The sequence below is a fragment of the Opisthocomus hoazin genome, chromosome 1 (assembly GCF_030867145.1).
Source record: "Opisthocomus hoazin isolate bOpiHoa1 chromosome 1, bOpiHoa1.hap1, whole genome shotgun sequence".
NCBI classification, from domain to species: Eukaryota; Metazoa; Chordata; class Aves; order Opisthocomiformes; family Opisthocomidae; genus Opisthocomus; species Opisthocomus hoazin.
The window spans coordinates 93,680,017-93,802,189 of record NC_134414.1 but is presented as its reverse complement, the minus strand read 5'-3'; the positions used below and the strand labels follow the sequence as shown (position 1 = coordinate 93,802,189).

The window sequence follows — 122,173 nt, the reverse complement described above, 5'->3', positions numbered from 1 at the left end:
TACAGTAGTAAGAACCTATTCAATGACACTTGTGAAATGTGGCATTTTTCTCATCTGTAAAACTGCCAAAGCAAGCTAAAGCACTGTTTTTCACCTGTGCCAGCACCATCTTGTACTAATTTATGAGACTTAAGAGATTGTTTCAAAGGCTGTACTAGAGAGAAACAGTGAAAGGTGAAGACAACATCAGTCTGTGCACCGCTACCCACTGCCCCTTCCGTTCCTGTACCGTAAGCTGCAACTATGCCCGCCATAGCCCTCCTCCATAGGGGGTGGGGGCGGAAACACAAAATGGTTTCACGTTATGAGAAGTAGTAGGCGATAACACATAATAAACATGTAAGGGATCACTGGGGAAAACTAAATGACAGCTTTCATTAGTGATTGCGAAGGACCCCTGAAACATGTCTTAAGAGTTTCCTAAATGCACTCTGGGATTAAATGTATGAAGTCGGGTGTTACTGCTTTGTGGAGAACGCTCCCAGAATGGAAGCAGCAGTTGAAGGTACCAGTCGTGATGTTTTTTGGTGAATGTGAGGCAAAGGAATGGAACGGTGCAAAACCAGCCTGAACAGATGTCGCTTGCCACGCTACTAAAGAGCGAGGAACTGTAGTGGGACTTCCTGGCTAATGAGTGCCCTCCACAAAACCCCTGGACTGCATCCTGAAAAGTGCATCTTGCTTCCCGTTTTGCATCGCATCTCTCATTTTGTCTCAGTCATGCCCTTCTTGGTTTTGCTAGCTTCTCTTCAGCTTGAGAAGAGCGACCTGTTGGCTCCACACACACTGTAGTGGGCCAGTAAGAGTAAAATGAAGAGGTGACTGATGAATTAGGGCTACAAGGATGGTGAGGGGACTGGAACATCTCCCCTGCGAGGAGAGGCTGAGGGAGCTGGGCTTGTTCAGCCTGAAGAAAAGAAGGCTGCCAGGGGACCTAATAAATGCTTATAAATATCTGAAGGGTGGGTGTCAGGAGGATGGGGCCAAGCTCTTTTCAGTGGTGCCCAGTGAGAGGACAAGGGGCAATGGGCACAAACTGAGGCACAGGAAGTTCCGTCTGAACACGAGGAAGAACTTCTTCCCTCTGAGGGTGACGGAGCACTGGAACAGGCTGCCCAGGGAGGTTGTGGAGTCTCCTTCTCTGGAGATATTCAAGACCCGCCTGGACAAGGTCCTGTGCAGCCTACTGTAGGTGACCCTGCTTCGGCAGGGGGGTTGGACTAGATGACCCACAGAGATCCCTTCCAACCCCGAACATTCTGTGATTCTGTGAATTGTATGAAATGAAGATCGGAAAAGAGAAATATTTAAAAGCTAAATACAGGCTTTTGCTTTCAAAAAGGGTGTTACTCTAGACTTAACAAATAAAGCCATGAAACAAAATTCTGCCTTCTAGAAATAGAATAATAAAGGTTTTCCCTCATGCTCTTCTCCTATTACATCAAATGATGGTGGCAGCATCAGCGAAGAAGAAGTCTGGACGATTCTTCACGTGCTGCTCAGCTCTGTCTTCCTGCTTGTTCATGCTGCACAACAAACCCTTGCAGGACGGGCTGCTGCTCTGCTGGTCCCTGGGATGCTGTACGGCTTCAAGCCCAAGCCTACGGGCTTGATGGGGACGCAAGTCAGACCTTAAGCCAAGAGCTAACTAACTACATCAGTATAGGCTTTGCTATTCAAGTACACACTTTGCCTATTTCTCAATAACTTGTATTGTGCAAGATGTCGCACAGCGGGTAGTGGTACATGCTGCCTTCTCCAGCTGGTGCATGTGTCTGTGTGAGTGGTAGGTCCTGTGGATGTCACTGTAACTCCTCTCTCTTACAAGAGTGTGTGGATGCTGTTAGAAACATTAAAATGCAATTTCCAAACAGCAAAAATGAAGGCACTAGAAGACTTTCAGTAACAGAATATAATAATCATGTAATGGTATATGTGTATATAGTAAGCATATAATACATTCTACTTCTTGTTCGTGGGAGTGCTACATCATGTGCTGTGGTAGAAAATGAAATTAAAACCCTTCAGAAATGATCATCCTAAAAGTCATCAGCATGTCACTTAATTATTAAACAGGCAGCACAGTAAAAGAAGGAATACGTTCCTTTAATTAGAAATCATTTGATAGACCTAGAAACTGTCCTTCAGGTAAATAAGGTACTATATTTAATATGTATATTTATGTAGATGCTGATGTCAATACATTTCTAGGTAAATGAGGTAAAGATAGTCACATCGCCTCGCTAAGAAATTAAGGATTATGGTAAAAATATTATTTAAAGTTAAAAAGATTTGATGCCATGTATACCTAAAGAGACTGGCAACAGATGCGAGACCTTTCACATTTACCTTCAATTAATGTCTAGAACTGAAATGTAAGATGCATTTGAACTTTGACAGGAGTTGGACTTTGTCGTGACGGGTGCTTAAGGACATCAGAAAGGTGTTTGTGTTCTCACTGCTCCTAGTAGCATATATCTGTGCTTTAAAAGACGACTGCTACACTACACGTTAGCTGACCTCTCTGTTGGCAGTACCAACAAACTGTTAACAGAAGAATTATTCATCAGTGCTGGAAGGCAGTAATTAAAAACATGGAACTAGAGCTACTGATGGCTGCAGTAAGAAGTCAAGGATTTGAATTAGGCAAGGAACATTTGGGTGTTTAACCATGGCAATATCAGAAGTGAAACTGTATTCAGTTGGATTACACTGTTTTTTTTGCATGATATGTTTCTCTCTTCTACCTGTCCCCTGTCTTAGAATAAAGGATCTTTATTGGGAAAGCACTGAGTATATTTTGGATGCTGCCAGAAAGGGACAAAGCTGATGAGACAGCACGTGCTGAAATTCAAGTACTGGTTTACCCCAGATGTGAATGCAGTAACGCCTTCGCTAAAATTAAAGGTAGGTCAGCGGGAAAGCAGAAAGAGCTCTGCAATGGCACCTGTCCTTAACACTCAATTTACTTTCTGGACGTATGAATTCAGACCTCGTAGCTGCCAAAATAGCACCTCTGACAAACACTGAAAAACAGCCCACCTTGAGTTTGAAAAGCAAAAGCACGAGGTAAGTTTCACTCCAAATAAAACAGTGTTGTTAAAGACAAAAATCTGTTCACCCTCCCCCCCTTTTTCTTTTCCAAATTAGAGATTGAATACTGTAGAAAGAATGAAACAGGATTCTTACAAATACACAAACTACACTCCCTTCATGAGGACAGTGGGAAAGGTCCATCATCACGCACCCCTGTAAAAGACAGTTCAATCGCTGTTTAACAAATATATGCTGAAAGAGACGGGAACATGAGAAATGGATCCTGTGCTTTGGAGGCCGACCTAGAAAAGCTGGACGCCTGAGACGTCACCTCCAGCTGTGCTTTGTGCAGAGTATTTAGAAACTCAGGCTCACGATGTTAGGTGAAGCTGCTTGACAACTGAAAGTTCAGTTTATTGGAGCCCTTGTGGTTGTGTATTTTCTATTACCTACGTATTTTCAGAAGAACTTGGAGACATCTGCCAAACAATTCTTTTCACTTAAAACACAGCACGAAAAAGCTGTAAGAGGCAGAAAAGCGGTTTATTTTGTAAAGACCTTCAAAAACAATTCTAAACAGGCTGGCAAAACTGTAGTGGCAAGTCATGGTATTAAAAAATTCATTCATTTTAGTGAAAAAAGATGCATAGAAATTTTTTTTTTTTGAATATGCAGCAAGATTCATCATGAAAGAGAACATCAAAATAAGAGCCATCCTTTCAGAACTGTGTTTTCCAGTGATCAGCATGAGTAGGTAACTGCACTGATATTTAATGGGCAGATGTTACAAACTCACTTTTTAACAGGAATGTGCAACAAATCAATTTTTTTTCATACTGTATCTATAAATGCGTGGCAATTAACTGTCATTGTATTGCTAGTAAAGGAGCGTGCTCATTTTCCTGACAAAGAATTAAACTGTAAATAAGTAATCTCATGCAACATTATGAAATCTCAGACTGTAATGGCTAAGGCAAAGGATTAGAGATCGAGTTTCTTAAGTTGTATTTCTGCCTGGGCTGACATACTTTATGAACTGTGGCAACATTTTCAAGCTTCTCTGAGCTGCAGCTTTCTAAAGGAAATATTTCTTTCACAAGTATTTAGAAAAGCCAGTTACCAAGGAGAGGGAAAAATACTGGCATGCAAAATAAAACTGAAACTTGGTATAGGTTCTTACATCAGAAACAGCCAGGAGTCCGTCATGCCAAAGCTCTTTATCCTGTGGCCTCAGCAGCAGAAACTTCAGCTCCTTTTTAAGTCTGTCTGACAATGTTTTGGACCGTGCCTAATCTGTTGTGGCATGTCTTATCGTTGCCCCAGGGAAGTCTTGCAGAGACAACCTTCTCTAGCAGTTACTCCTGCCGCCAAAGTACGCAGGGCCTTCGTCCAGAGTGCCAGTAGACTGTAAGAGAACAATACACCTATGTGAAAGCAAATATATCTGTATGGTTGTTCTCCGTAAAGGTTTTCCCATTCTTTTTAATCAGTCTTATTGATCACTTTATAGATGAAGTCCCATTAAAGAAAAAAATGCACTGAATATGCTGGAGCTAATAAAATTGTCTGGTTTAAAAAATTTTGTAAACCAACTATCTGTTCTTCAGTTATTTATGTCTGTGTTACATAATTGTGTCAATAATCGATGCAGAGTCACAGAATATAAACTGATGACAAAAATATTTATAACATAGACACCATTGTATGTCCAGAAACAACAGGAATTTTCTTTACTGTTCACGTAAGCAAACTTTTAAACAGAGAACACACTAGAAATGTTCCTACGTCTGTCCTCTGTAAAACTGCGAAACAGCCGGTCTCACCCACAGCCTGGGACTTGGCTTTGGTGGAGAACTACCCAGAGCAGGCGCCGTTGTTCAGTGCCGTCACTCTTCTTGTGGGCTCTCCTGTCATTTTGAGTTTTGAAAATTTTCTTTAACTCCCTGAGGATTAATAAAATGCATCAAGAAATGTGACAGCTTTGCAAACTACCTGGTCACTCTCCATGCTCTCACAAAACTGCTATAAAATATTGCAAAATGGGTTTTCCACAAACATTTGTTGCACCCTGGCTGCTTATTTTCCACAGCTGTAACTTGACTCTGTGAAGCACAATGCAATGGAGAAAGAGGCCCGTCAGCTTCTTCACCCATGGGTCACATTTCAGATACAACTTTTCCTTGCTCAAGAGGGAATCTTCATAACCAAATCTGTAGTAAAATATCGTTACCATCTGTTATCCTGTGGTTTGGGTACTGAAGCTCATCTTGTACCATTTGTTCACGGTATTTTCTGATATCCCACTAACTTGCAAGCATCAGCTGCTGCCTGTGAAATACAGCAGAAAAACACAATGAAGCTTTAAAAAGAAAGGGCACAAACCTGAAGTCTTTTTATTTCACCTCAGATTGCCCCTGACAACAATCCAGTGCGCCAGCAACCCACAAGGCCTGCCTGCTGATTTTACAAACCGCTGGCTGGGGAGCATCGCCCCGTTCTGCAACGTGACGGTCGAACATCCCCGTTTAGTCTGGAAAATACTTGTTCATCAGGTCTGTAAAGAGACTGCAAGAAAGAAATGTGGGAACTTTCAACGCGGAACAAAAAAAAAATCATAATTGCAAAGAGAATTTGAGATGAGGGTGTGTACCTCTGTCTGTCTGCCCACAGCCCCCCTCCCGATGGACTGCTGGCTGCCATGTTCTTAGGGTGCTTTACCTTTGATGTGAAAATTCTTCCTTACAACATTTTCCAGGACTAGTAGGGTGCTGTTCTTCACATTCTAAAAGCAGTATTGGCTATCTGAAATTGCTGCGGTCTGGGGGCTGACGGCCTGAGAAAGCTTGTAGGGGGTCCGTGTTTTTTTCTCAGCGTTCTTCCCTGTGGAAAGGGGGAGCGTGGGCTTCGGTCCCCGCGCCAGGGGAAGGGAAACAACGGGCACCGAGCTCCTCGTAACTGACCGCAGGACAACGACGCGCGAACACGGCGCCGGTCACCTGGACTTAGTATTTATTTTTCACGGACTTAATATTAATTTTCCGCCCGAAGTGCTTGCTGCCGCGACCTCGAATGCAATGCAAGGCGGAAACTCCTGACCGGGAAACCTGAAGAAGCAACGGTTCTTCGCTCCCTCCATCCCCGGCTGTCGCCGCTATCACCGCCGATGGCGGCGAGCGCAGCGCGATGGGCGGGGCCACACGGAGAGGCCCCGCCCCCTCGGCGTTGCCAGGTTACCGCGCCCAGTCCATGCGGCCCCGCCTCGCCGGTGGGCGGGCCTTCCTGACGTCACAGGGCAGCGACGTCGGCCGGCGCTTCCCGCTCGCTCGGCGCCGCCATGTTGAAGGTGAGGAAGCCGCGTCGCCCCTGCCCGCGGCCCTTGCCGTTCCCCGCCCGTCCCTCCGCGGCCGCGCTCCGTTGACAGGGCGCGGTGTCGCCGGGCTGTCGCTCTGCCGGGGCCCGTGTGCGGCGAGGCCGGCAGGGGGCGGGCCGGGAGCGCGGGCCTGAGGGGCCCGGCGCTGAGGGGCCCGGCGCTGAGGGGCCCGGCGCTGAGGGGCCCGGCGCTGAGGGGCCCGGCGCTGAGGCGGCCTGCAGCCGGGCGCTCTGGGCCGGGAGGGGCCCCGTTCCTCTCGCTGACCGTTTTGAAGCAGGGTTTGGCCTCTCGGTTGAGGAGGCGCGATAGGGAAGGTCTCGGCGAATCATTTTTTCCACGTTCGAGCTCAGACTATTCGAAAATCCGTTTTTATGTGGTGGCAGCTGCACCCAGGGTGTTTCGTCTGTAACTCCCACAGTCTGCGGGCTTTACTCTTGTTGCAGCCGCTTAATATCTCTTTTCAGTACTTCAAAATCGAGTGCCCCGTCCGTGCTGCACAAAGAGACAAGACGTTGAGCACGGCGTTCGTTATGTAGAATTGCTTCTCGGGCACAGCAGCGTGGAGACGTGAGGCGGGGTTCTCACAGGGTTTGGGTTCCTGCTGTCCTCGCCTGGAAGGTCGCCCTTTGTCGCCTGCGGGCTGTCGGTGGAAACCTGTCAGAAGGAGCGAACGTGCGTGGTTGGGCTTGGGTCGGAGAATTGTCTCAAAGGTCTTTTTTGGTAAGAAGAGCCCCGGATCCATTCAGGCTAAATGCAAGTTGCCTGTTTCAGTCAAATTGTTGTCGTGACTACTCGAGAAGCTGGAATTTTTTTTTAGTGACTGATGACACTTGATTCTTTAAATTTGTTCTCTTTTGTATCTTTTTTGTTTGTCAACCATCAATAATATATCAATATCTGTCAGTAAAGCAGCCTGTGCTTGCTTTACTCTTGTTGCAACTTCATTTTTTTTTTTTCTAATTTAATGTTGGGGCAGTTGCTGGAATTCTTATGTGAGGATTTTGTCTCAGAATCATTGAGAATTCCCTAAGCGGTGCTGAGTTGTCATTAAAGGGATTATATATGAACCTGTGGGTTTAGGTACTATGCAAAATAATAACACTTTTATACAGCCATTGAGGGTATGCAAATCCCAGCGTGCCAGGCCAACCTAATTTTTTGCCTCTAAGAGCAAAAAGGGAAGGTGGCTTCTTGTCCTTGATACCTGTGCTTCAGGAAGCAGGAGTCCTCAAGAGTTTAGTTTTCGGGTTTTTGATTTTTTTTAGTTGGGCTTGAGAGATAGAAGGAAGAATGGAAAAAGAAGAGAAAAAATTAAGCAGCTTCATACATTAGGGCAAATATCAGCCTTCACAAAAGTCAGAGTAAGGATTTTTTTTCCTTTTATTGTTCCTTTCCACAGTTTTGACAAGATGACAATAGCACTAACAAGTGAACTGAGAAATCACAGATGAGGAAAACCAGATAGACGTTCTAGTTAATATTTAGCTCTTTTTTCCCCTCAGTTTGTATTGAGAAGTAATACGGGATTTATTCATTGCAGAGGCACTTTTTAGTTAAGAGCTTTGAGAAACAGTAAATCAACACAATGGAAGATGAAATGTGGTAATCTTTTTCCCTCCAACGTTCAGATGGAATTTGCTTATGAGCGATCTGGTGACTACAAATAAAGCTGAGCTCTTCAGCTACAGAAAGGAATAAACTTAGTATCTTTTTTTACTTAAGGTAAATGCAGAGCATTGCCTAGAGAGAAGAATGTCAACTCTACTTTTTTGGTATCAGCTGAATAGCTGTCAGACAACCAGACTGCCTTAAGGCACAGATCAATCAACCAGTTGGTTTAGTGATATGTGATATGTGGTTAATACGGAATTAAGAAATGAAATCCTAAAGTGAATTTTGGAAACAGAAATTAGAGTGGTTAATCTTTCATACTACCAAATAAACCTTTTATTGTCTGTGTGTGTATATGGCGCTTTACTACCGGTTGTATCTGTCCCGTAAACTTAGCTGACGCAGAAGACTGTTGCAGTATAGCTTCAACAGTGCATTTAAGGAGAGATTCTTCTTGTACTTTCAGTGGTTAATTTTGTTTTGTTTAAAATGTAAATATGAAACCTTTGGAAGAGGTCTGTACTTCAATATTTTGACAGTATAGGGTTTTCAGTATGAGTTGTTCTGTCATCACTGATATTTGTTTGTGAAACCAAGGTGGTTCCATTCTTATGCTCTGCTGTTTGGGTAAGACTTTATATACAAATCTCAAGTATTTAAAGCATTTGGACTTACTGTTTCTGCTGGTGACACTGAGTTAGTTTTCAAGCAATATAAATGGTGTTGAATAACAGAAAAAAACACCCTGTTGTTTAACACAGTAGACTGGATTTATTTTTCCTTATAGGTTATCAATAAAGAATTTTACTTTTAATTAAATATTATTTTTTTATGCTGCTGTTGGTTTTTTCTGTTTTTTCCGTTTTTTCTTTTTTACTGCAAGGGACATTTGCAGAAATGTTTAATAGAAGATGTAAAAGCTATGTATGTATATTCATAGAAACAAACTTTTGCTATACTCATGAATTAAGTTTTAAACACTTGTCTCCGAACAGCGGTCTCTGAAGTTGTGTCTTTCAAGGCGTATTTCCAAAGCCTCCCCTGATGCTAACCTTTTCAGTGTAGTATATGCCATTGATATAGTACTTGCTGTACCAAAGCTATTTGTAGTTTCAGACTTGTTTGAAATTTAGGCTTGTATGAAGTATTCGCACTGAATATGGCTGTTTGGGTAACTGGTAGCTGCGGTTTAAATAAATTTTAAACTTCTATGAAGAAAGTGAATGGAGTAGAGAGTGTCTTGATGTCTTTTCTAGCTGTGTGTTCCATTCTTAGGCATTAAAAAGAAATCACAGGAAGTAATATTTTACTGAAAGCATGTTTTTCAGAATGAAAATGCATTTCAGATTTTTGCCTTTTCAGTGACAGAACAGTTTTGCAGTGAAAAAAGGAAAGAATGAGGAAATATATTCTACAGTTGTTAATGGTTAGTGGTGTTTGTGTTTTTATCTTGGCTAATGAAAGTGTGAAAAGTCTTTGTTTATGCAAACGTTGTGAAAGATTATTGATGTCTTTCCTTGCCTGTGAAACAGAGCTTATCCGGTCATTGTGGTGTTTCATTATAGCACTGTAATAATGAGTCCATAAATACAATTAGGGAAAAACTTCCATTTTAAGCAAGTTTTTCCCGTACCTTTTGATCCATCAGATCCCTTACGTATTTCTGAAAAGCAATCTCATGACCTAGTTCTTGTGTGCTGTTTCTCTACGTGTAAATTAACATTTTCAGTAAATTTGTCAACTATGTAGTGTAGTTTTGAGTTTGAGGAGTCTCTTGGTTATGTTTAATAAACATTTCATCTGCAAAGCAGTAGAGGAAATATAAGCTTCGATTGCTGATCTGTATACAATAAGCATGTAGTCTGGATGATTTTAAAGCTGTTTGTAAACAGTTCTGCAATGGGCAGAAACAGTTTCAGAGTAATTGTCCGGTGGCTAGGTCAGTTATCATAACAGCATGAAGGATGTATTGATTAGACCAAAGCTTCAGTTTCACAAGCAGCTAGGTCAATGCAAAGTACCCTTCCTATTGCTGAAAAGGAAGGGGCTTGCTGCCTTCTCCTGTTCCATCTCCTCTTCCCTGGCCACACAGTTCCCCTGGTGCTAGTCAGACTGTTTCGTGGATAGGTTCAACTTGCTAATCCTGCACAAAGCTCTCGGCTTCTTTTTCAGGATTAATCTTTTGCCCCATTGGCGAAGGGAATTGCTTCGTGGTGGAAGCGTCCGGCCACCAAAAGCTAGGGCAAGGTGAGCAGCAGGACTTCTGGGAGTGGATGCCACGAGCAGGGCCAGACCTCTCCAGTTTGGTGGCTGCAGGCTGTTAGATTCGCTCACGCTGTGACCTGATACAACAAAACACAGGCGCTTATAACTCTACACATGTTTATCTGAGCAGTGACGTGCATATGAGACATTGAAAGGTTTCCCTCTGGAACTGCTGTTTCTCGAGTTAAACGTTGCTGTTAGTAAGGATGTGAAGTCATTGGAAAATGCTTTCTGTGAATTCTTGATTCACTACACAGCTAAGATTTTTATTGTCTGTTTTTTTAAGTTAAAGCAGTCTCTTCTGTTAAGAAATACAATTTAGTGTAGGTCCTGAATATAGGAAGAGTTATATTCACCTTACTCGTGGTTGTTGTGTTGTGTGATTGGATTGAATCTGAAGTATTCAAACCAGTCAAGTGTCTGTCATGGTGTGCTGTAATTCTTGTTTCTCACAGAAAAGTAGGAGACATTGCTTAAATTCTTAGAAAGCAGTGATTACGTTCTGATCCTTTTAACTGTAGGTCTCATTTTTTTCCTAAATCTAGATGCAGACGATAACTAGAAATAAAACGCTGAACTTTTTGGTACCAGCTACGGAAAAATGGAGGTGTTGCAGATATTCACAAAGTTGTTTGAAATGTGAACATAGTGTTGTTAATATCTGTACTGAGAAAATTGACAAAAATTGTGTTTCACATGAGAGAAAACAGAAGATCTTTTTGTGAGGTGAAAACTGATGAGATTAGTGTTTTTATCTACTGTCCTCTCTAGCCTTAATCTTTTTAAAATACCATCTGAATAATTTAGGTCTTATCATTTGAGTGCCTGAGAGCATTAGATTGCGTACCACTGACTCCCCTTTCTCCTAACTTCTAATCATCTTAATGTATCAGTTATTAACACGTACGGGGACATAAACATTGTCTACATAGATGTGGTCAAACATGCTGACATTTTGTTTGAACTTAATGATTTATATCTCTTCCTATAATGTTTCTAGGTAATTCGGCTGGGGGCCACCCCTGTTAGCCTGAGCTTGCTCCCTATCCAGGTTTATGCTTCCTCTTCAGAGAAGGAGACTTCCAAAAAGGACTTACTGAAAATTGAGGAGGTAAGTATGGTTAAAGCCCTAATGCTCTTTCATCTATACGGAAATATCTATGGAATTCTGAAAGACATTATATTTTGATGCAAGAAAGCATTTAAGTACGTCTCTTCACCCTTCGTATTCTTGCTTTTTAACTCGCTTCTCAATTTTCAGTAACAGAGGTGTCAATATGGTTTTGCTTCTCTTACCTGAGGGTTGCATTTAATGTTCTCTTACAATAAATAATTTAATGTTCTCTTATAATAAATGCTTATAAATATCTGAAGGGTGGGTGTCAGGAGGATGAGGCCAAGCTCTTTTCAGTGGTGCCCAGTGACAGGACAAGGGGCAATGGGCACAAACTGAGGCACAGGAAGTTCCCTCTGGACATGAGGAAGAACTTCTTCCCTCTGAGGGTGACGGAGCCCTGGAACAGGCTGCCCAGGGAGGTGGTGGAGTCTCCTTCTCTGGAGGTATTCAAGACCCGCCTGGACAAGGTCCTGTGCAGCCTGCTGTAGGTGACCCTGCTTCGGCAGGGGGGTTGGACTAGATGACCCACAGAGGTCCCTTCTAACCCCTACTATTCTGTGATTCTCCTCAGGCTTGCTTGTGTGCGAGATCTTTTTCCTACATTAAAGCCTTCTGTTCTTCATTCAGAAATTGCCTTCTTGTCGATTTACTTGTGGTCGTATTTCATAGCCACGGGAGTATTTTCTTTGCTTTTTATCCAAGTAACACTGTGTATTTTTTATTTTTTATTGCAAGTACTGTTGCCAGATTCTAATAAAATTTCATTTATGTTTTCTAGTAAAACAGCAAATCAAAAGATTTTGTTTCTAAAAATGCAGTAATTTTTTCTTTTTTTACAGGCAAAATTCTTGTCTGGCAATGCTTTGAATCCGATATTGTAGCCTACAGAATTTTATCAGTTTTCCTTTCTTTACAGCATTCAGACCTAAACAACAACCAATATGATAAGTAGCGATAATAAAAAAACTGTTACTTTATTGTTTCTCTAGGATGTTATGAATGGTTATATCACAAGTGGAGCTTCAAAATACCCTGTCAAACCGTAGACTCACCAGCATTGTTGCGTAGGCTTTTTACATGTCTCCCGACATGTAAAAATTTTTATTTGTAGTTCATAACTAAATACAGCTTTAGACCCATGAGAGTTTGTAGTCCTTTAAAAATTTTAGGTACTTGAACCCAAGCTAAAGTGTTGTTACATAAGCAGTGAAACTAAATGGAACTTTTTTTTGTGTATGCTTCGGTCTTTTGGATGTGTCTGCATGGGCAGTTCGCTTGCATAATACGAGAGGATCAATAGTTGAAGCGGTCTCCTGCCTTCACCCCAGTGAAGTGACCTTAGCTTGTGCTGTCGCGTGCCCCGCACCACTGCTGGCATGAGTCAGTGATGAGGCAGCAGTCTGAAGTTACACACGTGCTGGATGATTGGCTTGCCCATCAGCTTCAGCAAAGCAGAACATGCAAGCCGTGGAGTCCTGGCTGCCTTTCTCAGCATTCACGGAGTATGTTAGTTTGGATGTATACTCTGTCAGCTGTCTAGTTTCATAAAATGTACGAGAATATGCTTATCTCTGACACTTCTGTCCTTGTGCCAGACGTGGCCGTTAGGTTGTCTAACAGGGTCAAAGTTAAACTGACTGTGACTGTGACTCCCAGAGATGACCTGACTTCCTAGGGAAGTGAGACTTAAAACGCTTGTATTTTGCAGCTGGATTTCTGCTAACACTTTAAGAGTTATCAAATTATTTGACACATGCTATGTCCTTATATATTTTGTTACGGTTAGCAGCTTTTTTTATTATGTTAGAGGTACAATTGTTTTCCAACTCATCTTGAAAAGAGAGCTAGCTACGCTTTGATGCAACAATATGTGTAGATATCAGTTTATAAGAAACTACTAAATGAAGTACAAATGTGGTATAAAATATAAGCTCTTTATACTGAACGTCAGTGTAGTATATAAACTGCTAGGAATTCTAACAGGTTTTGTCTTGATCTAAACTTTACTGTTCATCTTCAACATATATAGACTTGGGTCTTTTTTTTTTTAATGGAATACAATTTTAAATACGTTTAGGTAATTGCGATAAATACGTTCTTATGCTAAACCCTAAATACAGTGTTTTGGTATGTGTTATGAGAAGATGCCCATTGCTCTTCAGGTGGATGTTACAGTTCTGTTTGCTCAGCCTCACGGTGTTAGTAATGCTGTCAGTTGCTGGTGTGGTTAATGACGGCACTGTTGGGATGTCGTACCATTTTCCTGCTCAGTAACAGACAAATTTGTATTGGATGTTACCTTTGCTAGAAACTGCTTAGACTCTTTAATGATGTCTTGTGCAAATATAGAATATGATCGATTGTGATTTCAGAGTTCTAGTACATTTAGTATGTTAACTGGGAACCTGAAGTGCTGATTAAGACCAGAAACATTTTTCACAATTATGTTCTGTATTCTTATTAAACTAGTTTAATATTAATTTATAACCTGTGACTTGGATCATATAACAGCTATGGATGAATTGCGTAGCAATTAGAAGTCATGTTCATCATAATGTATAATTAAACTTTGCTCATAATGGTTGTCTCACAGCTGTGCCTGAATTTTTATTATGCCTTGTTTATGTAGTAAGCACCGTGCTAGGTGTTCTCTGGTTAGACTGTTCATGCCCTGAAGACCTACTTACACAATTACACCTTTGGTTTTAACCTCTTGTTTGCTAATATTCACAGCTGTCACTCTACTCCTCTCCAGCTCGTGAGACTAAATATGTGGAGAATCCACAAACCCAACTGGAAGAGGGGGTTTCGCGTTTACGGCATGTTATGGAGCCATACACAGCCTGGTGTCAGGTATAATGGTTTTATATCATGTCTGGTAGTGGTTCAGTGGTAAGGGTTGAACTGGGATTTTTTTAGACAGAAAATTAATAGATAGCAACAAAGTGAAAGATAGTAGCTGTACAAGCATTTTTCCAGAACGCTGCATGACTTAAAATTTTCCACAGTTCAAGTCATAATATTTACCCTCTCCTCATACAAAACCAGTTGTTTCTTTCTACTGATTTGCTGAACTAAATACCTCCTTTTCCACCTTTTTTGTCCATCGAAAAGAACTGAAAGAAAACTAAGTAAAGCTTAGAATTGTTATCTGAAATAATCTTTAAGCTTAAAGATACCTGGGGATATCTGGATTTGGTACTGCCCTGTGACTGAGGAAGACAGGAGGGTGATTAAATTTGCATTTTCCATGCTCAAGGATAATGCCATAAATTATCAGGCAGCATGTTTTGGAGTAGCAATACTGATTTATCCTCACTGCAACTGTGACACAATTCAACACTGCAGAAATTAGATCAGTATTTGCTGAACTAGAATGTTGGGGGAAGGAATGTAGCTCTCCAGAAGAGAGAAAATACCAGACCACTTCTCAATGGCAAACCTGGCCCCCAGACGTTACCCAAAAACTTTCTTTTATTAGGTATTATGTATACTAAACAGTCATTAAATACAACAGTAGTCTTTAGAGCATAGAGGAAAAACAAGATCTTTGTAATCAAGGCCTAAATTATTGATATTAGGCTGCAGAGTGATATGATGGCTTTCTTGCTCTTTCCTGACCCAGCAAATGTTGAGGCTTACTTTTGAAGCAAGGGTATCCTTGTCATCTGGTTGGCAGCTTTAGGTGGTTCTCTACTTTGCAGTCTGGCTGTTGTGAATCCTCTTCTTAAGCTGCAAGCTGTGCTTCTAGTTCTCTGTAGAATGCCAAGCTGTTCAGATCAGGGTATCCTTTCTGCCTAGAAGTTCTGCGTTGTGGTACTAACCTTTAACAGTACTGAAACATTTTTCAGAAATACTCAGGGTAACTTAGTCTAGTGATGTGTTTCTAAAGTGCTGCCAGCCAGGAGTATTGACTTCGGGTTTGAAGGAGAAAGGGGGATTTTCCACAGTATACTTAGACCTCTGACCTTGTAAATGCATGGGTTCTGTTTGGTTGCCTGCGGTAAACATAACCAGGAACGAAATTTGAGGTGAGGTTAGTTGTCCGGTTGGACTGACTGCAGGTAAGCCTTGAACAGTGCTTTATGTCTCACTGGCCTGTTATCTTCCTATTTGCTTGACTTTGTCTGCGTGGTGATCATTTACATAAGATGTGCCCTGCTGCTCGCACACAACAAGCCATTTTCTGGCAGTGGTTTGCTGACTCAGTTTATGAAGTGGGCATGTAAACTTTATGGGTTTGGGGTCATCTTGTTTGCTTAACTGTAGTCAGAGACAGTTTTGGTTCCCCCTGCTATCTTAAATAACATTTTAGGTGTCTCTCAGTTGTCTTTAAAAACATAACCCAGGATAATGAGAATGAAATTGGTCATGTTTGTATATCCATTTTACTTTTTCAAAATTGCTTGCTTAACTGTAATGGAAAGTCAGTTCAAAACACAGAAGTAGAAATGAGCTAGCTACGTATGGGCTGTGACAGAAGATCAGACTTATTTAGTCTTTAGAGCATGTTCTTTTTTCATTGGTTTTTAATAAGACCAACATTTATTTAGCATTATGTTGTATGCTAATGCTTTTTTTTCCATGATGTTTTTTTTTTTTAAGTCACTCTTGACAGTGAGGAAATGAAAGCTCCGAAGATATTATCCCCATGCAGTATCCTAAACAAATACTTTCACTTCTGCACAGATACAACTCAAGTGATATTGTGAGACCATTCTCTGCTTTAGCTTTGGGCATACACGTTTATTAATTTATTCCCTAATCAATAGACAGTCTTACGCTGTCTCTCTGAAGGATTATTAGCATAACAACAATTAGCAGGGTTGCTCGTATTGGTATGTCTTTTCTACTTTGGTAAAAGGCAATGTGAATTCTTTCACTTCCTGCATATTTTCAGACTGAAGAAAAAAAATCTAGAACTAGTTTATGGAGTTGATGCAGTGTTCTGATTTACTTTGGACATTGTATGGGCATCTCATTTTCGAAGTCACTTCAAAAATGCAGTTTTGTTAGCCTGAGATAGTCTCTTGGAAAGTGGAATGTATGACCTTGCAGAATGAGTCATGTACCCCTGTGAAGTGCTCCGAAGGAGTTTGTTACAGTGTCGTACTTCCTTCCTTTGCATCAACTCAAGTATTTTTTCAGTACCTATGTACACTGAGAAGGCTGAGGTAATCCTGAGTTTCAGCCAGCTGATCAGGAACTCAGTGAAATATTGAGGTTGACTTCTGTGTTTTGAGGTATTATTTTTCAACAGTGTTCAAAGACTACTTTGAGAAAAAGGTGTTATGCCAAACATAATGTTGAGTGAGCATAGCCCTGTAAGTGAAGGGTGGAAGTGGGAATAAGAAGTTATTATTTTAGGGACCCAGCACTTTTTTCTTCTCTTTTCTTCATCCGGGTCAGTCGCAATCTGTAGTTTAATATTTACTTACTTGGTGTCTATTTACTGTTACGTTGTTTTCTTTTTTTTTTTTTTTTTAGGATCTTTATGCCAAAGCTATGCCCAAGTTAGAAAAAGCTGTTGAGCATGGTAGAGGTAAATCAGTTTAGTTGTCTTAAATAGCAATTTAAAATGCAGGACTGTACTATATCTTCTGTTAAAAGGGAATTCAATTAAGCATAATTTTATATATATATAAAAAACTTGTAATGCATTGAAGACTACTTTATTTGCGCTGTACATATGTTTGAATGTCCTTTGTAGGGAGCTCTGAGCAGCCTGGTCTAGTGGAACATTCCCTGCTCATGACAGGGGGGTTGGAACCAGATGATCTTTAAGGTCCCTTCCAACCCTTACCATTCTATGATTCTATGATTATGACACGACATTTCTAAACATTTAAAATCCAAGACCTGCATTTATATCGACCAATGTCACTAAAAATGACAATTATGCAGGTAAAGAAGGAAAAAAATCCTCACAATTTATTCCCAGCCAGCAGTATTTGCTTGACCCAGCCTAGTAACTGAAACTTCCTGCAGTGTTTGTTACTTGTCACAAGTGTTTTGTTTGCAGTGTTTAACCTTTTCATTTTGGTTTACCTCCTTGGATCTCCTAAGAGTTTTGAATTAACCCGAAATAATTCGTATTATTTTTGTTGTGGGTGCATCCTTTCATATTTAGGCTCATCAGGACTGAGCATTCATGGTATCTGCAGCTCATTTCGGATACTATGTCTCTTTTTCGTTTCCACTTTTTCTCAGTCTTTTTAACTTCTTTGTATGGAAGGTTTTTCGTAGTTTTCCGTTCCACCATCAGACTCCCATCTTGGAGTGAGCTTTGCTTATGCTGTGCCAGTCGTTTGTTCTGTGATATGACTTTTGTACAGTGTTTTACTGAAACTAATTCTTGTTAACATGTGAATCTAAGAATCTATTTTGCAAAATTTTTATCACTAATTTGAAAAAGCTACAATGAAGATGCAAAAGAGCAAAACAAAGCAGATGGCCCAGGAGCAAAGGCAAAAGCTACTATGAAAATTGCTAAATACAATACGATGTTCAGTTTCATTCATGTGTCATTAGAGAAGATCTCAAAGGCTTTGAATATTATGCCAGCAGATCTAAAATGTGCATGATAGTTAAATGTGTTTTGATAACTCTTCATGTTTTGTAACAATTGCCAGCATGTGTTGATGACTCCTTATCACAAAAACACTTTCACATTACATTAAAGCAGTTTGTTCTGACTTCTTTTCAGAGGGCTATGAATTTCTCCAAAACCCCCCTGCTGGATTTTATCCAAGGCTTGGTGTGATAGGTTTTGCTGGGATTGTTGGATTGTTTCTTGCTAGAGGTAAGTTGAACTGCTTATCTTATGATTCAGGATAAATAATTTGTATGTAATTTTTTTGATACTGATTTTTAATTGTGATGCATGAGATCTGACTTAACTGTACAAACATGTTTCTACAATGTTCCTCCAGTTATAAAGAAACTTTTTGTAAAAGATGTGTAATAGCCATCAATTTTTGTTTATGAATACTGTATTTGGAACTGTAATCTAGTCTTTGATCTTTTCCAGTTCTAGCTTATAGCAGAAGTGTGAAAGGATTTTTCTTTTTTGGCCTAAGTACTTGATCACATATGTCACTGTAGAAAACTACAGTAAAACTACATTACAGTAAAATACAGAGGTTCCTGAACTATGATAAATGTACCATTAGTTGCATATTCAAATTTCTTCAAAGTATTCTGTGTCCACGCACAGAGCTGCTGTGGGTGGTGATATTCATATATTCACAAATACTTGTGAACTCTGGGTGTACTGTAAATACATGCACATTTTGTGCTATTATGTGATACAGTTAATTTCATCACACTAGTTGAAGAAACTGGTAAGTTTATGCTTTCACAGAAATAAATGTTATTTTAAGAAATATTAAGTGTGAAAAAGTATTTTATGTTTGTATTGAGATATTCTTAATACAGTGAAACGAAGTAGTGCAAGAAGAAAACTTGTAGGTAAAGGAACCGTGAAGTGCTAGGATTTAAATACTAGTGAGGACTTGCTATGGGTAAAAATATACCTTTGGGGCCTGTATGTGCTGAACAAACTGGAAGTGTGTGCTTGGTTTAAAATGCCGTCGAAGATAATTTGTTCTAACCTTGTTGAATGATACTGGAATGGATATGGGAGTATTCCTAAACTTCCCTCCAATCGGTATCTCCAGCAGGTAGCAGCCTGCTGTAAGGCTTTAGTATCTTCAGCTATTACATTTATTGCTAAAGTGGTATTGTAGGCACACTGATAAGCTATCACTAAGGACCATTTCCCCATTCCCAGAAATTACGACAAAATTGTAATTTTTCTGGTTGTAAAGATGCAATGAAGCTTGCCTTTTCTGTGGTTGCTTTCAGCTAACTGGTACCAAGTTCCCTCTTCACAAGACTAGTAATATCACTTTAATTGTCTCTTGTTTACTGCTAAGTTTCTCATCTCATTGTGATCATATGATAGTGGAAACACTAAGCACTTCTAGTATGCATTTCCTCTTCAAAATTCATTATTCCTTTATTAGAAGCATGTATGGCTTTGAATATAGAACAGCGTGTTCTATGAGAAACAGAACTGCTGCGCCCTGACTCCTGTACGTCTCTTCTGTGACCTTTTTTTCTCCTGTATTGCTTGCTTTGCTCCTTTGCCTGCTCCCTTCTATGTTCCTTTCTGACTGGATAACTGCAGCATGCCCTGTAACTGATTCAGTGGTGCATATTGTCACTGGCCAGCCAAGATACGCAACCTGTGGCCAGCTGTGATAAGAGAGTGAACTTTTCAGGCAGGTAAATTATTTTAGGCTTGTATAATTAAATGGAGAGTTCAAATTGATTAAAACATTCAAAATTAACTCGTGTAGCATAATTGTTAATAATTTTGTTAGAGAGTACTTTCAAATGCTTTGCAAATTGCTGTAGTGAAACAAGAAAAATTGTTCATAAGAGCAGTTGTGGAAGAAGTGGTATTCATGAGTCAAGGTAACTTACAAAGTTTGTATGGTCTCTTGTTCTGCTTGATGTATCAAAACAATGCCATCCCAGCCTTTCGTTGCCTGAGTTTTTCCTTTTAGAAAGAGTATCAGTTGGAACAATTCTCTGTGAAGAGAATGTATATTTTATATATTCTTTTCATATATATATATATATGCGCCCTGTGAATAACTGTGGCTTTTACGTCATTATTCAGTACTGAAATAGAAGATGTAATACTGCAGTAAATATAGTTGCAATTTTCACTATGGACAGATGTTAATAGAAATATTCTCTTAAAAAGACTAAAAGAATAATTATTGACCGGAGTCGTCATGTTTCTTAAGAAACCTGTAGGACTGAACAGAAAGTATGCTAACCTACATTTAATAAAATTGTTTTGATTATAAATAAAATGGTAGGGCTGTTCCGCTATCTTGGTTAATATATGCTCTAACAATGCTTTGGGGTTTTTTGTTATTTTTGTTATGAAATAGGCTCAAAAATAAAGAAGCTAGTGTATCCTGCAAGTCTCATGGGTATTGGTGCCTCCATGTATTACCCTCAGCAGGCGGTTGCTGTTGCAAAGGTAAGTGAATGATACCTTTCTTTGGAGAAGCGTCTTTTACTTTGATTATTGCCTCCTACCTTCAAATTAGCTGGTAATCCATTTTTAAAAGCTGTGTCAGTGTGCTTGGCACTTGAACAAAATCATGGTTGTTTTGTCCAAGAACATGCGGTCTAGGCGGAGAGATGATCAAATATTGTGTTTCTTTTAGTGACTTTTTTTTCTAACATCTGCATTAGTGTCTTCAATTTAAGGAACATAATTTCCTTTCTGAATCTCTAACCTCAAGTAATTATAAATTAGTATAAATATGCTTAGTAATTGCAGTTTGCATGTTTACTTATGGTACTAAGGAAGCCTGAAATATCTTGAGAGAAAATACAGGCTTGAGAGCAAATTCAGGGTTTGAAAGAAAGAAAGGGAAATAAAAAAAGGGGTTCTATAGAGAAATCATAAGAACAACATTTTGAGATAAAACTTGTTGTTGAAGTTTTCTGCTTTTTGTTGGATAGAGTTGTGAGAAAGATAGCATGCACGTTCTGGGATGGGGTGAGAATTCTGCTGCTTGTTGGATGCCTTTCCTGTTTATGCATTTGTTGTTTCAGGCACATAAGAAACATGCTAACTTACATGTTGCTTGAGTGGGTTTCCTGTGAAAGAAAGAACTGAAGAGACCAGACAATTGCTTACAGTCCCTAGTGATGTCAGTTCATGTGCCTTGCTGTCCACACTTTATTGTACTGGCAAATTCCTCAGTTCTCCACCACATTCTTTTTCAAATCCAGCTTTTAGCCACTCTCAGTGCACATATTTTAGTGTGTTAGAAATACTTTGTATTTCAGACTGTGGTAAATTGGCTATCCAATTGTTGGAGACTTGTGAATGACACTGAAATGTTAGGACAAAAATATGACATTCTCAAGAACATGTGATGTTCACTGAAAACTGAAAGGTCATTGACTTAGGGAGACTCAAAAATGCTGTGTTTGAACTCTGCCAGCAAAGTGATACCCTGATCTTTGATGGAATCTTTTTTCAGTGCTTCCAGGGTTCAGATGCTCCTAGATACAAATGGTACTGTTGACTTATTCTCAGGGAGTGAAAATTATGCAAGTGGCAGGGGGGCGGGAAAAAGTTAAGAAGCTTAGACATTTCTGTTTGAAACTGTGTATTGAAATTCTAGTTGCGTTCTGAACAGTGCAGTGGGAAGTTGATTGAATGATGTTCAAACCAATGCTGCTGTTTTTAAAGAAGCTCAGTTCAGTCTTAACTATGGATTTGCTACTAACAGCTTCACAATACTGTGTTTATTTTATGAAAGCTTTGAAGTGCACGATTGCTCTTTGATTAATTCACGGTTCTTAGTTTGACTGTAACAAAAAATCTGATGTGAGACCATGAGCCTGAAACTTGACTGAAACAGGTTTAGCTTTGTTGTCTCAGTCAGGACACTAGACGTTTTGAGTTTGGAAGCTTCTGTGGAGAGAGTGACATCCTAGATACTGCTTTGATTCCTCTAATCTTTCACGCACTTTTCCTTTCTTAAAGAAGCAAAGTTTTAAGCGTGTCAGATCTTACTAGCCATAATTTTTATGCTTTAATCTGAAATTGGAAGCACTTCCATCTCTAGTAATTATTTTGAAACATTTCATAGGCCTTTCAAAAAAATTCTGTAAGCCTAGAAAGGGATGCCGTCAGTACAAAGCTCACTTGCCAAGTTAATAGAACAGTATAGGAAATATTATGGAACATAAATATTAAATTTTTAATTTATTCTTTATATTATGTTCTTTTTATTTTTCTTCCACATTTGAGTACTTCGTCACTGCTTTCGCATTTACAGTGTTATAGTTCCCTTCATTTGGTAAAGTTTCAGATTTGACCATACTTTAAAAGACTAAAAAAGTTTTGGGTGTTTGTTTTTGTTTTTTTTTTTCCTTCCCACCTTGACTTTCCGTTGGAGAGTTGGAAGTAAACACAGCAAAATATATTTGCAGTTGAGGTACAACATGTGATGCATCTGTCTTGAAGAAAACTTTTTTCTTTTAATTAAAATGTAAGCCTTACTAAGTGAAGTTAAAGCAACAGAGTTCATCATTGGTAATATGTAGTTTTTAGACACTAATCATCTAATTGGAGATGGAAGAAATGCACAGGCTAATTTTTTTTTTTCTTTAGTAATTCTGTTAAATCATAACTTTGTAAGGGATTTATTTCCTCACTGCTAGTATTACTTTAATTTCTATAACCTTGAACAAATGGCCAGGCTGTATATGTGGTAAGGGGACTGAATACTAAATATAAATGATTTATATTTAATACTAAATTAATACTAAAGCTTATTTTGTTCCAGTGGAACTTCAATGAGCGTTTTGGAACTATATTACTTTCCAGCTAATCAGAATACATTAAAAATATTTTGTATTTGCTGTGGCTTATCTTCCATCTGAAAAAAACTTTCTATTACAAAGTTACTTAAATCAGTATCTTCAACATTAGAATTAGTTTTTGTTCCTTGCTATTAGAAATACTCAAATTTCCTAAAGCAGCATCTGTTATGCTTAACTTCTTGAAAGAAAGAAAAGCATCCTAGTATATAAGTTTATTTCATTGACAATAAACTAAATTATTTCTACTTCTTTTGATCATGTACCTCGTCCCTTGCCCTGTTCAGTCCATAAGGCATGGACAGTTGTACTGGCACAACTGAGAGCATGACATGATTACAGGAGATATAAAACACAAGTAAATACATGACTCTAGTGTTGTGTTCATGAGAGAGCGTGTTGGGTGGTTATCAGAGTTTCTTGGCTGTGTTCCCATTGACCCTGTTACTTACAGCTTACAGTCTGTCTGGAATTGTATCTTTCAACCCATGCAAACTGTGAATGCGTGCATGCGTTCCAGCTCTTGGGAAGTGTGTACGGTGTTAAAACATTGGTTGACTGTAGCAGACTGAACCATCTGGCTTGCTGTACATTGTGGTGTAGGTACTTTACTCCAGCAATGTGAGTGACCAGTTTCCCATTTAGTTACATTCGTAATTCACTTGATCATGTGACTCCTATAATAAGAATATTTTAAAGTTTGTGTTTTTAAGTATTTTAATAGAGTATTTTTAAGCAAGGACAAGAAATGGCTAATGTATAGTTGTCGTTGTTTCTCATTTTATGTTGATAGCTGTGTCCTTGCAACACTGCAGACAGAAAACCACCCTGTTTGTTTATTGTGGTTATTTTTCAGTCCTGGTAGATTTGTACTGCTTGCACAACTGATCACACTAGCTTTGCAGATGAGCCATAGGCTACTAGTTTGTTGAAGTGAATTTGAGAATCAACACTCCTGATACTCAGAAAGAAGATAACTCTCTGTACCTGTAACATTTGAGTTGAGGGATTCTGGAGATTAAGAACATTCATCCCCAGAACACTTTGTGTGCTTTTTTTCTGATAACCTTTATCACCTTCAAATATAGAGAAGACTCCATGCACCATGCTGACTTGTTTAAAACCAAAGTACAGCTGTAGTTGTTAAACGTGATGACAAATGTTCTAGCTCTCTGTATTTAAAACAACCTATGTTTTGGATTTAGTTGTGACTTGGAAATGTAGTTGCTGATTTGGGTTTATTTTGTTTTAATTCTAATTATTAAATAGCCTCTTCTGTAAGGTAGTAACGTCGTCTCTGCCTGGAAACACATCCCTTACCATTGTGGTACATAACTGGTGCAGTTAATTTTGTTCAGACAAACAAAGGGAAGTGGTTCTTTGCACAGTGTGTGCCCAGCTGTAGAGCTCCTTGCACAAGATGTTGTGGATGCTAAAAATTTGCATCGGGTTCAAGGGGAAGTGCAACACGTTCATAGCAGGGGAGTTCCTTTGGCATTGTTATACACATAAAAATCGCCTCTGGCTTGGGAAATCTCCGAGAAGCAAATTGTTGGAGACTGGAAGAAACTTGAAAAATTAATTCAGAAAACTGTTTCAGAAACATCAGAGAATTGTTTCAGAAACATCATTTATGCTTGCCCTGTTTTCACAGTTTTGATTTTCCAGCTTTGCTTGCTGTGGGAGATAGGGTGATACCTTCTCATTTCTTGTTTTCATTAAGTTTTTTTTAGTTTAATAGCTGTCTAGTGGGGCAAATTGTCCATGTGTGCTGTTTTTTATTTGTAAGAAAATTGATAGTGATATGAAAGTGAATACTGACCTAAGCCTGGAGCTGTAAAAACCTAACACTCTTAAAGGATGCTATGAATATTACAGTCCCATGTCATGTAAGGGGCAAGACAGACTCTTTTATTAAACCTAGGGATTTTTCCTGTCGTAAAATTTCCTCTTGGTGTAATAGAGCAAACACTGTCTTTCCTAGATGTCTTCTGTTTTGAGAGTTGATAGCTGGTTATTCATTACAGCCGTCTATCAGTTTTTCTTCTAAATAGCAAATTAAAAAAACCAAAAAGAGACTGTTATTGTTCTGACAAAGCAATGAAAATGTAAAATTGCAAAATGGTGACAAACTAAGTAGGGGATTTTTTTTTTGTCTTTAAAATAAGTATGATCAAATTACAAAATCATTTGCATATGTTAAATCTGTTGAATGTCGAATACCAAGAAAACCAGAATTTTTTCCATGCAGCATCATTTCACTGCTTTTTATACAGATACATTTTCAGGTAGACTTAAAACAGTTTTTAGCAAGTTGCCTTTTCTTACTCCTCCTGTCATTTTTTTTTCAAGATGTCTATTAATGCTGTACACCCTGAGCTTGAGCAGGAAGATGTTAAAGATCTTGTGTTTTGAGATTTCTTCCACTTCAACAAGAAGCAAAATAATATTCCCCAGATTATGTTCATGTTTTCTAATATGTTTTGTTTTAAAGGTTGCTGGTACACAACTGTATGACTGGAGTCTTCAGGGATATATTGCTGTAGAATCTCTTTGGAAGGATAATCCTAAGAAGAAGAAATCTGGGAAAAAAAGTGATAAGGTAAGTCGTCTGAGGAACTTGATTTCTGGATTTAACATTGCATTTTTAGACAAAGAATAGATGAAGAATAGTGGTGGTTTTTTCCTCTATAACTCAGCTTTTATATCTGAAGACAATTGTTTCATTCTGTCTTTCTAAGATGTGGAAAAATACTAAGCTTATTTCAAGTTAAACTTTCAGAAATGCTGTTTGGAAGTTTTCTTTAATACAATCTACTAAGTGTTTAATAGAAAATTTAGGAGTATTGTGATTGGAATGCTAGGGATCAAGGCTCTTGCAGTCTTTATTTAAAAAAACAAGCTTTTTTTTTTTTTTAGAAAGTGATTTAGTTTGACAAGCTCCATCTTAAAAATCTGAAAGAACTTTTTTTTTTAATTACCTGTCTCCTCTTTGAATGAGAGAAAATCAAGTCTTTTTTCCAGTTTACTCCCATTTTGGTTTTTTCTTTGAATATTCATGAATATTTGCTCTAGCAGATGTCATTATGTGCTGCTCTATTAATATTAGCCTTCTATGATGGCATGACTGGCTGGCTAGATGAGGGGAGAGCAGTGGATGTTGCCTTCCTCGACTTCAGCAAGGCTTTCGACACTGTCTCCCATAACATCCTCCTAGGGAAGCTGTGAGGGCTAGACAAGTGGACAGTGAGGTGGACTGAGAACTGGCTGAATGGCAGAACTCAGAGGGTTGTCATCAGCAGCGCCGAGTCTAGCTGGAGGGCTGCAGCTAGTAGTATTCCCCAGGGGTCAGTACTGGGCCCAGTCTTGTTCAACTTCTTCATCAGTGACCTGGATGAAGGGACAGAGTGTACCCTCAGCAAGTTTGCTGATGACACAAAACTGGGAGGAGTGGTGGATACACTAGCAGACTATGCTGCCATTCAGCAAGACCTGGACAGGCTGGAGAGTTGGGCGCAGAGGAACCTGATGAAATTCAACAAGGTGAAGTGCAGGGTCCTGCACCTGGGGAGGGACAACCCCATGCACCAGTACAGGCTTGGGGCAGACCTGCTGGAGAGCAGCTCTGTGGAGAGGGACCTGGGTGTGCTGGTGGACAGCAGGTTGACCATGAGCCAGCAGTGTGCCTTTGCTGACAAGAAGGCCAATGGGATCCTGGGGTGCATTAAGCAGTGTGGCCAGCAGGTCGAGGCAGATTCTCCTCCCCCTCTACTCTGCCCTAGTGAGACCCCATCTGGAGTGCTGCATCCAGTTCTGGGCTCCCCAGTTCAAGCAAGATGAGGAGCTACTGGAGAGAGTCCAGCGGAGGGCTATGAGGATGATGAGGGGACTGGAGCATCTGTCCTGTGAGGAAAGGCTGAGGGAGCTGGGCTTGTTTAACCTGAAGAGAAGGCTGAGAGGGGACCTTATGAATATCTTAAGGGTGGGTGTTGGAAGGATGGGGCCAGAATCTTTTCAGTGGTGCCCAGTGACAGGACAAGGGGCAGCAGGCACAAACTGAAGCATAGGAAGTTCCAGCTGAAGATGAGGAAGAACTTCTTCCCTCTGAGGGTGACAGAGCACTGGAACAGGCTGCCCAGGGAGGTTGTGGAGTCTCCTTCTCTGGAGGTATTCAAGACCCGCCTGGACAAGGTCCTGTGCAGCCTGCTGTAGGTGACCCTGCTTCAGCAGGGGGGTTGCAGTAAATGAGCCCCAGAGCTCCCTTCTAACCCCTACCATTCTGTGATTTTGTAAATGTTACTATCTAGTTGTAAAAACAGCAGTTTATAGGGATATACAGTTCTTAGGGGTTTAGTCATAGATAACTAGCTGTGTGGTTTGATACTTACAGCCCTGTCTTAGGAAACGTGGTCTTAAATCAGTTCTTGTCCAGAAGACTGCCAATAAAAATTGAGTTCCTTTTGAATCTGCTTTGAACTGGGAATCCTGGTGAGGTACCAAGCTGTCTTGGTTTCCCCTGGGATAGAGTTAATTTTCTTCTCAGTAGCTGTTGTGTTTTGGGTTTAGTATGAGAAGTATGTTGATAACACCTATGTTTTTAGTTGTTGCTGTGAAATCAAGGACTTTTTTCCAGTCTCCCATATTCAGCTGATGAGCAGGTGGGCAGGAGCTGGGAGGGAGCAGAGCCAGGCAGCCAGCCCACGCTGGCCAATGGAAATATTCCATACCATAGACGTCATGCTCGATTTATGAATGGGGTTGGCTGGGTGGTAAGAATCTGCTCTTCTCCCTTCTGTGAGTGCAAATCCTCTCTTGGCCAGGAGTTTGAACTTTTCTGAGAGTTTTGTCCTTTTCGGGAGTTTTGTGAAATCTACAGTTTCTGGATTCCGTGATCGCTGCTCAGGAACTGGCTGCGAATCAGTCATTGGGTGGTGAGAAAATTTTATTGTATATCATTTGTTTTGCATATTCATTATTATTACTAATAGTAGTAGCATTTCCCTTATTGTCTGAAAGGACAGGAAGTTGTAGTGAGGCAGGTGTTGGTCTGTGATCCCAGGTAACTAGTGATAGGATGAGAGGCAATGGCCTCAAGTTGTGTCAGGGGAAGTTTAGATTAGATATTAGGAAGAATTTCTTCACAGAAACAGTGGTCAGGCATTGGAACAGGCTGCCCAAGGAGGTGGTGGAGTCGCCATCCCTGGAGGTGTTGAAAAAACGTGTGGATGTGGTGCTTCAGGACATGGTTTAGCATGGTTTTGACGGTTGGACTCGATCATCTTAGAGGTCTTTTCCAACCTATGATTCTATGCCTATTTGCAGTTTTAGAATGGAGCAGCTTTCCCTGTTCGGCTACAGAGCACCTCCCTAATTCCCCTACAGAAAATCAGTTATACAGTACTATTTTCTTGCACCAGAGAAGAGAAACCATTTTTTCCAGCACTCCTGTGGTCCATGCATATACAATACCATTGTTTTAAGTCCTGCGTGCCTTTAGTTACTTTAAATCATTGGATTGGAATTCACTTCCATTTTATATTAGATTTTACTTCTGTATAAAGCCACAGGCTGGCTGAGGTTGGAATGGACCTCTCGAGGTCATCTGGTACAACCTTGTGCTCAAGCAGGGCCACCTACAGCCAGTTGCTGGGCACCATGTCCAGGCAGCTTTTGAGTATCTCCAAGGATGGAGACTACACACCCTCCCCGGGCAACCTGTGCCAGAGCTTGGTGACCCTCATAGTGAAAAAGTGTTTCCTGATGTTCAGACAGAGCCTGCTGTGCTTCAGTTTGTGTCCATTGCCTCTGGTCCTGTCACTGGGCAGCACTGAAAAGAGCCTGACTCCATCCTCTGTGCACCCTTCCTGCAGGTATTTATATACACTGATGAGATACCCCTGAGTCTGCTCTTCTCCAGGCTGAACAGTCCCAGCTCTATTAGCCTGTCCTCGCAGCAGATGTTCCAGTCCCTTAATCAACTTTGTGGCCTTTCACTGGGCTCTGTCCTGTATGTCCATGTCTCTCTTGTGCTGGGGAGCCCAGAACTGGACACAGTACTTAAACTTTGTCTGCAGAGTTAATCAACGTAATATGCAACAGTAGTGCATTGTAGGATTTAATTTTACATATCTATAATTATTTGCTTCTGCTAATTGCTAGATGTTGTGACTGGATGCTAATGTCCAATAGAGCAGTACACAGTGACATCAGTATGTTAGAGCAAATATACATAAATGCTCCCCCCCCTCAATTTGAAATAAGATTGTTTTGCTGCTTCAAATCCATTTTGCATTCTACAAAATGCTACCAAGTTTCAAAGTAAGTGCCATGTGATTGAGTAATGGTATTAGTTGAAGATTAGCACTGACTTGTGAAGAAATGGGAACTTGTTTTAATGAATGATAACATTATGTAATGTCTTGATCATAATTTATAACCTGCCTGAACCTTCTAGAGTTAAGTATCTTAATGATGTTGTTGTGTTTTATCTGTTAGACATTTCTGTTACCCCACAGGAGCAAGCTGTCTGTGTAGTTGTACCTCTCTGATGCAGATAAGCAAACTGACTTCTAGGAAATGTGTGTAGATGGCTCAGTGAAGCAGAGTGTAACAGACTGGAGAACTATGCGACTTGATTAAATGTGTGCTAGGGAGAGCCTATAAGTTTTTTAGGGGATTTGTTTTTTTTAACTGCTACTTAAAGAAATAAAACTTCAAGTGTGTAATGTAAGGCTTCTGTTGTTTTAAATTCACTTGTAAACTCACTGCATCTTTAATTCCTGATTTCTAAGCAGCTATACTTATTCTGTTGACACAAATTGCTGCCTTAGCTATAGACTACTTCCCATCTCTTATTATAGTTATTTAATGTAGCCTGGCAAAACTGACAGGTGATTTGAAAATTACTTTGAACCTGCAGAAAGTATTGGTCTTTTACTGTGCACCTCCTGATTGACCTGTACCTTGCAACTGGTAACAGTTCATACTAGGTTGACAATGTTGTGTTGCTTCTGGGTGGTTGTATACCAGAAGTCCTACCTGACCAGAATATGCTGTTTTCAACCCAGAGGCCTAAGATATAAGGGGGATAGCCGCTGAGAGGGGTGTTCTGGAGAGGCAGTTGCACTTGAATAGACTGCAGGTGTGGGACTGAATTCCAAAGGTAGGTCTAGGTGTGGTACTAGTTCCAGACAGGCTGGGTTGGAGAAATGCTCACATGTCCTGTCAGCTGCTGAGTCTGACGAGAGTGGAGACTTTCATCCATGGAGAGTCATCCTGATTGGCCCTAGGTGCTTCCATAAATGCACTTATATAGCTCTTTGAGTAAACAAAGGTTAGTTAATCATACTGTACCTTACCTAAAACCTAGGCTGTCAGAAAGTATCTCAAAAAATGTTTGCAACATAAAAAATATTTCAGAAAGACAAACTGACAACATCAGTAAAAATTAGCTGAGCTTTTTATTTTATTGTGTGTGTCCCAGGCTTTCAAAAGGAAACATGTGGTTGTTATTGGAAGGCAAAAACTTCTGAAGCTTTCATCTTATTATAAGGCTTATTCAAGCACTTGCTACCTCAGCAGAAAAACAAACGACATGGAAAATTGCAGAGACCACTAAGTAAACACATTTCTTTCTCTTCCTCCTTGTAGAATCTTTAAATCACACCCCTTAGTTGCTGAAATATGTTACTTGCACAAAGAAGTGAAATAGTACCATTGAATGGTTTCCTCCTAAAGTTCGTGTAATTGATCAGATATTATTAGTGTTAACTGTTGCCATTTAACGTCATGTATTAGGCAAGATACAAAAATCGTGTGGCTCAAATGAAGAAGCACTACACACTTGATGAGATTGCCTGTGTTTCAGATGTTCAGTGGTCTCTTGCCACTAGAGTATAAAGCCTCATTGTTTCTTTGTCCTTTGAAGTTGTTAAAGGGAGGGTATTGCCTCCCTCATGTCTAGAGAAGCTGAACAGCAGTTATAAAAATGTCACATGCTTTTGAAGTCGTTAGAATGTGGACTGAAAAGTATTTCTAGTAGAGGAAGTCTGCTCTGAAACTTCCTTTGGTCTGCGATGGTGAAGCAGTATAAAATACATAGCTGAGAATTTGTGGGGGGAAGGTAGGGATGTGTGCATGGTGTGTTTTTGTTTAGTTGTTTTGGTTTTTTTTTTAAGATAGTGTTACAATATTCTATCAGCATGTGGTCAGTCACAATTAATAATGAAAGCCTCTACCTTTTTTTATGCATATGAGCACCAGTATGGTCCTGATGTGAGAGGTGAAGTTTACCCTAGAAAAACTTCTTTGGTCTGTCTCTAATGCTGTGTGGTTGTACTAGTGCAAAAAAGTACTTTTTGTTTATACAGATGATTAGCTCCACCAAATCAGTCTCAACTTTTCCAGCGAAAGAATTTCTGTTATAAATGTAAGTTGCATTTTTATTGGAGCTTTTACTGATACAACAGTGTCACAGAAGAAAATAAATACTTCTAATTATCATGTACTAAAATTGGCAAAGCATTCTAGGATAGATCCTGGGTCTTTTGTCTTAATTGGACAGCCTCGTGAAAGAATTGGGTTGGTTTTGTATATTTATTTCTTATTGTCATAGTAGGCAGCTAGATTCCCTAACTAGTGAAGGCAAATATAAATGTTATTCTTGAGTTGTTGTTAAGCAGATGTAACCCATTTTGTAAAAACATGTAACAGCAAAAGATGTTGTTTTTTATGTTTTTGTAACATTCACTCTAGCATTTTCCTGTTGCTACACAAAAGATTCTTGCAAATAGTCAAGCGATATATGGGTGGCTCTTCTTGGCTTATGCGCATTTGTTGTGTTGCTCGTAATTTGTTTGATAGTCGTAGGACCACAGCTGTGCATGACTTCATGTTTCTGCAGCAATATGTCATTAAAATATGTGTGGTTTGCTAGTGTTCTGAAGGTTTTATGAAACAAAAACCTGTGCCAAATAGAGGTCATATCAACTGAAATCTAAGTTCTGCCAAGAAAGATGAATTCCAGGACCTTCTGCTGCTACATTTCAATTCACTGTGGCTGGAGCCCTCTGTACAGCAAGTCTGTCTGACACGGTTTCGAGTACGCTGTTTGCAGTGTAGCATTCTGGTATCTGAAGTTGGCTTGTTGAAAGAGACAGGTCTTCAGGATGTCGGGATGAAAAGCCCTCTGCTAAAATGACACCAGAAATCAGTGTTCACATTGTTTATTTCCAGAAGGATGATATATTTTCCTAATGAGGGACATCAGGAGTAGTTATTCAGCTTCTGTATACTTTATCCTGATATAAAGTGGACAACTTTTCTACTTCTTCTACCCAGGTGGATGGGATTGTAGAAGAAATGTAACCATCTTGTTGGGATGCCAGGTATATTTTAAGGGTTTTCTCTTCTGAAAATCTTTTGCTTACTTGAGTGATCTTTACTCACAAGAAGTAATTCCACTGAATTTTGTGGAATTAGTATTAACATTTATATTATCAGGTTGTAAATCTTCAGGGAAAGTGATAGTGAAATGGAAGATGTGTCCCTCAAACCTTGTTTATCTTAAACTTAGTGTGCAAAATTTGTAGCAAATCATACTAACTTACACCTTTATGCAATATTTTTAGAGTGATGTGTTTGAAACCCTTTTGAGTAGCTTTAGCTGGCGTCAAGCTTTCGTTACTGGGGTTTTGCGATTGCAAAGGCTAATACCCTGCATTGCCTTCAGCTAGCCTTTGTGAGTAACTGGTCCCTCTGCTCTATCGCATAGTATTGTAGTTCATGCAAGATCATCTTTTTCTACGTTTCTTCTACAATTTTGCCTTCCAGTGCCTACAAAAGTGTTGCACTAGCAGAACTGTTTAGCATGTGAATTCCAGCTTCTTCTTTTTTTCTTTTTTTTTCCTTCCTCCACAGTGACCTCTGTTTAGTACTGGCTGAGTTTATCAGCTTTAATACCTGTCCTTAGGTCAGAGGAATGGACGAGCCATAGCAGCTTCAAGAGTTTGTGCAAGAGCATAAACTTAAAAACTGTAGTTTTCTGTACAAAGGATTATAACTTCTTCACAGAAAGCTACTGAAAGATCAGTATTTCAGAGCCACGGTTCAATACATACCACCTGTGAGTTTAACAATGCGGTCCTGTTTGTCGGTTCACGTGATGTTTATTTTCATGAAATGCAGCCTTTTTGCCCTTCCTCTTCTGCCTCTGGTTTCAATACTTCCATATTTGTACAGTTATATTGTGCTGTAGGGTTGTTAGCTCTCATACTATAACGACTTCGTCTTTAAGTGACAAGGGCATGTGTTACAGCACCGAGTCACTTAAATCCAGGTTTTGTTCTAGCCAGTGAGGTAATGTGTACTGAAACGGACAGAAAAACAATTTTCTTTTTCTTCAGTTAGTTCACACTTTGTCTTGTCTTTATACCACTCAAAGACTTTTGCTATATTTTTAGCTATTCTGGATTCTGTCCCTTCTTCCAACAATGAATTGGGCACCTGTTGTTTTTACACAAGTGGCCAAAATGTGGAAAAACAGAACAGCACTAGAGCTGTAAAAACACCCTCCTTTCCAGGTCTTCTTCCCTTCTTCATGTGTGCGCTCTTTCCCACGTTGGTCCAGTTAGTAATAAGAACTTACAGAAAACTGATTTTGTTTGGTTTTTTTTTTTTTTCCTTGCTGTCTGTCATTTGGTTTTTTTAACAGCTTCAGAGATTGAGAGAAACTCTTGTGGCTTATTGTTTGGTTTTCATCGCTGCCTGGTCTGTTGATAAGACACCATCTGTGACTTACCAATACTAGCATATATATATTTAACCTATGTATATTTATTACATGCATAAAAAATACGTATCTTATGGGTAGCTCTGGGTATTTTATTAAGTGTTAGCTGGTGACAGTGCTTCTGAGTGCAAAGACTGCTCAGCTTTGGGTGCTGCTTTCCTGCGCTTGGTCGGAACAAGCATCGAGGAAATTGTGGACCTGAACTTCCCTCACCTGAAAGCTCTGGTGGAAGTTGTGATGTCTGTGATGACTGGGGAGCTTTAACATCAGCATCATAGACTGTGACTATAACAAACCTTAAATTGTGTTTTAAGAGGGAAGTTTTTAAGTCACTTGTGTTTTGAGCATCCTTTAAAGCACAGCAGAAGCAGCTGAGAGAGCTTCTTTCTACAGCAAGTGCTTGTGAGACTTGTCTTCGATAGGTTCTGAGCAGATAAGCAAAAGTTTGGTCATCTGAACTAAAAGATAAACATCTACTTCTGACAGAAAATACTGTTCACTGTCATATGCGCTCATTTTATTCTTTGGTAGTAAGAACAACACCACAGTAAAACTTGTAAAAATTATTACTTCTTTTGGGTTGGATCCTTAGTGTGGACAGTGGTGAGTTTATATGTGTCAGAGATGGGAAAGACAGAATCTACTCTGCAAAAAGTTGGTCTTTTGAGGGCAAATTTGAGTAACATTTCTCACAGTGCTTCATATTTCTGAGAGTGTTAAGTTCAAGCTTGACTGAAAATAAAAGAAGGAGAACAAGTTATTGATTGACCGGGAGAGGGTGAGTAAGGTAAACCAGTGACATTCTCTTTATTCTAAGCAATATATTGCAAACAAAAGAGGACAGAAGAAAAGGTAAATTATTAATCTGTGAGCGCCGATGAGCCTTTGTTTTTCTTTTGCAGCTGTTGTTTTCTTCTGGTGGCCAGACTCTACCCTTCAAGAATTTTCCATAAGCATAAGAGAGATGTATACCTACCTTTGGAGTTACAGTTTCTAAGGTTTGGTGCCAGTGTAAAAGGGCTTGGCCATCTGCAAGACTTTCTTGGAGGGAGCGACAGAAACTAACTTCTGCATCAGACTAGGCTGTAACATGAGAAAAAAGCCATCCCATATTTGTTTTTTTTGACATTAAGCTAGGTTGCTTTTGGGATTTTTCTCGGTATGGAAGGAAAATTTTCAGAGAAATCATTGCCATTTTTTTCAGTACTTAAAGGGAGCCTATAGGAAAGATGGGGACAATCTTTTTAGTAGAGACAGCAGTGACAGGACGAGGGGTAATGGTTTTAAACTAAAACAGGGTAGGTTTAGGCTGGATATAAGGAAGAAATTCTTTACAATGAGGGTAGTGAAACACTGGAACGGGTTGCCCAGAGAGGCAGTGGAGGCCCCATCCCTGGAAACGTTCAAGACCAGGTTGGACAGGGCTCTGAGCAACCTGATCTAGTTAGCGGTGTCCCTGCTCGCTGCAGGGCGGTTGGACTAGATGATCTCTAGGGGTCCCTTCCAACCCAAAACTTTCTATGATTCTATTTTTTTAAGTTTGTCGTTTAAAATTTAGGTCTTGGTGTATCTCTGTTAGATACTGTGAGCTAAGTTGGGATGTCTTTTAATCACTTATGTACTTAAACCTTACAAAAAACATTGCGTACAGTCCCCTTAGTTCCACTATTATTTTCAATTTCAAATAATGATTGTTTTAATATTTTAATCCCATGGAATCCCAATGTATTGAACACTTTACTAATGTGCGATGGAGATTTGTTATCAGTCACGTCTCAGTGGAAACTGTCAGATGCGTAAGAATGCTGCGAAATATTTTCCCTTTGGCTGTGGGGTAGAGCTCTGATGCATGAACTCCTCTGGCTGCCCAGATACGCTGTGGAGCGGTTGTGTTGAGCCAGGAGGTAGAAAGAGAAGAAAGACTATCTGGAATGTGTGCCTGCTTCCAATTATGAGACGGCATCATAGCACAGAGGCAGCCTGTCTTCTGGGTCATTGATCTAAACATGTTTTTTGTTTCTGATCTGGTTTTGAGTGTGACTAGAGGACCTTGACACTTTGGTGTAAAATTAGGTGTGTTTATGTCCTGTGCTAGCTCAAAGGGCATCCTTTTCTGGCTACCCATGTTACTGCCTGATCAGTCTCACTCAGGCTCACTATTTACGTAGTGGGCACATACAGTGGATGGAGTTAAAAGAACTTAATTACTAATTCAGCAAATTGGTTTGCTTGAGGAACGACAGTTTAGCAGTCGGTTGGCTTGAATTAAATAACTCAGGATTAATAGATCTAGTGAAGATGAGCCCTGTGGTGAGATCTGCTGAGCTCGCAGAAATGAAGGAACTGAGCAAGACCCCTATTTTCCTGTATGTTTGTGTGTGTGTATTGGGGTGTTTTTCTTCTTTCAGGGGGTATTTGCTTTTTACAAGTTAAAACAAGCAAGTAGAAGAACACACAGCTCTCTGTGAACAACTTATTTTTAGTTCGTTTGTCAGGGTTGAGTAATCTCTGAGATGAGGCATCGTGAGTCAGATTATTCATCGCAAATTGTAGTAAAATGTCGTAACTTACAAGTTCCTGTACAGGAAAATTACGGAGTAGATCATTATTTTCGAAATGGGTGTGGTTTGTGGATGTGATTTCCTGTACTGTGAAATACCCAGGGTAGGGATCAAAGCCAAATGGGTTTTTTTTTTTTAAAGAAAGAGTTACCTTTTAAAGGTCTTGCTAGACATATTTTGAATAAGATATCTAAGAATTATCTTCATAATTGACTCATGTTGTATTGAGCCCATATCTCCAGTACAGCATATGCAGGGTCTCATGGACTCAGTGCCTTCAAAGACTCGGTGCCTTATTCATAGCATTTAATTTGTGCTGGGACAGAAATTTGACCGATCCTGTGAAATGTTTGTATTTTCCAGTCTCTTCTGGCTTCTTTTGTTACATTTTTCTATCACATTTAAGTCATACTGTAAAAATAGCTTTTTAGAATAAAAATTAAATGCCATTTAATGTGTAGAATTTGAGAATAATTGAGGCTGGGTGCGACCTGTGATCATTTCATCCAACGCCCCTGTTCAAATTGGAGATGGCTTCAAAGTTAGATTTGGTGGCTCAGGCCTTGGGCAATCAAGTGCTGAATATTTCCATGGATGGAAATTCAAAAAGCTCTCTGGAAAACCTGCTGCAGTGCTCGATCAGTGGTGTGACGTCATCCGTCCATCCGTCCACCCCTTAGATCTAATAGAAATTTGCCATGCTCTTGTGTCCTTTTGGTGTAAACCTCTGAGAAAAGCCTAGCTCTTCCACATATGTAAATGCTCATCAAGGAACTGTGGGTAGCAATTAGGTTCCCTTTTGTCTGGTCTTCTCCAAGCTGAACAGACCCACATCTCACAGCCTGTCCTTGTACGTCATGTGCTTCAGTTCCCTGGACGTGTGTGTAGCCCTTCAAGTATTTTTTTTTTTAATTGATATCCATTTAATGAATACCTGTTCATTATAGCATGCTTGGCAAATAGATAGACCAGATGCTCTAACAAGCCTCTCTTCATCTTTGATTTGTATCATTTATTTCGAGGAAAGTGTGAGAACACTCCCTCAAAGGGTATGTACTAAAAGAGACCTATTGTATAAATCCACACAGAATTCAGATAATGCAAAATAGCAACCACTCTGTGGGAATTCATCCTCTGTTATTCGTGCAGGCAAAATGAGTCAATTAAAATATTTCTGTTGATTGAACTGCTTGTTCATTCAAATCCTTTAATTGCTCAGCTAACTACAGGAAGACTAAAATCTAGAAACCGTTTGGGAGAAGATCATGTTTGAGTATATTACATGGAATTAGTCTCATCATTTTGCAAGAGTTTTTGTTTCAGCTTTTGAAGAGGGTTTCTGTTCTGGCAATAACATTAATCATGGATTGCCTCAGTTGAAATTTTGTGCGTATTTTTCCATCCTCAAGGGTGATGCAGATGGTGACAAGACCCTGGAAATCCATGCTGCTTCAAACGAAGAGCAAGCCCAGAAGTAGAACATCAGATCACTTGGCATCAAACAGGTAAAGGGTAAAGACCGATAACAGTATGTAGCTACAGCAGCAAAATAACCTTGAAAACCTGAACATTGCAGGTTACGTTTGCCTTGTATTTTTCTTTCTCATGTTGATGGAGAAAGAAGGGAAGAGAGGTAATAATTTTATTCATCTTAACATTTGTCAGGAATATGTGTGCTCCTTAATGCTGTATAACTTAACTTACATAAATTCTTTGTCTTTAGAGCATAGCAAGTAACTGTATGTTCCTCCAAGGGCTCCGAGTTAACATAGCAAGGCCTTGTTAATGTATTGTTGGTTTGGTTTTTTTCTTTTTTCCTTCTTCCCTTCCCATTTATGCCTCCTGTACCAAAGACCTCTTTGCCTTCTTTGTCACACTTGTGCAGGTATGAAGGGGGGGGGGGAAGAAACCTGTTCCCTGCTGATATGTTTTCTCTAAAGATTTGTCAGTGCCAGGGTACAGCGTTATCTTACAACCTGTAACAGTCCACGATGTGCCTGACCTCTCATGTTGGTGCACCTCCCTAATGAGATGCGCTTCATCAGTTGGGAACAAATGATGGAGGAAATGGAGGCAGCGTTTCCCAGTTCTCCGAGCCAGGAACTCAAGTTGAGACAACAGTTCTGTTTCTGACTTGGTCACTGGGCTGCTTTCTAAACTTGAGCAAGCCCCGTGATGGTTAACAGTTTCTAGAAAAGCAAAACAAAACCACCCTCTCAACTTGAAGATGGTTCAGTTTCATTGGACAAAAATTGCTCTCTATTTGAGGCTTAGTATTACTGGTGATAATGTAATGGGACATCATTTAGTACAAACTATCAGATAATCTCCTGTCATCAGTTGATAAAGGATGTCTTTTCTGAACATGTTTTCTAGTTGCTTGTCTTTGCCCTGTATTGTTTTCACATTATGTTAAAGACTTACTTTTCATCAGAAAGTGATCCTAGAATTGTGGGGGCTCCACGTTATTTTTGTATGCAGTGTTTCACTTACCAGTAAAATTCTTTTTTTTCCTAACTGCCAACTGTGTAAATAGAGTCCAGATTTAGAAAACTGCACCGATTTTTTCTTCCATGCATCATCACCAGTCACAAATGTTTGCAGATGTGATGGAATACACACATCTGCTGAGCAACAGCATTCTGCTGTTACACAGTCAGCTGTAAAAGCAAAACTAGTTTCTAATGTTGTGTTTCCCTTAATGCATTTTTAATTGCTATAGCTAATTCTCCAAGGACAAAAAGGTATGTTAACTGGCTGATTTACACCGAGTACATTAGTTTTTCCTTCAGACGTATGAATATAAAGTCTTTAAGAATACATATTTTCCAAGTATTTTATGAAATAGCCACATTAAATAAAAATGTAAAAATAGGAAGAAGAGTTTTGTTTTGAGTAAAGATACCCATGAGAAAGAAGAGGAAGAAAAGCTTCTCTAAAATTCACTAAAATAATGTGCTTATTGTAAACTATGCCAGAGCTACTAAATGATAAAATGCCAGGAAAATTGAGCTTCTGTTTATGTATGTGGGACACTGTGCAAATACCAAGGTTTATTACAAACAGAAACCCATAAATAGCTTTTTTTTTAGCATTTCTTACTATGTGAATTTAGTTTCTGTTAGGTCTTTATTCATGTTTTCAAATGTTAGTGCTTTTTTGCTGAAGGTACATTTTCTTTTTAAGGGAGGGGTGGGTAAAGGAAGGGAACAAAAGCTGTCAGGAAGACTTACACCAAAGTTGGTATACAGACCCTTTGTCTTCAGGCTTTTAGTCATAAATATACTCATGCTGTGTAAGTAAGTTTTGAGGAAAACCTCAGTAACAGCTGCTGTTGCAGATGTTCTACTCTCTGTCTTTTTGAAGAGTGAAGAAAATTGCTCAGGTGCTTAAAGTACCTGGGTGCTGCTGGCTTTGAAATCTACTTGCTGTGCCACGTATTATTTCTGGAGGAGATGCATAAATGGAACTACTAGATTTTGTCCCAGAGCAACTGGATGGTGAAAGTTCAGTTCAGTATCAATTTTCAGCTGTTCTGCGTGTGTGGCGATCTGTTACTTCTGGCTGAAATCAAATCCAGTTATTTAACTCCATACCCAAGTCCAGATGTTTTGTTGGATTTGGGTGATCCCAGAGGTTGGAGAACACTGCTGTGATCTCTGAAAGGACATATTTGTTTATTCTGAATGAGATCAGTCCTGAAAGTCTCACTGTGTTTTCAACTGTTGGCAATATTCCTAGTTGAGTCTGGTTACTAAAACAAATGCAGTCTCATTTTCCTCATAAAGATTTGCCATAGCATGGGTCTCCGAATTGTGAATGGTCAGCCAAGGACAAAATCATTTTGGGTTGGAGACAGTAACATGTTTCTCCATTCCAAAAAGCAGCAGCACTGCACCTCCTTTATTATGGTATGTTTGTCATCAATAATTGTATGCAAACTAGAGCTCAAACCATATCCTGTCATGGGAGAAGCAAGCTTTAGTTTTATCCAGCTGTTGTGCTGAAGAGTTGCGCGGAAGAGACATGGCTTTGTGTTTTTCCAAGAAGATAGCATATCTCACTTCCACCTTGTTCAGGTTCTATATTTACGTAATTCCATTTCTCTGAGTTAAGTTACCCAAGCTCTACACCAGAGTAAGTGAGATTAGGAAAAATGCAATTGATGGGAATTAAAAAGAATTCTATTTCAGAGAGTTTGTGTATTACACAAGAGTCCAGTTGGTGTTTTGTTGCTGGCAAGTGTTCTTTCCCTTTTATATTTCCATACAGTTCACCTATAGGAATCGAGTTTGCCAGAGCAGGCATCGTCATTAGTGCTCTAATGTCAGTAATATGAAGAGTTAAATCTCTTTACCAGAAGTAAATTGGTGTTGAGAATTTTCTTTTATGTGGCAAATTGATCAAAGTCTATTTGAGGAACAAAGTTTTAACTGCACTTTGACAGTGGAAAGAAAAGGCCAATGATACGTAATTCAGCTTTCTCCCTCCCTCTCCCCCTTATCCTCTGTCCCCTTTCTTTGGTTATAGGTGAACCAAAAATACAGATACGAGCAACAATTTCCCAAGAAAAAGAGAAAATCCATCTCAATCCATTTTGATTTTGAATGTGACTAGTCTGCCTTCTGCCTCAGGAAAGACTGACGGTGTGCTGCTTGGGCTTCCGGTATGGAATCTGTGGAAGGACACTACGTATTCGGGTCAGTCTTGAGACCTTGTCCTCAGTTCTGCAGTGGGACTCAGAGTCTGCCCGTGCTTGTCCCATTGCAGCATCAGCATTTCAAGTAGCAAGTCTCAAAATTCCTCAGTCTCTTATTATTATTTATATATAAAATAAAATTCCAGTTGCACAGAATGGTCCTGGTTTTTTCCCTCATCCTGTCTTCTTTAAACTCATGGGCATGACATTTGCACGGTCTCTGAAAGGTTCTCAAGATGCTGTTGACAATGCCTGTATTTTTTAACAGTGAGGAAAAGCTTGAAGTAGCATCATGTTTTGGCTAACATTAGTTCATAGAATTATGAATGAGAACAATTACAATGACTCTTGTGTTTTGTCTGAGTCGCCCCCTCCTTTCCGTACCAATCTTCTGCCTCACCAGTGCCGGCGGGAGGTATATAATGAAGCATCTGTGAGTTCCTGTCTAGTAGATGGATGGGAATGGAGCTGTTAATGTTTGTTCTTGTTTTTGCTTGAATGCACAGCTCAATGGGAACCAGAACGTTATGGTGGTGGGAACCAGCTATAGAATAACTTGGCTGTTTCCTTATTCCCAGCCAGGGGAGGGGAGGAAGAAGTGAAGCGAAGGGAAATACAAAAGGATTTCCAGCATTTTGAAATCTTTGCACAATCAAACCCTGTCATCATTTGTTGCTGTTTCCATCAGTCTCTCTTTTGGGGCATGGTGCTTCACAAGTTACTGTAATCCAAGTAGCTCAGAGCATTTAAAGCTATACTGCTGAGTCTTAAATGTTCCTGAATTAATCGGTGAATATTGGGAGTGGGGGAAGTATGGAATTTTATGTGTGCTTGTACCATACAATAACTTTCTAAAAAGAACAAAGAAGAAAGTACAAAGTAAATCGGATTCAAAATGCTTTTAAATGTCTTTGTTATTACTTGGTTAGTTGTTCTGGCTGAGTCTGTTCCACAGACTTTTAGAGAAAAACACACAGATCTTGGCAATGCAAATACCCATCTGTGTAGGCATTATAAAATGGGCCAACTCTTTTTTAATACAGGCGTAAGGCAAGTGGTTGCCTTAGGCAGAAAAACAGTATCTCTCAATGTGCTTTTATAGTGGTTTTAGGCTGGTGAAGATGGATGTTGAACTGGCAAAGGAAGCAGAGTTCTTGTGTGGGGTTTGGGGTGTATGCATGTTTTGATTCTACTTTAAATTTGGCAAGATAGTTCAAACAGGCTTGGGAGGATCAAAGTAGTGTTTTTCAGTGGTGGAAAAGAAACTTGGGAAATACCGGTCATAGCTGTAACTGCCCTGTTACACCACTCTTGCAGTACAAGCATAGATTGTTTCTTCCCTTACAGACTGTCCTTCACTTACACATTCTCATATCCTTGATAAAATGATTACCATTGGGTTAGGAATACAGATTTAGATGCCTGTATCTTTTTAGTAATATTTGGCAAGTACCACATTGGCATTGAAGAATGTAATTACTTGATAATTCAGCTATTTTCACCCCTAGACTCCACCAAGATGGGCTTTCCTCATTCTTCCTTTTGATGCAGTTGTTAGCCATTTTGTTTCTTTTTACTGCCGGTGAGAGCAAAGTGAAGCTTTCCATGTCCAGTCTGTTTCATTAGCTAATTCTCATTCAAACACAACAACTTTTAATTAAAAAATAAAAATTTAAAAAATCCTTGGTTAAATAAGTGTTACTTGACTTGCATACTTTTTACTTGATGACATCTTCATACTGCATATTTACACTGCTGCTTAAAAACGTCCCAGGCTGTAGACATCAAAACAGAGTGCTTCTATCTAGCAGGAAATGTCTGCCTTCGAGCACTTGCATACACACATGAGGAGGAGAGATGGCTCTAAACTGGGAGCAAGGTAGCCCTGAATGACATCCTTTCCTTATGTCTGCTGCTTCTTACAAATACAGGAAATAAAAATTTCATGCTGGTGGGAGTGCAAGAGATCGTAGACATCCAACTCGCTTGGCACAGCCTTTCCCAATGAGGAACAGGAGAGCAGTTGACCACTGTTCACATGTATGCATGTATGTGTACATACACAGTTGCATGGAAATAATTCATGCGTGCATGTGTTATCTTTTGGCAGACTTCACCTGTGGGTATTACAACAGAAGCTAAAAATGGCATATTCCCCACCCAAATTTCATGTCAACAGTTTGGTCTCTTTCCACTCGAAGTCTTTTGGCGTGGTGACTGGCGTGTGTGCAGCTGAGGAAACAGTGTTCCCATGTCAGCATCCTCGGCCGTAGGGGCCATTGGCGGATGTGCTGGGGCCAGGCTGCAGTGCTCTCTTTTAAAAAACACCAGCTTTCGTCTCTGCAGCGTGTGGAGGTCATCGGGTTGGCCTCTGGAGCCCTCAGCGCTGGGATGGCAGTTCCTGTAGGTCGTGTGTGTGTTGTCTGAGTGGAAGTGGACAGCATAGCCTCTCCCTTGGCTAGAAAGAGCATCACCAGTCTGGAATAATCCTGTTAGCCCTGGTAAATATGCACAGTCTTGCAGCCTTGAATAAAATCACAGTATTTTGCCACAAGCGTTCATTGCAAAAATTTGGGTTAGACTCAGTGCTCTAACTGTGGGAGGCCCCAGATGCAGACTTGCCAGCAGAAGTTGTAACCGGAATGTTTTGTAGCCTTCTTCATTGTACCTGTCGCCTTCAGAGAGATCGTCCATACCTTCCCATAAATCCCAGGCTCCTGGTAAAGCCAGTTTTACCATAACAAGCTGCTGTTGGCAAAGAGCGTTTTGGCTTCAGGCATGCGGGGGAGGCCTGCATAACCTCCTGCTGGACCTTCCTGGATGCAGCACCTCAAAGCTGGGGCCGTGATTGCACCTGCGTGGCCTGGCAGCTGGCTAGGACAACCCTGCTGCGGGCTGGTTTTGGCAGGTACAGAAGCTTCTTGTTTACAAGGAAAGCCTTTGATAATAATATCTTAACTACAAAGCAGAAGAGGTTTTAGCAGAAGAAAAGGTGTTTCTAATTGTGTAACAATCCCCTGTCCTCTTAAGTCTGGACCGTTAGATGGTTCTGGTATTTCTTGACTATGTATGGTTCTTGATGTGACTGGAGCTGACAGCTTTCTTAAGGTCTCTCTGGAAGCAACGTTGGTATATTGATGCAGTTGTGGTGTTCTCTACCATTTCATGTCGGTGAGGTTCATTACTGTCCATCTCTGGTTAAAGACCTGAGTCTGATCTGGATTTTCATCTTGCCAGAATGCTGCTCTCACCACCACGTTTTCACGCTGGTATTACTGGTAGCCGTTGGCGTGGGTGTTGAGGGGTGGAGAAATCAAAGGTGGGCTCAAGATGTCTCACAGCTGGTTACCAATATCTTCTTCTGCTGAAAATACCTTTCTGCGTGGGAAATAGAGCTACAATACCTGCACTGGACTAAGCCATCAGGCTCTCTTGACTCCTCCTGGCCTGGAGGCCGTTTTAGGGGTGCATTTAAAGGTCTAAAATTACCACCTAACAGGTAAAGCCGGTCAGTCGTGTGGACCTGTGGCAGGTAAGCTGGATGCAATGCTCCATCACCAGGCCCAGTTACCAAGGCGTGATCGTGTTATTGGTAAGCTTTGCTGGATCTTCTGGGGAAGAAGTCAGGTCCCTGGTGGCTTGCTGCTGTGTGCCTGGGGATGGCCGTGCAGCAGCCTGAGCTGTGCTCAGCCTTGTGATACCAGAGTCTTTGTGCCCACCATGAAAACAGCAGCGGGGACCATGGGACATCTTGGTCAGGGAACTTCTCTTTTTGTTTATAGCGTGGATGTAAACCTGCACAAGACTCAAGAATTTGCTAGAGACTAAAGCTAAAGGATGTGCTTTACTTGTAGTCTGAGTGTCCGGATCTCGATCAGCAACACTAGCCTGAAGTTCGTAAGACAGTCCCGTGAAGTAACGAGACGGGTCCCTTGCTGCACACTTTTTGGCAGAGAGGGCAGATGCTGAGTCATAGAATCATAGAATGCTTCGGGCTGGAAGGGGCCTTTAGAGGTCTGCAGGGGAGGGAGGGAGGGAGGGGAGGGAGTACGTCCCCAGCAGTGGTCTGTGGCGATGCCCCTCCGTGACAGCTCATGGCTCTGCGTGAGGGACGTAGAGAAGTGTGCCCATTTTTCCCAGCAACGGGGGGGTGCGGAAGCGTGAAGGCGGAGGAGTCTTTGTGGCTGTATGCACGCACCAGCTAAGGGTCGTGCGCAGGCAGCTGCGGCACCACTGTTTTAACCCCTTTTCTTTCTTTTTTTTGTCGTTAAAAATTGTGTACAGAAACATGCAGAGCTGGTTTATCAACCTATAGTGAAAGAAAAGGGATGCTTGCCCTTCCCCCATCCCCTGCCCTAGATTAAGTTCACAGACATCCTCTCTGTAAACTTAGCAGGCTTCAGACTCACTTCCTTTTGTGAGGAGACCTGAAAGGGCCGCTTCCTGACTCGCACAGCGCCCTTGTGTGCGCCCACTAAGCGCTCATTCACGCCGTGAATCATAAAGGTAACCTCCGTTCAGAGCACGGCTCCGATGCTTCGGCGTTGTGCAAAAAAAGAGTTGTTACTCAGCGCAGCAGCTGAAGTCATCTTCGCCTTTACCGGGGAGCCGTGCCAGTGGGGTTTTTGATCTGCTATCTTAAAAACGTCGTTTACAAACTGCCCCAAACTGAAACAGCCTGGTAAAAGCACCGAAGCCAGCCCAGAGGAATACGTTCACTGTCGTGTGCCAGGCTTGACGCATTTTCCATATCCTGCCAGAGCCGAGGAATGGCATCAGGAGCTGCGCGTGAGTCAGGCTGGGCCCGGCGCGGTGCCACGCACGGTGCTTACGCAGCAGCCTCGCCGCAAACCTGGGCAGGCTCGGCGCAACCCTTTGTACGCTGGGCTGAGGGGAGAGGCTGGGGAAAACGGCTGCCACCAGCAGCGAAGGACTTGTTTTCCTGTCTGTGGTTCGGTGGGAGGTCCGTGAGGCGCAGGCTGTTGTGTTTTCACTCTTCTGTGCTCGCCTCCGGGTTCGTCTGGCAATAAAACAGATGAGCTGGTGGAAGCAGCAAACTTGTGTCTGCTCGGCCCCCCCCCCTCTGCCAAAAGAGAGAGCGGCCCGATTCGTGGGTAGTGCTGAGGCCTCTGCCATTCAGCAGCTCTGGCACAGCATCCAGCTGTCCAGGGACACGTGCCGGGGGCCAAACAGCCTTTGGCTGTGCTTTGGCCGTGATGGAGTAAGATCGGCACCATTTATCCTCGTGCGAAAGAGCAAAATGCACAGATGCTGAAATCAGCAACCGTGTTTTCACTAAGAAGAAAACAGTAAAGGGGAAGAAGTCTTGGCTTGCGGAGAAAAGACGTAACTCAACGTAAATGTGATCACGTCCTCTTTAGTACCACATCCCTTCTCAAACTTTAAAAAGCCAGATATTAACTGTTTGCTTTTTAGCATTATTGTTTTTACACTATTTTCCTATTAGAGGGTGATGTTAGCCTGGCGAGGAGACTCTCTTGTTTGAGGAATGTTAGACGAGCAGTGCTGTAAAAACACCCTCAGCCCTGGGCTAGGCAGTGACTCGCACCCAAAAGTGATGGAACAACGGGAGCAAAAAGCCCGAATGCCTTTAGGTTGGCAGTGGGTGAGCTGTGGTGTAACACAGATGCGCAGGGCTTGTCGCACGCCTCAGGCCACAAGTCTCTGAGCTAAGAACGTGCTGTGCTCAGGGTCGGTGTTTTGTCCTGGAAGGCTACAGGTTTAACAACCGTGAAAACACTCCTAGCCATCTATCGTAAGTAAACAACTGCCATAAATAAAATCATGACCATTAGGGAGGTGTGAAGGGGTAAATTTAATTGGTAATCCTGCAGCATTTCCCATATGTTTGTGGATGTTTTTGCAGAGTGAAAGGCATGAGGGAAACAGTTTTACTTGAGTTCTGTGATTGTCCCCCGCAGCTGAAAAACTCCTCTCCCTGCTGGAAGGCTGAGGAGCATCGTGTGAACCACCCGGCTCAACTGCCAGCACCGGAGGGATGCTTCTGGAGCACAGGAGAGCTCAACACTGTCCCTCCCAACTGGAAAAGAGGGACCCTTTCTGCCCCCATCTGTGGGAACTTACCCCTGGGGTCCCTAGGCAGAAGATCCTGTAATATTTCCATATTTGATCATTGACTTAATTCTCTGCACCAGCTTGTTTTCTCTTGTCTTTCTCCTCTCGCTGCATTTGTGACCTCTCTCTGGTGGACTTTCCCGGCTTTGCCTGGAGCACCTCCCTTGCCCGGGGCCCTGCTGAGGTCTTCCCAACATTTTTTCCTTGCCTCGGTAATTTTCTTGAGGAATTCTGACACCTCATCACCCCTGCTTTCGAGGTTTCTTTTTTATGGATTCCTCTAGTTCCTTCTCATGTACGGTTACCGCTAGCAGCTTGTGTTACTGATATTGAGACAGTGTTTCCTGAAAACCTGGTAAATTATTACTTTGAGAGCTGGAGAACAAGAAGCTCTTTCTTTCTTTAATACAATTTATTTTAAACATCCAGGTTCATTTTTAGTGGTGACGGCTATGCTGGCCCCACAACCTCATCTGACCCAGCACGGGGGGGCTCAGCTCTGTGCCAGCACGTCTGGAGGACTCCTGGTGGCCCTGGAGCGTTGTTCCTAAACACATGGTACGTGGGGCCGCGTCGCGTCGCCCGGAGCCAGCGTGGGTGCATGCAGGCTGTCTCCCCGCGCTGGCACAGCAGCAGCCTCTCCTCCCTTTGGGGGTCACGCTGCGGATCCAGGCGGCTGTCCCTGAAAGCCTGGCAGTGGCAGCTCTGCGGTGCTTTCGGCACCCTGCAGCCAAAACCGTCTGGAAGGGTGTTACAGCATGCCTTGCATGAAAGGGAGGTGTTTCAGGGATATGAGTATTTGTGTATGAAGAGACTGGCATTGCATTTGTTTTTCTAATGCTCAGTTTCCTGCTGGAGGGAAGGCAGCTACAGGGGACAGCCAGCCCCATGGGTGGAACATGGTGGTACCCATGGGCAGGCGAGCTCCTCGGTCCTGACCTTCCCTTCGTGCTGCGTGTGGGGACGCCAGTGATAACAAACCAGAGAAAAAAGAAACCTCGGAGCACGGGAGAGCAAAAGAGTGTGACGTGATGAGAAAGGACACAGTGAAAGCATGCAAAGAAACTACGGTAGATGTTTTGTATGCATGCTCTCCATTACTGACTTTCTACCCCCACTAGTAGGGACTGCTTTCCCACTTCTCTTTGCTCCCTTTTCCTACTCGGCAGCACAGTTGGAGATGGGCCGCTCTTCTTCCCAGGTTAAAATTTACGAGATATTTTTGTAGATGGATTTTGAGCCATGTAAGAGGAAAACTTATTTCTCCAGGCTGCGCAGGGCTGGTGATAGGCAGGCGCCCAGCGACACAGCCCTCGCAGCCCTGATTTCACTCAAGGGGCCACAGCAGCCCCATAATTCTTGCTATAATAACTTTTTCCTAATGTACCTTTGTAGTTGCAAGAGATCTTTACATTATCTGTTTTGTGGTAGGGCATAGCGGAGGCTGAGGGCTAATTTGTGTGCAGAGGAGAAACCCTGCCTGCTGATAATTCTAGGAGAGTTTTCTCCCCTCCTTCGGTGGGATTTATTTTTTACAAGAAATAGCAATTCTTCGACAGTATGTTGATAACAAGCGTGAGAATTAGATCAAGTTTTAACTGTTAAAAAGAAATGCTCAAAGACATTTCATGCTGACTTTTCCTTTGATTGTTCTAGGTAATATAATCTGTAAACATTTTGACATTTCAGCATTTTGACTTCAGGAGAAGGAAATTAATATGACTTCTTAAAAAAAGTCGTAGAGAACAACTTACTTGTAGTAAGGTGTACAGAGGAGCTGCTTGCTTCTGCTGGGATAGAGATTTAGCCATTGATTTATTCGTCTGATCTATTTGTCCTAAAGAAAAAAAAAAGGAAGAGAGAAACAAAATTGTGCCTACAACGAAGAAGAAACTGTTTGGGCCTCTCCAAGCATGCCTGTGCAATTACAGTGCCCTAATTCTCTTTATAGATTAACAAGCTTGAGCCATCGATTATCTTATTGAAAATGAAAGTAGACACCCTGAAGTAATATGCCATGTGATAATCCCGGTCTGGGGGTGGTTTTGGATTAATAAATGTTATTAAAAGCTTTGCTGAACAGCGTGCCAGCTGTTTTTCCTGGTGCATGCTTGAAGGTGGCGGCTGCATCTCGTGACCTTTCAGCAGCCACAGCGGAGGCCAGGATTTTGGGCCGAGCGCCGAGGTGCCTGGGCATTGTTCACGTTCGGGTGAGTCAGTGACGTGAGGGGTTGTCGAAGGGCGCGAAAGGACAGATACAATCGCGTGTTGCAGAGCCTCTGACTAAAAAGAAGCTGGCAGGTTTCAGATGCCCGACCGGTATTTTTAGGGCTCACTGCTCAGGAAGCTGGTGTTGCAAGCAGGGCTGGTCTGAACCCAGGGCATCAGGCTGTGCCGAGGCCTCTCACGAGGTGACAGGTGACGGCTCGAGGAAGGTGGCCCTGAGGCGATGCTGACACCCTGCACTCTGCATGTCAGGGCAACACAGGCGGCCCCGGGGCTTGCCACAGGGCGCTCTGCCCTTCTCCCAAAACGAAAGCCAAGAAAAAAACCCCAAATGGCACCCAGCTGTCCCCTGCCCTCCAGGAAAAGAGGGGAGAGGGGCTTGCTGTAAGCAAGCAGGATTGCACCGGCGATGTGGTCCGGCCATTAGCCACCCCCTCTGCTGCGCTCAGTGGGATGTGGGCTCCCCTCCCGTGCCAAAGAGGCCTGTAGCACCTGCAGAGAGGCAGCCGGCAGGTACCAGCCGGGGCCAGGGCTCTCTGGGTGCTCGCTGGGGGACCAGCTCCTCGCCCCGCTGGGACGTGGCCAGGGATGCATCGGGGCTGCCGGGTGGAGCGTGTCTGTCTCCGCCGGGCAAAGGGCACAGGAAACATGGCACTTGGTTGCAGTGGGCAGCAATTCCCTCAACAGGGGTATAGTATGTGCTTGTTACTGGTGACTGAAAAAGCCTCTTATTTAATGCTTTAATGGTACAGTTGCTTATCTCCATAATAAAACACTTGGAGTGAATTGCTTTATACATAAATGCAGCGTTTAGTGTCTTCAACACACTTTCTGTAGGCTTCCTTGCTAGATGGTCGTTAGAAGTTCACCATTACTCCCTTAATGGAAATAACTCAAAAATGTGTCATGACCAGGTGCAACTTATGCACTATTTATGCACGTTACTTGCTCGGAAGCAAGTAAAATTCCACTGTATTTCTGTGGGAAAAGTCTTTTAACTATAGCTTTGACGGAGCACAAGAAGAGGAACTCGCATGCATGTGCGCACTCACACCTTATACAAGTCACGCAGAACTACGAGGCTCTGTGGTTTAACAGACTACGCTGAAGGGGATTTAGTTAATGGTGGCAGCTCTGCCGGATGCCCATGGAGGTCGCTGGCAGGTGGTGCAGCGAGGGCTGGTTGAAGGGCAGCCCTGAACAGCCTCCTGGCTGCACTGACCTGGCCCCGGGGGCATCCCCGTGCTCCCCACGACCGACCGGCAGCCGCCTGCCCAGGGCGGTGGCCGAGTTTGCGGGGTTTTGGTAAAAGAGGCGCTCTGGGAAAAAAATACCTCTGTTTGATGCCAGCTGTGTTGCAGAAGGCTGGTTTCGGGAAGGGCTGCTGTTTCGCTGCAGGGCGCTGTATTTGGTTATAAAACTCGGTGTTCAATTTACCCAGTGCGCCGGGCAGCAGCCTGTGAGACAGGAACCCACATGTGCGTCCATGGCCCCGTAACACGGCCTTGGTGTAGCACGTTCAAGTCCAAAAATCTCTTGAGGCCAGACGCTTCCCCGTCTGCAGGAGGAGGAGCGTGCGCTTCCTCTGCTCCGCGGTGTAACATGGCTGCCGAGGGGCCCGGCGGCGGAGCGGGCCCACTGCTGGCCCTCCCCTGCCCCCGGCACGCCCGCACCTCCCCACCGACGGGCCGGTGCCCAAGTGCCTGAGGGGGGTGAGCCCACACCTGCTCCCCGCGGTCATGCTCCCACCATGGCGAGCCCACAGCCATGACTCTGCGTTCCACAGCCGGCCAGGCGCCAAGTCTCGTCGGCCGCAGCTCAGCTCAGCCCCGCTGGGACGGGACGTTGTTCCGGCTTTGGCAGGTGTTGGGCAGCCGGCTCGCCCACGGAGCGCTCAGTGGGACCATCAGCTTCTGCGCCGTGGGGCTGAGGGCTTCCAGCTCCTGATGGCCGCCCCGTACGCCCCTGCCTGGCGCCCGCTCCAGTGGCACCCCCCAGAACACGGACTGCGGGGCCATGGTGGCTGGGGAGCGGGCGCTGTGTGGAGCTGTGTGGAGCTGCGTGGAGTAGGAAAGGCCGCCACGACTGAGCTGAGAAAAGATGGTGGAACGGAAGGCCTGGCTGCCAGTGCCGCTGTCCCCGGAGTGCTGGGGCTGCGAGGGATGCGGGGCAGCCCAGCCAGCTGGAGGGCTGGCCCAGCACACCGCGGCACACTGGTGTTTCTGACGCTTTGGTTGCACGTGGCTTTAGGTGGATGCACGCTTGTTTTATGTTCTTTACTCCCGCAAATGGGAGCACCGGATGCTTTATATTTCAAATGACAGGACCGTTCTTTCTTGGATCCCAAAGGCTCAACAGCTTCTCCAAGAAAGAACGGGAGATAGCATCACATCCTCCTCCACACCTCACGAACCCGTCTTGCTTTTAGACCTGTGCTAAGAGCACCTTTGGCTTTTGCAGTCCCGGGGTTACTCCAGCAAACACCGCAGCTGAGGAACCAGACGCAAGCGTGTGTCAGGGAAGCCCCAGCTGCCTGAGCGGCGCTGGTGGGGCAAGTGGCTGCGCGTGCGCAGAGGCAAACCTGGTCCTGCCCGAGGCCGAAGCAGGGGTGTCTGAGTACATTGACCTGCAGGGGTGAAAAGTGCTTTGGCTTTTAATGGCAGAAAATAATAGCTTGCTGATACCAAGCCCAAATGGCAGGAAAAGAGGCTGCGGGGTTCTGGCTCCTCACACACGCAAGGTGTCCCCTGGGCAGGACTCCCTGCAGGACTTCTACAATCAAATGTCAGTCAAATCTTGGTGACGGCAAACGCAGCATGGAAATGCAGGATCATTTTATTACTTTCCTGTGCTGAAAAGATAGTCAACTGATGCTTATAAATCCTGAATGTTTGCTCATGAAAAGTTTTTCTTTTTTTCCCTGGCAATTCTTTAACCTTGTCCTCACTCCACTGTCGTTTGGACCAGCTGTACTTTGTAATGCGGTGGACTTTGTTTTATCAGTCTTATTTACAGTCTGATGGATTTCAGAGATATGTAGTTATATGAAATGGGTGTGCTTCCTTGCCTGGCTAAGGAACAGCACACACTGACTGCCATTATACCTTGAATTTTCAGCTAGTTTTGTTTAAAACGATTAATATAGTGTTGTGTCTTTGATGCTAGTGCTTGTTGCTGCCTCTGTCTGCCAGTTCTGCTTGTCGTTCCTCAGCAACAAGTAATTCCTGCTCCTGCACCACTAAATCCAGTGCTTGCCAGTCCACTGAGTTACAGCTAATGGGATCGACGGGAGGTAAAAATAATCCAGAAAGTATTAATGTATCCCAGGAACTTACCTCTGAGACTTCTGATTTTGTGAAATAAGAGTCTTCCAGTTTCTTCTGATTACATTTACCTGGAAAGAATGAAACCTAAACCATTTCCCTTGATGCTGCTGCCTCCGTGGGGTGTGTGGCTCCCCGTGGCAGCCTGCGGGGTCAGCCCCTACACGTGGCATCCCTTTGCTGCTGTAGACCTCTCCTCCTGCCTCTTTCTTTCTTTACATTTTCTGCCCCAATGGCAAAGCTGCACTCTGTACAGAGGTTATTACCTCTAGGAGCGCTAAACACAGATTTTGATCCTTCCCTCCACGTTAACTCCAAAAAAAAAAAAAAAAAGATCCACGTGCCTGCAACTGTAGCTAAAATGCATTCAGGCTGTGTGGTGGGAAATGTGCTTGTACATCATGTTAGCCCAGGGTAGGAAGCTGGCTGAGGAATAACCCAAAATTCTACCGTATGAGCTGATTGCAAAAGGCATGAGACTATAGACCAAAACTACTTTTGTTTCCTCCCGTACAAGCTGTGTGGTTGTGTTTCTGTGTTGGTGACGGAAACGGGGCAAACATGAAAGTTCAGGGAGATCACGAAGAGCCCAGGCTGGAGTTTGCTCATTATGAGAGCAATTAGAGGAAGACTGTTCAAAGGTACCTCCACAGTGGTATCTGGGTGCCTAATTATTGTAACCAGCTTTGAAAAATCTCACCCTGCACTTCTACCAGTCTGTTTTGAAAACATCACGGCAATATCCAGGTTTCTTGGAAACACTGGTGGGCTCCTGGGAGGTGATTTGGAAGACGTGAAGCCACCACATCACACTGTACAGCAAACTTTCAGGGGAGAACAGGCACCTGGTTTTGTCTTAGTAAAGCACGGTCTTTTGAACCTGTTTTGGTGGAGAAGGGGAAACAGAGCTCCAGAAAATGGAGATGCCTTTTCCTTTGGGTGAACGTGACTACCTCACACCTGCTGTGTGAATGGTAGAAACACACAAAGGTCCAAACGCAAATAAACAAAACTATTTGACTTAGAGGAGTTCCAGAAACTGGTGTTTGTTTTTCATCCTCATGAGGTAATCATCCCCTGGGGCTTTCTATCTCTTGCTTTGGCCTCCAGTAAATCTGTGAAATGAAACCGAAACTGTTTTGAAGACGGATTTCTTTTTTCCCCTTCCCTATCTTCGGTAGAGGTGTGTACCTCTGCTTTGTTCTGTTATCAACCACAGCCAGTGTTTCTGATGATAGCAGAAAAGCCGGAGGGCGGTAGGGCGAGGCGTGGGGAACCAGCGAGGTGCACCTGGCAGTGTTGCCCTGGTGTGCGGCTGCGCTCCTACCCCAGAGCCCACATCCACCATCTTCAGCCTTGCACCCTCTCCTCCGCCAGCTCCCGGCAGGGACTAGGCTGAGCTGCTGAGCGGCTCCACAGCCCTCCATCAAGGTTGCTCTTACCAAAAACCTGCTCGACAGCAAGTAAAGTTAGCCAAGTCTTGTGGGGAGAAAGAAGAGTCCTGGGAGGGAGTTGTGCCTGGATGGAGAAGTTGTGGCCCCCTTTGAGTTTGCAGTGAGATTAAACATTAGTGGCAGGCACACCAGTCGCGTGTTGTTTTGCTTCAGGTAGCAGCCGATGCCTTTATTTAAATGGCGACCTCTTCTCTGAAACCCGAGTTCCGAAAAAAGAAAGAGCACATCAGCAATGCTGCCCAGGCAAGCAGCACAACTGGGCAAAGCCGAGTCTGTTGTGTGAGGCGAATTGGTTAAACCAAGGGGAATGGCCGCGTGCTGCAGGTCTCATCGTCGCTGCCATCAGTCGGTGCGTGTCCATGTGCGTGTCCATGTGCGTGTCCATGTGCGTGTGCGTGCACTCCTTCAGCTCAGCCTTTGCTCCCCCGAGGCGTGCGGAGGGAGAGGCCAGGGGAGCGAGCGCTGGGAGGAGGAAACTTGTGCAAGCTGAAAGAAAGAAACCTTCTGGTCAACCCAAAGAGAGGGAGGCACGAAGCACATCTCCGGGCTAGCCTCCAGCCCAAGGTAACACCGGGCGGCGGTGAATTACTCAATGGTTTCCTGAGTCTCTGCTCAGTACATAGCTGGTGTTTTCCCCACAGCTGCATCAGCGAGACCTCCACTTTCAGCTGGCCAGGCTCCAGGATGGCACAGCTCCCCAAACGCCGTATGCAGGAATGCATTAAAGCACCTACACGCTCTCTGGGGGTGAAGTTTGCACCGGCTTTTTGGATTACGTTGAGAGCAAAGCCTCTTTGAAAGAAAAGAGGAGGGGGAAGGGGGTTGTTTTTCTTGCATGTATTATGTTTTAACACAAATTATGTAGACAAAAAAGCCTCCTTCCATGCCGTCGCTATGGCTACGGATTGGCTCATTGTGCGTGAGCCTGCAAGCAGGAAAACACCAAGCGAAGAGAGGGCGGGAGCCTGGCGCTCCTTCTTGCAGCTGGGTACGGCCCTCCACCACGTCCTCCAGCCGCAAGTTTGCCTGAGGCCACCTTTCCTTTCTCACCCAATGGGAATGTGGAAACACTGCAGTTGTGAAGTCTGCTGGCTGGCTCACCATGAAGAGGACTTCCTCGGTGGACTGGAGTTACAAAGTTGCTTTGGTCCCCCAGTAGCTTGAGAAAAAGTTACTGAGGGAGTTTGTAATTGGTCTTTCTTTGAGCCGTGGCATTACCACATCACTCTGTTGAAGACTCTGTACTGTAACTGAGATTATTTCTGCTGGTTTTAAAAAGCCCTACCTCTTAGTAGAATCTCCGTGAAAGCCCCATCTGAAAGGTTAGCCCTTGTCTTTACTTTCACGTGTGATGGTTTAAAATGATCACAGCTGGCTAGAAAAGGTCTTCTCATTTAGCACTGCCTGGCTTGTTTTCTGTGACTCCCTGAGAATCTATTTCAGCACAATTCATTTAGAAAACACAATGGTAAACTGCATTGGCAGGAGAAGATGAAGAAGATATGACAAACACTTCTAAACTGATCGAAAATTTGACTAAGCTGCTTACTTTCGTAATTATAATGCCTAATTAGTTAGCTTGTTCCATTCAGTCGTGCAGCTGTGATAGCCTTACTGTGCTTCAGAAGTCTGGGGCCTGAGATTTAAGCAGGTCTGTCCTAGATATCTAATGAACTGTCAGTTTGAAAATAAAAACATTTTTAAACTGCTCTAGGAGTAATCACCTTCTGGACTGATACATGCAGCCAGAAGGCCCAGCTTAAAATAACTTCCAACCAGATGATTCCACTAGCACTGAGATGGGTACGTAGGTTACTGTAGCTCACCAGGTTACCGAGGAAGTTGCTGCAGCTCCATGGATGAGGAGATACCACACCCTGAGGTTCAGCAAGAGCTGCTGGAGGCCATCTTGTCCTTCCCACACCACCTTCAGCACCGGTTACTGGCTGGGCTCCCTCTCATGTTCTTTGGCCTACTGAGGTGCAGCACAGAACAGGCTCAACAAGAGCAAGCATCAGACACCTCTGCAAGCGCAGGGCGGTCCGTAGCCTAGCAGTTAACCTGCTGCCAAGCGAGAAACACGGATTTCTGTTCCCCTCGGGCAGGAGTGGGATTTGAGCCCCGGGCTCCTGCACGCAGCACAGACGCTTTCACAGCTGAGGTGCTGCGCAGACACGGGGAGCGTCTGCAAATGACTGTTTGTTACACAGAGCATGACCTGCTAAATCAGGTTCATTTACGTGACAGACTCTGAGCTCAGTCCAGCCTGCATTTGTCCGGACAACCACTTGGACACATGCAGCTTCCTGTTCTCCTCCAGGAGCTCCTGTACTCCTCACCGGTCTGCCCATTCCTGAGGCAACAGCTGACGGATGTATCTCACCCCTGGGCAGCACTGGCACACTGCTGCCTACGCCTTGGTTAAAAATAAAAACAAAGCAGAAAGCAAAAACAGTTTCACGCGAAATGCCCTGCGCTGCCTGCTGCTGGCGCCAGGCAGAGGGACATCTTGTTCTTAACACTGGTTCAGCATTACCCGTGGTTGAAGCAGTTACTGCCCGCTGCTCTCTAGGATGAGGACACATCTTCCAGGTGACACAATTTATGCAGCAATCAAAATCAGTTTAAAACCTTGTTTTATTTAAACCAGTACACGCTACAAGGCAGGTACGTCTCCTCCCTTCCTTTGGAGTGAAAACAGGGCTGGCCAAAAGGAGCCTTTTATTGCAGGGTTACTGCAGAGCAAGAGGAGAGCAGCGCACAACTTGCATGCATCCACTTTCACTATCAGCTTAGGAGAAGGGCAGGCACCACACTGCAAAGTTGGCAAGTTTGTTTCCAGCTGGTTAAAACATTGATGAGCCCCATTCTTTTCCTTTACAGCTGTGCAAAGGTTTAACCACCACTTAACACACCACTTGATTTCAGGCAGCTCACCCCTGAAGCACATATAAGACTGTACAGTATCTGAAATCATGTGCATAAACCTAGATTACCATAAGCATTCAAGTTCGATGTTTTAAGACTCACATAAGGGAAGGGGTCCTTTCTGGTTTGTAAACATACTTTCTCCTAGCCCTGCCATTCAGGCTTTGACACTACAGCTAGATGCATCTCCCCCTTCAAGGTCATGCCCTCCTGACTGAGGCACTGCATAGTTAACTGAAAGTCCCAAGGAGGCAATGCCACAAGCTCCAGTTTTTCTGGAGCTGCATTCCAGGGAGGAACCAACCATAACTCAAACGCAGCCCACTTGCGGGAATGTTCCTCAGACAGGCAGCTCTGCACCACACAGCAACAGCTCTCAAACCCCTCCAAACACTCCCCTTTGGCACAGGTGCAGAGACCCTCAGGCCCCAGGTCCTGCAGGCATGCAAGCACGCACCTTTTCTCTCTCCAGGTCTGTGGTAAACCACACCCCACTTGTGAAAATGTTTGGGTGGATAGAGAACACACAAATCAGTAAAAGACTCAAACTCAAAACTGTATGTGAGAATTAAAGTCAAAACTACTGCTGTGAAGTGAAAACTGTTTATTTTTATAAAAGGCAATAATTAAAACAAACCCTACCAGTGTGTACATTGTACACATGGAATGACACTTACAAGAATGAAGTTTCCATATACAAAGATTACAGGCCCACACTGGTAAAGGATGCACACAAGCACACACTCAACTTCAGATGCCTCAAGTCCAGATCACAGTACCAACCACTCTATGGCCACACCTGCATAGCATTTGCATTATTAGCATCCACACTACTTTATTCCACTACAAACTGTACACAGAAAGCAAGAAGGAGTTTATTCAGAGAGCATATATTCGCAGGAAGAATTTGTTTGCTGGAGTCATCTCTCACTCTTCTGTTGCCATCTTCAAGAGATATTCTTTGTCGATTTTGAAGAGCCTCCACCCCTCCTCAGTGGACAGATCAGAGGCGCCCCTTCTCTTGTAGAACCTGATGGACGGTTCATTCCACTCCGCAACGAGGAAGTGCATACTGCTGCAGCGGCACTTCACAGCGACCTGCAAGAGTGTGCGACACGACACGTCTCAAACAGCCCCAGATGATAAGCCTCCTAGGAACTGGCAAGACTGCTCAGCAACTAACTGCCTATCACCAGAAGTCATCAAGTTCATTCTGTCGGTCACTTCAGCACTCGTCACTGTTTAACAGACTCTAGACAATGATTTAAGCCGTCTAGTGTCCTGTCACCTTCCGAGCCGTGCTGAAGGAGCAGCTCTCATGCAGTCAGCAGAAGAGCAAGAATACTGTCTTGCCATGTGTCCTCAGTTCTGCTTGCTCAGACTTATCACTTAGACATACCTGACTCAAGTTCTTCAGAATTTCTGACCCAATGCCAAGTCCTAAAAAAAAGCCAACAAGAAAGTAAGTTTATTTTAAAGAAGCCCTATAGGAAGCAACTCATCTAATTCTGTAATACATACCTCTATACTCAGCCATCACATAAAAATCTTCAAGATAGAGCAGTTTTCCAATCCATGGATCATAAGTGAAGTAATACATGGCAAAGCCCACAATGCAGTGTCCTGAAACAAAGGGTGTAACTTCAGCTAGTCTGAATTTCTTTAAATTTTTTTGAATTTAAGTCTTACATGCATGTTTAAACATACAGATTCCCTGTGACATGCAGATATTTGCTATTAAGTTAGAATTAAGAATGAAGTTTGCAAGTAAGCACACAGCTGAAAATACAAGTTCTGAGAAACTTGTATCAACCAAACAGAATGAAGATTGCCCTTGCCATGCCTTGAAATCCTCAAAGGTACTATCACAGTAAGCACCGAACACAAGGTTTCTTTCTACAAGCAAATGCATACCCTACTGATTTATCAGTATTCAGTTCACAATCTAGATGATTGTCCCAACTCTGCTTCCTTAGCAACCTACCAAACTCTAAACAACACCGATCTTTCAGTGTGTATTCCTCAGTAACTACACTGTGCAAGAAGGCACGCTCACAGACTGCCCTCACAGCAGCACTTCCGGCACCTCAACTTTCACTTCCACTGAGAGCATTACACTATTTTCTTTACCTTCAGCACCAAAAAGTCAAGGTGAGTAAAGCTGCAGGTTCAGTTATAATGCTGTGGCTCAACAGGGAAGAGAAACCAACTCTTCCAACAGCAGCCCACTCAGACCTAAACCTTGAGTATTTTAACTACATCCACCACAACACTCTGCACATATTCTACGAGAAGCGTGCACACAAATTTCTGATCTACTGTCTTTGGTAAATGTTTGGGAATAGCACTTGTCCCTGTAGACCTTACCTCATATTATGATCATCTACTTTATTGTGTAACGGATCTTTTAGTTACCTCCCCGCCCATCCATGTACACAGAAGGGCCATGTACATGGCGAAGCTAGAGACTGTAACCTGAAGATTGGGGACAAATTAAAGAAAAAAATGTGATTCAACAGGATTACATAAAGGTAAGTCAGGGTCAAACAAAAAAGCCATTTAATTAATTGGAGTCAAGTACATTATGTTACACCTGATCTTCCCAAGCCTCCAGGATTAGCAACTACTTTGGCAGAGTATCACTGTACGTTACTGCATTTAACAGTTAACCTGTTCCTCCTACCCCAACTCACTGGTGGAACCTTATGTACCCTTGATAACATTAAGTACAAGCTGCCTCCTGTGTATTCAGCGTACACGAACAAGCAGCTGGAAGTCTCACCTTCAGGCGACCACTGCTCTTTGGGCACTTCCGCAACCAGACAGTGGTAGAAAGGGTGCTCGCCAAAACCATCCTCCAGCAGCTCTAGAACAGCAGAACAAACCGGCACCTGAGCCACAGGCGCTGTCGCCAGGCGACCGACGCGGGGAGCCGGCGCCGCTCTCCTACCTTTCTCCGTCAGCACCACCTGATCCTCCATGTCCTCGTACTTGGCCAGTTCCTGGAAGAGGAGGACGAGTCAGCGGCTCTCCCTCAGCCCCCGCGGCCGCTCCCCCCCCCTTCCCCCGCCGCCTTGCGCAACAGCTTGTTTTGCTCAGGCACAAGGGCAGCCCCCCCCCCCCGCGGGAGCCTGCGGCTCGGCCCCACGCCCGCCCGCCCGCCGCGGGGGGCACCCAGCGCCCGGTCCGGCTTGCCGCCGGGGCGGCTCTGCCCCCCGCACCTTGATCAGTCGCAGCAGGTCGGGGCAGTCCTCGGGACGCGCGGCGCGGATGCTGAACGAGGCCATTTTCGACGGCGCTTCCCCCTGCGGCCCCCTCGGCTGACGAGTCCCCGGTGCGTGAACAGGAGGAGCAGCTGTTTCTTCATTCGTCTCCCGGGCGCGGCGGCCACCTGCGGTCAGTCAGGCTGCGAGCATGTCCCGGCGCCGATCGACTGGGCAACACTTCCCCGGCTCCCGCAGCACTCCGACCACAACTGTGCCCAGCGCCCGCCCCGCCGTCCCTACTTATAGACGCCCGCGCTCCGCCTCTCCCCGCACGCAAGCCAATGGCGGCGCCTGTGGTGCTCGCCCTCAGCCAATGGCAGCGCCCCTCCCCGGGATCCTGCCTCGGCCTGCCAGCAACAGCTGCTGCCGGGGGGCGCGTGACTCCCCCCCCCCCCGCGCGGTGGCGCCCCCTAGCACAGCCGGGCGGCGCTGCAGGGCGCCCGCGTCAGATCCCGCCCCTTCTCCCTCAGCGGCGCTGGGGCAGCGCGGCGGGCCCCGGGCTGAGGGGACCCCGGGCTGAGGGGACCCCCTTACTCCGGCGCCGGCTTCCGGGGTCCCCCGAAGGGTGAGGCCGGGGGTGCCCCAGCGAGCGCCGCGGCACCATCTGAGGGGCCCGGCGCCGCCTTGGCCGCAGGCGCTGCGCTCGGGGGGCGCGGCCCCTGGGCAGGAGCGTCCTGATGGCGAAGGGTTCAAAACACGGACGTTTCGCCTGGGGCTTGCGATATCCTCCAGCCTCAGGCACGCACCGCAACCGACCCATGGGGAGGGAGGGATAGCGCTGGGAGAAGCACAAGGACAGGAGAGTTCAAAGCAGGAGGAGTCCGCCGTGAGGGAGGCCGAGACTCCTTCCCGATGGAGGCATGGATGTCCCTGAGGGGAGAGGTGGGTGTGATGAAGAAATTCAGCCTGAATAAGCTCCCCAAAATGTCTTTGGAGTGTGCAAGGCAGGAGGAGTTATGCCCAGCCCAGCTCTTCTCTGAACGTGACCTGCTGCAGAAGGAGAGCTGGGGGCTGGTCTCGATGGCCGTGCGTGTCTCTAGACCGCCAGCTGGGGCACCCAGAGGGGAAGGGGCTCTCTGGCATACGCATGGTTTTCTTTTCATCCTCGTATAAACTTTGCAGCTGTCATGTCCATTCTTAGATACTGTAAAGGAGCTCTTTATTTTACATTTAGCTTAGTCTGACTGAAGTGTGATTTGGGATATGGGAAGATACTAAGTCGTGCTACCGCTGCAGAGTAACAATCCTTAAAACTTGGATTCCCAAACACTCTCACAGCACTCGCACCGTATCTTTCAGTGTATCCAACAGCCTAGAAGGTACACCTTCATTTAGACAGAGGGGCCAGCATGGAACATGATGCTGTAAGAGAATTGTATAATGAAGTGTATATTCTGGGCGCTGTTAGCCAAGAAGATCCTTCAGCACGCAGTGGAAAGTGCTTAGAGTCCTGGAAGAGTAAATGAGCATTTATGCAAACACTGTAACTGGCTCAGTTTTCCCTCTGTTGGGGGGAAAAATGGAGATGCCCAAAGGACAGAAGCATTTCCAAAACAAAGCAAAAGCCAATGGCTAGTAGTAGAAAAGATTTGTTTCAAAAGGAGTTACAGATCTGGAAATCCTTCAGGACAGGACCTTTGGTAGAGAGACTCAATCTGAATAAACTAGCAAAGACTAGACTCTAACTACATATAGTTAATGAATATACATTTTTTCAATCCCTAGAAATGATCTGACTGGGATCAGAAATGGAGAATACTGTCCCTGTGAAAGACTTAACAGTGTTTGTGTTGTATCAACTCTTTTTGTTTTGCATTTCACACAATGAGGAAGTCACGCTGTCAGGAAACCTACTGTTGTGTAAGAGCAGAAAGTGCCTGGTTTATTTCAGTCTGAAGTCAGAAAAGTCTCATGACTTTAGAAGTTGAAGTTTCAGCAAAAAAAAAGCATCTTCCACCTTGACTGTTTCTGGAAGTTCTGCTTTAACTTGCTCAGAAATATGCTGATATTGTGTTACCTCAGTGAGTACAGTTCATTGGAGTTAGCTTTCAAATTCACAAGGCAGAATAAAAAACTATTAAAAATGTCCTAAAGTATCAAAAATAGTTCCATTCACCCATAGGAAATGCAGAGAATAAAAAAAGAGGAAAATGAAAAATATATAATTAAGATACCTAGATCTCAGAGACTACACTGTAATTGTTTAGTTATATATTACTAGAGGTATTTTTTCAGAATAAGTAAGGGTTGTAAGAATGGTAAGAATATTTTACAAAGAGGTTCTAAAATAACTCAGTCGTGTGAATGAATCGGACTGATGGGCCTTGTGCTTCAGAAGCAGCTTCTTCCTTTTGTCTCAGGTCCGTTCATGTCTGAGCAGGTTTTGTGTCTTCTTGACAGAGCTGCGGTCAGTGGTGACATCTCAAACGACTTGCATGGGGCTCGGATTTTATCCCTGAGGGGTCAGCCTGTTTATCTGCACTTCTCCTGGAGGGAACGAGTAGTAGTAAAATTCTTGAAAAAAGGATCAGGTTTTTCTCAAATGATGCCAACATGTATGCTGGAAAGCGGTTAGCAAATGTGTTTAAGGTAAACCCATGTTGAAATAACTTGTTATAATCAAATATGCGCTGAAGGCTGGATTACCTCACTCTTCTTCTGTTACCAGCTGGCAGCTTCTTCCATGCAGAACCTGCTGACTGTGAATCCATCTGCGTTTCCCCCAGGAGGGTTGGTAGTTTGGTGTTTGAGGGGTACTACGGTCAGAACCGTCTAAAAAGATCACGCTTGTCGTTCTTTTTATTCCCATTTTACCTCCTCCCTAAATCTGACTTGTAAGTGGGGAGACAGAAAATTTTGTGCAAAACAGCAAGCAGCAGTTTCTTTTTTAGCACGCAACAGGAACTGGTGTTAGTAACAGCACGCAGAGTGCTACGTATCTGGCTAAGGCAGTCTTCCCCACATCCTCTCCGGAGGTGGAGGTCTTGTCTCGAGCTGCAGGAAGCAGCCATGCTAGCTCCCCAAGAGCCCTTTGTGGCAATGCAGCTGAACAATTTATTCAGAGAGTTATGGGACCTCACCTGGACTTGTACTGATAGCATATTTTTATTTGCATCCAAATTCCTGAATATCCTCTCTTCTTGGAGGCCGGACGGAAAGGCTCAAAGTGGGCACCGGTTTTCTTTCTTTACTGTTCAACTAATCAAGCGCTCTTTACTTATCATATTTTAATTTTTTATTTCCTCCTTCGCTGTGAAGATTCCGTGAATTCCTGTATGAATGCCTCTCTCATGCCTCAGAGGTTCTCTGTTTATAATAAAAAAAAGAAGGAAGGAGAACTGCTTATTCCGCATTAAAGTGCAGTGAGTTAATAATTTTTGATTACACTATTAAATGTTCTCAAGTATTCCAATCAAAACCATATCTACAAATTATATCTCCTGTCAAATCTCTGGAGCAACATACGGAAAATGCAATTAATAGTCCGTGTTGACCTGTAATTTTTACAGATTAGTCTTTGGACAACATTCAGGATTCTCTTAGCATTTTCAGCTGAATAATTTCTTTCTAATACTCAGAACTTGCATTGACATGAGTTCACAGCTGCTGCCAGGTTGGTTTTTTTTTTCAAGCAACTTACAATTTCAGTTTATCAGCACTAGGCTGTACCTGGCAAAAAATACTAATTTCTATCAGAAGAGCACAGATTAGTAAACAAATACTGCTGTACTACTGCTCAGAATTTGGGTCAAATCAAAATTAACAGTTTCACTTAATAAAACTACATGAATTTCCATATGCTGGAAATAAAAGGACCATCATTCTGCATTATTATCTTTGAAGACATATTTTAGGTCATTAGAACCCTATCCCTGTTAGCTGATACATCTCACGTGGTTTGTAATTACGCAGTTTGATGAATTTGGGATTTAGACATAACTAATTATCTGCCTGCGTCCACAAATCATCCACATCATGCATGCCAATAATTTGGGGTATAAAAGTTATAGAAAGAAATGTTGCAAAAAAATCAAGCCAGGCCTCCATTTCGTTACTTTATGTTTTGGATGCAGCAGAAGTCCCTTTGGCTCTGCTCCTGTGACGCCCTTAAATCAATGTTTGTGGGTGCAGCATCTCAGGCGCTAGAAATAAACCTGGGGAATCCAAATTTTTCCTTAAAACTAATGGGGGGTTCCTAAGATGAGCAGGCCTGATTCTTACACGTTGTTTTGTCTTTTGGCACAGTCTTTTGCTCCATCCAGAGCCGATTCTTTTCACGGTATCTTGGTTTTGGAACCTTCGGCACGCACCCATGCCGGCTTTCCATGTTTCTTTCCCCATGACCAGATGAGCGAGCAGCTTTGCGACGGCACTCTCTGGACTTTCCCCTCTGTAGACACGCAGAGCTGGTCTATGTGCAGTGACTGGAGAGCAGCTGTGCAGAGAGGGACCTGGGTGTCCTGCTGGACAACAGGTTGACCATGAGCCAGCAGTGTGCCCTGGCTGCCAAGAAAGCTAATGGGATCCTGGGGTGCAGATCCTGGGTTCTCCTCCCCCTCTACACTGCCCTGGTGAGGCCCCATCTGGAGTATTGTGTCCAGTTCTGGGCTCCCCAGTTCAAGCAAGATGAGGAGCTGCTGGAGAGAGTCCAGCGGAGGGCTACGAGGATGATGAGGGGACTGGAGCATCTCTCCTGTGAGGAAAGGCTGAGGGAGCTGGGCTTGTTTAACCTGAAGAGAAGGCTGAGAGGGGACCTTATAAATGCTTACAAGTATCTCAGGGGTGGGTGTCGGGAGGATGGGGCCAGACTCTTTTCAGTGGTGCCCAGCGATGGGACAAGGGGCAATGGGCACAAACTGACGCAGAGGAAGTTCCGTCTGAACATGAGGAAGAACTTCGTCCCTCTGAGGGTGACGGAGCCCTGGAACAGGCTGCCCAGGGAGGTTGTGGAGTCTCCTTCTCTGGAGATATTCAAGACCCGCCTGGACAAGGTCCTGTGCAGCCTGCTGTAGGTGACCCTGCTTCAGCAGGGGGGTTGGACTTGATGACCCACAGAGGTCCCTTCCAACGCCGAACGTGCTGTGATTCTGTGACTGCGCGGGCTGGCGTGTGTGCAGGGGCTGTCGCCAGGGACGGGGCCTGGGACCGAGAGGTCTGGCTGGGCGTGTGGGCCAGCAGAAAGGAGCCGTGCCGGTGCCGTGCCCACCACCCTGCCCGCTCCCTGCCTCCCCCACGACCAGGCTCGGCCGCCAGGCCCCTCGCTTGCGCCCGGTGATGCGGTCGCGGAGCGGGGGAAAGCGCTCGCCCCGCGTCCGCGACAGAAGAGCCGTGCCAGCAGGCCGGCCCGCGGCCGGGCGTGTTTTGCTGGGCGCGCAAGCTCGGCGGCTTCAGTCTTACGAGTACGGTTTTGCCGGCGAACGCGGCCGGCCGCGGGGAGAGCGGCGGGCGGCACCGGGCCACCCCACGCTGGTGGCTCGGCCGTGCCGCCACGCTTCGAGGCTGGCGCTCTGCACGCCGCCGCCTCGTCGGCCCGACGGCCTCTCCCCGCCCTTGGACGCCCGGCGCGGGCCGAGCGTCCCCTCCCGCCCCGCGGTTCGCCCCTTCCCGGTGACAGGAGCCGTTCCCGTCAGTCCCGTCCGCTGGCTCCGCGCCGGGCAGGGCGGGGGCAGCCCCCCTCGGCGGCCCCGCCCGGGGAGCGCAGAGCGGCGCGGGGGAAGGGCCGCGCGCGGAGCCCTTTCTGTGCCGGGCGAGCCGCGAGTCTATGGTGCTGGAGGACCGCGTGCCTGGGGCAGGCGTGGCCCCGTTGGCGGCTGCGGCCCCGCTCCGTGTCCCGGCCCCGGCGCGGCGAGCACCATGCTGGCCACCCGGTAAGGCCGCCCCCGAGCCGCACAGCCCCTGCCCGCGGGCGGCGGGGCCGGGGGAGGCGCCGCTCGCTGAGGGGAGCTGGCGGCGGCGGGCGGGTGCCGGGGCGGTGGGGCAGGGCCCCGGGCCGCCGCCCCCGCCCTGCCCGGGGGTGCCGAGCCGCGACCCCCGCCGGGCGGGGGCTGGGTGCGTTGGGCGGCGGGGCGATGCCGGGCGCGGCACCCGAAAACTTCCCGTGGCGGTGGCGCCTGGCCCCGGGGTGCGGGGAGCGCCCGAGGGACCCCGGGCGTTGGGGGGCGACGGGCGGCTGCTGGCCGCGCCGTGAGGCGGGAGGCCGGGGGCTGCACCGGCGGGGGGGGAGTTTTCACCGCGGGAAAAAAGGGGGTTTTTCCGTGGCATTGGAAAAAATGGAGCCTCTCTGTGCTTCAGAAGGGAGACTCCACAGGCGTCTGTGGGTGTTTCTGTGTGTGTCCTCCTCTACTCTCTTAACTAATCCCGGTACACCTGCAGGCGAGGGAAGCTCGTGTGTACACGATACCTGTGTGTAGATATGTATGTCAGGGATACATATAGAGAGAGACGTGTACGTGGCCTTACTTTGCTGCTGGTTCCTGGGGACTTGGCTCTTTTTTGAGGTGAAATGGCTGCCTCAGCTGAAAAATATTAAGGGACAGGCAACCCATGTGCCTTGTCAGGATAGTGCCGTGAACTATCACGAGGGGCTTTACTCCTGCTGACACTCTGGGTATTTTTACGTTACCACAGTGTTGCTTGCCTGGAGGAGTCGTACTGGCCGCTGCCTGGCTGAACACTTACGGAATTGCTGGGCGGATTGCATTCTCTGAAGGGTTAAACGGCTCTCCCTTCCTGCTGAACAGCTAAGCGGGTTATATCCTGCACTTTAGGCTTGTTCTGAGTTGCAGCAGCGCTAAGCCATGGAGCAGAAGACCAGGTTTAGCGGAATGGGACTGTGTGGGAGGCGTTGTGATACCCTTCCTGGGATATTCCACCTTCCACCACTGTGCACACCAGCCAAGTGCAGGAGAAGTGTATGGTTAGGGTCACGGATGATTTCCTAGAGGCATGCAGACCCTGTCTGTGTTAGTATGTAAAAGCTGGTGTTCAGTCTAAGCTGCTTGTCCCAGGGCATCTGAACAGTCAGTGAAGAGAACAGTTACCTCCAACCAACTGTTCTGCCATCCTGTTTTCAGATAAGGACAGAGATCAGTTGGAATTTCAGCTGGCTTGGACTGTTGTTCTAATTGTAGCTGGTTCTGAAAATCAGGCTAAAAATAAGGAGTGGGGTTTCTGAAGTAATCAGTGCCATTCAAAAAATAAACCCTATGTTATTTTCGTGCATCATAAATTCTTCTGCTCTGCCTATAGGTTGTGCACCATGAGGAATCTTCCTCCTGTTCTGGCTAGGACACTCACTGCTGGGACCAGTGGCTCCTCAGTGCTTCCTGACATGTCTGAAGGTAAAAAAATTGGCAGTACTTTGTAAGATTTAGAAATGTTTCTAAGGAGTTTATTCTTTCAGGTGGTGGCCCTTCATGTGCTAATATGGTTTGGATAATGGACGTGCCCTTGACTGTTAGCTCATAGCGTAAGTGTTTAGGAAGTAGCAGAAAATCACTGTGTGTGTTTGGACATTGATGGCAACAAATACGCACAGTCGTTGAAGTTGCAGATTCAGGGGCTCGTCTGGTTCCTTAGTGTTCAAGACCGTGTCATTCTTTTCTGGAGGGACAACTGCTTCTCGGGCTGGCTGTAGGTAGAAAGTCAGTGTAACACAGACAGGTACTACGGCAACTGGAGAGAATGGCCAAGAAATGGAGGAACTGACTGGAAATAATATCTTACAGAACTTCTAATGTGTCAATGCCGTTAATTTTGTGAACTTAGAGAAATCTTTTAGTCAGATCGGCAGCATTGCCTTGTGAAGGCGCCCTTGTCAATAGAGCTTTGTGTTGAAAGATAGTTTTAGCACTCTAATAGTAGTAAACCATAATGTTCCTGTTTCAGAATCTTTGAAAAAAGTTTTCTTGCATTCTAGTCCCGTGTACTGAGAAAGGGGGAGGAGGAGAAGGTCTGGAGCTGGGTACAAAGAATTCCTTCATGGAGTTCTGCTTGTTTCTGAGATGATCTTTTTCCCTTTGTTCTCTATGTGGAAACCACAGATTATCCAGTAAAAATGAGGGCTATTCATTGTTAGAGAACTTTCTTTTCATTATTGTTAATAAATAGTAATTTGAGAGGTTAAAGGAGAGAAGCAAGGATACAGAACATTGCATACTTGCAAATATTACCCTGCTCTTTTATTTGGACATTTGATCATACCACCTAGGAGGCCAGTAAAAGTAGTGAAGCAGTAAGGCTGCCCTGGCCTTGCTTCTGATTGGTTTCCAAGGAATACTAGTATTTTTTGGACCATAGTAACTATAAATATTTGAGATTCTGTTCCAAAGTTGTAACATTTAAATGATAATCAAACTTTTGCTGATAGGTAAACTAGTTTCCCTTAATTTGGTATCCGTGCTACTTATTCTTACTAGCTTTTTCCATGCTTCCTCCTAACTTTGGGTCTCAGTTGTGAATGCGCTCACTTCTCCCAAAGGCTACACCAACTTTGGAAGTTTCCTCTGAGATAACTCTCATCCCACTTCCTGAAAAATGTTCCGGATATTCTTTCCAAAGTTAGTTTGTCAGCAGTACGTGGTAGCACCAAGTTTGAAAAACTGATTGGAATTACACTGCAGGCAGATACTACACAGAGTCAGTAGACAAAGGAACTGGGAAGCTGGCTTTGAAGGAGAGGACGAACTCGGTTGAACACACAAAGATATTGACTGCAAATCAGGCAAGGACAGGTTGCCTACAGTCGCTTACTAAAATTAAGGAACGTGTGCGTAAGTGGAGCTCAAGCAGGTAGAATAATCAGGTAACCCCTTAATAGATGTAAATTGCATTGTTTCTTTTAATTGTTAATCTAACCTGTATTTTCCACTCCACAGGACACTTACCCATTCATGTGAATAACGGTGTGTTGTGGTAATCTGTACATATTTTAATATTGGCTGTAACTCTAAACTTACTCAGCTAATGTTTTTTCCTTACTTCAGCATTCATGAAAAAATAAATGCTACTGCTCTGTCGGCTTGCTTAAAGCCTCTTTGCCTTCAGTGAATGGCTCTGGTCTTATTTGTGGATATACTGTTGTACTAGATCACTATCAGCACACTGTGTTGCTGGTAGCGTGCTGGATGACGTGTTTCTAAGAGGCTTGTGGGATACAAAATCTCCTACACAGCAACTCCTGCAGTACTTAGCTTCATTTTTAACACTTGAATCTGCATCTTTCACTGAAGTCCAGACCAAGCTTTATACCAAAACTGGTGGCAAAATACATCCTAGTGGTTTACCTGGACCTGGATGCAGCCTGGAGAGGCACCAGCACAAGGGGGCATGGATCTCATTGGGACAGATGAATGCAGTGACCTTGTCCAGCTGCCCTCGTGTCCTTCGTCGCAGCACTGTGCAAATAAACTCAGGCCCTGCTGCTCTGGCATTAATGAGGCATTGACCACAGTTTAGGAGATACTGTGAAACACACAATATGATAATGATGGGTAAACCTCATTTGCTGTAATTGCTTTGCACATTTAAGATGTTTGCCAAATAAGAGAAACAGTTTATGGATTTTTATGCTTAATTACTGTCTTAAATTTCTGTTGTAAGATAACTAACATATAGAAGAGCTGGGGGATTTTTCCCAGGGGAAAAAAAAGAGAAAGACTTTGTACTTATGGGCCTTTAAAATGGACTAGCTTTAGCGTGGCAGCATTTTAGAAACACTTTTACACTTTGTCCCTTTTATTGTTAAAATAAAAATTATGTGGTCTCAGTCTGGCAAATGTTTACTTTATGCCAAAAGCTGAAATCGGAAGTATTAAATGGGACTAACAGTTTATATACATGTTTGCAGGTTTGGACCCGAGATTTTTTTCAGAGCTTTTTACTTCTTCAGAGTTGAAAAGGAAGATGAACTTAGCTTAAACAAAGAGAAACTGCTCTTTATTTTTCATCCCAGCACAGTCTGCACACTTATGGAAAACTGAGGTTTTGTGTTCTAGGAGCTGTAACAGTGTTTCTGCTAACACTGTATGGATCAAATGCATGCTATGGCAGCTTCACATGTGGAGTTTGAGTAACAGGAAAGTAGTACCTATTCTGTAAACAAGCCTGCTGCTTCTTAAATAAAAAAGAATCAGACCTTCTTCCCTTAAAAAAAAATAATCAAGTCTAAGATCAATCAGTTTCTGTCATTGAAAATATTTTTGTTCTTAGAATTAGTAGTGGAACTCTTCTAATTTCAAAATATGTTTTCAGCCCAATCTCCTAAAGAAAGGAGGCCTAAGCAATCTATTTTGTCTTTGTCTGCCTATCTTCTTGTCCCCCTCTTCTTCCAGAACCTTTTGTTCCTTGATGTCAGCCAAAATAGACCAGCACAAGTCTCAAAGAGAAACGCATTTCCACAAGCTTTGTGAAAGCTGGCTTCCGAATCAGAGGTTCGTCAGGGTGCCAGAGCTAGTGTTGGGGTCAGCCACGGACCGTGGTGCTTGCTGGCAGCTGGCGAGGGGCTGGGATCTGTGTGCTGCCCTCGAGTAGCTCCCAGCTAGCGACAGCTCGTGCTGGTGCTTGTCTAGAGGGCAGGCGAAACAGAAGCAGGCTGGGAGCACAGGGATAGGAGCTGAGGGTGTTGCAGGGGAAGGAACGAGAAGGGGGAGGTTGGGGGTATTGTGGTGGTGGAGGTGGGGGGGACTTGGGCAGGAAAGCAGCAGAAACTGAAGTGACTCTGTGGGAAGGAGGAGGAGGAGGGCAGAGCTGGGTGGATGTGGCTGAGAGGGGTATGTGATTTAAATACCTAGGAAATCAGGCTCTACTTGCTCTGGGGTTCGCAGGACAGCTTGTTCATATCTGTGAGTACTCTGACCAGGCATTTAGTTTGGAACGTGCCAAGCCTGATGATATCTAATAACCTAAAAGTACAAAGGATCAACTTGTGAGTCACTCTTTCTGTTCCACCATAAAATTTGGGTATTTTTGGTAGCCCTTCCTTGGTCTGTCCCTAATGTTTTTGTCCTAATATTTCAACCCCCTTGTACAAAAATCTTTGTAAATAAGCGAGGAATCCCTACTATGCAATTCTTAATTTCTGTTCTGAGCTTGTGAATTGTTGCTGCTTGTTTCCAAATATCATACATTCACCTGCCTAACAGTGATGGAATACTTTGGTAGATTTGGTGGGACCTTAGCACTCTTAGTAGCCTCATTGGAGGGAAGAGTAGAAAAACTGCTTATGCAGATTATTCTTGAAATTTAGGAAGAACTTGTGCAGAGCTACTAGTTGGGGCTCTTCGGCCTGGAGAAGAGTAGGCTGCGGGGTGACCTTATTGCAGCCTTCTAGTACCTGAAGGGAGCCTACGGGAAGGATGGAGAGGGCACAAGGATGTGTAGTGATAGGACAAGGGGGAATGGCTGTAAACTAAAAGAGGGCAGATTTAGATTAGATATTAGGAAGAAATTATTCCCCATGAGGGTGGTGAAACACTGGAACAGGTTGCCCAGAGAAGCTGTAGCTGCCCCCTCCCTGCCAGTGTTCAGGGCCAGGCCGGATGGAGCTCTGAGCAACCTGGTCTAGTGGAAGGTGTCCCTGTTCATGGCAGGGGGGTTGGAACCAGATGATCTTTAAGGTCCCTTCCAACCCAAACCATTCTATGATTCTATGATTCTACTGTTAACTCTGATAGTACAAACAGCGCCAGAATCAATTTTACAGGCCTGTCTTCAGTGTCTTAACAGTGTGTTCTTTGAAGCTGCTAGAAATTTAGGCTATGAGACGCTGCTGGCAACCGCCAGCAGTCTGGTGACATTACCTGCCTTCATGGGTGGGATTATTTAAATAGTACTCTTCTCCTTCCCTGTTTCCCAGCTGCACTGTTCCTTTTTATGTTCTTTTATGACTTTCTGATTTGTGTTATCTCCACAGTTTGTTTTTGTTTAGGCTAAAATATTTTCACATCAAAATGCCTCAGTCTGATCTTGATCCACTGTCTCAGCTATTAATTAATGAAACTGCAGGTGTTTGATTGCGTTAACAAACATTCTTTGTTGGCTGTACACAAGAAGCTACGGAATCATGTTACTCAACCCATTATTATGATATGCCTACTAACAGCGTTAGTGAATTTGGCCAAACTTTTGTTTCTGGGCTGCCCTTTGCATGAATTTGCTTAACTTTCCTGTTCTGGGATGAGGGTTGTGCCTTTTAGCACCAGGCAACCTCACGTTCATCACTTGCACAACTAAGCTTGATTTGCTTTGATTTTTTTTTTTTTTTCAGTGCGGAGCAGATTGAGGGATATAGTGGGAGCATCTACCAACTGGAGGTACAGTGTACATTAAATGTATTTTACTTGATTTGTGAAACCCAGGTAGCGCTCAGGGTTGTGGTAGTGGAAGTTAACAATGTTAAAAAAGATCCAGCTAAAAAGTAATGCAAACAAGGTTTCTGAATTGTTACGTTGTGGATCACAGACTTCTGAGATTTCTCTGGCAGAAGATCGTTAGCACAAAAGGAAGGAAATATGTGGTCTCGATGCTTACAGGATTCTCCCATCAGCTTTGAATCCGATGGAAGTTTAAGAGCTGCAGGGTCTGGCTGGAAATGTTATGTTGCTGTTACCTCCTGAGTTATCTGTAGATGGATTACCCACAGGGTGGGTTTATCCTGCACTGGATTCAGAGGCAGCTGAGCTGGTTCAGTATGAAGCAGGCTGCATTACAAATGGCCTGGCAGCACCCACGTCACAGGAAAACTGTCAGCTCGGTGTCAGGGTCTCCTTAATCAGGAGCATCTCGGACATTTCTTTTCCCTGCTGTAACTTAATTTTAGATTAATTTACATATAATTTAATGATGTTTTTGCTTTATTCTCGTTACCTTCCTCCCTCTCCATTATGTTGAATAAGCCAGAGTTGACTGTAATCCTCTACTGTTAACAGTTTTGAAAAAGTCAGTATAGCAGTCTAGGGGAATTACATATTGTAGTTTGGTTGGTCCCATATTTATTGTATTGATTGTTAATTTTCGTATGGCTGTGTTTGCTGCTCTCTTCTTTCACGCTTTGTGCACTCATAGGGAAACGAAGAGAGGCTTGCCTGGGTGGAGTGTCTGATGTGTTTGGGCCTTCTGACTAGGTTTGTCTAAAGAGGATTATAGGCACGCTAACGAGAATGCCTGAATCTGGGAAGCTGTTTTTTGCTTAGTAAGACTAGTATGTAAGCATGAGGGGGCTTGAAATTTTTGGTAGGTCAGCTGAAAAGGGCTCTAGAAGTTGATTTTTAAAAAAGTCTTTCCTGCAGCCAGGAGTGGCTGGGGAGGAACCATGCTGTATGGAAATACCATCTGAGGATTGAGATTTTAGAGGGCTCTGGTCAAATCTGATCTTCAGTCCGTTTCTTCCCCCCCACTGCTCCCACCCTGGATGAGAGCAGAGTGAAGCCAGGATCACCACAGCAGTGTTTTTCTTAGATAGGTACGTCTCTTGCGCTGTGTAAAATACAGGAGAAGTGGTTTGCAGAGTACCGTGTGCTTCAACTGCCATGAAGAAGCAAAGCCGGGGAGCCCATAGCTGGGAGTGCTTGAGAATGACGGGTTTAATACCCATGTGAAGGACGTGGATCATGTAGCCTTTGACATCCCAATTTTAAAATGGAGTGGCAAAGAGTTGATACGCATGCAAACTGAACAGCCAGTGCTTTAATTGAGTTAGACCACAGAATGACCAAAGAGGACAAACCTAAGAGAATAGCTTGATAGGGGTCTTGAAATGGGAGCTAGGGAAGGACTGATGCACGCATGTCTGGATTGCTGGGAGAGGGGAGGGACGCATGTTGGAGGAATGCCTTTGGCTGTTAATTTTGCTAAAAGGAAACTTTCGTTCATGATCTCTCTTATAAAGGCCAGAGGCATTTTGTATTAGAAATATTTTGCTTATATATTTATTCTGGTTTTGTACCTAAATTGTAATTAAAACTATTGATCTGGTCATTGCTAATTGTAGTCTAGACAGAGTTATGGCCATTTCAGAAATAAATAATGTCACTTCTCAGGATGTTTAGGGCAGGTATACTTAGATGCAGTATTGTTACTGTATGACTGGTATTGCACTGTGTAACAGTGTTTATCTGTTGAAAAATGTTACTGCCTTGAGCCTAGTATTTCCGTGTATCGAAGAGTACATTCTGAAGCTGAAGTCAACAAGAGTTCTGCTGCTGACATCAGAGGTGCCAGGCTGGGACTGGTGAAAACAGAATATAGTTGAATTTTTATTGTTTGATTTCTGTGTGTTTGTAGATAAATTTCTGATTTACTCTCGTGATGAATTTCTCTTAAACCTTTCCCTGAAAGACCTTGGAAACAAATCTTTTAAAAACCATGAAGGTGCATCATCTTGGACATTGCATCTTTCCTTAGTTATCTAGTATGTTCTGTTTCTATGCAGTGGCAAAACTTCAAACAATAACCCTCTGGAGAAGGTTGTTATCTTTCTGTTTTCTCTGAACTCAGCAGTAGTAATGCTGCCCAGATGAGGTAAACCATATTTCATATTTAAACAAACAAACAAAACACTAATTGAATTTTTCTGCTAGACTTTTACTCTCTTTGATCATGGATTATTCATATTTCCCCTAAAATTATTAAACAGATAAGAGGGAATAAAAATATGTTTAAGTGTGACCGCTTTGTACCTCTCATCTCCCAAAAATAAAACTCAGGCCAAAAAAGTCTTCGTCTTAAATGGCTAATACCCAGGATTCATCCAAAGTCAAAACTTAAAACAAATTTTCTTTTTGGTGAAAAGGTTCTTTCTGTTGTTTTCTTCCCTTTTTTTTTTTTTAAATTGGTTTTGTTAAACACAGTATCACCCAGATCTCAGCAATGTAGCATGCAGTAATGGATGAATGGCACATATCCACAAGTTTAGAATTAAGTCTGGTTACTTAGTGTTTTATGCCTCCTCTTGCTCTATGAAATGGATTCATAGTTTTGCATACTTTTTGCCTTTATATTAAACTGTTGCATGTTCAACCTTTAGGTTTTTAATGCTTTGTTATTGATTCTAGGGATGTTATGAAATACTTGCTTTGGTCAGTCAGGTTGCGCTTTTAAGGGGAGGGAACTTTGAAGGAAGAGGTAAGAGCAAATGTTGGGCAAGGTTGTTCTATCTTGGTGACGCTTGTGCAAGGAACCAACGTGGTAGATCAGGAAAAAAAAAAAGTGACAATAAGTTGGCCCCTACTCCCTTGTGAGAGTTGGAACCTCTCTGAGTTGGTGGTGCTGGAAAAGCAGCTCTGAAGGGGTACTGCTTCCTTTTGTTTCTTTCCATAACTTTCCTGTATAGTTGTAAGACAACTGGGTAGGAAGAGGGAGGGAAATAGATTAATTTTCCCTTTCTTTTAGTTTGCTAATCTAGTGTTATGCTGTATGGACGGATGCTGTAAAGGGAGAAGTCGCCTGTGGATGATAACAAGTCTTAGCTGATTAGTTCTCTCTATTGTCGTTACTAACCAGCACTATACGTCTGCTTTACTTCTTGGGAGAGATTGCAAGTTGACAGTCAGTCCTTTAAAACTGGCACTGTAGGAAGAGTTGTGATACAGTATTTATGGAAGACATAAACACGCACAAAACCTCATACGTTAAATTATATCTGATTTGTTCTTGTCAAGGGGAACCATCTTGGTAGCAGTCAGATAAATTTTGTTCATCTCTTTAGTGCGAAGTATGTGCTTGCCACACGTACACAAAATTATTTAAAACTTTTCTGCAGTAGTCTTGCTTAGCGTGTCTGATTATGTGCATTTCACTTTCTTTTCAAGGCACGCTTACTGTGTCTTTCTGTTTTTACTACGGTTTTTTTTTTCATTTTAATCATCTTCGGCATGACATCTTGTAGCTAGGGTTGCAGTTCTGCTGTCATGCTCCAGATGGAGTGTTTTTTTTTTCTTACCAGGGATCACTTGAAAGCAATGCAAGAAAGAAAAGCTCTGCATACTTTGCTGGCAAAACAGCAGGAAGATCTCCCTCCTAGGAGAATGAAAGATAGCTACTTGGAAGTTATTCTGCCTCTAGGAAGTCAACCTGAAATAAGAGAAAAGTATCTGAATGTGCACAACAGTGTAAGGTAACAAAGCAACTGTGTAACACATATAGGAAGGTGTTAACTTTCATTTGCTGTGGTGTCGGTAGTTAATTGTCAAACCCCTGTGTATCTTACAGGTTTGGAAGGATACTTGAAGATCTTGACAGTTTAGGAGGTATGTATCTATGTTCTTGTGAAGAATGCACAGGTAGTGCAGACAAAGTGAGTCTGAGTACTGTTGAGTGCTGTTTGGCATGATATAGCGTGACCTCAGAGAGGGAATCACAACAATGCACTGTCTCGAAGGGGAAGAAAAGTAGAAAAGATACTGATGCTGATAGAGAAAGAAGGATGATAACAGACAGAAGCAAAGTTGCTTAGCTTCAGCTTCTTGGCTCTGCCAATTTTTGTAAAGGACCGGCTACAAGAATAATTTACTGAGAAATGATCCTAGGTTATGAATCTGCATTGAGTGTTAAATCAGAAGAAATGTGCAGAGCACGCTATTTTAAATTAAACCACATGATTTTTCTCTTAAACACTCCCCAGACAACCCACAAAACCCAACAGACGGTGAAGGGGCAAATACTTGAATCTTCCCTTTGGGGAGGAGAGAGTATAAGCTGGAAAGAACAGAATGTATCCATTGAGAAAAAATGAAAACCACTCGATACAGATTCTTGGGTTCTGTCTCCAAATTGGTGTAAAGGGTGGAAACAACTCAGTTGTTTCATGAGTTAGCTTTCTTAATTTTTTTTTTCTTTTTCATTTAGTTGTGGTCTTTAGAAGTTCAAGAGCTCTGACTTTTGTTTTGCAGCTAAACTAAGTGCTAGGTTGTTAATGCAAGTTGGAGATGCTTTTCTCTTAAAATGTCACCGGGTGACTTCCTTCTTCATCAAAGTTCTGTAGCTGGTTGGGACCATTTTGATGGAGGTTTTTGACAAAGAATAATTAAGGGGAAGTTCTGAATGGAATAGGCTTTTTGGCAGAAAAGAAAGACCTCCTATGGGTCCAGATGGGCAAAATCGAGAGAGAAACAAGTGAGTGCGTGTTACCTGTCTGTCAAGGGCAGACAAAACAGATGATTTATATTTCTTTCTGGGATGTGGAAGATACTGTCTGCAGTATCTGTCCTGAATTAGAAAAGGAGAGTTGAAACTATTGGTTGCTCTCGGTTGGCAGATGAAAGGAACTTGTTTTTCATTCTGTGCCTTGCTTATTTTCCCTGGAAATCTGTGAAGATCTTGGATTTCCTGTTGCAGCACAGAATGTCTTTGCCCTGTTCGTAATCATGATAGGCTTCAGTCACTTCCACTGGGGATGTATTGTTTTGCGTTTATTAAGTTTCCATCACAGCTACACAATATTCAGGATGGTAGTTAGCAATTTTTGCAGGAAAATGTAGCATTTCGTCCTCCCCCCAGTACATTCTGTGATCTCGGCAAATGTACTGCGTAAAGGTCTGATCGACTTTCAGATTTCATCTTCGGCAATAGGATTCTGAAAAATTGCATTCAGACCCGTACTGATCATATTGATGGCATGAGTTGATAGGCATAATGGTTTTTAGAATTGTGACTTCAGTAATTTCAGGGGGAAAAAAAATCTTAGATTACCTGGAAGGACAGAGATCTTCCTTTTATCTCATGAAGTACAAACTTTTTATTTTGGAAATCTGTGTTGAGTGAAAATCATCTAAGTACTAGAAGAAAAATTCTTTGCAGTCTTGTATTTCTTTGAGGAGTCTGTTTACTTGGATGTACTCTTGTGAGCAGAGCTAATGAATTTAAGTAGTGGTTTGGCTAATAGTAATTACAGTGTGATTAATACCTCTGACTATGCTTTCATGCCTGTAAGGCACAGTTTATCTAATCTGCACCTCTTTAAAGGAATCGGTGTTAGAAAATAAGTCCCCACATAGCATGTATCCTTGGACAACCTGCCTGAAATCAAAATAGACGTTGGGAAGGATCTGAGATGGTGAGGTGCAGGGGTAAAGGGAACAGATTAAGTAGGATTGGAAGTAGAGGGGTAACGGGTTGATTTAAAGTGCTCAGCTAAATTTCTCTTTGTAGTAAGTAAACATAGCTGAGACAGCTGCTGAATCACTGTTTTTTTTACAGCAGTCCTGTGAGTTCCATAAATGAAAATGTGGAAGTCGTGTGCACTCCTCCAATATGATACTTTAGTTTTGCAGGTACTTCCGATGCTTCACTAAGATGGCTTTGATCTGCTCCACTAAAGTTTTCATTAAAGTATAGGAGAACTGAGAGCTGACTCCCATTTTTGGTCTCTCCGCAGTCCTTATTTGCTACACTCACACCAAGCAGGAAATGCAGCCAAGGTCTCCCTTATCGATAGTTACAGCTCTGGTGGATAAAATCAGTAAGTGGCAACTCGATCAGTAGAAATGGTTTCATCTGTTTGTCTTACTCTTTCAGCAGCTACTGCCTTCCCGTGGTTGTTACTGGGGATATCTTCTTCCCTCTCCTATTTAGTTCACTTCATCTTGTTTTGACTTTGAACTCTGATTACTGTGGCTTTTGTTGAAGGGAGAAGGGAAGAGGGTTTTGTAGATGCTTTTCAGCATTTCATATTTCCCTTCCTTTCAAAATACGGCTTTCATGCTTCCTGCACTTCTGTGTTTGGTTTTATTTTGGCACGTGAGTTTCTTAGCTTCATTGTTGAGCAGTGTTTATTCTGGTGGAGGTGGACCTTGCTTGTGCCACGTGTTCTGCGGAACACCTCTGCGGGTCTGCCGTCCGTCTGACACTTGTATGCCTACTTCCTCCTCCTGTTCTGGCTTTAGAAGTCTGGTAAGGCAGAAACTGTAGTCTGGCAGCGTGGTCCCGTGCAACAGCTGTCTTTTCTGTGTTGTCTTCGTGTGTGTGGCCACTTAGAGAAACCAGTCTTTCTAATATTAGATGTCTCTAGTAACCTCTGATGTTTGTCTTATAGATTTGTGCAAGAAGGTTATACATCCAGACTGTGACATCAAATTCACTGGCAATGTTTCTTGGGTTGGGAGGACCTCAATGGAAGTGAAGATGCACATGCTGCAGGTTAGTTCCTGTGCCTTCTCTCCATCCTACAACAGTTATGACATGTGTCAGGGTGAATTATGGATGATGACGTTAGCAGTCTGAATTATATTTTCTGGAAATAACTGTTTTTGAAGGGCTTGAAGCAGCCCTTGTGTTTCAGGACCAAGACGAGTTCAGCAGTGTAGGTGCAGCAAGATACTCTGTTGCTAATCTGTCTGTCAAGACCTGCATTTTTCATAATCAACGTTTTGTAACTAAACTGGAACACAGAACTCCTACAGAAAAAATAGGTGGCTGTGCTTTGCAATTTCTTAAAGAAATTTCTCCCTACTTTTGAAAAACTTTATTTTCCTTACATGTATGCATTTTCTAGATTTGTAAATTTTAATATTGGTATTCAGATTCAGTATTAAATTGTATCTCGTGTTCATCTTATCTATTGTGTAGCATAATTATTGTAGTAAGTTATTAAATACTAAATAATAGAAAATAAATTAAATGGAGGGTGTAACCAGGCTACACTGTGTAGAAAGCAGAAGGAATATTAATAATTAAATTAAAAATTCCTTAACATTTCTGTTGAATATTTACTGTCATTTGATTAGTTAACTGAAGCATTAATTCAGTAATTAAATTATTTAGAGTAACAAAGGTATGCTGTGAACACCTGAGTGGTATTAGTGGCTATAATTCAGATAAACAGGTAAATATTTTTTGATTCGGTTTGGCTCCTTAGGTAAAATCTGTGATGTAGACATGTAGAGGACAATGTTACACCTTTGTTGTCTGAACTCCTCCCAGTGCTGGCACTGGCAGCAATTTGGTTTTGACAAGAAATTGTTGTTTTGGTATTTCTCAGAATAAAGGGTGAATGGGTCTTTTCACAATGCCTGTATTGATTTCCTCCCGCTCCCCGCCCCCCCCAAGCTGAGATTAGTGGTTAATAAGCATTCCCTGCTTACTGTGTACACTGCAGAATTCCTGAGTTTTAATTTGTATTTCCTCCGATTGTGAGACAACTTGGAAGGAATGACAGAAAGTGAAAGTAAACAATGTCAACAGTGTGATCACATAGTCAATGTCAACTGAATATCTTGCTACGCACATTTACAATTTTAAAGTTTACAAATGTAATTGTTTCCTGTCTCTCTTAGCTCCATGACGGTGATTACAGCCCTGTGTTAGATGCAACCTTTGTCATGGTGGCCCGGGATCCTGAAAATAAACGGTAATTTGTAGGACAGGAGAATAGTCTTCAGACTCCTGCTATGTTGACGACAGCAAACATGGGAGCTTGCTATGTATGTGCAGAAACCATGTAGTGTAGGTGATAAATAAATCACTTCGTTCTTGTTTTCTGCTGGCAAGTGTTACCTTCCTGTGGCAAGCTTCAGAGCACTGATTATTCAGCAGTCAGGTGATACGGGGAATTGCTGTTGGTCTTGGATCTGATTTTCCCTGTGTTTGAACGACTGGCCTGATGAACATAGAAGTGAATGACTTGGCTAGAAACCCACCTGCATTCTACAGTAGTTGTTAGAATTAGTTGCTTTCTTGCCCTAAAAGAATGACAAGTTTGAGTCTCAATGGTTAAATAGCCTTTTGGTGAATAATACCATTAATTCCCTGATAGACATATGATAAGTATCATCAGAAAAACTCAGTCTAAAACTTGGTTAAGTAGGTAACGTGGAATCGATGAGTGTTCTCACAGAACTAAAACAAAATTAACTTTCTTATTTTTCTGATTTCCCTCTCTCTGTAACTCCTTAGTCCTTAAACTAACAGGCTGCTCAGTTTCAGTTTTAGTTTATGTGACTCCAGTACTAGAAGAAAACGGTTGTATTTCTTGCCTCTTTGTTGTATAGCCTGCAAAAATGATAATTTTCTAACTAGTTTAAATAGTTGCCTGTATTTATTGAAGAGGGATATGTTTAGTGAAGCAGTTTTGCTTGACATAGTTATTTAGTCCTGATAAGTATTGTAAGTAGTTATTAGGTTGGTTTGCTTCAGATTTGTAAGATATTTTTAGAACCTGTTAACATACTATACATTTAAATATATATATACACACATTTATATTTAAGGTTCCCATTTTAAGGACTTACTTTGCCAAAGAATTACATCAAATCTCATGTAATTGTATGCTAGCAGATTGACTCAGGACAAGCCTACATGGACTTGTGCAGATGGATGAAAACTTCAGTGGCTGTTCCTCAAGCCAGCTGGCCCCAAGCCAGCTGTGTTTTGGAAGCGTTCTGTCCATATAAGCAGGGTATTTGTTCCGTGTGAGGTAAAAACGTTTCAGAGAGGTACAGGGTATGTTCGGTTGGTTATAGTGCTGCAGAAAGATGGTGGTGTGGCTTCTGGACTGTAGTAGACTTACATCACAGCAGCTTGGGGCTTGTGCTTTAGCAAACCAGGAGACAGGAGCTTGTTCCGAGTGAAAAGGTCCTCCCTGCATGCCTCGTCACCAGCCCAAGTAAAGGCTTGAGGTAGAGGTGAACTGTTCAGCAAAAATAATAGCTGGAAATTATAGGGAAGAATGGCTCTTGAAAATAAGCACATGCCTTGCCTTGTGGAAAGAAATAATTAAATGTTATATAATTAGGTTAAACTTATTTGTGCAGTAAAGTAAATGTACAAATTTGTACTCAAGGCAGCCTCACATACCATCTTCTTTGATAAGTAGTACGTGTGGTAAACAGCTTTTGGCTATTGATAAGGTCGGCATGGGAACGTGTAGATTAGAAACTGTGTAACTGTGCTCTTTCTGTTCTAGAAGGAATGATACCGTTCAAGTTTTGTGTATGTTTTAGACTATTCTAGATCATCACATCTTTGTTCACTGAGTTCCTAAGCAGCTTTCTGCTTGAATAACCTGCATTATAATCTATGAGTACAGTTTCAGCTCTTTAAGTAGCATAGACACATTGCTTACTCTTTTTCAATTGCACTAGATCGTGGTTGGGTCACTTAGCTGCCTCTTGAGTTAAAGCCAATATGATGTTCTCTTGGCAGCTGCCCCATAACCTGCCGTGTGTGGCTTTTCATCTTGTGGTGTGTATGTAAGCAAACATGGAAGACTGTTATAATGTAATCACAGGAGAAATTCTTATAATGTTTGTAACTTAAACAAAATTCCTGTCCGTAGGCCAGCATTTGTTAATCCACTCGTTCCTGAGACCCCCGAGGAAGAAGAAATCTTCAAGCAAGGGGAATGTATGTCATACTTCCTGGTAGTACGCACATCTGCCTCGGGTTCAACTTAGTAGCTAGAAGGAAGTAGACTTCAGAAGTTCTGCTACTTAGAAATGCTCCTGATTTGTTTAAAATCTGATTTTTGTTGTGTCTCATGTGTGTCAGTAGTGTAAGAGAATTTAAAAGCCTGCTGTCATGTTCTTGGAAACGTTTTGGCCAAACTGACAGACAAGGGCGCTCCTGATGCACTCTGCACCGCTCCTAGGCTTCTCTGTTTCCAGGGTGCTCACCTTGCTTCAGACCTGAGGGCAGCACATGCTTTCCGAATGCCCTGGCTGATTGATTTCCCCTCTGGTGGGCCTGCTGGGTGTGTCACAGCTCCTTACCTGTCTGCGTGCCCATGGTCCTTGTGGAAAGAAACTCGAAAAAAGAAAGGGTGAAAGCAGGAGGAGGAGTGCGTAGCTCCATCTTCTTTTGTTTCAAGCTGGAATTTTAAAGCAGAGAATTAGAGAAACATTAAAGATTGAATAAACTCAACAGAAGATCTTTTAAGCTAGAATTTCAATCATTGTGGCCTATGGTAATGAGTTCTGTCATAAATTTGCATTCTTGTACCATTGGCGAAACCTGAAGAAGGTGGTTTTGTTCAGTAGGGTTTCTTGTTCGGTATGTTTTTCTGTTCTTTGAGGGGAGTACTTAGGTTTTCTGTGAGAGAGGTGGGTGGGTATCATAGTGTATTTATAAAATGTCCTCATCACATTGGTGAGGTAACAGTGAACTTCTGCCTTATTTTTTCTTTGTTGCAGTCAGTTCTAAAAGCCACATTTCTGTTTGAATCTATGGGACTGTGAAGTTACAGCTTTTAACTTACAGGGGGGGAAAAAGAAAAAAGGAAAGAGATGGCTGATTCTGGGTTAAAATCTCCAGAGCCGAGCCAAATGTGTAGGTTTCTTTTTTTTCTTTGAACTCTAATATGGTTTGTTTTTTTTTTTTAAACGTTTAGTGAACAAGTTGAAAAGGATTGATTTCAGCACTGCCTCCTTACTGAAAATGGCTCCCACTGCTGAGGAAAGAAACGTTATTCATGACATATTCCTTAATACATTGGACACAAGGCAAGAAGGGGAGGGGTGGAGTAGAACTGGAGTCTTATGACAGGGAAAAGTAATGTGTGTTTTGAGTGGTTGCTCATAAGAGGGTCATCTGAAATACACGCACACATTTTGTTTTCCCATTTTGTGATTTAAACTCTGGGGTGTTTTATTTGAAGCACAGGTACAAAATTTAATATGACATCTACACCTCTTAAAAAAGTCTTCTGTCATTCAAGAGTGTTACCTGTGGTGAAAGTGACAGTACAGACAGCTTTGGAGCAAGCTGTTATAAAAAATGTTGAGGAAAAGGTTAATGATGTTTAGCCAGATAAGGGAATGGAATGGTTTTGCAGCCATGTGACTTGCACAATCTGAGAGTTTTCTGCCATGATATATAGGAAAAAAAACTGTGAGGGCAGGAATTGGACTTATTTTGACCATGTAACCTTGCAATGTGTTTCAAATATCTGACAACATTATTTGAGGGAGACTAGTGCTGGCGTACTTCTCTTATACTTGAGATTTGTGCAAAATTGTCCAGTGCCAATGGTGATCAAACAATGCCTAATGACGTTAGTGCAGTGTTGTATTCGTGGAGGATTTATAATTTCTTTAACTTACTAACATTATACAATTGTTATTTTCAAAGCTGTTTACCGAAGTGAGACATGGCTTCCCTTAAAATTAGCGGATGTGTTTTGTACACCTTCGGTCTGGATTTGAAAACCTCAAACCGTCTGCATGTTTGATGTTGAGTTACTCTGTTAGCCCACCGTGTGCTTTTAATTCATAATATGACTTGAAAAACAGAGTAAGGCTTTTCTGGCAAAGCGTGTGCTTTGTATTGGTGACTTATCTTTTCTTTCACGTGTCTTTCTTGAGTTTGTTCATTCACATAAGCTTGAACATTAGCAGAAGTTTGTGAAAGATCAGGAGTGTAGGCTGCTTATATGAGAAATCAAAGGATCACTTTAGATAAGGCTTCAAGGTCAGTTGAAACAGCTTTTAGTGATAGCATTTCTATTTTTTTGGTTTGGTTTTTTTTGGGTTTTTTTGTGTGTGTGTCTGCATTTGCTATTTGTCCATTTTTGTCTTGCTGAATTCTACTAATGTGAGCTATAAAGTTTATTGTCTCTTCCAAAGGACAGTAAGTTTCCGGAGTCGTAAATTACCACCCAATTCAGTGTGGATGGAAGATGCAAAGCTGAAAGGCCTACAGATTTGCCATCCTCAGGTATTTAAAAAATATGAATGAATTACAGAAACAGTTACGTATGAATTTTCTTGTAAGACTAGTCAATCCATTATTTTGTTTCAATTCTGCCATCCTTGCAATGTATTTAGATCTTAGTTTCATTTGCTTTTTTTCTATTAGCTGTACGGATTGCCACCGCAAAATAGAAGATTTTTAATTACCTTGTTTTCTTACCAGGCTGTTCATTTTGTGTAAAGAAATTCCTTTGCAAAGTGTTTAAGTTGGGCTTCTGGTTGCTGACACAATTTTGAGTTTTTATCTGATGTGGTCAAATGAGTCGAATGAGCTCCTATTAAGTAAAATTGCCTCAGCCATTTGGACTCCTGCATGTATATTTCAGTAGTGCTTTTTATACATTCAGATGCTGGGAGTCCTGTTAAATACTGTGAACTGAAGAGCAGACTTCAACACAATGCTTTGAAAAGAGTATATGTAATATAGCTTTTTGTTTCTGTGTACAGGAACGGAACATCTTCAATAGGATCTTTGGGGGTTTTCTCATGAGAAAGGCGTTTGAACTGGGATGGGCAACGGCTTGCAGCTACGGGTGAGCTGTAGACCTGTGGTATTGATATAATCCAGAGCGCTGTGCACATATACACCGGTCGGGAAGCCAAGCGAACCAACCTAATGACAATCTGAGTAGAAAAGACCTAGGTGTCTAGTAGAATCTTGTGCTATTAGTGCATAGCACCATTTTACGTAGAGCATCAGTTGTATTTATGAAAAGATTTGCATCTTGCTCCTTGGAGCTTGGTTTTTAAGCATTACTTGTCGAGATAGGAAATATATCCTTATTCTGTTTTCTTTTATCTTGCCAAGCTATGGAGATTGACTTTTGAAGATAGGTTTTCTTTCTAACCGTGTAAAACAGACATTCTATGAAATAAATATTACATCTTTTCATTCTGTACACAAGAGGAATGGTTTCTGCACCTCTTCTAGTAGCTGCTTGTGCTTAGAAAGTGTGGCTGAGGTCATCACCCAGCAAAGATCTATGCATAAGTTTAATGGAACACGCATAGTCTGATAGAAGGTCAAGTGTGTTGTTGTCAGTGCTTGGAAAACTGAGGCCTAAGCAATGATGGCATGAAGATTGCCTAGCAAATGTAAGTTATGAGATACAATAATGGTGCATCCTTAGAGAGTGTGTATTTTCATGTGAGAGATTTCCTCCAGTTATTTTTGTCTTGGGTGATGATGTAATTCTTTAGCACTTCCTATGGCCTGTGTTTATGAGAGATCTATTTTCTAGTAACCCTTCATTAAAATGCTGACTATGAAATATATTAAATTTCTCCAAGCACCCTTGTTATTCTTGAGACGAAATTTCTCTTTTTCTTGCTCAGGGGTTCCAGACCTTTTATCGTATCTGTTGACGATATCATGTTTCAGAGGCCAGTTGAGGTTGGATCCTTATTACTGCTTTCTGGACAGGTAGGAGTTGATTTCTTTCCGAAAAGGAGAAAAACTTGTCTTTGCTGTAGTCACTGTTAATCGCTAATAATGAGCAGTGCATTATGAGACCGTGTGACTTTTCTTGTTAAACAGTGCAATGAAGTCTGTTACAGTTTTTCAGCGCCACTGATAAATGACAAACTATAACTCTTCTCTTAACTGTGTAGGTCTGCTACACAGAAAAAAACTACATCCAGGTTCGAGTACACAGTGAGGTTTATGACGCAGATACCAGGGAGCACCAGACAACCAATATCTTCCATTTTACATTTATGTCAGAAAATGAGGTCCCACGGGTTGTCCCCAAAACTTACGGAGGCAAGTATCCAATTAATGCATTGTCATCATACCTCTGCGGACAAGACAGCTTTCGTTCTGTTGGAACATTTGTCATTTTAATAGGTGAACTATTGGCATTTGAATAATTTTGCAGGATTTCATGGCAAACCACATTTATTTTATGCTTTGATGACAGCGTGGATTGCTTCTTAATTGTACCATTCCGTGTAGTTGCCCAGTATTGATACTAATTTACTAATGTGGTTCTCTCTTTTCTCCACTTTATTTCAGAGTCCATGTTGTATTTAGATGGGAAGCGACATTTTGCTGCGACCATGAAAGAAATCTGACGCGCACCGAATGCTGCATCAGCAGTGTAGCGGCGTGCTGTCTCAGAAGAAGTTGTCACCAGAGATGGCTAACAGACAGGTGCTTGCAGTACTAAAAAAACCCCACCCCAAACCAAACCCCAACCCCACAACAAAAAATACCTTTTTAGGGCTATTAATGTATTTGCATATATTCAGACTTTTTATTCTCTGCTACTAGGATTTGTTGAAATCTACTTTTACATGCCAATGCTAGGAAAAAAGGCTGAAAGAATACAATCATAAGCTTTAGATAGCTGCTCTTTGTCTGCTTTGAGAGATCTCGTTACGACTTTTGCTGTCTTGTCACCGTCTGCCTTCTTTCCCTTAGTAGCTCTCCTTTGTGTTTCCCTGATAAGGGACAGAAGTTCTGTCAGAAAAACGTGTGCAATAAGTAGATGCACAAGCCATTTGACCCACATTCTTGGGTGAATTAGGTTTAGGGTCTAATTTTTTTTGAACAAGGACACGTGCGTGTGGGCAGCAGCACGAGCTCAGAAGTTACTGGTGTGTGCCCAAGGTAAAGCAGGTGTTTCCCATCAGCTGGGGTTTTACAGGCTCCTGCTTTGGATGGTTTTGTGTTCCCTTGGGAGGAAAGTGATTTTTGCAATGAAGTGAGGTAGGTGGCCAGACGGTTTCTTCTGGCATTCTGTTTGCAGACAGCCAGTCCTTGCCAGCCTCTTCTAACTTTAGGGGTGGGGGGGAAGTGTTTGATATAGTGGGAGGTGAGTTCCTTAAATTGTTTCTCGTGGCCTGTAGAGTAGAGATCTGATTGGTGACATTGGTTGGGACAGGGAGATGGCACTGTAGAGCAGGATGTTTTGGTTTGTTAGGGACTGGGGGCAACTGCTCCAATGGTCATGGTTATGTTTGATGCGGCAGTTAGGGGTCCAGAGAATCTGTGTTGAGCAGCTCCCAAGTCAGCTGCTGAATGGTGGTGGTGGGGGGTTATCGCACTGAGGGATGGTACAGCTAGAGGACAGCCTCCTCAGCTGGATTATTTGTCTGGTTCCTTGGTAGACTGTAATGAAGTATGAGTATTGCACAGCTTTAAAAGTCGTCAAGTTTACCTGTGAAGGACAGAGTAATTCCCCACCACGGAGGGGACACCCCGGTGGACATGACTGTGGCATATCAGTAACAGGAAGAAAGTACTTGGTACTGACGTGCTTCTGATGTACTGGAGAAAGTTGTAATAATCTCCAGTGTCTGGCAGTTAAAGCCCAATATCCTCAAATGAGGAAGGTGAGTGGATGGGAGACATCAGCTTTTAGCAGTGATGATTAGTCACAAGCACAAAGTTGGACCCCTGATAGCTTCAAATGAGAACTGATATCCTGTCTGATCAAGACACCCGAAGAGGGGTAGTTGGGCTCAATCGTAGGTTAAATGGATGAAATATGGTGTCTTATAATACACAAGAACAGACTCCGGCTTCCCTGCTAGGTTTAAAATCTTCCAAAAGCAGGAAGGAGCAAGTAGAAATGATGTGAATCGGCACAGATGCGTCAAACAGGTTGATAAAATGAAGCGACATCTTGAAATTTTATTTCTGAATAAGAAAGTTTGAGAAATTCCCAGTTAGGACCAGCTGCCTTTGGTGCTAGGAGAGCGTGAAGTTCATGGCCGCTAACAGCTGATTGCTGTTCATGAGAGGAGGGTGAGCGTTGTAATAACCAGCCCGTTATACATCAGCCTTGCCTCTCTGGGACGTGGCTGCCCGTATCTCGAAGTTAGATGGCTTTCCCGCGGCGGATGAATGCATTGCAGTGCCAGTAAGCTGGCGGTGCCTTACGCAGAGTTTCTCTCCTCAGCCACACTCCAGTGCTGAATCAGCCGAATGGCGTTACCATGTTTTTCTTTAACGGCTATGACACTGTGGATATATATTGTATATTCTGGTTTTCTCTGCTTTAAAACTCTTTGGAAGCTGAATATACATGACTGACCACACAAATACAGAACTGAAATTCTATCCTAGCTTCTCCCCCCCTCGCTGCGTGGGTCGCTGTTGGCTGTTAAAAACAAGCAGGAAGGCAGGAGGTGGAGGGATCCGTTTCAGAACTCTGTGTTACTCCTGACTGTCCGCAGGTTTTTATCATTGACCCAGTGGTCCTACCTGGGTCATTTTTGTATAACATTTGTAAGTTAAAAGGGTACCAAGTTCCTCCTCTACAGCCTTTTCAGCTGCATTTAAATATGAATTTATCATTATTTCTAAACTCAGCCTTCGGGAAGGAATTGGAGAGGAGAAGAGGTAATAGAGCAGGGAGCAAGGCATGATATCAAAACCTCCGGACACAGTGAAGAAAATGAATCCCACAAATGAAGATGCTTAGGAGAATTGATGTGTTTTCAAAGTTCATGGTAACTTAATGATTATCTCCCACAATCACAGTAGTTATAGAAATGTATGTACAGTCATATAGAATGTGTGTATATATATACATATGTAAAAGATATAAAATATATATAATAATAAACAGAAAGACATAGAATATGTGCTCACATATTTTTTACCCAGAGAAGGTAACTCCAGGGTGTCAGCCTCTCTGATAATAGGCTAAATGTATCTTTGTTCAAGGGTATTGTTTATGCATGTTGCTGTATGCCTTTGTGTGCGAGAGAAGAGTGCGCTCAGATCTCACATTCAGGATTAAAGTATTTTAACATAGTAATTAATGTTGAGTTTGTATTGCAACTTAACAACCAACCTGTCACTGCTGCAAGTGACTAACCATTACCACACAAGCCTAAAGGTATTGGTACAAAATCTTTATTTAGAATAAACCTATCTGTGTAATTGGCGGTGGCTCTGTAGTGGGCAGTAAATGTTTCTGTGCCTATCGTGTCCTGGAACACAGCGAGGAGGAGGAAGTCAGTGGTAGCTGGATTGCCTCCCCTAACCCTCTCAGCAGTTAATGGGGGTATAAAAGGAGATTTCTGTGGGACTGGCTGAGCTCAGTGCCTGAAAATGCACTTTGTTTTAAATGTTTTTATTTTGCTGTATTTAAAAAACAGTATTAAAATTACGTACTCAAACTTACTGTAACAGCTTCTGGCAGCCCTTCTTCAAATACACGTGATTCTTTTGCAGCCACGTCGTGGTGTACAGCATTCTGGGAAGCAGCTTGCTGGAGGTGGTGCAGCATGGGCCGCTGAGTGAAGGTTTAGTTCAGAAACCCGCTCTAAACTTACTGCACGCTTGGTTGGTTTTACTGCACGTTCAGTCCAGCCTTTGTCTGGTGATGGACTTGTTTGATTGCTGGTCCTCCTCTGGATGCATTTTTAACTAGGTGTGGGAGACATTACTGCTTCATGGGCTGGGTGCTAGCTAACAGGAAAATAAAAGGGTAAATACTCAGCTTTCATCAAAGAGAAACTGGGGACTCCTTCTGTGGGAGGTGTAGTTGGATGACGATACCTGCATAGAAAATGTACTGGAGTGCTTGCCCTGGCAGCAGGGGATCACAGAATCACAGAATGGTAGGGGTTGGAAGGGACCTCTGGGGGTCATCTAGTCCAACCCCCCTGCCGAAGCAGGGTCACCTACAGCAGGCTGCACAGGACCTTGTCCAGGCGGGTCTTGAATATCTCCAGAGAAGGAGACTCCACAACCTCCCTGGGCAGCCTGTTCCAGGGCTCCATCACCCTCAGAGGGAAGAAGTTCTTCCTCATGTTCAGACGGAACTTCCTGTGCTTCAGTTTGTGCCCATTGCCCCTTGTCCTGTCACTGGGCACCACTGAAAAGAGTCTGGCCCCATCCTCTTGACACCCACCCTTCAGATATTTATGACCATTTATAAGGTCCCCTCTCAGCCTTCTCTTCTTCAGACTGAACAAGCCCAGCTCCCTCAGCCTCTCCTCATAGGAGAGATGCTCCAGTCCCCTCATCATCCTCGTAGCCCTCCGCTGGACTCTCTCCAGTAGCTCCTCATCTTTCTTGAACTGGGGAGCTCAGAACTGGACAGAGTACTCCAGATGGGGCCTCACTAGGGCAGAGTAGAGGGGGAGGAGAACCTCCCTCGACCTGCTGGTCACACTCCTCTTGATGCACCCCAGGATGCCATTGGCCTTCTTGGCAGCCAGGGCACACTGCTGGCTCATGGTTAACCTGTCGTCCACCCGGACACCCAGGTCCCTCTCCGCAGAGCTGCTCTCCAGCAGGTCCACCCCAAGCCTGTACTGATGCATGGGGTTGTTCCTTCCCAGGTGCAGGACCCTGCACTTGCCCTTGTTGAACCTGATCAGATTACTCTCAGCCCAACTCGCCAGCCTTGTCCCTGCTGGGGTCCTGTTGAGGAGGCTGAGGGCTTTGCTGGACATTGGCTGCTCCTTACTCTTCTGTCTTCTGCTGGATAGCAGGAACGGCAGATTTCTGGAGGAGGGGAGCATGGCTCTGGCGAGCAGAGCTTGGGGCGCTTGGAAAGGACAGTGGTAGGGGTTCTGGTCCCAGCTCGCAGCACTTTGTCTGGTAACTGTTCAGCAGAAAATTCAGGTGCAGTCATGCAGCAGTCCTGCGGGCCCTGTGTGTCTGCCAGGCTGGCAGGGAGCCTGTGAGGGGGTCATCTCCAGAATTAAATGCTGCTAAGAGTGAGTTTCTTCTCACAGGCATGGCGAGCTCCAGGGCTCTGCAGGGCTGGCTGCCTGGGGAGGCAGAGCTTTCTCAGAACATCCGGGAGGAGTGGGCAGCGCCTGCAGGCGTCCTTCAGCGAGTTATCACAGCATCATCCCTAAAGTTGCATTGTCATTTCATTACCATTTCACTGCATTTATCAGGTGTATATACAGTATACGTGTGTGAGGGTCAAAAAGCATGATTCTTCTAGCAAATGTCAGTTCAGAACAGGGCCTTACACCTTCAAGAGCTCTGTTTGCTCTGTTCGTGCATTGTTCATTCCTAGTCCTGCTTTCTGTCACTCCGTCCTTGGCTTCTGCCTGCAGCGGGGGAATCGACCACCCGGGGAAGCTCTGTGTGCTTACAGCTGCTCATCGGGCTCTGCTGTGATGGAGGGCAGCATGGACATCAGCTGACACAGGTAAATGGCACGTGCTGTCCCAAGGTATGCTGAAACCAAGGTCTCGGTAGTAAAGCAAGAGGAAGGCGGTAGCTTTAGCAGGTAGTGATAAGCCAGATCCTCAGCTTGCCATTCGTCTTGCACATCTGCAAATCCTTGTGGTCCCAAACCCACAGACTTCCGTGGTTCACCCTCCCTGCCGAGTTTCCAGTATTCTATTCGGGGATCTCATCTTCTGTCCTTCGGTTTCCCTTTTTCCTGGAGGCAGCATGCAACTGAGAGTTTGCCTTTATCTCCCCCCAGCTCTCCCTTCTCCCCCTCAAATGCCAGCACTTTCGCATTTTTTTCCCAGTCTTTTCCTTCCTGAACTTCCCTACCAGCATATCCAAATCTCTGTAAAACCCCAGTCTCTTTTTCCATATAAATAATATTTCATTTCGAATATGTAATGTGACATAGTGCTGGAGGTCTTTGCTTAAGGACTATTTCCCTAAGACTTTTTGTTCCTATTGAACTGCTTTAAAAAAATAAAACCTCAGAATTCCTTAGCCCATTCCTTACCGCATGTGTTTAGAGGGCTGGGGCCTTCAAATCTGGTGCAGCTACACTGCCGTGGACCTAAATCTGCGATGTTCAGCGTGTGCAGACGGCCTCAGTTTTCTGCAGTCAGTCAGTGTGCTCAGTCCTATTTTCTTTTCTTGGCTCAGGGTTCGTAGAGCTTTCGGCACCTGCTTTTGTCTGATGCTCTTGCTGCTCTGTGTGCTGCACAACCTGTGGTTTCGTTGCTGGAACTTGCTACTGACTGGGCTTGGCAGGGAGCTGAGGGCCGGATGGGGCGCGTTCGGTGCGGGGACGGTGACTCTTTATAACGCCTCATTCACTGGCTTGGTGCTGTGGAGGTGTCTGCTGCTGGCAGAGCGACGGGCGTGAGCGGGGGTGACCTGGCTGGGGAGGCCGGCAGAGCTGCTGAAGGAGGGGGCACAACCGCTGTATCCGAGCGTTAGGTCTGCTCCCTGCCGTGGGCTGCGTACGAACGGCCCTGTCGTAGCCGGGCCGGCGCGTGCCCCGCTGCAGTTGCTTGGAGTGACTGTTTTTGGCGCCTCAGGGTTGATAAAGGCTGTAAATAAAATCCTGCGTAAAATTCAAGCGGCCGGTTTACTGCCTCGTGGTGTGAGACACCGCCTCGCTCCCTGCTGCCCTCCGGCCCTTGAGGCCCTGCGGGCTGGCAGCGCATCGCCTGGCGTCGGTCCCGCCCTGCTCCCGGCACCCTCCGGATGGGACCAGGGGCTGCTCCTCTCCCCCGGCCTCGGGGACTTCTGCTCGCTCCGTCCGCGGCCCCCTCTCTCTGCCCCAGGCACGTGCGTAGGCGTCACTGCGTCGGAGCCGAGGCAAAGGGCGAGCAGCTGCCTCTGCGCCCCGTCTGCAGCGACCGGTCCGGAGAGTGGCTCAGTACTTGCCAAAGTCTGCAAAATCGGGCAGCGCGGCAGGCAGAACGCAACTGCTGGTCTGCTTCTGCAGAACTGAGGGGAAGGGAATCGCATGGTCTGGTGGGGGAAGGGGAAGGGGGTGCTTACGAGCGTGGGATCCAACCAAGAGTAATGCCGTAGGAGGAGAAGGCTGCCTCCCCGGCCCTTCCAAGGATGACGCCGGTGAAGGGCTGACACTGACTTCAGGTGCTGCCCTTCCAGTTGCCCAGACTCTAGAACACCACGTCAAAAAGAGGGAGAGGTGGGAAGGAGCAATAGAAGACATTCTTCTGAAAGGGGTCTCCAGTGCACACAGGTATGAAGTGCGTCTTACACGGAGAAGTTCTTTTCCCTTGAAAGAAAACATTCATGTACGTGAGCCGCAGGAGTTTCTGACGATCGCTGACCATGGCAGTACTAATGTTGGGAACGCCTACAGTTGCTCCCTTAAAACTAGGAGCCACGGTTAACAAGCGGATCAGCACAGCAGACTAACCATGGCGTAGATCTGCTAACAGTGTAGGGCCAGGGGAGAAATTCAGACCGTGTGAAATGTATATGCTGGTAAGATCGATACCACCACAAATACAAGTGTGGAAAACACGACTGGTTGAGCGCTGGAATCACATGAAGTGGCACAACTGTATTTTTCCGTGCAGTTGTACTGAGTTATGTAGCGTAGGATATGTTCTTAGCAGTTTAAAAATGTTTTGCAGCTTTGGACAGACTGGAAATTTAATTCAGCATCTCTAACTGTATTTCTGGCTTTCAGGTTAGCTGCTACTGCCTCTGGGCTAAGACTAATGTACTGTAACCAGGTGGCTGTTCTGTAGCTGTAGCTCCTAGAATGTGACCAAGCAGACAAGATTTTTGCATAAATTAAGTACTCTATCAATAGCAAAAGTCATCAATCTAAGCCTGAGATGCTGAGAGAAGCAAATTTTGGGAAAACCAACCACCTAAACAAGACTTACAGGAAAAAAGCATGCATTTCACAAGAATATTCTCTGAAGTAATGAGGTACCTGTGCTTCACACAGGTTAGACTCCCCTCTAAGCAACAAGACATTTACTGGTCTACTGCAGTTACACATTAGTCAAACTCATGAAAGTAACAAAATTAATGAAATTTTATTGGCAAAAATCAAGTTGAATGTGACCCATATAATTCAACGGAAGCGAGCTTCAGTTTAGTTTATCAAAATACTTCAGTTTTCCAGCTGGATCTGGAATTATCTGTGCAAGAAAGAAAATGAAAATGATAGTCTAAAAACCACGCAAACACAGCAAACTATAAAACCAGAACAGCACAGCATTTCATAATACGATGCTAAGGCCAACCCCCCAGCAACACTGCAGAGTAATTTATCAACTGACTTCATACTAGATTACTGTTTATCTCTGAAGGTACTTCACAGCAGTAGCAGAAAGGTTTTAACTAACTGGGGGAAGAGAGAGTGCAGCCTACCAAAGGAAGAATTTTGACAGTTGGGAGCACATACATCTATATGGCTTTCCCCAAAAGCAAGATAATTTAATAAATTAACATCCGTAATTAAGAGTCTTAGAATTTACTTACAGTTCTTCCCTTGGCCACCACACTCTCATGGCTTCCTCTGGTTTGATCTAATTAAATCAAGCACATTTAGAAGGCATGGCTACATCTTTGAGAAAGTCTTTTTGAACTACTCTGCTATTTAAATTATCTGCATCTTTGGCACAGAGGAGAAAGAGAATGTTTATGTACCATTTTAGGTCTTTAAAATGGTAGTATTGGAGCTGTTTATCTCAGCAGTGTAAGAGTGTTTTTAGAAAATATGTCAACGTTGTATTATTTAGGTAACCCATGCTTATGGAAGGCAGAACTTTTCAGTGCCTAAATATGTCTGTTAGGCCAGCCAGCCCTCTTCCATTTTACAGCGTTAATATCCAGCTTCCCCCACAAAGACACTCTTCTGCTAGCTTTAAAGAGGTGACTCCTACCCTCACGTCATCCTGAGAAGTTTTCACAGCCAGCAAAGAAACATGGTTTAACATTCCACAGTTTTTACTGTCAATTACCATGCTCCCTACTCTGCTTAGAGGCTGCTGGGACCTGCTCTTTGTTGAGACAGCTCTTAAAACACCACCACTCTCTCATCACCAGATGGTTCAGAAGAAAGCCACATGCTCAGTGATCTCATCTGAATTAGGCAGCTCAGACCTCTAGTGAAAGTTTCATTATTCTGCTGAGGCTTGGCCCAAGCCTGGAGAACACAAACAAGTTCAATGGGCGTTTGTCCGAACGCTAGCTCGAGCTCTTCTGCTTGTGTCACATGTGGTGAGAAGCGACACAAGAGGAGGAGTTACCGTGCAGCAAAGCAGTGCTCTCTGCTGGAGTGCCGACAGTGGCACGCTGGCTCTGTCAGGTACTACAGCAGCCTCGGAACCCCTACCTGAAAGGGGCCTGCAAGAAAACTGCAGAGGGACAGCTTACAAGGGCCTGTAGTGACAGGACAAGGGGTGATGGCTTTAAAGTAGAAGAGGGTAGATTAACATTAGATGTAAGGAAGAGATTCTTTATGATGAGGGTGGTGAGGCACTGGAACAGGTTGCCCAGAGAAGCTGTGGCTGCCCCCTCCCTGGCAGTGTTCAAGGCCAGGCTGGACGGGGCTTTGAGCAACCTGAGCTGGTGGAAGGTGTCCCTGCCAGTGGCAGGGGGGTGGAACTGGGTGATCTTTAAGGTCCCTTCCAACTCAAAACATTTTATGTATGATTCCCCTTTTTTGGGTAGTGCCTAGGATCCACAGCAAGACTCGACAGAACCAAGAATTTCTATGGAGTAATAACTGAGAAGACAGGACAGACTCAAGAGCTTCCAACTTCCTATCATCAGGTGTTAGAAGGAAAAAAAGTTCTTGCTCACAAACTCATTGCTTCTCGAGAGTTTTGTTCATACATGAGGGAGCTGAAACAACTGGAATATGCCTAGTGCGAGGGAAACGAGCTCCTAATGAAATCAGTGGTAATCCCAAAGCTGTAGCTATAATAACGTGAGTTTACTCATATAATCTCACTGAAAGTTGCCAAGATTTTGGATTTGGCTTTAGTGGAAATGATAACTGAGTGTTTTTGAGTAGTACATGCATTTAAATATAAACAGTGACTTACTGTTTCACTGCCAGGTTTCCAACCAGCAGGGCAAACTGGGGAAAAAAAAGGACAAAGTTAGTAAAAGTATTTTTATGCACGCTTACTTTTGTACACTTAATATTCTATTTCTGAACTTGAAGTAAAACAGCACACCAGTGTCACGTAAATATCTGCAACTATTAAATAGGCAGTTTTCTTTATACATGGGATGGTGTCATGACAGATTATACCTTATACCACCACCTACCACTTCTGTTAACTGGAAACCACCTTTCCATCTGGACGGATCTCTATGCTTTGGTTTAATTCTCACGCCCTTCCAGACAAAGTACTGGCAAAGTGGTATCTGAGAATGAACACCTATTCTAGTAGAAACAAAAGTTTCATGATGAAACTCAGGTGACTACGCAGAGACCTACCTTTCTTTCTTTAAAACCAATGCTAGGGGAAATTTTTTAGCCAATAGATCAAAGATTCCACACGAGACTGAGTGATTTTATTTGAAGCGTTGCTCAGGAGTAAAGGGATTACAGCGTGCAGTTGGCCTGCAGCGTGGCTGAGCGCCCTGTGACCACCTGTACAGTTGCACGTTCTGGAGCGAAGCTCTTGTCTGTTCAGAGGTCTCCCTCCGTGTTATGCCGTACTACACTGCTTTAAGCCGTGCTGCCAGACAAAATGCCACAAATGCAGTTAGGAATTGTGGAGCACTTTTTTCCCTGCTCTGTGCAAAGAATCCAGTAAGGCACCTAGGGAGGGTCTCCTCAGCATTCATGCAAAAGCTGGTGAGATTCCACACAGCTGGGAAAAAAATGTGGTACTCTGGAAACACACTGCAGATCAATATTCTGTAAGACAGCTTTGTAACTAACTAAGAGAGGTTAAATTTCCTTAGTCAAACAGGCATATCCTAAGTATCAGCATTTATCTTTTTAAATCTGTACAGCAAAGCATAATACTGATTTGTACCTTCAGGTAAAGGTACTTTCAAATGCCATGTGAAATTGAGTTGAAAGTTAGGCTGCTGAACATGCGTATTAATATTTAAACAAATCTTTGAATAAATTAATGTGTTTATTTAAACATATTAGTTAAAGGCATGTGAAAAGTTCACCCTATGCTTGAACTGGGGGGATATGAATTCTTCGAGACAAAGTTAGATCTGAAGCCAGTGAAAGCTGCTTTGTCAGGGGCAGGTGATCACATAGCACTTGTAAAGAAAGCGCACGTAATGGCAGTCCAGCTTTCACAGTATCACCATGGATCTTGGCCTGAAGCACTCTCAGTTACTTATCACAGATCCTCCATGAATGACACAGGACAAGGATGGCCTGCATCTCAATTATTTTAGTACTGTACTGAAATGTTTGACCTGATTCTTCATGGCCGTGTATTTTGTACAGATTTATGTTTGTGACAGACGGTATGTAATGCCTTAATTCAGACTAAGGAATTCTTTATGCTCTGCATTCTCATGGATGTGAAGCAAAACGTGAATTACTACCTAGAAACAACCTACAGAGGTACCAGGACCACAGGGTCTCGTAGCAGGGCAATCACACCGCTTCACTCACTGCAGGAGGCAAGTCTCTACCGCTACTGAGTACCTTTCTTCCAAAAAGCTACACACACAGTTTCCAGTTTAAGTAAAACGATATCTTCAACGTGAAAGTATTTAAAAGAGCACCTTCTCCATGCTTGTCTGTGTATTGGAATGCTTGTACTAAACGAAGCGTTTCATCCACTGATCTCCCAACAGGAAGGTCATTCATTGTGATCTGTCGAAGGATTCTCTTATCATCAATGATGAAAAGGCCTCTGTGAAAACATTTTTTTTTTGGTGTGTGTTAGGAAACAGAACTAATTACAGTGTTGTGTTTACACACTGTTTTACGTCTGCTGGAGGGGAAGAATTTCTCTGCAAACACCATACAATACCCACCACCTCAGAATGCTGCTAACCTACTATTCTTTACCTGGGGTTTCAACGACATAACACCAAAAAAGGATAGTTCTTCGCAGAACATAAAACCAAGCTTCGGCGGGCCCTGCCAGGGATGTTGCGGATGCTATGAAGTTACAGGGATTCCAAAAGCAACTAATAAGTCTGTGAAAGATGTATCTCTTGAGGCCATTAGTTACCCTTCGTCTCGACTCCACTGGGACTTCGGAGGTCCCCGAGTAACTGCAGTTCTGGGGTATTCTGCATGTTTGCCCTGCCCTAGCTATCTGCTGATCCCTGCTGGCAAACAGGATATTAACCTCGACCCCTGTTCTGACTCAGTATGGCTATTTTTTTGTGTTATTCAATATGTATATTGTCCCTCAGCATGAATCCCCAACTAAAAACTGCTCTCAGAGAAAAATTCCAAATCCTTCTTTAGCTATAAAGTAGTAAGTACTACTGCAGCAGAGCAAGATGAACTGTAACCAAGTGAAATACCTAAGTGTGTGCCCTTGATCTTCCAGATATACACCATAATCCTTTGAAATTTGGTGTGTCAAATCTGAAAGAAGCGGAATCCTCAAAGGTCCAAGTCCCCCTTGTTTTCGAGGAGTATTAATCCTTTGAAAGAAATGAGACACAGATGTATTTCTCATACAGATTCACATTCCCTATACAAAGTAGAACAGTACAGACAGAAGGATTTAGTGCAATGGACATTTTTCTTGTTCTGCATGCAAGGGAGACGAACACTATTTACGGTTTGAGCAAAACATTCAGTAGCTCTTTTGCAGTTTTTCACCACATCTGTTAATAGTGACCTCTTTCTTATCATATTCTCTTTATACCAATGTGCTCATGAACTGGGACAGAGTAATGCGGTTGCAGATACTTGCACCCTTATCCCTTTCTTTTGTAATTGAAATATTTTTTTGGACTGAGACATGATATATTTCAATCAGTCTGTATTAGACAAGCTTCAAAGATAATTTCACACACTAGGGTTAAAATTTTTTACCACTGAAAAATATTACCAACATTTGATCAATCATATCATTTTTTTAGCCATGACAGTATACCTACATAGGCTACAAATTTGGGGATGCAGTTCTTCAGCTAAGACGGACCCATGAACAATTCTTAGAAAAAGACAAGGATAAGATACATACCATGCTAAGTGAGTGAACTTGGAGTCCACAGAACATGCTACTACTTCGGTATTTATTGCTCTGAATTCTTCAATTCTGTCACTGAAGGCGATTATCTCAGTTGGACAGACAAACGTACTAGATAATTTAAAACAAGATAAAGTCAAAATTTCACGAGACATCCAGTAAATTCTGTTTAACTTAAAATGGTGATTCATCATAAATGATTTCAGCTTTTACTTATTTTGTATTGCTTCTTCAAGTATTTAACCAAAATGCTGCCTGACAAACCCTCCACCCTCAGCCTCTAGCTCAGTTACAAATGGTTTATCACTGAAGAAGATTCTAAGCCTACAGTTAGTTTACAATCCGGATACAAGTGTTTTTACAGTTACTTTCTTTTAGATTTTCTGAATATTAAGTGGCTGAATTTAAGCACAAAACACCATGTTTTTTTCAGAGGAACATACTATAATTTCTTGCTACTGTGCACATCTGCAAATTTTAAGTATTTTGACTTGAACTTTTTCCACTACGGAAGAAATAAAGTGATAAAGATCACAATTTCTAGGGCCTTGAAGCTAAGGGCCAAGAGCCACGTTATTTCCTTTATAATGTTCAGGTAGTTACGCATCTCTGTCCTCTTTTCTTGATTTTGTGGAAAAGAATGGGCTTGTCTGGTAGAAAGCTAAGGTGTTTTCACTCAACCAGTGAAATTACTGCATTCTAAATGAAGGAGGGTAACATTAGATGTTCTTAAGATGTTATGGGAAGAACTTCAAGGCAAAACACCATCTCTTAATATCCTACATACACTCTGGAAAACATAGATGGGATGCCATCTTCCATTTGCAGCAGTGATTTGCAGCACCATACAAAATGTAAAGGTTGCTACAGACTGAAAGTTTTTTTTTGTGTGAAGCACCAACCAGTGGACACGCTTCTTAGGACAAAGATTGTGTTACAATTTTACCAATGCATGATGAAGACACAAATGCAAAGAATCTGTTTTCTTCTTTCATTCTTTCTTCTTCTCCAAACCCTCACCAAATGAAAAAACAAAGCCTCAAAACCAGAGAAAGATTCATGAATTACAAGTCTAGTGTAGCTGCACTCAGTCTTGGTATGTCTACAGTAGTCTTACTTACAAGTCAAGAGGATAGAAGAAGAAGACAAGATATTTTCCTTCATAATCCGTTAATTTCAGCTCTTTAAATTCTCCATTAATGACTGCTGTTCCTTCCCAGTAAGGTGCTGGCTTGGAGACTGAAACACAAAGGACATTCAGTTGAAAGCCAGAACTCGAAGCACGTGTTCAAACAAAGCTGCTCCTCAGCCACCTGGGGTGCAAGGACAACCGTTCTCCTTTGGCTTGAAAAACAACCTGCTGCACAGTTACAAAACGACACTTTCTTACCACTTCAAAAAGGGCACAGCTGGCAGAGGCTACAGGATGATGAAGAAATGCAGGTTTCAGTACACATGGAGAGTAAACAATTTGACCACCTTGTGCTTATACAGGAGCCCTTTGAATCACTGATAATCCAGGCCACACAAACCTTACCTGGGCATACCGAACAAACCGCGGGTGCACTACCAGCTCAGGGCAGAACATCGGTTAGACCGAAGGAGCAGCTGTTCAAGACCTCAGGAACCCTCGCTATTTCGTTACGAATAGCTGTTGTGAATCGGAAGCATAAGATGGTTCAAATTCGTATTGTCACTTTTTAGCCACAAAAAACTACTTGGAATTCAAGTCCGCAAAAAAATACATGCTCCAATGCTACATGTTTAGAAACAAATGACTAAAAATACGGTGTGTATTTATTAAATCAAAAACTCCTAAGCAAATTGTAACTTGGAGATAGTTGTGTTTAAAAAAAAATCTCCGATTAAAATGCATGAAATGTATTTACTATTCCTATCAAAAGGGATTCATCTCGAATTTAAAATACTAAAAATTATTCTGCCAGGTACTGGTTTCATAGTCACATGAATTCTGAGACAAAGGACTGGGCATGCTGGAAATACAAGGTGATCTGAATACACTTGTGATGTCAAGGATGTTGACATACAGCCCCAGGAAACTGGGGAAGTGCTGCTGAGAATACAGAGAATCTTAACCGTTATCTGGATGAGGACCGTGTTGTAGGTTTCTCCTTTTCTTAGGACAGCCCACAGCTGTAGAATACAGTTAGACAGGATCTGCAACAGGGATGCCAAACCCACCCCAGGTCACCAGCCAGGTCGTGCCCCTGTGCAGGATGGCAGTCTGCTTTGGTTTCACTCGAGACAACCCAGGAGGGAGTCAGCAGGGGTGAATGATAATTTTGGTTTCAATTTTTCAAAGAAATGCTCTTCTTCCTCTCAAGTCTTCTGCAGAACTCTTTCTGACCAGATTTCAACCTCCAGACTTCTAACCTTTTTCTTTTTTTTGAGTTGAGTGTTTGTAGGTATGGGACTGATTTCAGGCAAGAGCAAGGATTAATCTTCAGGTTATTTTGGGCTGTCCACATCGTTTCAGACATTGCTCTCTGAAAAACAGTGGCACCCCTAATCTAATCGCCTTGCAGCAAGACATTCTCTTCAATGGACCTGCAGATGACTAGGGAGAAGGAAATTAAATAGGGTATTGTGTCTCTTGACCTTTCTTAAACGAAGGTGCTATTTTTGGTTTAAAAATACTTGTCTAAAATGCTGCAAGAAGTTACATTACAAAGGGAGGAAAAACCAAAAATGGTTATGTGTATCTTGACTGGTTTTCCATTTTTCTCATCTCCCACCTGTCCGCAAACATTTGTAACGGAACTTATGCCCAGGCTTGCTAGAGGAAAAGGACTGAAGCTATAAATTCTCACAGCGAAGGTAATTGTTCTGTGATTTCTCCCCTTCCCGCATTTTACAGAAACGGGGCTCTAGGAGAGCAGCCCCTCCCCCCCTCGGGCGGCTGCCCCTGCACCGGGACTCGACCACAGCCGCCTGCCCCCGGTCTGCCACGCAGCCGCTCAGCCACCAGCGAGCGGGGGCACAAAGCCGAGCGGCAGAGCAGGCCCGGCACCAGCGGGCAGGCCCGACGCGGGGCTCCCCGCCGCCCGCCCTCCGGCCCCGCCTGACGTGGCGCTGCCCGCCCCCCCCCCCCGCGGCCGTTAACGGCCCCGCGCGCGCTCCCTCAGCCCGCGGCGCGGCCCGCGCGGAGGCGCAGTGCGGGCACCCCTCGACGCCCCCGGCCCGCCCGGCAGCCCCCGGCCCGCCCGGCACCTACTCTTGGCCTGGCTGAGGTGCAGCGAGTGGTCGGAGACGGGCACGCGAGCCGCCTCGCCGGGGTAGACCTGGCCCCCCGCGTAGTAATGGCACTGCTCGTCCCCCCGCTGCCGCCCCGGGCGCGGCTCCTCCGCCTCCGCCGCCTCGCCTCGCAGCGCCGCCGCCGCCGCCAGCAGCAGCAGCAGCGCGGACCACCGGGCCCTCGCCCCGTCGTCTTCCCGCAGCTGCCGCCGCGCCGCCTCCATTGCCCGCCGAGCGAGTGCACGTCCCGGCGGCGGGGAGGAGCTTGGCCGGTCCGACCGCACACGCTGCCGGCCGCGGGGCCGGGCCCCCGGGGTCGCTACCCCAGCGGCGGCGTGAGGCGCCTTTCGGCGGGGCTGGGCGCTGCCCCGGGCCCGGGCGGTGCCGGGGGGGCTGCGGCCTCACGCTTGAGCCCCGGAGCGAGTGGCGGATGGTGCGCGCTTCTAAGGGAGAAGAGAGAAGAAAAATAGGCGCGGATGAGGAGGCAGAGAGAGTGCATGTAGCCCCGGGCCCCCTCGCAGAAGGAAACCCGCTGCCAACGTGTGGGATCGCCCGCCCGGTGTCGGCCTGATCCGCGGCGGCTCGGGTTCCACGGGCAGTTCGTCGCTCGTGGTGACACCGACCTGCGCCAAGAGCACCTGGTGTGTTCTGGCCTAGTGCACACACAAAATGTGAAAAACCGTACTGCCTTGGGTCTGACATCTGGAGCTGCTGCCAGCTGGGCAGCAGTTTCTGAACGAGCTCCATGTAGTGCACGTGGGCAGCTGCGCTAAGAGGGTGATTAAGCAGAAATGAGACTACGAAGTGCCTTTGAATTCATAGAATCACAGAATGGTAGGGGTCGGAAGGGACCTCTGTGGGTCATCTAGTCCAAAACCTCTGCCGAAGCAGGGTCACCTACAGCAGGCTGCACAGGACCTTGTCCAGCCGGGTCTTGAATATCTCCAGAGAAGGAGACTCCACAACCTCCCTGGGCAGCCTGTTCTAGTGCTCCGTCACCCTCAGAGGGAAGAAGTTCTTCCTCATGTTCAGCTGGAACTTCCTCTGCTTCAGTTTGTGCCCGTTGCCCCTTTTCCTGTCACCGGGCACCACTGAAAAGAGTCTGGCCCCATCCTCCTGACATCCACCCTTAAGATATTATAAAATCTCCTCTCAGCCTTCTCTTCTTCAGGCTGAACGAGCCCAGCTCCCTCAGCCTTTCCTCATAGGAGAGATGCTCCAGTCCCCTCATCATCTCCATCTACACTGGACTCTCTCCAGTAGCTCCTCATCTTTCTTGAACTGGGTAGCCCAGAACAGGATGCAGTACTCTGGATGGGGCGTCACTAGGGCAGAGTAGAGGAGAACCTCCCTCGACCTGCTGCCCACACTCCTCTTGATGCACCCCAGGATCCCATTGACCTTCCTGGCAACCAGGGCACGCTGCTGGCTCATGGTTAACCTGTCATCCACCAGAATTCATAGATTCATAGAATCACAGAATGCTTTGGGTTGGAAGGGACCTTTAGAGAACATCTAGCCCAACCCCTCAGCAGTGAGCAGGGACATCTTCAACTAGACCAGGTTGCTCAGAGCCCCATCCAACCTGGCCTTGAATGTTTCCAAGGATGGGGCCTCCGCTGCCTCTCTGGGCAACCTGTGCCAGTGTTTCACCACCCTCATTGTAGACAAATTTCTTGTAGGCTCCCTTTCAGTACTGAAAGGCCACAATAAGGTCTCCCCGGAGCCTTCTCTTCTGCAGGCTGAACAGCCCCAACTCTATGTCTTTCCTCACAGGAGAGGTGCTCCAGCCCCCTGATCGTCTTCATGGCCCTGGTAGTCTTGGTTCAAGTTTGCCTCTTGAGAGGTCAGTTTGCTCAATGCTGAGTAGAATGTGGTTCATATCACAAAATAGTTACATATCTGTCACACATAAGCATAGCTAGAAGGTAATTCAGCAGCGCATTTCATAACAAGCAAGATTTTGAAGACAGTAAGTAGGCTGTAACAACCAATAAACAAGGCTTTGCAGCACCATGTCTGGGACAGTTCAGGTCGTCTGTCAAGTGTATCAGTTAAATTCTAACCAGGATCCTTAAAAATAAAGATTTGAAGGAGCTGGAGCTATGCCTTACCAAAAGTTGACCTTCTGTGCTTGGAGCACTGTTGATGCCATCCTCAGGGAAAACTGGTGGTCCAGTGGACAGGTTACTCCAGGCTGACGATGTCAGGCCCTTAACAGAGGAACATCTGCATCACATCCCGTCTCTGCAGACGATTTGCGATAAATGTGCTTTCAGGATGGTGCGGTAGCCATGCCAGAATGGACAGTACAATTAATTTTAAAATGATACAGAACAGGCGTGTAAAGAGCAGCTCCAAAATTAAATGCTGGCTCTGTAAAGAAAATACAGGCTCTGTAAAAGAAGAAAGAGATTAGCAAGGCTATGTATTGTCGTATATTGTGTCTTGAACAAATCCTACTATTTTTCTGTTTTCCTACAAGAGAATCCACCCTTTAAAAAGACACTTCACAAGATTAAATTCATGGAAGTGGGAGAAGCAAGGCCTTGCAGGCATGCTTGCAGTTCTTAACCTGTGATTCTCAGTGTTCTGTTCTCCTGAAGCTCTGACTCCTCTCCAGGAGCTCCTTTCTCTTCCCATCTCTTGTCATCTTTGCCTTTAAGTTCCGGTCTAGGTTCTACAGGTTAGGCATCAGGCTTGTAAAAAGCCCTTCATATAGTTACTGTCACAGTAATAGTCTTACTCGGGCATATTTGCCCACCCGAAGGGGCTGATGATTGCTGAGGGTCAGAAGGGTAAGGCTCTGGAACAGCCCAATGACGGCTGTGGAAGCAAAATACCCACATAGCTATTGGGCTTGATCAGCATTTGTGAAATTATAAAAAAAATTGTATTAAATATATGCCTAAAGGGGAAATGGACTTGATGGCACGTGAGATCCCCTTGTCCTGTTTTTTCACAGTGAATTGATGGTGGTCAGCCTCTGTTTATACCTCCTAAAATGTTGGAAGCAGGATAAAATCTGGTCCTCTTTTCAGTGCTGCTGTTCTAAGTTTGACTTCCCTGCCTTGTCAAGGGCACGCCATGAAAGGGAGAATGAACAAAACCCATTTGCTCATGTTAAGCACTCTGGCCCTGGTGGAAAAAAGCACTTCAACAATCTTTGTACTCCCACTGATCTCAGATTCAGGCACGCCTTACATTTAAGCCTGCTCAAATGTGTTGATAGATTACTGTCTTACATGATGCAGCTCTAGTAGCACTGAATTTAATATCAAGCTTTCCTCAGTCTCACTGCTTGTAAGGGAAGCGACAGTCATGGCCTCCGTGAGTTCACAGAGAAAGATATTTCGGTCGTCCCGGCTCTTCTCTTTTTGCTGATGTTTTCTGAGCCAGAGGAAACGGCAGTGATTTGAAAAGTAGTCATATAGTAAAGCTGAAAAAAAAGCAGTTGAGAGGTATGCACTTTGCATAGAGCTAACATCCATCAGTTGAAACATATTCCCAAATACCTATAAATGAGAGAGAAAACCAGTAAAATCAATGTAGTAAGAAGAAGAATCCAGCCTCTTGTGAGTGGAGGAAATACTGAAGGACAAAAATAGGTTTTATCTGCAGAACATAATGTTAGTTAAGCAGCCCTAATTTGAGGTTCATGTGTGATTAGGTATCTACAGACATGGAACTGAGTTCAAAAGAGCAACAAGAAAGACTTTCTGGCTGCTGCTGTACTACCAAGACTTCTGCAAGTGATTAAAAAATGAAAAATTTCATAGATGAAATCCAAGATGAAATCTAAGTATATATCACCCGTCAGCGTCCAAATGGAGAACACAGGCAGCCTTCTTGGCCCAGTGATGAAGCACTTGAACTGAATGCTGATTTTTGTGTTTAAAATGATCAAATTAAGTGATGCTGTTAATAAGTAATAAGAGAAACACTGTGCTACATTCATCCAGTTGTACAGCTCTTCTGAAGCTGGTAGGGTTTACTGCCAGGGAAAGCTCTTAAACTCTTCCTTCCCTCCCCTGCATTACAGGCTGTGACCTTGAGTGCCGTGCCATATCCAGGTCCATGAGAGTGGTTCAGTTTTGGCAAAGGGCTTGGCTGGGGCAGGGTGTCATTGCCACGGTGGCACTGAAGTTACTGTTGTGGTTTTGCCTCAATTTGCTACAAAGAACCACACAGTTGCTCTCTCACTCTTTCCCTCTCCCCGGTGGGATGGGGAGGAGAATCAGAAGGAAAAAGGCAAAAAACTCGTGGGTTGGGATGAGAACAGTTTAACAGAATGGCAAAGGGAGAAGAAAACAACAATGAATCGTACTGATAAAAGCATATACAACATGCAGTGTTCTCACCACCCGATGCTCAGCTTGCTCCTGAGTAGCAAAAGCATCTCCTTCAGCCAGCTCCCCACTTTAACACTGAGCCTGACATCGCATGGTACAGAATAACCCGTTTCACTGGCTGTTCGGGTCAGCCCAGCCAGCTGCTGGTGAAAATTAACTCTATCCCAGCCGAACCCAGGACAGTTACGGAATCATAAGCTGCTAGTTTAGGTTACTAAAGCAGTTTAGAAATGGTTATGGTGGTTCTGCCTGTTCTTGCTTGTCATAATAAAATACCTTGCTATCATTTAAATGACCTGATACAAAAATATCTTGGAAAAATCAGCACAGTATATTGTAGCAAGATGCCTGTCGCCATTTCCTGGAACAGATGGAGCAGATGTTCAATATTGCACTGGTGAAACTAGCAGTTGGCTTTATCCTCCTCACGGTTTGCAGGGACATTTTAACAAATATATTGCATTGCTTGTCATGCGTGACAGAAAATCTGTGGTGTAGAAAACTTTGCTGGAGGAAGGAGGGTAGAAAACATCTGTTCTGTAAGTGGTATTTGGTGAGAATGGCCATAATTAAAATTACCAGTTAGAGAAGTCTTCTTGTTTTTGGCTCTTGATAAGGCTAGACTGGTGGGATCAGCTGCGTGTGCGCTGACTGTGAAGGGTCCCTGAAGAAAAAGCGCATCAGGCTGAGAAGTGCTGCGTGGTGTTGTTGGCTTTGACGGGGCGTTCATCCTGACTTCTGACTGCTGCTAGCACAGCTGAGGCAGTGTGCTTGGTTACATGCAAACAGAAACTTCCCCAAATCTGCTGCTCGGTAGTGCAGAGGTATGATGGGTATTCCTATATAATTCCTGCAGCCTTCCTTTGGGGAGTACGCTAGTGTTTGGAGACGAGTTTATGTTTTTCCTCTGCGAACACACCTGCCACGGAAAAGTTCCGCTTCATTTCTTTCCCTTTCTCCTCCAGCCAGCTCTGCTTCTTGCGGCGTCAGTGTCAGAAACCCCGCGGGGCCTGCGTGGTAGGAGCAGGGCCGAGCACGTCATTAACGTGTTCAGCTGAGCATGGCAAAAAAGGACGAGCAGTGCTGCTGTGTCCTGGGCGACAGGGCGGGGGGGGTCGGTTCCCAAAGCACCTCCTGTGCCAAGCTTTCTGCTGCCTCTGGAAAGGCTGGGAGAATCCAGGAGTTTGTGGACATAAACAAGTATTGTGAAACCTCTTTCTTGACCTAATAAATAATGTAGCCCTTGCGACATAGCCGTGTCTGTTTTCCTTTGGCTGTCAGCTGGGGGGTGGGTTACACGAGTGTTTATACTCTATCGCATTTTTTCTTCCATTGATACGCGTGTATTCAAAGAAAGTGCCCAAAATGTCTCTGAGCCTTAGCACAATTTTGGGACAGTCACACTGATGAGTGAGGACAGAGAAAGCCAATGCTGAACAACATCTGTTAGACGTATGCTGTCCTCTACAAGCCAGTGGGATATGAAGGGTTGTTGAGGTATGGCACCAGAAAACCAGCGCTGGACCTGCCCTTGGCAGCGTGCTGCTGGCGTGCCCTGAGGCTGTCACAGCTAGGAGCTGCTAGCCAAGACGACCTAGTTGGCTTTGTCTGGTCTTGCTGCCAAAGACAGACCTTCACCCACAGAGCGGTAACCCCACTGTGCCAAGCGTAGTGGTCCCCATCAGTGCCATTCATGGGGGTTCACAGGCTCCTGCTCTTGGGGACCCACCCTTGGTTCTGCCTTCTCGGGCCTGGGCTGAGGCTAGTGCGCTCTGCTCTGAGTCTCGAGCTCAGTCAGCCTCTGGGACAAGTTGGGAAATTTGTCACCTCAGCTCAGATGAAAATCGAAGCTGTGTCCTGCCCTCACAGGTGCCTGCACCGCAGCCTTATGGATGGGAAGAAGCCCGGTGGCAACCCGGTTTTGTACCCTTTCAAATCAGGACAGAGACAGATGTTGCTGATGGTTGTTGATGACGTCTGGGTAAGGCTCTTCTGTGGGTAGTCACTCAAGCCGTGCTTCAGCTTGGGGGTGTGCTAGCTGCCTTGCATTCGGGCTGAGTGGAGGAAAATCAAATGTTCAGCCATCACCGAAAAAGGAGACCCTGCTGCCTGACGCATGGGCAATCACATCAAGGTCTGTGGAGGAGAGGAGGCTGCTTTCCGATGATACCGGGACAAGGTGGTATTAAAAAATTCCCAGCTCCTCTCCTTAAGCCTGCCTGCCTGCTCCTCTCCTGTATTCTCTTGGAAAGCTTTTTGTATTATCAATTCTCTAGCACTGTTCCATACCTGAATTTGCCTTTCTCTTCTATTTGGACTTGTGAGAGAGACAAAATAGGCTTTTGACCACAAATCTTCACATGCCTTTGGGTGTTAGTTGCTTTTACATGCTCACTAGATGGCAGTAAGATGCTGTTACACCCACTTAAAAAATCGAGTCCTGTATTCTCCAAACGCCTGAAATTTCCTAAAAGCTGAGGATCTGATATCAGAAAGCCTTTCTTTTTTTAAGAATTTTTAATTTTTTTTCTCAAATATGAAGTCCACAGGTGTAGGAAATGAAAGGTGAAATCTATATTCAATACTTATGAACAACCCCAGTTCTGTGAAGTGGTTACATCAGTAAAGGTAGTCAACTGTGTATAATTTTTCAGTAAGAAGTTTTCTCTATGATATCTCTAAGAGTGAAGATGCCGGGGATATGAAAATAGTCTCTTAAAAAGGAGAACAGACTAATGAAAAAACAACCATAAAACTCAAGGTGAAAGAAATGGAAATTTGTAACAGAAGATAACTTTTAAGCTGGTCACTATAGAGTACTGAAATCAAGACTGGATTTTTGTTTCTGCTTCCTCTATTGCTAGCTACAGGCATTTTTCTGGGAGTTTAAATGGCAGTCTGGGAAGCTATCATCTCTAAGCTGAGCGGAGTGCACAGGCCCTTGTTCTTCTTTGCTGCTTCAGAAATCGCTGCGCCCCATTTAGAATTGCTGCAAATAAATGAAGACTTTACCATTTTTATGGTAACATCCTCATCCGTTCCAATTCAATTTTGCTTACATTTCAGGGATTCAGCTGCTCCAGCTTGTCTGCTTGGTCTGATGCAATGACATAGAGGTTTCCTTGCATAGCAAAATTTCTTAGTCATTGGAAGTGAAACAGAGATAATGTTTGTGTTCCCCAGACCTGAGGTATATCTCTTGAACCTCCTTCAGTTAGCTCCTGTCATCCAGTTCAGCATATAAGTTGTGCTGGTAGTGAACCGTACATTAATTTAGGTCAATACCAAGGTAACCCCTGTTTGTGTCAAAGCTCCTTCTCTGCTGTGGGTCATCAGCTTTCCAAGGGACCTTGGGAAGCTGTGCCTCTGTGCAAGAGCCAATATTTGATCTACCACATCTAAACCTGAAATTGAGTTCTGTTGTTTTCCCATAATTAAAGGAAAAAAATCCCCATAGTTTCCAGCTAGGAGTTTTATTTATTATTGTGTGCTTACTTTTTCTTCAGAAAGGCATCATTCTTATAAGTTTAGAAAAGTTTGCAAGTTTACAGACTCTTAAGTGAAAGCATAAAGATTTCAAGATGCAATATGTATTCAAGATAGTATGCTTAAAGTATACTTACCTATGTGCGAAGTATTGATATGTTTATACTCTACAATCTCATTCACCATTACAGAATTAAAATATGGAGGAAAATGTTCAGAAGATACTAATACCTGCTACAGTTGTATGCAGCTGATTTTCGTGTATCTGCTGTTGTCGAAGCCTAAAATAAAGCATGATATTCAACTTACACACTTAAATCACAGTAAAAGAGAAAACAGGCATACTATGACAGTGATCTTCAGCATGGAGTCTAGGGCAGTAAAAAAGAGCACGGGTAGGTTCATGCCATTGGGTAATTTGAAAATAAAACAGCCATTCTGCATCCTACTGCTGAGCCTGTGCACAGTTCCCGTTAAAGCTGGAGGATGCTCCCCAAGCAGTTCGAGCTAGCAAAGCCTGTCCCCAGACATGGGGACGGGTAGGTCCAAGCTGCTCCGGAGCTGCAGCTGTGGTGTCAAAATTTGTGTCATCTCTGCTGTTCACTAGGTGGGAGGCACTGCTAAATAATTACCCCTATTTTCAGAAAGATTTTAAAACTTTGCAAGATTTTGAAGATGGTAAGTATTACTGAGATAAAATAATGTGTTGACCTGTTGCACAGCTAGCTGTTACATGGAATTATTCCTCAGCTCTTTTGTATGCTTAATAGTTATGAAAAGTTGGCTGAGCGAGTTGAAGTTCCCGTTAAGAAAGCTGATAACACAGAACAGTTTTTGGGGCAGAGTTCTTCACGTAGACCTGGGTGTTAATTTCTGAGATAAGATGTCTGCCAGATGGTATTTTTAATGGAAATGAAACAAGCAGCACTTGGAAAAAAAGGAAGAAAAGGGAAAAGTCAGGTTCTGTATCTCCTGATCATCCTGTTGGAAAGCAGACTTCAAGGTCATTTGCGACATTGGCTGCTATTTTGCAGAGGGCTGACATGACACTTTTCATCCTGGTGAGTCTGCAGCCATGTTACCAACAGACTGGAGCCTCTTACTGTTTAGCAAGGAATAACTAATTTTAAAAACGCCTGACATAATCTCTTTGGTGATTTCATTTTGATTACTGTGTTTTTATTATTAGTAAGAAACAGCCAGAAACAGCCGTGGCCAATCGGCATCGGTACCGAGCAGGCTCGGCTGTGCCAGGGCTCTGTGCTCGGTTCCTCCCCTGGCAGCAGCAGCATGCCTTGCAAATCTCCCGCTCCCTGCGCCCAGCCCCTGGGGGCATTTGGATAGGTCACCGTAGGTAACCACTGTTCAGACTTAACCAATTTATTTGTTATGGGTCAGTAGCTCATTATTATCCCACGCTGCTTCATGCTGCAGCGCATCCAGGTTCCCATCTCGGTGCTCCTGGGAGCTTCTGATAGCGGGAGAAGAGCCGCTGCAGGGCTGTTATTGCAGGAGGGAGGGAAAAGATTGTCACCAGCAACACAGGGTACGTCCCTCCTCACCAAGGGGACACGTTACCTAGACCTGTTTCCATGCTAGGTGCTGCTGCGAGATGGAGCAGGGTGAGGGCTGTGCTGTTTCTGGAGGCCGGTCAGAGAAAAGGGGATTACAGGAATCGCTGGGAGGATTTTGAGATTACTCTGCTCCCGCTGTGCCCAATGGGCCCCACTGCCCTGGATAAATACTGCAAAACAGCTGGGCCAGGCCTGGGTTTGGAGGAATAGCATTTCTGAAAGGTTGAATCAGGTGCCCGAGGGAATTAGTGTGGAATAAAGACTTGGGGAAGCTGAACTGAGTCTGGGCATCAGCAGTGTATCAAGAGACACAAATATTACCAAAATATTATATGAAATGAATATTCATGGAAAAACTGAAACATTAGTGAAGCATGCAGAGCTATGGCTATTGATACGTCAGTTAGGTTTTAATTAGTTGGAGGCTGTTCATTCAAACGGTGCTTCTGTGCAGTGGTTGTCCTAATGCGGTTGGGTTTGGGATCTAACGCTGCTGGGATTTCCTTTCTCTGTGAAAGATAAGTACTGAAATATTCATTACACATGGGTCTTCCTGGCTTCTGGAGCACTGCGGAAGGGGAATATTTTGTACGCTAAATTTAGCAGTAAATGATACCAGTTACTGTCTAGTGGTACTTACTGTAGCCCCAGTGACATAAACGGTCTTGTCCAAAAAGCGTTTCATCTGAAATGAAACATTTGAGTGTGTTTGACAAGAGGAAAGTAGTACCACCTTACCTGCCTTACAATTCTATTTTAAAAATACTGTGATGCTCAAAGCATGTGTTTTCACAGTGTTCCATGAGATCATGTGGCCATCTTTATGTACATGTACACACGCAGACACATCACGTGTGTTGGTGAGAAAACTCAGATTAATTATTTCTCTTCTACTGGAAGGCTTTACCTCTTTAGCGGAGAATATTCCATTAATATTAGCATACTTCATAATATCTGTTCTCAGAGACAGGAACACTTTTAATCCCCAGTCTTGCTTCACGTGAGTGGATACAGATCTACCTGTTTACTAGAGGACTGGTATCTTGAATTATAATGGCATATTTTTGGGCATTGCCGTGTGGTCTGTTTTCCGATTTCTTGTCTGGAAGACTGTATCTTTATCATCTTATGTGTCTGACGCCTTCTGGAAACAATTTTCCTTTTACACCACTTCATAAACTTCTGCATACACTAGACTGCAGTTAGGATTGGAGGTTCTGGGCCATTTCTCACATTTTGTAATGAATTTTCTGATTGAATTCTTCTACAGATAGCACCTCATACATGCAAAGCAGGGCCTAAGATCCTGGTGGGTTTTTTACTGATAGTGTGTATAAAGCTCTAAGAACTTGTGACATATTCTGAAAAACTAAGTTGCCACTGAACCTTGCACATTTGTATTTTTCAAGACATTAAATGAAAAATCTGAAAAGGGAAAAGAATAAGATAAGAATAAACCCATCAACATAAAAATAAGTAAAATTAGAAAGAACCAAAGTATGTTTGCATAGTTAAATTTTATTTGTAATAACTGCATGCTTAATAATTACCAGATCTGTTGACGAACAGCTGGGTGTTATTAGAGGAACTCTGTCACTGGCATTAATTTCATTAATGTCTCAGGCTTGAGATGAGTTGCCAGAATACTAAGACGATGAACCTAGAGTCGTAAAGGGAAGAGCCAGTATGGTCTTGCGGGTTCAAACTTTTCATCACTGGGCAACCCATATGAATTGTAAATTGGGCTTTTGTTAACCCTTCTTGAAAGACAGCTCTATCGTGTGATGTTCCTCAGGGGTGGCTGAAAGCAGGGGAGAGAGGCAGGGCCCTCACCCCGACGAAAGCGGATCCGCTTCCCTCCAGGTGAGCTCCAGAAGGGCTTGAGCTGGCAAGGGAAGGGCAGCCTGGCTGCAGGAGAGGTCTGGCTGCAGGGGTGTTAAGGGCACGAATCCAGTGGAAACAGTCCACAGGACTGAGCAGCTGAGTAAGAAAAAAAATAGCAGTGTTAGAGGGTGACTTCGGCTGCCTCTGGATATGCTGGAAACGCGTTGTGATGGGGGCCAGGCTGTGGCTGTCAGCAGCATGAGTGACGGCTTGTTGAAACCACTGAGCAGGGGATCACCGGGAGAAGAACTGGTGCTTGGCGTCTTCGGAAGAGCAAGCAGGGCCTGGTTTGCGCTGGAGGGGCTGCTGGTCATTGCAACCGCTGCGTACTCTGATTCAGCCAACTCCCCGCAGCAGGGCAGGAGCACCCGCACCCCCACGCATCCTCCCGCTAGATCCACTGTACTAAGGTACGACAGAAACTGCCAACAGCCATTTGACACCAATTCTTAAAAAGGACTCTGGAAAGATGTCAGTGTGGCTTTTGTGGAGAGAAATCGTGTCAGAGAGAAATCCACTGCTCTTCATCTGAAGCACCGACACGTGTGTGGATTAGGGTGATTTGGTTGGCACAGTATGCTCAGATTTTCCAAAAGCTTTTGATAATCTCCTCAGTCGGAAGATCCTAAAGAAGCAAAACTGTAGCAGGATGGAAGGAAAGATCCCCTCTGGAACTGATGTGAGGGGTAGAAATAGACAGTCAGGTATTTCAGTGGGAGATAACGAGTGGAATCCCACAGAGATCTGCACTAAGAAGTGTGATGTCTGGCATATTCATAAGTGGTCTGGAAAATGTGCTAAATAGTGATGTTCTGGGTGCTTCTTAAACGGAGTTATTCAGGATAGAAAAAAAATCTACTTAAAAAATGTGGAAGAATCTCACAGTACTGAGTGGCATTGCGGTAAAATGGCAGCATGCATTCAGTGCCAATAAGCGCGAAATAATGCACATGGGAAAAAATAAACCCGGCTGTACGACGCTGAAGATGGGCTTTAAACCACCTCTCACCACTCAGGGAAGACAGCTTGGAGTGGCTGTCAGTAACTCTAAAAAATGCTGGCTTAGGGCAGAGCACTTCAAAAGAGCAGATAGATTGTCAGAAATTGCTAGGGAAGACACAGAAAACAAAATAATCATTTTGCTGTGCATTCACCTCTTGATTACTGCACGCTGTTTTGGTGTCCCTGTCTAAGAAAAGGTATAGCAGAGCCTGAAAGGTGCAGAAAAACCTGGCAAGTGTTTTCAGAAATAGAGAACGGCTTCTGAATTGAGATTGATTAAATAGACTCTTTAGATGGGAAAAGAGAAGGTAGAAAGGCATGCGATAGCATTGTTTAAAATCATGAGTGGCATGGAGAAAATAAGTAGCAAATGATTATTTGCGTTTCTCCCAGAACAGGAACAAGGGACATCAGGTGGAATTACAGGGTAGTGGCTTAAGCAAACAACAGCAAACAACTTGGTCCTTGTGGTGTGTGATTAAAATGGAACCAGTCTCACAGTATCTGCCGGGTGTCGAGAGGTTAGAGGGGATCAAAACCGATCAGACGAATTAATGGGAAAAAAAATCCATCAGGGGCTATTCGGCAGCAAGATGACATTCCTGCTGGAGGAACTGCCTGCATGGCGGGCTGCTGGGTGTGGGGAGGACCGAGTGGAGACAATGCCTGCCTGGTTACCCCTATTGAAAATTGTTTCCTTTGGCATCGGCTGCTGGCTCCTGTCAGCGACGGGATACGGGACTAAATGGACCTTTGATCTGATCCAATATAATTCTTCTGCATAATGTTTTTATGAGGAGTCAGTCTGAGAGAAAGGCACCTAAAATACCTGGAGACTCACAGGGTCCCAAGGCTTGATCTCTACTTAAAGAATTTCCACCTAGCCTGGATGTCCACTCGGATCCTCAGAAGAGAAAGTATCCAGAAGGTCACATTGCTCCAGCCACCTGAGGAGGGGAGAGCCCTGAGGGCTACTGTAGTGAACCGGAGAGATGCCCATGCTTTTGGGTATTGAATTGTGTTCCTTGTGGGGTGAGGAAGTAAAATGAATACCGGTGCTGCACCTTGCACCTTGTCCTGTGGTGCATCTAGGTGGGATGAAGAGAGTCACTTGGTCAAAGTGAGTTGAGTAATGCGTGATATATGGCTTTCCTCGTCTTGTAATTCAGTGTTTTGTAGTTCTCTGAAGAGTCGCTGCTCCACCTTTTGCATTACACAGTGTATTGTTCTAACCACTTTCTGGGCTTGTGTGTAACACGGATGTGCAGGAGCAAGCCAATATAGCGTCATTGGTTAGAGAACGCCACTTTAAAACAGTGACAAAATTACTCTATAGCTAAGACTGCAGCCATGAGAACTGTGTTTTGGTATGAGGATAAGGTCAAGCTGGAGTTAAATTGAATGTCGGTTTCTGCAGGGAGGGTAAATTAAATCAGGTGCTCAAAATCAAATTAAGGTGGAAATCAGTTTGGAAAAACACAAGAATTACAATCCAGCTAATGACCTGTGGTAATAGTGGCAAGAAATTTGCTTTTACATTGTAGCATGTAAAATCATTTCTCTAAGAGGGAGCTGCTTGCGGCTTGTGATTGCCCAGGGTAGCTCAGAGCCCGGTGTTTCCTGGAGAGAACAATTACAATGAGCTGCCCTTGCACCGTTTACTTCCCCCTCGTGATAGCGATACCAACAGTTATTATATTGTGATTAAGCCTATCAGCCTTTCTATCATAGCATTATTTTCTTACTTGGACAGTAAACTGGAAAAGTTTTCCCAGCCCAACCCGAGAGAGGCCCTGCAGCTGATGGCCCCTGAGTGATCCAGAAGTGTGGTATCTCCTGCAAAAACACAGGCTCACCTATGGCATGAGTCCTTGTAAAAAAAGTCTCTGCATCTGGGAATAGAAAATGAATCCCACATTTGGCTGCAGCCTTACTGCAGAGGGGTTTGGATTTTGATGTAGACATTATTCTGCCTAACGCAGGTGTGTAGGGGGGCTCTGTTCAGTGTGGTTGGAAGGGGCAAGTTCTTTCCCTGCCGATTTCCTTCCTGTACAAAGGGAAGACTTTGAAGGAGCTGTGGCTCAAAGGCGCTGCTGCTGTCCTCATTCCTGAAGGTGTTCCCTTCTGGCGTGACTTTGTCTCTCTTGTTGATGGAGATTTTGGAGACAGTGGCCAGAAGCTGCAGCCATGATTCAGTAGGAAGCTTAGAAGTGCTGCTCTGATATTAACTGGAATTGCATTTAACTTAAACCAGCACAGTGCCTTGATCTTCTGTGACCTTTACCCATCAGGAGTTATTAGCTAATTGAATTCAGAAGGTAACTCCCTAACTCTTTTCAAACTAAATTAACTTGCTTCAAGGGACCAACTTATGTTTGTATTTCCACAGAGATAATGAGTTTAGCCTTCAACTGAAACCTTGCCAGATAATGAGGAAAAAATAAATCAATGACCTCACTCTTATCTGGTCTTAACAGGCAGGCTTTCCTTTGCTAAAAGTGACCCTGAAATGGTCTGGATTGATCCACACAAATACTGAGCTACGCGTCCTGCGAAGCAGAGCCGTCCTGGGGACTGCTATGCTCCACGAGGGGATCTAATCAGAACATCAGCAAAGGTGCAAGTATTTGAAACTTAGAGCCAAAACAAATCCTTCTGAGAAATTCAAATGAGCAGCAAGATAAAGAGTTAAGGAGGAAATCAGCTTAAATACTAATTAGAGGAAAAAAACCATTCTCACACTTGTGCCTGGGACTGAACAATCTCCATAGGCATATACTTCTTTGATTCTCCATAGGAATATACTTCTATGATTATTTAATTATCTGGCATTGTTAAATAAGAAATGCTTTTCAGACATGAAAGGGAGATCGTCGCCTGGTGGGAACTGGTGTAGCTGTATTGGTGGAGATCTTTCCTTTGGTGCCTTGGTTAGTGGAAGAAATAGACAGCTCAGCAATGTGCCTCTCCAGCAGTGTGTACCTCCTTCCTCTCTCTATGGATCTACCAAATGAAGGCTTAAATCTTCAGGTAATAAATGTGCTTAGTAATAGTTTAACAGAACATATGAGGCAGTCTATTCAAGTGTGCAGAGGTAAGAGGCAGGGGGTTTTAACTACTGGTAAAAAGTAGTTTTACCAGTAGTTACAAAACCCCTACTCTTTAAAGCCCAAATAAGAAGATTGAAGTTTTATAGTAGCAATAATACTAGTAGCAAACATTTTGGTCTAATAAGAGATGTGATGTTTTAGGGAGACATGGCATCTTCTAGCAAATCAGTTGATATAGGTTTTATGGTAGCACTGCCTCTTTTAAAGTTCAACCTTGTAGGAAAAATTACCCTGAGGCAAAACTCATGCCTTTCTGCTAAAAGACAGGTAAATACTGATATTCTATCCAGAGAGAGACTTTTACAGTGTTTCAGGTGATTGACTAATAAAATTGGAACTGCTTAAAGAAGGGAGCATCTGTATCCAAGCATAGCCAGTTTTCAGACACTACAAAATTGGGAGGAGTGGTTGATACGCGAGATGGTTGTGCTGCCATTCAGAGGGACATCAACAGGTTGGAGAAATGGGCTGACAGGAACCTTGTGAAATTCAGCAAAAGAAAATGCCAAGTCTTGCCCCTGGGGAGGAATAGCCCCAGGCACCAGTACACCCTGGCTGGAAGGAAGGTTTGCCATAAAGGACCTGAGAGTCCTGGTGGACACCAAGTTGAACATAAGCCAGCAACATGCCCTTGGGGCAAAGAAGGCCAGAGGTACCCTGGGCTGCATTAGACAAAGTATTGCCAGCAAGCTGAGGGAGGTGATCCTTCCCCTCTACTCAGCACTGGTGAAACACACCTGGAGTGCTGGGTCCAGTTCTGACCTCCCCAGTACAAAAGAGACATGGACATACTGGAAAGAGTATAGTAAAGGACTGTGAAGATGATTAAGGGACTGGCGCATCTGACGTATGAGGAGAGGCTGAGAGAGCTGGGACTGCTCAACGTAGAGAAGAGAAAATTCAGAGTGGACCTCATCAATGTGTCTAAACACCTGATGGGGAGCCAGACTCTTCTCATTGGTGCCCAGTGACAGAATAAAATGCAGAAATTGAAATGCAGAAAATTCCATTTAAACATAAGAAGAATTTTTTTTTTTTTTTTTACTGTGAGGGTGGTCCAACACTGGCACAGGTTTCCCAGAGGGGTTATGGAGTCTCCATCCTTGGAGATATTAAAAAACCAGACTGGACACAATCCTGATCAACGATCCCTTGTTGACCCTGCTCTGAGTACAGGCTTGGACTGGATGATCTGTCTTCAGATCTCAACCAGTCTGATTTTGTGAACCCAGAATACATTTTCACTCAGTGGTTAGGACGTTCTCATGTGAGCAGGAGCAGAGAACAGAGCCCAGGTAGGGATAGTGGAGGACGACCCAAAAAGGGTTTCTCTCTGTTGAACCAAACTGGGCTCCTCAAGATGCTCAGCTTTTTGCCCTTCTCCTGAAAAACCAAAGTCCCATGCAGCTTTCAGACAGCTTTGCTCCTGGGGACTGGCCATGATTCTGGATTTATCAACCTACCACCCATGCAAACTGTGAAAGATTGGCCCTTGGCTGTAAGTGACTTGCACTCAGAGTAATCTTCATTCATGATAGAGTTTTGTAAATCCTAATGCCAGCTTTCCGTATCTTATGTCACAAGGAAGGTAGAAAAACATTTCCAGCCTCTCTTAATCAGTGCTGATTAGGCAAATTCCTTCCTGGCCAATGTGAAATCCAGTGACTGTCTTGCGGTGGTGCATCACCCGACTGTCACTGTCTGCTTGGCATGGGGGGAAGAAGCTCGGGCCAATCTCTCCTGTCCTGTACCTAAAGTAAGGATGGTGGCTTCCCACTGGAGCGCTTGTGTGGTCATCCTTTGCCCTGGGCGTACTCAGCTTTTGTCATGTCCCTAACCCCCGGGAGGTGATTTATCCTCAAGTGGCCCCGGTAGCGCTGCCTGCAAATGACAGAAGCAGTGAGGCATGCGAACGGACAAATGCCGGGGTTTGTAAATCCTGGTGGGAACCTAGGTTTGAGGTAGTGCCCACCTACTCAGCACTGTGTGGGCATGCTCAAGGACTGAACTTTGAGAACCAGAGGATCTTTAAGGCTGAAAATGCAGGTGCCTATGGACAGGCGTGTAGCACTAGACGACGAGTGTGTGAGTGAGACCCCCAGTCTTTAGTTTTTGAGGCTCTCAGTACTGGACTGAAGTGCCTACAGGGGTCAGTAGATAGCTAATTATCATCTAATCCTATCATCCTATCACAGAGCGTTTTGGTTCCCCCCGCCAAGGGAAGTATCTGCCTATTCTGCAAGTGCAGAAATGCCCGAGCCAGCAATTGTCAGATTTGCTGCAGATAGGGAGCTGCTACAGTAGTGTGGGCCCCATGTTTCACCTCACCTGGCTCAGGAGCAGTGCTGTACTGTTGTGACTGCATTGATTTTTGGAGTTGAAAGGTGTTGTGCTGGCTTGGATGTGCTGACTCAGCAGTTTCAGCGCTGCGCCCTGGAGCACCAGCAACACGGCCAAAAGGATAAATGAACCTACTAGGGGGTGGTTTGATCTAAGCATGAAATTAATTCATTCTAACAAGATCATGGGATAAAGTAAAATGGACAGAACACTCCCATAAAATAAATCAGACGTGGAAATTAAATACCATGACTCTGAGACAGAAGCTGAAAATATTCTGTGTAATGAGTTTTATTTTGCAACTATTTGCGGTGGAAATTTTTCTTTTGAAATTGACACATTTTTGAAAATCCTATGATTAAAGAAATTAAATTAATATATCATCTGCCCTACTTAAAATCTTCATTTTTTTTAGATTTTGTTTCTGTAGAAATTAAGATTAAAAGGAATGTAGTAGATATTTGAAAAGCTGCTGTGGGTCATTGTCTTCAAGTGATTGCTGTAGCTCCTGAGTGACAACTTGAAGACCTTTCTATAGTCAGAGTGCTGTAGGAGTGTGAAAATTGAGGCTTGAACTTTAGGGGAATTGTGGGAGATTTTCTGCCAAGAAAAGTGAAGGCCCGAGCTCCTGCACCTGGTAGAGATCCAGTCAGAGACCACACAGAATGCAACATGCTAACATATTAAGAAAAAATTAATTGAAACCATATTCACAGTGAAGAAGTTAGTAAGAAATTGACTTCTATTTGATTCTAAATTTGATTAAATAGATAATTTCATCAAAGAAACAAAGCTAATTTATTCAGCTGGATAACATCTGCACACAGAAGCAGAATATTTATCTAATATCTGAACCACAACCACAATTCTGATTATAAAGCTTTCAACTTCGTTATACGTTGTTTTGTGGTATCCATATGCTTCCTTTATTTTACTGGAAGCTGTTGCCCTGCCCGTATAATGCAGCCCACTCAACAACCAGGGCTTTGTTGATTTTATCAATGGTCATCAGGTATCAGCAATTACAGATGGCAATTCCCCAGTCTCAGGACAGTTAAAAATACATGAGTAATTTTGCGTGTTATTGAAGGCGTGTTTCCTTCCCACAGGAATCTTCTGTGAGCACACAGATGTGCACGCTTAGCTCCCAAACACAAACACATCTGGTCCCCTTCTCATTTCAGGTCCTGGAACTAAAAAAGACTGAATTATCCCAAATGGTAAGACTGAACGTCAAACATGTGAAAAAGGAAAGTCTGGATTCCTGTGGCTTTGTGTCTGGGTCCTCTGCAGCCTACTACATTGTGAGTGCTCAGTGAAGCTTTTCCCACACTTGAGATATTCATAACCACTTGCTTTCTCTCCCTTTCTCGCATGCAATCTGGTTTCTAAAGAGGTGTGAGTTTGTTCAACAGCCTTTCCCTCACAGGCAGCATTAATGAGGTCTTTCTCCTCAACCCACACCCTATTTTCTGGAAATGTGTAGGAACTTCATGACTTTA

At 43.9% G+C, this 122,173-nt stretch overlaps 4 protein-coding genes across 9 annotated transcripts; 2 read left to right on the top strand and 2 right to left on the bottom strand.

Annotated features, from left to right (window-relative positions):
- Nucleotides 1-6,292: 6,292 nt before the first annotated feature.
- Nucleotides 6,293-41,031, top strand: APOO (apolipoprotein O). 2 transcript variants are annotated; one of them, XM_075429827.1, is made up of 9 exons: nt 6,293-6,379; nt 11,283-11,393; nt 14,133-14,252; nt 16,887-16,941; nt 18,106-18,201; nt 20,369-20,460; nt 25,321-25,428; nt 37,586-37,681; nt 40,707-41,031. In XM_075429827.1, exons 1-8 carry the CDS (start codon nt 6,371-6,373, stop codon nt 37,652-37,654), a joined length of 660 nt encoding a protein of 219 aa, XP_075285942.1. In that variant the 5' UTR covers nt 6,293-6,370; the 3' UTR covers nt 37,655-37,681; nt 40,707-41,031. The 2 variants fall into 2 exon arrangements, with proteins under 2 accessions (XP_075285942.1, XP_075285934.1); XM_075429819.1 differs by lacking the exon at nt 6,293-6,379 and adding an exon at nt 9,378-9,443.
- A 16,460-nt stretch (nt 41,032-57,491) lies between these two features.
- Nucleotides 57,492-60,372, bottom strand: SAT1 (spermidine/spermine N1-acetyltransferase 1). 2 transcript variants are annotated; one of them, XM_075429757.1, is made up of 6 exons: nt 60,124-60,372; nt 59,853-59,904; nt 59,685-59,768; nt 58,424-58,525; nt 58,302-58,342; nt 57,492-58,000 (listed from the first exon to the last, which is right to left on the bottom strand). In XM_075429757.1, the coding sequence occupies exons 1-6, from the start codon at nt 60,187-60,189 to the stop codon at nt 57,830-57,832; spliced, it is 516 nt and encodes a 171-aa protein (XP_075285872.1). In that variant the 5' UTR covers nt 60,190-60,372; the 3' UTR covers nt 57,492-57,829. The 2 variants fall into 2 exon arrangements, with proteins under 2 accessions (XP_075285872.1, XP_075285862.1); XM_075429747.1 differs by having other exon boundaries at nt 59,685-59,904.
- A 5,479-nt stretch (nt 60,373-65,851) lies between these two features.
- ACOT9 (acyl-CoA thioesterase 9) lies at nt 65,852-89,988 on the top strand. Of its 3 annotated transcripts, XM_075429691.1 has the most exons (16): nt 65,852-66,035; nt 67,417-67,508; nt 69,045-69,071; nt 72,434-72,479; nt 76,109-76,279; nt 76,375-76,412; nt 78,539-78,622; nt 79,196-79,299; nt 80,436-80,509; nt 82,436-82,503; nt 83,486-83,597; nt 84,720-84,810; nt 85,293-85,378; nt 86,181-86,268; nt 86,457-86,607; nt 86,860-89,988. In XM_075429691.1, the coding sequence occupies exons 1-16, from the start codon at nt 66,022-66,024 to the stop codon at nt 86,916-86,918; spliced, it is 1,305 nt and encodes a 434-aa protein (XP_075285806.1). In that variant the 5' UTR covers nt 65,852-66,021; the 3' UTR covers nt 86,919-89,988. The 3 variants fall into 3 exon arrangements, with proteins under 3 accessions (XP_075285806.1, XP_075285817.1, XP_075285827.1); XM_075429702.1 differs by lacking the exon at nt 69,045-69,071; XM_075429712.1 differs by lacking the exons at nt 65,852-66,035; nt 67,417-67,508; nt 69,045-69,071 and adding an exon at nt 70,377-70,598.
- A 4,537-nt stretch (nt 89,989-94,525) lies between these two features.
- Nucleotides 94,526-103,162, bottom strand: PRDX4 (peroxiredoxin 4). Of its 2 annotated transcripts, XM_075429735.1 has the most exons (8): nt 102,904-103,162; nt 100,790-100,907; nt 99,663-99,779; nt 98,992-99,114; nt 98,236-98,366; nt 96,570-96,604; nt 94,999-95,045; nt 94,526-94,655 (listed from the first exon to the last, which is right to left on the bottom strand). In XM_075429735.1, the coding sequence occupies exons 1-8, from the start codon at nt 103,145-103,147 to the stop codon at nt 94,652-94,654; spliced, it is 819 nt and encodes a 272-aa protein (XP_075285850.1). In that variant the 5' UTR covers nt 103,148-103,162; the 3' UTR covers nt 94,526-94,651. The 2 variants fall into 2 exon arrangements, with proteins under 2 accessions (XP_075285850.1, XP_075285842.1); XM_075429727.1 differs by lacking the exon at nt 94,999-95,045.
- Nucleotides 103,163-122,173: the final 19,011 nt, after the last annotated feature.

Coding starts and splice junctions, on each gene's coding strand:
- ACOT9 (XM_075429691.1), top strand. Junction 76,413..78,538: donor AGATCTTGACAGTTTAGGAG/GTATGTATCTAT, acceptor GTCTCTCCGCAG/TCCTTATTTGCTACACTCAC. Junction 85,379..86,180: donor GCAACGGCTTGCAGCTACGG/GTGAGCTGTAGA, acceptor TTTCTTGCTCAG/GGGTTCCAGACCTTTTATCG.
- SAT1 (XM_075429747.1), bottom strand. CDS start 60,189: ATGGCCTCGTTCAGCATCCGCGCCGCGCGTCCCGAGGACTGCCCCGAC. Junction 59,905..60,123: donor ACCTGCTGCGACTGATCAAG/GTGCGGGGGGCA, acceptor CTCCTCTTCCAG/GAACTGGCCAAGTACGAGGA. Junction 58,343..58,423: donor TGTGATGGCTGAGTATAGAG/GTATGTATTACA, acceptor GCTTTTTTTTAG/GACTTGGCATTGGGTCAGAA.
- APOO (XM_075429819.1), top strand. CDS start 9,414: ATGAGGAAATATATTCTACAGTTGTTAATG. Junction 16,942..18,105: donor AGCTGTTGAGCATGGTAGAG/GTAAATCAGTTT, acceptor ACTTCTTTTCAG/AGGGCTATGAATTTCTCCAA. Junction 18,202..20,368: donor TGGATTGTTTCTTGCTAGAG/GTAAGTTGAACT, acceptor GTTATGAAATAG/GCTCAAAAATAAAGAAGCTA.
- PRDX4 (XM_075429735.1), bottom strand. CDS start 103,147: ATGGAGGCGGCGCGGCGGCAGCTGCGGGAAGACGACGGGGCGAGGGCC. Junction 100,908..102,903: donor GCACCTCAGCCAGGCCAAGA/GTAGGTGCCGGG, acceptor TTTGTGTTTCAG/TCTCCAAGCCAGCACCTTAC. Junction 95,046..96,569: donor GGAAACCTGGCAGTGAAACA/GTAAGTCACTGT, acceptor TGATTTAATTAG/ATCAAACCAGAGGAAGCCAT.